At 43.5% G+C, this 144,179-nt stretch overlaps 4 protein-coding genes across 8 annotated transcripts in view; 1 reads left to right on the forward strand and 3 right to left on the reverse strand.

Moving 5' to 3' along the window:
- galr2b (galanin receptor 2b) overlaps positions 1 to 5,330 on the reverse strand; it is a 137,640-nt gene extending 132,310 nt beyond the window's left edge. Inside the window, exon 1 of the mRNA XM_086002242.1 lies at positions 5,070 to 5,330. Within this exon, the coding sequence (XP_085858368.1) occupies positions 5,070 to 5,330 (261 nt within the window). The remainder of the gene's footprint in view (positions 1 to 5,069) is intronic.
- A 1,638-nt stretch (positions 5,331 to 6,968) lies between these two features.
- On the reverse strand, positions 6,969 to 15,562 carry LOC147110572 (interferon-inducible GTPase 5-like). The gene is made up of 2 exons (XM_086002264.1): positions 15,443 to 15,562; positions 6,969 to 10,292 (listed from the first exon to the last, which is right to left on the reverse strand). The coding sequence occupies exon 2, from the start codon at positions 10,283 to 10,285 to the stop codon at positions 9,107 to 9,109; it is 1,179 nt and encodes a 392-aa protein (XP_085858390.1). The 5' UTR covers positions 10,286 to 10,292; positions 15,443 to 15,562; the 3' UTR covers positions 6,969 to 9,106.
- An 11,461-nt stretch (positions 15,563 to 27,023) lies between these two features.
- On the forward strand, positions 27,024 to 53,161 carry wdr24 (WD repeat domain 24). Of its 4 annotated transcripts, none has more exons than XM_086000669.1 (10): positions 27,168 to 27,430; positions 37,132 to 38,004; positions 39,222 to 39,399; positions 42,007 to 42,676; positions 43,591 to 43,703; positions 44,070 to 44,188; positions 45,297 to 45,401; positions 46,858 to 47,195; positions 49,411 to 49,595; positions 51,071 to 53,161. In XM_086000669.1, exons 2-10 carry the CDS (start codon positions 37,524 to 37,526, stop codon positions 51,237 to 51,239), a joined length of 2,358 nt encoding a protein of 785 aa, XP_085856795.1. In that variant the 5' UTR covers positions 27,168 to 27,430; positions 37,132 to 37,523; the 3' UTR covers positions 51,240 to 53,161. The 4 variants fall into 4 exon arrangements, with proteins under 4 accessions (XP_085856799.1, XP_085856795.1, XP_085856798.1 ...); XM_086000672.1 differs by having other exon boundaries at positions 27,169 to 27,430; positions 46,861 to 47,195; XM_086000670.1 differs by lacking the exon at positions 27,168 to 27,430 and adding an exon at positions 34,552 to 35,309.
- A 5,448-nt stretch (positions 53,162 to 58,609) lies between these two features.
- On the reverse strand, positions 58,610 to 116,123 carry cramp1 (cramped chromatin regulator 1). 2 transcript variants are annotated; one of them, XM_086000675.1, is made up of 20 exons: positions 115,985 to 116,123; positions 112,300 to 112,577; positions 102,039 to 102,238; positions 100,537 to 100,690; positions 98,767 to 98,850; positions 96,584 to 96,632; positions 94,691 to 94,776; positions 92,061 to 92,184; positions 91,018 to 91,099; positions 87,528 to 88,844; positions 85,672 to 85,837; positions 81,893 to 82,083; positions 79,273 to 79,347; positions 77,793 to 77,871; positions 73,334 to 73,435; positions 71,449 to 71,633; positions 69,761 to 69,974; positions 68,880 to 69,044; positions 66,536 to 66,681; positions 58,610 to 65,090 (listed from the first exon to the last, which is right to left on the reverse strand). In XM_086000675.1, the coding sequence occupies exons 1-20, from the start codon at positions 116,026 to 116,028 to the stop codon at positions 64,938 to 64,940; spliced, it is 3,894 nt and encodes a 1,297-aa protein (XP_085856801.1). In that variant the 5' UTR covers positions 116,029 to 116,123; the 3' UTR covers positions 58,610 to 64,937. The 2 variants fall into 2 exon arrangements, with proteins under 2 accessions (XP_085856801.1, XP_085856800.1); XM_086000674.1 differs by lacking the exon at positions 115,985 to 116,123 and adding an exon at positions 112,999 to 113,829.
- Positions 116,124 to 144,179: the final 28,056 nt, after the last annotated feature.

Consider the following 144,179-nt stretch of genomic DNA (forward strand, 5'->3'; position numbering starts at 1 on the left):
GAGGTGATCAGAGATTAGGGCTTGGGAGAGGTGATCAGAGACTAGGGCTTGGGAGAGATGATCAGAGATTAGGGCTTGGGAGAGGTTGTAAAGGTATAGCCAAATTTCAGAAAGATACACCATCCTATGAACAGAATTCTGACTTTATTAAAACATGAAAACTGGGTTTAAAAATCTAAAAGCCTCAAAAACACAGGCTGTAAACAGACTGCAGGCTTCTGAGATAAGATGAAGGGTTGTTTGACACAAAAGTTGTAAACACCATACAAGCTTTTGAAATGGGAATTGGTCGATTAATATTAAGACAATAGCCCTGTTGAAACAGCAGGTTGGAGGTTCCTCTATGTCTGAACATTGGAAGAAACACAATAGCAATGCCCAAGTTAAGTATTATAAACCAACACTTTGGACAGAAGCACAGAACATTAAAAAACCATGTGCCTTTGAAAACATGACATCAACTAAAAGAAATACCTGCCGTAAGATAGTTTTATGTTAAACTTAGAACAAGGAGACAGATGTCTGTAATACAACCAGTTGAAGTAAATAATAAATGCATAGAACACCCTAGTTGGTGTTTTTGATTTACATGTTGTAAAAGGTACAAACAGAAGGCTTTGTAAATATGATATCAATAGATGACACCAAGCAATCACATGGTTTTTGTATTGAAAATGGAACAGTTAGGTGACACAATGGGCTGGATTTTCATTGAGGAGTCGAGTAGGAGGCGGGACTACAACTTTCGGGGTTGTAGTCCCGCCTCCATCGAGTTCTAACCAACCCATGCGATTTTGACTTGATTGACCTTGTTGAGCCCACCCAGCGGGCTCAGCAGGCCAATTAAGGACCACCCGGCAACAGGTGATGTCACAGATTGATATTTCATCTGTCAAGACCTTTTGACAGATGAAATATTAGCGTTTCACAGCTGTTTGAAGCTGTCAAACACTGACAATCTGTACTCTAAGTTAATTCCTTCCTCTCATGATGATTTAGAGATCTCCCCGGAACAGAAAGCTGAATGCTGCAATTTTTGACAGCTCACAGCCATTCTGCTTTCTGTGCCGGTGAGATGAGGGACTCCCGAGACCTGAAGGAAGGAAGGCTGTAAAGGGAAGTAAAGGTATGTAAAACTTATTTAAACACTTTACACACATCAAACACACTTACCTTTGCACTCATGCACCCATCACTCACCTGAACACCAGACATCTCGACCCCTCCAAGTCCTTCATCCCGACGGTCCGCCTCCTCTAACTTGACGTGGTTTTGAGCCATCGGGAATCCTACACTTCAACATTAAAAATAGGGATTAGGCTAAAAACTGCCTGTTAACTACCTGTTAACAGGCAGTTAATTGGCACTAATCCCCTTCCCACCTCGGGGAGGTGGGTCCCAGTGCTGGTCGGGTACCCGCCTCCTTTGAAACTGGCATGGAGGCGGGATGGGATCGTGCCCCCCGATTTTGAGATTTTAACCCCCCACACGCCTCCAATCCTGCCTCCACAGCCCAATGAAAATCCTGCCCAATGTCTGCTCATAACCAGTTAAGGTGATATTAAGAATTGAATTGAAGACCTTTGTAAGAATGGCATCAAAGAGATAAATCTGTTATAACCATTTTTTATGATAAGTTTTTGAACACCTATGCAGCAGATAGGATTCTGAAAGTTAACAGCTGAACTGACAGTAAGATTAGAAAGAAATCAACAGAAAGAATGACTAGAGATAATTAGCTTACATCAGCAAGAAACTTCAAAGAATATACCACCGCAAAAAGGGTATAAAATATGAAACTTTCAGATAGGAAGTCAGAAGTCGCTGGAAGGGGCAAGCGATTCTTAACTTCAGAGGCAGACTTTGTAAGTCTTTAACTCTTTGAGTCTCAGGGATCAAAATTATTTGATTTTGGTGGATATCCTGGATTAAGAATAATAAGAAATGTAAAAATGTAATGAAGTTAAGATTTGAGAATAAGGATCTCTGAGAATAAGAAATGTAAGCTGTTTGTATTTTGAACTGTTAAAGTTGCGATTGACTCACCAGCTGTTAACTGCATGTCAGTTCTTTAATAAATCTATATATTTTTAGAATTGTCTCAAATAGTATTTCTGTATCAAACTCGCGAACTCAATCTCTGTACATTCTTTGGTGAGGAGTTACAGAGTTCTGGGGGAGTATTCCGGACCCTCATAATATCCGGAAGGTTACAGTCTAGTTAAACTTATTAAAAGTGCTATCTGGAAGACAGTAACATCTTCAAGTCATTCCTTTCCTTTAGAGAGAGATAGCCTGGACCTTTAGACCCAATTAAGCGTCTTATAGAATTTGGCTATCTCTAACTTTAGTTGAAGGTGAACCTCTGGGGAATATGTCTGATCTGGGGTAGCCCGAAAAGGGCTATGACTAGTAATTATCCCTTCAAGGTGATCAGAGACTAGGGCCTGGGAGAGGTGATGAGAGACTAGGGCCTGGGAGAGGTGATGAGAGACTAGGGCCTGGGAGAGGTGATCAGAGACTAGGGCCTGGGAGAGGTGATCAGAGACTAGGGCCTGGGAGAGGTGATCACAGACCGGGGCCTGGGAGAGGTGATGAGAGACTAGGGCCTGGGAGAGGTTATCACAGACCGGGGCCTGGGAGAGGTGATGAGAGACTAGGGCCTGGGAGAGGTGATCAGAGACTAGGGCCTGGGAGAGGTGATCAGAGACTAGGGCCTGGGAGAGGTGATCAGAGACTAGGGCCTGGGAGAGGTGATCAGAGACTAGGGCCTGGGAGAGGTGATCAGAGACTAGGGCCTGGGAGAGGTGATGAGAGACTAGGGCCTGGGAGAGGTGATCAGAGACTAGGGCCTGGGAGAGGTGATCAGAGACTAGGGCCTGGGAGAGGTGATGAGAGACTAGGGCCTGGGAGAGGTGATCAGAGACTAGGGCCTGTGAGAGGTGATCAGAGACTAGGGCCTGGGAGAGGTGATCAGAGACTAGGGCCTGGGAGAGGTGATGAGAGACTAGGGCCTGGGAGAGGTGATCAGAGACTAGGGCCTGGGAGAGGTGATCAGAGACTAGGGCCTGGGAGAGGTGATGAGAGACTAGGGCCTGGGAGAGATGATCAGAAACTAGGGCCTGGGAGAGGTGATGAGAGACTAGGGCCTGGGAGAGATGATCAGAAACTAGGGCCTGGGAGAGGTGATGAGAGACTAGGGCCTGGGAGAGATGATCAGAAACTAGGGCCTGGGAGAGGTGATCAGATGCAGAGGCCTAGGAGAGGTGATCAGAGGGTGAATAGTGGGAGAGGTGGTGAACAACTGAGGTGCAAAAAAAATTAAATCTTATCTTCTGATCAGGCAACTGACCCAGTCTTTACCTGCCTAAAACTTGTGTTTAAGCTGGCTTCGCAGAGGCATGAGAAAAGGGTAGAAAATAAGCCTCTGTGAAAGGCAGAAGATATTTACTGACAACGTACCATTTGCCTGTCGGTGCTAATGTCAACTGTAGATAAAATCCAGAATTAGGAACATAGGAACACGAGTAGGCCATTCAACCCCTCAAGCCATTCAATTAGATCATGTACATCAACTCCATTTATCCGCTATTGAATCATATCTCTAGATACCCTCACCCAACAAAAATCTATCGACCTCAGTCTTGAAAATTTCAATTGACTCAGTATCCATGGCTTTTTGTGGGAGTGAGTTCCAGATTTCCACTACTCTTTGTGTGAAAAAGTGTTTCTTACCTTCACTCCTGAGTGGCTTAGCTCCAATTTTAAGATTGTGTCCCCTTTTTCTGGATTCCTCCACCAGAACGAATAGTTTCCCTGCATCTACCCTATTGAATCCTCGGCATATACTTGTCAGGATACTGAAAACCAGCATTCCTCTTCTCCTTACACTGCCCTTCAAGCCGTCTCGGGGAAATGCCCTCTGTGCCCTTTCATTCTGCACAGAGGGGTTTCCTGTACAGGCTGCTCCTGCACACTCTCCACTTTGCCATCTTCATCTGCCATCCAGACACGCCTTGGCGCACCATCTTGCCGTCCGGCAGAGGCGGGGGTCCCCAATGGGGGGCTCTCTACACGGGAGTCCTCCCTTTATCTATTGGGGACTTGGCCTGGAGGGTGATGCACAGAGCAGTCCCGTGCAATAAAGTTTTAAACAGGTTCACAGACTCCCAGGCCGCCTGCCTTTAAGCGGCCTGGAGGAGTCTGTTTTCCATGTATACACAGAATGTGAGAGGTTGCAGCCCCTCTTTCATTATTTGAAGGGGCTGCTCCTCGATTTTTGGCTGCACTTCAGTCCCACACTCCTGATCTTTGGTCAACCGGTGCGGAGGGGAGCGGGTGGGTCAGGGGACCTCCTCGTAGGACTGCTCCTGGGCCTGGCCGAAGTGGCCATCAACTGGTCCAGGCAGCGGGCGGTCGAGGGGGGTCGTTTGGCCTGACTGCTTGCCTCTCTTCCGCGGCCATGTTCGCGCCCGGGTGGCCCTGGAGATGGAGCACACTCGAGGCCTTCCGCAACCAGTGGGCGCCGCGGTGACTGGAGTGCATCATCACCCCGGCTAATCAAATTTTAATTTAAGTTGTTAAGTTTTATTTAAAGTTTTATTAGTTACAGATTATTTGTTTAACCACCCAAAACCAGAAGAGTACACTGCCCTTCACAACTTGGACAGTTATTTTAAATTCCTGTGGAGGGTAAGAAGCACAAAAGGTACAGAGATGGAAAGGGGGCTGTAGAATCAGAGATAAGTAGATAAAAAACAAAGAGGAAGGGAATATTATTATGTGTTTACTGAGGCCCCAGCTCCAAGCATTCCTAGTTTTATAAACAGATGGTAAACTTAATATTCCAGGACCCTTTCTGCATTTTCAGGTATGTGCGGTGACTCGAGTAGCAAGTAAATAGCTCCCAAACTGAAAAAAGAAATCGATAGAGTTCAAAAACAATATAATTCCTATATCCATTGGCCTTCCTTTCCTTATCATTTTTTTCTTGTTAATGCAGAACCTAAACAAAGTTGCAGCAGCGTTGTGGCTTCACTTTCCCAGGCCTTCTGTCCAAGTTTCCTCACCCTTTGTTTATCCATTGACAAATCGCTCTGTGTTCCCTGCAACCTTTCACTGGTCTCCAAATGACGTAGGGTAATGTTGGTGACATCTTCCATAGGCATGGGGCCAGCTTCCATCTGTATGCTGAAGATACTCAGCTCTACCTCTCCACCACCATTCCTTGGCCCCTCAAACACCTCCGTGCTGCCAGGCTGCCTGTCTGACGCCAAGTCATGGCTAAGTTCAAATTCTATCCAACTGAACTCAGAGAAGGCTGAAGCCATTGATTTTGGCTGCCACCATAAAGTCCACTCCCTTGCCATTTGTTCATGCGTTCTGTGCAAAATCTTTTTAACCAGAGCTGAGCCTCAAACCCTGCATCCTATTCATTGCCATGACCATTTATTTCTACCTCTACATCATTGCTTCTTTGTCACCTCTACTCAATTTTTCCAGTGTCCTCCTTCCTGACCTCACATCCTTTCCCTCCAAAACTCTGGCACCCACATGCTGTCTTTCACTGAGTCCTTGTCACCCCTGTCTTTGCTGACCTACACTGGCCCCCTGTCACCCAATACATTCAATTTAAAATCTTCATTCTCATCTTCACATCCCTCCATGGCCTCGCCCCACCCTATTACTGTAACCTCCTCCATCCTTTGTTCCTCTGATTCTAGCCTTTTGTGCACCCCACCCTTCCTTTACCCCTCCATTGGTGGCATAGCCTTCATAGAATCATAGAATCATATAGCACAGGAGGCCATTCAGCCCATCATATCTGTACTAGCTCTTTGATAGAGCTATCCAATTAATTTCACTCAGCTGTTCTTTCCCCATAGTCCTGTAAATTCTTCCCCTTCAAGTATTTATCCAATTCTCTTTTGAAAGTTACTGTTGAATCTGCTTCCACCATTCTTTCATGCAGTGCATTCCAGATCACAACAACTCGCTGTGTAAAAAAATGTTTCCTCATGTCGCCTCTGGTTCTTTTGCCAATCACCTTAAATCTGTGTCCTCTGGTTATTGACCCTTCTGTCACTGGAAACAATTCCTCCTTATTTACTCTATCAAAACCCTTCATGATTTTGAACACCTCTATCAAATCTCCTCTTAACCTTCTCTGCTCTAAGGAGAACAATCCCAGCTTCTCCAGTCTCACCACATAACTGAAGTCCCTCATCCCTGGTACCATTCTAGTAAATCTCTTCTGCACCCTCTCCAAGGCCTTGACATCCTTCCTAAAGTGCAGTGCCCAGAACTGAACCTCTACCTGAGGCCTAACCAGTGTTTTATAAAGGTTTAGCATAACTTCCTTGCTTTTCTATTCCTCTATTAATAAAGGAAAGGATCCCATATGGTTTTTTAACAGCTTTCTCAACTTGTCCTGCCACCTTCATGGATTTGTGTACAAACATCCTCAGGTCTCTCTGTTCCTGCACCCCCTTTAAAATTGTACCAGGTAGTTCCGATTGCCTCTCCTCATTCTTCATCTCAAAATGTGGCCTTCAGCCACATGGACCCTATTCTCTAGAACTCCTTCCCTAGACCCTTCCACCTGCCCACTTCCCTCTGCACCATTACAAAACGTTCTTAAAACCCATGTTTTCAACCGAGCTTTCAGCCACTCTTCCTAATTTCTCCCCATGGATTGGTGTCCATTTCTTCCACCCTCTGTAAAGCACCGTAGGTCCTTTTCTACATTAAAGGTGCTATAATTTCTATGAGTACACCTGGATTTTGCCCTTACAATGGATAGTAGCGCTATCCTCAAATCAGCCCGGTTAAACATGCTGAAAATGTGCTCCAGGGATGGTGTTGGCATGTACAATCTTTCTGCTGAATCCAACATTTAAGAGCAGTACAGGTGTCAGTAGACAGATCAAGCTCATAACAATACATTTAGATGAAGTTACAAAGTTTATTGAAAATTCTGTTTATTTTACATTGATCTCTCTACTGCTATATAGTCACTAGTTGTCCAGTAAAGAAGGTGATTGATGGCTCCAAGCAGTGCAGCATCTGTATTGTCTCTGGTAGTTCAGTTATGGAGCTGGTAGATGACTCTGTGGTAGTGCAGCATCTGAATAATCCCTATTGTCTATTTGGCAGCTTGCTGGGTAACAGTATATCGATACAATCCCTGACAATAACAGTGAAGAAGAACACAAGAGCAGAAGAAAACAGGGAATAGAATGTACCAATGGAATAAATAAATTTATTTCAAAACATGCAACGTGTTTGACGGTACTGTAGCAGACTTCTAACAAAGTATAAGGTGAATTTTAAAAGGCAGATTTAGGACAGATATCAGTTTGTTCCTTTTCACACAAAGGGGCATATTTTGACTTCAATAGAAATAAAACTGGGGAGAGATGTAAAATGGGCTGTAGATTCACTATCACCTGTTTTACACTATCTCACAAAGTCAAAATCTACCCCATAGAGTGATCAATGGACTTTCAGACAGCGCTGTGCAAGTGAAAACCCTGGAATTATTTAAGAGACGAATGATGCAATGGAGCAGACTGTAAGTTCTTTCTGGCTGATGAGTTGACCAGGGTCGAATGGCCTTCATCTACTATCTTCTGATCTTGAGACTTCTTTCTCATGCACTGAATACAAATTTAAAATGTTGATTTGGGACATTCAAGACGCATTTGGATGAGCACTTGAAATGCCATAGCATACAAGGCTACGGACCAAATGCTGGAATATGGGATTAGATTAGACAGGGCGTGATGGCCGGCGTGGACACGATGGGCCGAAGGGCCTCTATCCGTGCTGTATAACTCTATGACTCTATGACATATTCATAAATACCAATATCTGGATCTTTGTAGCCACATTCAAACCCAAAGATAAAATTCACAACACTGCTGCCAATGGGTTTGAGAATGCTTATAATCGATCTTTCAGACAAATGCAAGCTATTTTCATGCAAATTAACAGCCCATTTTATACTGTCCTGATTGATCTATGGCAGCTTTCATAGAGAGAATTTGTATGCTATTATCTAGTTATTAAATAAATGTTAAGTTCCCACTCACACTTGATGTTATCTTCCTCCTCCAGATTTCCTTGCACTATGTAGTATCCCGTGACCAAAAAACAGCAGGTAACCTGTTGGCAAGTCTCCAACAATATTGCACAGCAACCAGCCACTGTGAAGCATGTGACAATTGTGGCTGAGTGCACTTTCCAATTTTCCCTCTCACTCTCGTCTCCTTATCTCAAACAACCCATGAGAGTAAGAAATTAATACACGAAGAACACTCAATTGCATTAGTACATCAATATACTTCAATCCATGTATTCAAATTGTTTTCTTTCAATTAACTTTAAATGCTTTTATATACCTATTTATCTAAACAATTTATATAGATGATGTAACATAGCACTGAAGTACTTTAATATACCTTTATACAAGAGAAAAAAGAAAGGCTTGCATTTATATTGTGAATTTCATGACCTCAGGACATCCCAAAGCACTTTACAGCCAATTGAGTACTTTGGGAGTGTAGTCACTGTTGTGATGTAGTAAATGCAACAGCCAATTGGCGCACAGCAAGGCCCCACAAACAGCAATGTGATAATCTGACCACATAATCTGTTTTTTTCAGTGCTGTTGGTTGAAACAAAGGGCAACTAAGCTTGTTAGCTTTATTTAAGCAAATTAATGGAAACCATTCTAACTGGTAGGCTGGAGGAGTGCCTGTATAAAAATGTCCTGTCAAGAAAGAGTCAACATGTGTTTAGGAGGGAAAGATCAGGGCTCATTTTCAGAAAGCACGCTCCTGGTGTGGAGCCTCACCTGCCAGGGACACATATCGGGAAACTACAGAAACACACCCCACAATCTTCCTTCTAAATACCTGACAAAGCGCCATGACTTCTCTGAGAACGTTACAGCTAAAGTAGCCAATAGAATTTGCCACAATATAGTTTACCAAAGCTTTCAGAAAGGTTTTGATAAGGTTCTGCATGAATAATTTTTAATTAAGCCAAAAGCTGAGGGAACCCAGGCTACAGTATAGGACTGGATACGAAGTGAACTAATAGGTTATCGATAAATTTCATCTGTCTCAAATGCAGTCTTCACCGCCCTTTCTGTGGTTTTCACACGTTCGTTTAGCGAATCCTTCAGTAGCATGGCGGTGAAACAAAAGGACGACACTGCTCCAAAGACAGAAACAATCAGCGGTGTGACGTTAAGCTTGACCTCAGCTATTGTGCAGGCAACAGCGGTGATGCCTAACAGTATTCTGATAAGTGCTCGGGATATTTTACCTGGCGACTGAATTTCAGTTTGCAGAACTGTCAAGGGTTTACCAGCTGTGGCAGCCAGCCTTTGCAAACACTTATCACGTAGATTTAGATGGTGCCAGAGGTACACCAGTCCTGCAACCAGCAACCCAATACCAGTGGCAAAGGACAAGCCTGGAACTGGCACTGCGCCCACCGCTCCAGCAAGTGTTGCAGTCATCCAAATTCTTTTCTCTAACATTTTCCTTTTCTGTTCTATAATTTTTGAAGTTATATTCGGGAGAGAGAGCAAGAAAGCAATCTTCTTAATATTTTGCAGATTGTTTGCAAGGGTGTCCTTTAGAGCAGATAAATCATATTTATTCTGGTGAAAACTTGAAATCAGAAAAACAGCTGGTGCTGTAATCCCCACGTCTTCTAAGTTGCTGACACAGTCCATCCTGATTTTTTGTAATTCTTTGTTAAAAGCTGCACCTTCCATTTCCAATGGAGGGAGGTCATTGTCAGTTTTAGACTGAACAAAATAGAACCGTTTGCCCTCCTGTTGAATCGCTTTGGCAAACTCCCCATCATTTCCTTTGAATCGACAGTCTGACACAATGATGAACAAGTCATATCGTTCAACATTTACCATTTTTAGGTAATCGCTCAGTTGTAGATTACAAGAATCTATTGCTGGAAGTTCCCAGAATTGAACATTAGGCAGAGTAGGATGGGGATATACGATTGGCTCCTTACTGGTTTCTTCATTACCAACTCTTACCTCGTCCCTTATCTCAAGACCTATCATAGCAGTGATAAAGGTGGATTTCCCTGAACCTATTTCACCTGTAACCGCAATATTAAGTTGTGCATTATCCAAGTCATCTAATTTATTCTTTATCTCTGGTATAACTGCTTCTAATCCACCAGTGTTGTAACTGGTTTTAAGTCGTTCAAGTTCTTCCATATTGAAGAATGTAAAAGACGGAATCATTGGATCTCTGAAAAGAAAATAAATATTCACATAATACACAATACATCCAGTTTTATAAACTATCTTTCTGACTCTTAAGATAGATCTTGACTATTGAGGATAGCATCAACATAAATGGATTACATCCTACCATGTAATGTGTAGGGAATTAACCCCCAGCAAGGGTCTATTCATGTGGTCAAGTCCGCACAGATGGATAAGCTCCCTGCCTTACCATTCAGCATTGTAGCACATGCTATATTTGAATATCTACTCAAATGAAGGAGACTAGTGTAATGAGCAGGTATCTAATAGATCAGAGGGGTGATCCAACATTCCTGTGTGCTGGGTGAAAAGGTGCCCAATTGGCACAGAAAGTGTGCTGAATTGAAAGGGCAGGTTACATGCAAATTTCTTTCTGGCCGGCAATTCATAAAATCATAGAATCTTACAGCACAGAAGGAGGCCATTCAGCCCATTACGCCTGACGTGTGAAGGAGCTATCCAGGTTAGTCCCACACCCCAGCTTTTTCCCCATAACCCTACAAATTAGTCCTCTTCAAGTAGAAGTGCCTTTTGAAAGTTCCTATGGAATCTGCTTCCACCACCCTTTCAAGCAGTACGCTCCAGATCATAACAACCCTCTGTGTGAAGAAATTTCTCCTCATTTCCCCTCTAGTGCTTTAGCCATTAAAAAAAAAATCTATGACCTCTAGTTGCCGACCCACTTGCCAGAGGAAGTAGTTTCTCCCTACTTGCTCTATCAAAACCCCAGATAATTTTGAATACCTCTATTAGGTCTCCCCTTAACCTTCTCTGCTCTAAGGATAACAATCCCAGCTTCTCCAAACTCTCCACATTACTGAAGTCCCTCATCCCTGGTAAACCTCCTCTATACCCTCTACAGGGCCTTGACATCCTTCCTAAAGTGTGGTGCCAAGAATTGTACACAGTACTCTAGGTTAGGCCTAATCAGAGATTTGTAAAAGTTTAGCACGACTTCCTTGTTTTTGTATTCAATGCCACTATTTACAAAGCCAAGTATCCCCTATGCTTTCTTAACCGCCTTCTCAACTTGACCTGCCACCTTCAAAGATTTGTGAATATGCACCCCCAGCTCCCTCTGTTCTTGCACCCCCTCAAGATGGAACTATTTACATTATACTGTCTCTCCATGCTGTTTCTCCCAAATTCAGTGCTCTTCTAACTTTACTGAGCTGAAAGGCTCGATTTTAATAGCCCTGAGGAGGCGGGTTTGGAGGCGGGTCAGCTGCGAAAATTGGAAAAAATGGCTTCAGACACCCAACTCGCCTCCATCCCGCCCCACGCAATTTTCCTGAGTGTCTGTTCAGCTGCTCCCAAACTGACCCGACTCCAACTGGTGGGACAGGTAGTTAAGAGCCTGTTAACTGCCTTGATCATCCTATTTTGATCGAGGTTTCCCATTTTCCTGCCTCTGGCTCCTGTTTCCCGTCTTGTCAGAAGCAGTCCAGCTGCAAGGAGACGAGTTGGTGGAGGACATGACCTGTAGTCATTATTGGTGCAGAGCTTTAAAAGCGCTCCTGTAACATGGCTGGTATTCAAATGCAACAACTTTGTTGTTGTAGGTTTGGGATAAGATTTTGAACATCTACTGACCTTGTGACTGGTCAAGCTGACACACATCTGCTGTTTGAACTGATTGGAATAATTTCAGGCCACTTTGTGTGTGCGCTTGCAAGCTTCTCGCCTCAACTGAAATCTATAACAACGGGATGGGAACCATTTACATCCTCTCATCCTGGTCATCAGATTCGGAGGAAGAGCAGCGCGGCTTAGTGCTGCCGGATGAACAAGTGGCTCAGCACACAGCCTCCTTGGAGGAAGATGAAGAGGTCAAGGAAGAGGACGAGGAAGAGGACGAGGAGGAGGACGGGGAGTGATGCCTTGCGGGGCTGGATGTGGCCAATCCAGCAGCAGGCGACCACATTGCTGGTCATCAGGCAAGGGATGCACTCATCCATGCCAGATTCGCATAAGCTTACGCTTCAACCACAGGTGGCTGGCACATGGAGATGAATATAAGTCCGATAGTCTCAAAACCCCAGGCATCATCTGTCCAATAAATGGTGGTTTGCGCTCAGTGTCACCACCAGCATTCTACATGGCATTCACCCTGAGCCCTCACTCTTGAACTTCTGTTTCCCAGGACACAGAGGCCACACTTTAGGTGATCTCAGCAGATCATTAAACCCTTTTCCACACTGAACCCATGTGCGTCTGCACACAGACCTCGAGCTCACCTCCTCAGCAATTTGCAGCCAAGCTGCCTTGGTTTGCTGAGAAGGCCTCCTCCTTCCGTTTCCAGGGAAGAGGAGCTCCTAACATTCCCTAACTCCCTCAACAAGAGCATGGAGAGAGCCCTCATTGAACCTGGGTGTAGCGTTAGTTATTGGGGCTGCCGTTCCTGCAGCAGCCAGCACCTTTAAGAGAAAAAAGCATTAATATTACTAAGCCAATGATTGGAACAAATCTGGCATCTTTTTCATTTCATAGTCAGATAATAAATTGATATATACAAAAAACCATAAAAATCTTTCTGGAATAATATGACCAGCAATTTCATTAATTAAATTTAGTTCAGAACAGACGCTGTCAACTCCCCTTTCTATATATTACAGCACCAAACCATCACATTGACATTTTTTCCAAAGGGGACATGGCCCCTTTAAATTTTCATTCAAACAACGTGTCATCAGACGCGAGAAACTGACAGCCTCCAAGCAATTGTCTGGAGGGACCCGCACGTCGGCAGCTCAAAAAATACAGAATGAGTTGGACAGGATGTGCAAGTATAAGAACATAAGAAATAGGAGCAGGAGTAGGCAATTTGGCCGTTCGAGCCTGCTCCGCCATTCAATAAGATCATGGCTGATCTTCTACCTCATCTCCCCTTTCCTGCACTATCTCCATATCCCTTGATTCCTTTAATATTCAAAAATCTATTGATCTCTGTCTTGAATATACTCAACGACTGAGCCTCCACAGCCCTCTGGGGTAGAGAATTCCAAAGATTCACCACCCTCTGAGTGAAGAAATTTCTCCTCATCTCAGCCCTAAATGGCCGACCCCTTATTCTGAGACTGTGACCCCTGGTTCTAGACTCTCCAGCCAGGGAAAACATCCTCCCTGCATCTACCCTGCCAAGACCTGTAAGAATTTTGTATGTTTCAATGAGATCACCACTCATTCTTCTAAACTCTAGAGAATATAGGCCTAGTCTACTCAACCTCTCCTCATAGGACAAGCCCCCCATCCCAGGAATCAGTCTGGTGAACCTTCGTTGCACTCCCTCTATGGCAAGTATATCCTTCTTTAGATAAGGAGACCAAAGCTGTACACAATACTCCAGGTGTGGTCTCACCAGGGCCCTATATAATTGCAGTAAGACGTCTGGGTAGAACAATGGCAGATGAAAGTTAACGTGCTTCTTCTGGTTTGACCTCAATAGATTCATTGGATGACAATTTCATCTTTTATTTTCAAATTGCATACTTATTTCCAATGGCCAAGAACTTAACTTAATTCACTACAGATTTACAAGTAGAAATATTTATTCTCTATTCAAGCAGGATTAATGAAAACGAGGTGCTTGCTATATTAGTATAGCAATACCTGCCTCGTTAATCCAGTTACTAATGTGTCACTCTATAGTTCACTGGAAGCACAGCGATGAGGGCCAGTGTTGCAGAGGTGAGTTTAGAACAGGAGTTTGCTGCAAACCTGCTGATGGGCATCAACACTTTATCTGAGATATCTTGGTTTCAAAAATATTACATTTGAGACACCGTGGTTGTATAAGAACATAAGACGTAGGAGCAGGAGTAGGTCATTTGGCCCCTTGAGCCTGCTCCGTCATTTAATAAGATCATGGCTGACCTGATCTTGGCCTCAACTCCACTTCCCATAACCCTTGACTCCCTTATCGTTCAAAAATCTGTCTCCACCTTAAATATATTCAATGACCCAGCCTCCTCAGCTCTCTGGGGAAGAGAATTCCAAAGATTCACCACCCTCTGAGAGAAGAAATTCCTCCTCATTTCTGTTTTAAAAGGGTGCCCCCTTATTCTGAAATTATACCCCCTAGTTCTAGATTCCCCATGAGGGGAAACATCCTCTCTGCATCTACCCTGTCAAGCCCCTTCAGAATCTTGTATGTTTTCAATCTTTTGTATTTCCAAAAGGTACCCGATTTGGTCCCTCTCCAAACTTCACAGCTTACATTATAAAGGGAAGACCCATGCCCAATCTCCATCCCCATGCCCAATCTCCATCCCCATGCCCAATCTCCATCCTCATGCCCATCCCCATGCCCAATCTCCATCCTCATGCCCATCCCCATACTCAATCTCCATCCCCATGCCCAATCTCCATCCTCATGCCCATCCCCATACTCAATCTCCATACCCATGCCCAATCTCCACCCCCATACTCAATCTCCACCCCAATGCCCAATCTCCATCCCCATGCCCAATCGCCACCCCATGCCCAATCTCCATCCCCATGCCCAATCTCCATCCCCATGCCCAATCTCCATCCCCATGCCCATCCCCATGCCCAATCTCCACCCCATGCCCAATCTCCACCCCATGCCCAATCTCCATGCCCATCCCCATGCCCAATCTCCATCCCCATACTCAATCTCCACCCCCATGCCCAATCTCCACCCCATGCCCAATCTCCACCCCATGCCCAATCTCCATCCCCATGCCCAATCTCCACCCCATGCCCAATCTCCACCATGCCCAAACTCCATCCCCATGCCCAATCTCCATCCCCATGCCCAATCTCCATGCCCAATCTCCATCCCCATGCCGATGACATTGCGGCTCTCTGCGACCCCCGCAGCTCGAGTCTCATCCCCAGTCTGCGGCTGGAACAAGGTCGTGTCTCCAAAATCAGTGTCAGAGTTAGTATGTCAAATATCGCCAATGAAAACCTTTTAGATGCTGATAATATTGAAATCTATACGTATTATTATACTAATTCTGTTCCAGGTACTTGAAGCAACCTGGGCAATTTCCTACCCCGCATTACCACGACAGGCAGCCCAGCCCGCGATAAAAACCGTAATATCATCCCACAAACATCCAAATGAAGCTGTAAGTACGATTTTTCAGGAGAGACACATATAATTACCCCGGTATCGTCCTCTGCACAATCCCTCTTTTCTGATTCTAAATCTTTTGATGCACAACTCTAAAGAGAAAGGTTTCCACCCACAGATATATAGAAAGTGGGGTCAGGATAAGTCAACTCTCAGAATAAGAAGCCAAATGAAATCTGCATTTAAAATGGAAAATCGACGACTGTACCATTCTTATAAATAGGGGTGGGGGCATGTTTAGCACAGTCTGAGGATGAAACATGTAGTTATTGCCATTAAAACATGTTCGCGTTGCGAAATTACTGTATGCATTGCAATCCCAGTAAATCAGACGCTATCTGTCTAATAACGACAGGAATGTTATATACTGGTGACACAGAATGTATTGTTCTGCTGCTATGAGCAGTGTTTAAAGTGACCTGTCCCTTTAAGGCCATAAAGTCTGCTACTGTAAATTCTGAGACTAATTGGAGTTAATTGCTGTTGGTGAAGGAGGTTTGCAGATTGACATGTTTCTGGCTCCGAATCAGAATAAACAAACTTTCTTTTTCTGTTGACACTTCAAAGTGATGCCTTAATTGTGATGACTGCATGTTAGATACAAGACATACAGGGGTAATTTTGACTTGTGCGATGGTGTAAAACGGGTGATAGCTATCGCCCATTTTACATTAACGCACAGTCAAAATTACCCCCATATATACCAGCCAGACGTCAGATGATATGCTTTCTATAAGGACAAGCATGCTATAACGCTATGTACTATTGCATGTACTTTGTATGTCCCTTTACAACAAATTGGTCTAACATTTATTATTTTCATTAATCATTTAGATGTAGGTGTTGGGGAAATGATCTGCAAGTTTGAGGATCATACCAAGATCTGTGCGCCTGTTAGGACTGTAGAGGATGCTATCTACTGCAAACAGATCTTGGTGCTTTGGAAGAACGGCCCCATGTTTGGCCAACGATGTTTAGCTTAGAAATATGTAGTCTTCTTCTTTTGTATGGGAGTAGCAAAAACAAATTAAATATCAACTTTTAAGTCAGATATCCAGGCCAAAGTTTCCGGTGTAACAGCGCGGATATCTTGTAGGCTGCCTGCAAACTTAAAGAGCTGGATCTGTGTACTTTAGAGAAGCGCAGATTCTGGGGTGATTTGATCAAGGTTTATAAAATTATGAAAGGACCAGATTCTGTTTATGTGGACCAATTATTTCAACCAAATTAATTACATCTGCGCATTTTAAAAAGAATCTAGGGGAGAGATAGCAGAGGCATTACTGCACATATTTAATAATTCATTAGAAAAAGGTGTAGTGCTGGAGGACTGGCGGATAGCTAATGTAATACCTATATTTAAGAAGTGAGATAGAACATGTCCATGTCCTCAACTCCAGGGAACTATAGACCAGTCAGCTTAACATCAGTGGTAGGAAAAATAATGGAATCCCTACTAAAGGAGAAAATAGAAGAACATATATAAGCCAAAAATATAATAATGAACAGTCAGCATGGATTTCAAAAGGGAAAGTCTTGCTTAACCAGCCTCATCGAATTTTTTGAAGAGGTAACAGAGAGAATAGACAAGGGTAATGTAGTAGATGTAATTTATCTAGATTTTCAAAAAGCCTTCGATAAGGTACCACATAATAGACTAATGAATAAGGTCAGAGAATGCGGAGTCAGGGGACATGTAGCGAATGGATAGCTAGCTGGCTTCAAGAGAAAAAGCATAGGGTAGGGGTAAAGGGTAGCTATTCAGAGTGGCAGAAGTTGGGAAGTGGTGTTCCACAAGGATCAGTGCTGGGACCACTGTTGTTCACAATTTATATTAATGATTTAGACTTTGGAATCAAAAACACCATATCTAAATTTGCGGATGAGACCAAATTGGGGGGGGGGGTAGTTAATACTGAGGAGGACTGCAAAAAATTACAGGAAGACATTAATAAACTTGCAGAATGCGCATATAATTGGCGAATGAAATTCAACACAGATAAATGTGAGGTATTACATTTAGTAAGAAGAATAATGAGGTCACTTATTACTTGGAGGGTGCAAGTCTGGATGGGGTAGAGGAGCAAAGGGATCTTGGAGTATAAATACACTAAAAGTAGCAACACAGGTTAACAAGGCCATAAAAAAGCAAACCAAGCACCAGGGTTTATTTCTAGAGGAATAGAATTGAAAAGTAGTGAACTTATACTAAACTTGTATTGAACCTTGGTTAGACCACACTTGGAGTACTGCGTACAATTCTGGTCGCCATATTATAAAAAGAATATAGAGGCACTGGAGCGGGTGCAGAGAAGATTTACAAGGATGATACCAGAAATGCGAGGGTGTACCTATCAGGAAAGGATGAACAGGCTGGGTCTCTTTTCGCTTGAAAAAAGAAGCCTGAGGGGTAACCTAATAGAGGTCTTTAAAATTATGAACGGTTTTGATAGAGTGGATACAGAGAGAGTGTTTCCACTTGTGGGGAAGAGCATAACTAGAGGCCATCAATATAAGAGAGTCACCAAGAAATCCAATAGGGAATTCAGAAAAACTTCTTTACCCAGAGAGTGGTGAGAATGTGGAACTTGCTACCACAGGGAGTAGTTGAGACAAAGAGTATAGATGCATTTAAGGGGAGGCTAGATAAGCATATGAGGGAGAAGAGAATAGAGGGTTATGCTGATAGATTTAGATGAGGAAAGGTGGGGGAAGGCTCGAGTGGAGCATAAAGGCTGGCATGGACTTGTTGGGCTGAATGGCCTGTTTCTGTGCTGTAGATCCTATGTAATCTTATGTAATCCTATGAATAGGAGCAGGGGTCACGCTTAGAAGTTATGTAAGGGCAGAACAAAGTTGGATGTTACATGGTGAACGCTGATTTGCTGCATTCCTTCAAGAGGGAGCTGGTCCTGTTTCTGGCTGGGGTGGAGATCAGCTCGTACCAGAGGTAGGTATCCTGTAACATAAATCAGGATCAATGTGATCTCCTGGACCAGTCTCAATTGACTAAAGGGGCCAGAGAGGAATTTTCCTGAATTTTTTCCCCTAATTGTACCAGGGTTTTTATCTGGTTATCACCTCTCCCAGGAGATTATATGGCTCTGGATGGGTGGGGAGTGCCTGTATTGTGGAACTATATGGAACAGGCTAGATGTACCATTGGCTATTTCCTGTCCATCAATTTCATATGTATGTAGATGCAGGCTCTTCAACCACCAAGGAACATTACACAAAATTCACCATCAACCCACCCTTTGGAACAGAGACCTGTAGGCAGCTGACAGCTCAGCAACCACGTCACACAGGATTTATTTAGAAATTCCCAATATATTAATTGCTATTTCCAATAAAAATTTCTATGGAGAGGTTATCAAGAATAGATGGAGTGAGATGACATAAAGTAGCAGAGAAAAATTAGTCTACATAAAATGCCATGCATTCCCATCCTCAATGATGGCGGATCCGAGCATGAGGGTGCAAAAGAAAGGCTGAAGTGTTTGCAGCCATCTTCAGCTAGAAGTGCCAAGTGGATGATCCATCTCAGCCTCCTCCTGAGGACCCACCATCACAGATGCCAGTTTAAAAGCTTCTTTGGTCTAGTACTGATAAAACAAACTCAGCCTTTTGTCATTGGATTACATCTCTTAAAACTTCAAAGGGTCTAGATTACTTTCTGTGAGGAAGTTGCTTAGATGTCAGTCACTTGCCAGGTAATCAATTGGCTGGTTACAGGCAGTCTTTAGCTACTATGAGGCAGCCTGTAGCCAGATTCAGTCAGTTCCAGTCTGGCAGCCAACAGCTAGAGAGCTGTGTGTTTTTTAAATCATTGCCAAACTACAACTTGCATTTATATAGCGTTTTTAACAGTAAAATTTCCCAAGGCACTTCACAGGGGCGTTATCAAACAAAATTTGACATGGAGCCACATAAGAAGATATTAGGGCAAGGGACCAAAAGCTTGGTCAAAGAGGTAGGTTTTCTGGAGTGCCTTAAAGGAGGAAAGAGAGGTAGGGACATGGAGAGGTTTAGGGAGGGAATTGCAGAGCTTAGGGCCTAGGCAGCTGAAGGCACGGCCGCCAATGGTGGAGCAATGAAAACCGAAGAAGCTCAAGAGTCCAGAATTGGAGGAGTGCAGATATCTTGGAGGGTTGCAGGGCTTGAGGTGGTTACAGAGATAGGGAGAAGTGAGGCCATGGAGGCATTTAAACATAAGGATGAGAATTTTTCAATTGAGGCGTTGCTGGACCGAGAGCCAATGTAGGCCAGAGAGCACAGGGGTGATGGGTGAACAGGTGTAAAGGAGCAATGGAATCTCAACTAAATTGAGGCTATGACAAGTAAACCTTTGTTTAAAGGGAGAGTGAGGTGACATTTTTTGTATTGAGGAGGGTAGTGAAATATATATTTAATTGTGCTTATATTGTTTACTGTTTTAAAAAAAAAATGTATTTTTTTTTAAATGGGCTGTGGGCATCGCTGACAAGGCCAGCATTTATTGCCCATCCCTAATTGCCCTTGAGAAGGTGGTGGTGAGCCACCTTCTTGAACCGCTGCAGTCCGTGTGGTGAAGGTTCTCCCACAGTGCTGTTAGGTAGGGAGTTCCAGGATTTTGACCCAGTGACGATGAAGGTCAGCGATATACTTCTAAGTCAGGATGGTGTATGACTTGGAGGGGAACTTGGAGGTGGTGTTGTTCCCATGCGCCTGCTGCCCTTGTCCTTCTAGGTGGAAGAGGTCGCGGGTTTGGGAGATGCAGCCGAAGAAGCCTTGGCGAGTTGCTGCAGTGCACCTTGTAGATGGTACACACTGCAGTCACGGTACGCTGGTGGTGGAGTGAGTGAATGTTTAAGGTGGTGCATGGGGTGCCAATCAAGTGGGCTGCTTTGTCCTGGATGGTGTTGAGCTTCTTAAGTGTTGTTGGAGATGCACTCATCCAGGCAAGTGGAGAGTATTCCATCACACTCCTTACTTGTGCCTTGTAGGTGGTGGAAAGGCTTTGGGGAGTCAGGAGGTGAGACACGCTCCACAGAATACCTAGACTCTGACCTGCTCTTGTAGCCACAGTATTTATGTGGCTGGTCCAGTTATGTTTCTGGTCAATGGTGACCCCCAGGATGTTGATGGTGGGGGATTCGGTGATGGTAATGCTGTTGAATATCAAGGGGAGGTGGTTAGACTCTCGCTTGTTGGAGATAGTCATTGCCTGGCACATCTGTGGCGCGAATGTTACCTGCAACTTATCAGCCCAAGCCTGAACGTTTATTCATGAGCCTTATGATTCTAAGCCATTTGTTCTTTCAAAAGCCTGAGTGTTTAGTTTGGTAGAGTGAATATCCAGTCTGACTTTCGAAGAGAGGAGAATCACTATTACGTCCGTGAATGATTGAGACACGGACCAGCAGGAGTTGAACAAAACACGTCTTTACTGATGGAAGTCAATAGTGAAACTAAAACAACAGAGGCTCACTAGCGCCTTTTATACAGGGGTGGTCACTGCCGGTACTGCAGTCTGAGACCAGTTATTCTCTTAAAGGTACATACACAACAATTCCTCCCCTTTTAGATAAACAGTACATAACATTCATTTAACAACTAAATGATAACTAATTACAATCACAATTACTGTTGCAAGATACATTGGTTAAGTTTAAGCAATTATAAGTTCAGTCTTTGAGGAGGCTTCCTGATTCTGTCTGGATAACGCCTCTTTGGGGTATCAGGTTCTTCTGGCAATGTTGAGTCGGGATCAATGTCGTTGTTTGGTTCATCTGCTTCCAATATTACCGGTTCTGCGGTAGCTGCAATTGGAACGTCGATTTCATTACCAGGTGTATCAGATCGTGGTGTGGAGTTGACGTTTTCCAGTGACTCTAGAATCCGGTCAGCATGGCATCTTACAATGCTCTCCCCAACATCCACGGTATACATGAGAGGTCCTTGTCGTGTACAAATCGTTCCTGGCTGCCATTTCTCAGTGCGGTAGTCCCGGGCCAAAACTGGTTGACCTATCTTAAAACTCCTGGTCGGCCTTTCATTCATATTCTGAAACTACCTGTTCTCCACATCTCTTCGGACGTTTGGCTTAACCAAATCCAAGCGGCATCGTAGTCTTCGATTGAAGAACATCATGGCTGGAGTTTGGTTGGTAACCGCATGTGTCGCATTCCGGTAGGCAAACAAGAAGTTGTCCACCTTGTGTTGTAGGGGTATATCTTCATTACACATTGCCTTGATAGCCTTCTTGAATGTTTGGACAAACCTCTCGGCCAATCCATTAGTGGCTGGATGATATGGGGCAGATGTGTAATGCTTAACACCATTGTTCTTTAAGAACCTCTGGAACTCTTCAGACACAAACTGTGGTCCATTGTCAGAGCAAATCTGTTCAGGCAGCCCATTCCTGGCGAATATGGTTTGTAAAACTGTGATAGTTTTTTCCGTGGTGGCTGAGGACATTTTTATTACCTCTGGCCACTTTGAATGTGCATCCACCGCAATTAAAAACATCGAGTCCATGAAGGGACCAGCAGAATCAATGTGCACCCTTTGCCATGGAGATAAGGGCCACTCCCATGGATGCAGAGGAGCTTGTGGTGGGGTGTTTTGGACCTTCTGGCATCCTGTACAGCTCTTGGTCATCTCTTCGATTTCTCTATCGATTCCCGGCCACCACACAAACGCTCTGGCTAAGTTCTTCATTTTTACCCCTCCCAGATGACCCTCATGAAGCTCATTGAGCACTCTATCCTTCAATTTGGGTGGAATTACTACTCTGGATCCACACATCAAGGTTCCTCTGCACACTGACAGCTGTTCTCTTCTCGGCGAGAATGCTGGCAGTAGTGGTTCGCCATGTGCTGGCCATCCCTTCACCGTTAAATCATAGACCCGTGATAGTGTCGGGTCATTCCGTGTTTCCTTTTCTATGTTTGCATTCGTCACAGGGAGACATTCGACTATGGTCGAGTGGAATAACTCCATTGGATCCACTGCAAGGTCTTCTTCTTCCACCGTCGGCAACGGTAGGCGTGACAATCCATCAGCATTTCCATGCTGTTTAGTTCCTTTGTACTCGATGTCATATTGGTGTGCCCCTAGGAAAAGGGACCATCTCTGCAGCCATTGTGCTGTCATTATCGGTACGCCCTTCTGAGGGTTGAAAATGGAGGCAAGAGGTTGATGATCGGTTAGTAGAGTAAATTTTTGACCGTGCAGGTAGTGATTGAACTTCTTCACCCCCCACACTAGGCTGAGGGCCTCTCTGTCAATCTGGGCGTAGTTACACTCAGCAGAAGTTAACGAGCGTGACGCAAAAGCTATCAGCCTCTCTAAACCATCAAGGAATATATGTGACAGTACCGCCCCAATGCCGTAGGGAGACGCATCACACGCCAGTCTGATCGGCAGTGCTGGGTTGTAGTGAGCCAATACTTCCCTTCAAGTGATTAAGTCCTTACTCTTCTGAAAAGCACGCCTACAATCATCGCTCCATTTCCATGCTACCCCCATTCGTAGCAGGGCGTTCAGTGGGTGCAGAATTGTCGACAAATTTGGCAAAAGCTTATGATAGTAATTCACCAATCTGAGGAATGACCTCAGTTGCGACACATTTTCAGGCGCTGGGGCCTTAACAACCGCTTCAATTTTGTCAGGGGACTTATGTAACCCCTCTTCATCAATCACGTGGCCACAATACGATATCTGTTTCTTAAAAAATTCACACTTGGGGCGGTTGGCTCGCAGCCCATTTTCCCGTAGTCTAGTGAGCACCTGTTCTAGGTTGTTAAGGTGTTCACTGTCATCTTCACCTGTCACAAGGATGTCGTCCAAGTAACACTGAGTCCCCGGAATCCCTTGCAGGACTTGTTCCATCGCTCTTTGCCATATCGCCGGAGCCGATGCTACTCCGAATACCAATCGATGATACTGGTAAAGACCTTTGTGAGTGCTTATCGTGAGATACTTCCTAGAGGACTCTTCAACCTCCATCTGCAAATATGCTTGTACTAGGTCAATTTTTGTAAAATGCTTCCCTCCAGACAGTGAGGCGAAGATGTCTTCTATCCTTGGAAGAGGATATTGTACTGTGTGAAGGACTGGGTTCACCGTCACCTTGAAATTCCCACAGATGCGAATCTTCCTTGGCTCCCCGGACTTATTGCTTAACGTTTTCTTCATGACAGGAACGATGGGTGTCGCCCACTCACTCCAGTCGACCTTAGACAACACGCCCGCCTTCTCCAGATTCTCCAGCTCTGCCTCAACGGCTGGGCGAAGTGCATATGGTACCGGTCTTGCTTTGAAAAACTTGGGAACTGCATTCTCTTCTATTTTTATCGAGGCGGTTATGCCTTTAAGCGTGCCCAGTTCTTATTGAAATACCTCTTTGGCGTTAGTTAAGATTGTTGACAATCGTCCAGGAGTGACGTCTTCATCTTTTTTACCGTCCACCGTCATTGCATGAATGGAGTGCCAATCTAAGTTTATCTTCCTGATCCATTCCCGTCCCAATAACGGTGGTCCACCATTTGGCAGTATGTAGAGATACAATTTCCGTATTTTCTTGCCGTTGTATTCGACAGGCACCCTTATTTTTCCTCTGGGGTATACTTTTTGCCCCGTATACGTCGTCAAAACGATGGATGTCTCTCTCAAGGGTATGTGTGAAAATAGCCGCTCGTAGTCTCGTCGATTCATGACGGTTAGCGCTGATCCTGTATCCAATTCCATTTTAACTTGGGACCCTGCTATCGTGAGGGTGACCCAAATGGTTCGGTGATCCTCTTTTGCGATTACATTGTGAAGTTTGAGACAGCTTAGTCTCCTGTTCCCGGATTCACTATCGCTCATCTGGTCTTCGGAACTACTGTCCGTCATCTTTTGTACTTTCTTGTACGGTTCCTTAGTAGCCTTTTTGTTGTCGCTGGTCTTCTTCCCAGACCTGCAAACTCGTGCAATGTGTCCCATCTTCCCGCATTGCCTGCATATTTTGTCTTTGGACCAGCAGTCCTTCTGGTCATGGTTAGTTCTGCCGCAGCGATAACATTTTGCAAATCCCCGTGTCATTTCGTGGGTGCCGTATTCCTGTGGTGGTTTTTGTTGAATTTCTGCAGCTCCCCTGGCTGCTGCTTCATACGATACTGCCACGCTGAAAGCCTTATCTAGCGTCAGCTCTTTCTCTGAGAGTAACTTCTTCTGTGTTCCTTCACTCCGGAGTCCACAGACAAATTTGTCCCGTAGGGTATCTGCCAGTCCTGCTCCGAACTGGCAGTGCTTTGATAGCTTGCGTAGTTCCGTAAGGTACTCAGCATTGCTCTCATCTTTATGCTGAGTTCTCCTGTGGAATTTAAATCTTTCTGCTATCAACAGCGGTGCAGGGTTTAGGTGTTCCTATAGGACAGCAACAATTTCGTTAAAACTCTTCGCCTTCGGTTTGGCTGGAGTAATCAGGTCCCACAATAGGCTGTACGTTCTAGCGCCCATTACGTTTAGCAATATCGATGCCTTTTTCTCCTCCGCTACTTCGTTTGCCTCAAAATATACCTCGACTCTTTCCACATACGTGGTCCAGTCCTCTATTGTATTATCAAAAGCAGTGATACAGCCAGTCTTCGGCATCTTGCAAATCTAAAATGGTGCCTCCCGCACTTTGCCTTCTTCCCCGATTTAACAAAATGGTGCCTCCCGCGCTTTGCCTTCGCCGCTGATTAAGATGGCGCCTCCCACGCTTTGCCTTCTTCCCCGCTGTTGTTAGCGCTGCTTTCTGCGGTTCCCGTTGCAACCTGCAGCTCCTCGCGGTTTCTTGCGCGTTTAATATTTCTTTTTTTAAAAATTATTTTCCCGTCGTGGAACAACCCTGTGGGACTCTTGCCTCCCTCTTCGCGGGTCTATACGCAGCCCGGCTTCGTAGCACCGGCCGCGCCCTGTGTGCTCCACCCTCTCTCTCTCTTCTTCCCGACAACGCTGCTCGGCCCCATTGCAAACCACCCGCTCGAGTTCGCAACCGCCGCAGCCCAGGAAAGATCAGTGCACTACCTGCCACCAGCCCGATTAGCTGAAGCACCGTCGACAGGAACCAGGCCCCGCTTCCGACAGCTTCTCCAGCAATCTTCAACTCTGCAAACAAAGGGCGGATGCCCACGGTCGACGCCCGTTTCTACTGCTTTCTGGCCTCGACCTCTGCTCACTTCGCTGTAGGAATGGATCCCAGGAGGTGGTGCAGACTGTAGGTAGGTTCGTATCTGCTCGTCGCCAGTATTACGTCCGTGAATGATTGAGACACGGACCAGCAGGAGTTGAACAAAACACGTCTTTACTGATGGAAGTCAATAATGAAACTAAAACAACAGAGGCTCACTAGCGCCTTTTATACAGGGGTGGTCACTGCCGGTACTGCAGTCTGAGACCAGTTATTCTCTTAAAGGTACATACACAACAATCACGAAATAGATTCCAACAGCTGGTGTATCACAGAAGGGTTCACTGTTACGATCCTTATATCTGCTATCATTCACCTAGATATTGAACTGAAAATTATGCACTCCAGATCATAGGGGATGCAAGATCCGCTTATGGGAAACCTGCAAAAATATCTAGTGAACAAACCCAAAAATGATGTTCTTGTGTTCTGAAGTATATTCATCTCCTAATGCAACAGTGGATGATTCCTCTCTCGAATATCTTGTTTTCTGTCCATTTTGTCTACTATACATTGAGTCTGTGCGTCCTTTGATCTAGTATTGATAAAACAAGTGCTGCATTTTGCAAATGGATTTCATCGCATAATACTTCAAAGGGTCTGGGTTATATTTTGTGAGGAATATGAATATGAAGAGAGACTGGACAGGCTGGGGTTGTTTTCCTTAGAGCAGAGAAGGCTGAGGGGGGACCTGATTGATGTGTACAAATTTATGAGGGCATAGATAGGGTAGATAGAAAAGAACTTTTCCCCTTAGTAGAGGGGTCAATAACCAGGGGGTATAGTTTCAAGGTAAGGGGCAGGAGGTTTAGAGGGGATTTGAGGAAAAACTTTTTCACCCAGAGGGTGGTTGGAATCTGGAACTCACTGCCTGAAAGGGTGGTAGAGGCAGGAACTCTCACAACATTCAAGAAGCATTTAGATGAGCACTTGAAACACCATAGCATACAAGGCTATGGACCAAGTGCTGGAAAATGGGATTAGAATAGATAGGGCTTGATGGCCGGCGCGGACACGATGGGCCGAAGGGCCTCTTTCTGTGCTGTACAACTCTATGAAGTTGCTTAGATGTGGGTCACTCGCCAGTTGATCAATTGGCTGCTTTACAGGCAGTCTTTAGTTGCTGTGAGGCGGCCTGTAGCCAGATTCAGTCAGTCCCTGTCTGGCAGCCAAGAGCTGCAGCAGTGTGTTTTTAAAGTCAGTGCAACGAGGGCTAATTGTAAGAATTTGCTCAGCTTCACAGCCCAGCAGCCCACAGCAAACGTGCCCTATGCTCTTTATTTTCAGTCTTTTTTATTTAATTTGGGAACTGATCCCCCTCCCCTCCTCGCAAGTGGGGTGAGGCATGGCTTGCTGGCGCTAGCCGGTGCCCAGCCTCTGAGGGCTCCTGTGGTCTCGACCCGGCCCGCCACCCATTGTCGACGTCACGGCCCCTGGAACCCTGCGGCGGACGCCGGCCCGACACACGCCGTTGCCATAGTTACAGAGCGGCGGGGGCGGGCCGCTCACGTGACGTGTGTTTGCATCCCGCGCTCCTCGCCGCGTGGGCTGTTGGGAGTTGTAGTTTGGACCAGAGCAAGTCGGGTTGGTTCTAACTGTTATTTTGAAAAGCGCAAGTCGCCCGCCGGCCGGCCGGGATTCCGTGGCTCGAGCGCCTGGCTCAGGGGGAAGAGAGGCCCAGCAGAGGGAAGGCTTGGCGGAGCGGGGCACCAGGACCGGAACGGCCGACGGGAGGGAAGAGGGAACGTTTGTGCGGACTGTTCGCGACGGACCGGAAGCGATACGGTGAGGGCTTCCGGCGTATGGCGGCGAGGAGAAGGTGAGAGTTGTGAGTTTGTGTTTGGGGCGAAAGGGGAAAGATTCTAGGATTGACAGCGAGGGGAGCAGTGAAGGGGGTTTAGAGGGGAAGGGTGGGCTGGCTATAGGTCGTGTCCTTGGAAACACCAAAACCGATTGTTAAAAAAGCTCAAATTTACAGCTGCGTGTTTCATTTTTTTTATTTCCAGAATTATTTTTTAGGCTGCAATCGGGGCTGGGAGAGAAGCTGCTGTAAGGTCTAGGGCACGTGATACGGTCACTTGCTGGAATGATCCATTGTTGCTGGAGTTCAAAAGGACACTCCTGTTTACTACCGATGCTGGCAATCTGAAATAACAACAGAAAATGCTGAAACACGCAGCAGGCCAGGCAGCATCGTGGAGAGAGAAACAGAGTTAACGTTTCAGGTCGATGACCCTTCGTCAGAACTGGAAAAAGTTAGAGATGTAATATGTTTTTAAGCAAGTGCAGGGAAAGGGAGGAGGGGAGGAAAGAACAGAAGGGAAGGTCTGATAGGATGGAAGGCAGGAGAGATTAAAAGGGAGGAGGGTGTAAGGCAAAAGGAGATGGTAATGGGACAAGTTAGGAAACAAAATAATAACAGAAAATGCTGGAAAAACTCAGCAGGTCAGGCAACATCCGTGGAGAGAAATTTGAGTTGACGTTTTGGGTCGAACCCTTCTTCAAAACTGGAAAGAAAAGAAGATAGATCAGAGGCAGGGCTGCAATCGGATAAAAGAAGTAAAAGAGACAATAAAAGGTATTAGAAGCTAGACGAGATGGTAATAGGCTGAGATTAGGTGTAAAGTGTACTGGCAGGGCAAGAGATAGCTGCCAGGTGTGAGAGAAACACAAAAGGAAAGGGGGGGGAGGGAAGGGAAAGGAGTGGAAAAATTACAAGAAAAAATGAAACAGGGGCCGAGATTATGATCTGAAATTGTTGAACTCGATATTGAGTCCGGAAGGCTGCAGAGTGCCTAATCGGAAGATGAGGTGCTGTTCCTCGAGTTTACGTTGAGCTTCCGTGGAACAATACAAGAGGCCAAGGACGGTGAGGTCCGAGTGGGAATGGAGCGGTGAATTAAAATGACAGGCGACCGGAAGCTTGGAGTCACCCTTACGGACTGAACGGAGGTGTTCCGCAAAGCGGTCACCCAATCTGCGTTTGGTCTCCCCAATGCAGAGGAGACCGCATCGTGAGCAGCGAATACGGTATACTAGATTGCGAGAAGTACAAGTAAATCGCTGTTTCACCTGGAAGGGGTGTTTGGGGCCCTGGACAGTGGGAAGGGGGGAGGTATAGGGGCAGGTGTTACATCTCCTCCGCTTGCACGGGAAGGTGCCAGGCGAAGGGGAAGGGCTGTTTGGGGTGATAGAGGAGTGGACTAGGGTGTCTCGGAGGGAGCGGTCCCTGCGGAATGCTGAAAGGGGAGGGGAGGGGAAGATGCGTTTGGTGGTGGGATCACCTTTGGAGGTAGCGGAAATGCCGGAAGATGATCCGTTGAATGTGGAGGCTGGTGGGGTGAAAGGTGAGGACAAGGGGAACCCTGTCGTGGTTCCGGGAGGGAGGGGCAGGGGTGAGGGCAGAAGTGCGGGAGATAGAACTGACACGGTCGAGGGCAGTGTCAACCACGGTAGAGGGGAATCCTCGGTTGCGGAAAAAGGAAGACATGTCTGAAGCACTGGTGTGGAAGGTGGCATCGTCGGAGCAGATACAGCGGAGACGGAGAAACTGGGAGAATGGAATAGCTTCCTTACAGGAAGCGGGGTGGGAGGAAGTGTAGTCAACAAAAGTTGACTCTAGATGAGGTGTAAATGGCGATGGCAGAATCATCAACAGCTGCCATGTGAGAAAAAAACCCATTATAGGATCTGAGGTTATAGTCTGAAATTGTTGAACTCTATGGGGCCCTGGACAATGGGAATTGCAGGAGATGCAACACCTGCCCTTTTACCTCCTCTCTTCCCACTGTCCAAGGCCCTGATAAGGTCTTGGTTGGTGAACAAAATTAGGGCAACATGGAATTGGGGGTAATTTACTAGCATGGATTGAGAATTGGTTAACAGACAGAAAACAAAGAGTAGGGATAAACGGGTCTTTTTCAAGATGGCAGGCTGTGACTAGTGGGGTAGCGCAAGGATCGGTGCTTGGGCCCCAGCTATTCACAATCTATATCAATGATTTGGATGAGGGGACTAAATGTAACATTTCCAAATTTGCTGATGACACAAAGCTAGGTGGCAGTGTCAGTTGTGAAGAGGATGCGAAGAGATTAGCGTGTAAAGTTAAAGCACATGGGATTGGGGGTAAGGTACTGACTTGGATAGAGAACTGTTTGGCAGACAGGAAGCAAAGAGTTGGAATAAACGGGTCTTTTTCCGAGTGGCAGGCAGTGACTAGTGGGGTACCGCAGGGATCGGTCCTAGGACCCCAGCTATTCACAATATATATTAGGGAACTAGATGTAATATCTCCAAGTTTGCAGATGACACAAAGCTGGGTGGGCGTGTGTGCTGTGAGGAGGATGCAGAGAAACTCCAGAATGATTTGGACAGGTTGGGTGATTGGACAGATGCATGGCAGATGCAGTACAATGTGGATAAATGCGAGGTTATCCACTTTGGTGGCAAAAACAGGAAGGCAGACTATTATCTGAACACCAATAGATTGGGAGAAGAGGAAGTGCAACGAGACCTGGGTGTCCTTGAACCAGGAGTCACAGTCTAAACATAGAAGAAGGAAGGATATACTTGCCATAGAGGGAGTGCAACGAAGGTTCACGAGATTGATTCCTGGGATGGCGGGACTGTCGTATGAGAAGAGATTGAGTAAACTAGGCCTGTATTCTCTTGAATTCAGAAGAATGAGAGGGAATCTCATTGAAGCATACAAAGTTATTACAGGGCTTGATAGGGTGGATGCTGGGAGAATGTTTCCCTTGGCTGGGGAGTCTAGAACCGGGGGCCACAGCCTCAGGATAAAGGGTAGGCTATTCAGGACTGAGATGGGAAGAAATTTCTTCACAGAGGATGGTGAATCTTTGGAATTCTCTACCCCAGAGGGCTGTGGAGGTTCAGTCATTAGGTATATTCAAAACAGAAGTCAATAGATTTCTGACTAGTAAAGGCATCACGGGATATGGCGATAGGGCCAGTGAATGGAGTTGAGGCAGAAGATCAGCCATGATCTCATTGAATGGCGGAGCAGGCTCGAAGGGCCGAATGGCCTACTCCTCCTATTTCTTATGTTCTTAAACACTCCTTCCAGGTGAAACAGCGATTTACTTGTACTTTCTTGCAATTTAGTATACTGTACTCACTGCTCACGATGTGGTCGTCTCTACATTAGGGCGACCAAACACAGATTGGGTGACCGTTTTGCGGAACACCTCCATTCCGTACGTAAGCGTGACCCCGAGCTTCCGATTGCCTGTCACTTTAATTCTCCACTCCACTCTCACTCTGACCCCACCGTTCTCGGCCTCTTACACTGTTACATAGAAACATAGAAGATAGGAGCAGGAGTAGGCCATTCGGCCCCTCGAGCCTGCTCCGCCATTCAATGCGATCATGGCTGATCATCCAAACTCGGTACCCTGTCCCTGCCTTCTCCCCATATCCCTTGATCCCTTTAGCCTTAAGAAATATATCCAACTCCTTCTTGAATATATTTAATGAACTGGCCTCCACCGCCCTCTGTGGCAGAGAATTCCACAGGTTCACCACTCTCTGGGTGAAGAAATTCCTCCTCATTTCAGTCCTAAATGGCTTACCCCTTATCCTGAGACTATGACCCCTGGTTCTGGACTCCCCGGCCATCAGAAACATCCTTCCTGCATCTAGTCTGTCCAGGCCTGACAGAATTTTATAGGTTTCGATGAGATCCCCTCTCAATCTTCTAAACTCCAGTGAGTATAAGCCCAATCGACACAATCTCTCCTCATACGTCATTCCTGCCATCCCAGGTATCAGCCTGGTGAATCTTCGCTGAACTCCTTCCATGGCAAGAACGTCCTTCCTCAGATAAGGCGACCAAAACTGCACACAATACTCAAGGTGCGGTCTCACCAAGGCCCTGTACAACAGCAAGACATCCATGTTCCTGTACTCGAACCCTCTTGCTTCGAAGGCCAACATACCATTTGCCTTCTTAACCGCCTGCTGCACCTGCATGCTTACCTTCAGTGACTGGTGCACAAGAACACCCAGGTCTCTTTGTACGTTCCCTTCTCCCAATCTATTGCCATTCAAAAAATAATCTGCCTTCCTGTTTTTGCCACCAAAGTGGATAACCTCACATTTATCCACATTGGGCAGAAACATGGCAATGCACTATCACCCAACCTGTCCAAATCGTACTGGAGTTTCACGACATCCTCCTCACAGCATACCCTCCCACCCAGCTTTGTGTCGTCTGCAAATTTGGAGATATTACATCCAATTTCCTCGTCCAGATCATTAATATATATTGTGAACAGCTGGGGTCCTAGGACCGATCCTTGCGGTACCCCACTAGTCACTGCCTGCCACTCGGAAAACAACCCGTTTATTCCAACTCTTTGCTTTCTGTCCGCCAACCAGTTCTCTGTCCAAGACAATACCTTGCCCCCAATCCCATGTGCCTTAATTTTGCACGCTAATCTCTTATGCGGGACCTTATCGAAAGCCTTCTGAAAGTCCAAATACACCACATCCACTGGTTCTCCCTTATCTATTTTACCAGTTACATCCTCAAAAAATTCCAGTAGATTAGTCAAGCATGATTTACCTTTTGTAAATCCATGTTGACTTTGTCCGATCCTGTCACTGCTTTCCAAGTGCTCTGCTATTACATCTTTTATAATGGACTCTAGCATTTTCCCCACTACCGATGTCAGGCTTACTGGTCTATAATTCCCCACTTTTTCTCTACCACCTTTTTTGAATAGTGGGGTAACATTAGCTACCCTCCAATCAATGGGTACTGTTCCAGAGTCTATCGCGTTCTGGAAGATGACCAGCAATGCATCTACTATTTCTAGGGCTACTTCCTTAAGTACCCTAGGATGTAGCTTATCAGGCCCTGGGGATTTATCGGCCTTCAGTCCCATCAATTTTCCTAACACCATTTCCCTACAAATACTGATTTCTTTCAGTTCCACCCTTTCATCAGACCCTATGTTCCCCGGCATCTCTGGGAGGTTATTTGTGTCCTCCTTTGTGAAGACAGAACCAAAATATGTATTTAGTTGGTCTGCCATTTCTTTGTTCCCCATTATAAATTCCCCTGATTCTGACTGCAAGGGACCTACGCTTGACTTCACCAGTCTTTTTCTCTTCACATATCTATAAAAGCTTTTACAGTCAGTTTTTATGTTCCCTGCAAGCTTACTCTCATAATCTATTTTCCCTTTCTTAATTAATCCCTTTGTCCTCCTTTGTTGAATCCTAAACTGCTCCCAATCCTCAGGATTATTGCTTTTTCTGGCCAATTTATATGTCCTCTCCTTGGATCTTATGCTATCCCTAATTTTCCTTGTTAGCCACGGTTGAGTCACCTTTTTTGTTTTATTTTTATGCCAAACTGGGATGAACAAATTCTGTAGTTCATCTATTCGGTCTTTGAATGTTTGCCATTGCCTATCCACCGTCAACCCTTTGAGTGACATTCCCCAATCAATCCTACCCAACTCGCTCCTCAGATCATCGTAGTTTCCTTTATTTAAATTCAGGACCCTAGTCTCTGAGTCAACTACTTCATTCTCCATCTTAATGAAGAATTCGATCATATTATGATTGCTCCGACCCAAGGGGCCTCGTACAACAAGATTGCTAATTAATCCTTTCTCCTTGCATAATACCCAGTCTAAGATGGCCTGATCTCTGGTTGGTTCCTCGACATAATTGGTCCAGGAAACCATCCCGTAAACACTCCAGGAATTCCTCCTTCACAGTATTGTTACTAATTTGGTTAGCCCAATCTATATGTAGATTAAAGTCACCCATAATGACTGCTGTGCCCTTATTGCATGCTTCTTTAGTTTCCCTTTTAATGCCATCCCCAACCTCCGCCTTACTGTTTGGAGGTCTATATACCACTCCCACTAACGTTTTCTTCCCCTTAGTATTTCTCAATTCTACCCATACAGATTCCACATCATCAGAGCTAATATCCTTCATTACAATTGTGTTAATCCCTTCTTTAACCAGTAATGCTATCCCACCTCCCTTTCCTTTTTGCCTATCTTTCCTGAATATCGAATACCCCTGGATGTTGAGTTCCCAGCCTTGGCCATCCTTGAGCCACGTTTCCGTAATCCCAACCAAATCATATTTGTTTACCTCTATTTACGCAGCCAATTCATCCACCTTATTACAAATGCTCCTCGCATTAAGACACAAAGCCTTCAGGCTGTTCCAACGAAGCTCAATGTAAGCTCGAGTAACAGCACATCATCTTTCGATTAGGCACTTTACAGCCTTCTGGCCTCAACCTCAAGTTCAACAATTTCAGACTATAACCATGGCCCCTATATTGGTTTTTTTCTCTCACGTGGCAGCTGTTGATGAATCTGCCATTGCCATTTATACGTCATCTAGAGTCATCTTTTGTTTCATAACTTGTCCCATTACCATCTCCTTTTGCCTTGAACCATCATCCCTTTTGTCTTTTAATCTCTCCTGCCTTCCACCATATCATGGACCTTCCCTTTTATTCTTTCCTCCCATTCCCCCCCTCCCCCCCCCCCCCCCCCCCCTTTTCTTGCCACTGCACTTGCTTAAAAATCTGTTACATCCCTAACTTTTTCCAGTTCTGACGAAGGGTCATCGACCTGAAACGTTAACTGTTTCTCTCTCTACAGATGCTGCCTGACCTGCGTATTTCCAGCAATTTTCTGTTTTCACTCCATCTGTTTGGCTGTTTTATGTAGCTGCCTGCAACGTGTTCTATGTTGGCCGTAGCTACTTTGCACAAAAGCTGACATACTGCACGAGTGCAGTAAACACTTTTCCTAAGCTCTGATTTTTAAAAAATTATCTCTCCGATTATATGCATGCAGGATAGCACCAAGTGAGACACAACTGCCGAAGAGAAGGTACTTGTTGGTAGAACTACAGAATTAAGGAACACTACTTTCAATTGTGTGGTATGCTTCAAAAACATAATTGATGGTTGTGTTATACCATTTCTCATGAAAGGATTTAAAAAAAATTCTAATAAAAATAATATTCAAGGTTGTGTACCCTCAATTTAACTAATCCATTGTTTTCGAGATGTAATGAAGTAAGGTTGAGTTTTGTTTTTCCAGTTGTCTGTTTTCAGTATATATCCTGATCAGAATTGTCTTCCCTTTCGCTTTGGGTACCACATGTTGCTTGTGATCAATAACTGACTTTGTTTGAAAATGGATTTTTTTGTTAAGTGGCAGTATTTACTTTTTAAATTGGATTTAGCATGAAGATTTCTTATCTTTAAAATTGTCTCAATTCTTATCATTAGATTCAGTGTACATTTCTCTACATCCATCTCTTTCTGCTTTTAAGTGGGAAACAAAAGTCTGAGTAGTTAGGAATGTGCAGTCATATTTCTTTCATCCGACTTACATTTTTTATATGAACAAAGGCCTTGTTTTGTCATGTGCTGAAGTTATTAGCACAGGATTTCCACAATTACTTGATCTCTGTGATATGACCCCAGTCCTGTGGGAGGAAGCATGAGCTGCACGTATACATTGTGTAACCAACCATTCAAGGTTTGTTTCTTCCCATACATGCTGTTTTCATGGATTGGAAAGGGGTTGCGCAATTGCCAATTGGCTGATTTTTGCTGGAGTGCCAATAGCACCAAATCTGACAAGAGCCTGCCAGCTGGAAGTTTGGTAATGTTGAAACTTATTGGGGTAAGTGCCATTTCCAGCAGTTGGAACTAGCAATTAGTAGCTGCTGTTCTAATACTGCTGTAGATACTAAAAGTCAAAAAGAGGGTAGGAAATTATTCTTGAAGTAAAATGGTATATTTAGATTTATATTGGGCAAATTAGCTCTTTGAAAATGAGTAATGTGCAGATTAGGGATCGAACAAATCTTTGAAAATGTTTTCTTTTTGATGAGAGGTTTTAGCCTGATTACTACTTCAGCCCAGACCCACTCTGCCTGATTCATTCAGGTTGGTGTTAATGCAGCAGAATCGCCACCCATTTTGTTAAAAGTAGTTGCATTTTAATCAGATGTCTGATCAGTGTATATAATTTGACTGAATCCATTTAGTTGTTCATGTAAAGTGGTTCCATAATAGTGATGGGCAGCGAGTCCACTCTGCTAAAGCCAGAATACTCTTGGTCTGCTCCCACTATTAATCCCCTCTTGTGTAGTAGCGGATAATGTATAATTGTATTTTCTCAGTGTGAACCTGGTTTTTAACCCTGTATGTACTGGGGCAAAGGGGGGGAAAAAGTCACTAAGTTGCTGCATCATAGGCAGAAATGCTTTTTGTCACCAGGTCAGTTTAATACCTTATTTGATGGACATCACCTCTGAGAGTGCAGCACACCTTCTGCACTTTACTAGAATGCCATCCTTGAGTATTGGTTCAAACACAACACCATCTGCCCTAAAGTGAAAACTGTACCAATTGAACCAAGATGGTGCATGAATTGTACATTTGGCAGCCAAACATGTACTAAAGTACATTCTAAGTCTGTCAGTTTGAGGTGTTAGTATGGGCACCTCAATCTCCATCATTATGTTGCTGGGGGAAGGTACTTGACAGAACCAGGTTTTTCCCCACAGGATAGGGAGGGTGGTGAACAATGTCCCCCTCATTTTTTTCCCTGCGTGGGCCCTTTAAATGGGCTGCTCATGTGCCGGATCTCTTCCAGCTGGTGAGCGGCCTGCACGGGACCTCGCGATTGGTGCACACCTTAGGGGGAGCATTGGTGGTAAACATTACAACGTTTGATAACTAGCTCAAGAGTGACGATCAGAGGCCTAGAAGTAAATAACCTGCCCTCCCTCCAGATTGCGATGTTGGTTGACAGAGAGAAGCTTGGTACCTCCAGGTGATGGCACAATAACATTGGGAGTGTTGTGTAAGAAATGTATGGTCTCAAATCAGTGTTCTGTATCTCTGCACAATAACTGAGAACATCGAACATATTACACTGCATCTTACAGGTTTTAATACACATCTGTCTAGTCTGGAGAAGAGGCACTGCACTTGCACCTTCATTACAGTATATAGTGTTAATATAATGCAATTAACTACACAAATGATGTGGTGAAATAATGTGCAGCAGGATTGCTGCCATTTTAAAAGGAAAATTATTTCAGTTATGAAAAGATGAATAGCATCGGAGCTGTAAACTTGTATAGATTTTCATATTTTCTGCATGGCTGCTCTTTGTCTAACTGTCAAGGGATACAGTAAAGATTTTGCACCAAATGGTGGAGAAAAACATTATAGCTTAAAGAATATCTTAAATTCTGCTTTAGTTTCTGTGCATTTTTCTAAGAACTAAAGAGGACAAATGATGGAGCCCTGTGATATTTATATATATATATCTCTACCTACCCACCCACCCACCCAAGAAAATGTGGAAGCTTGTGATATGGGCGAGTGATGTTATGTCTTGGGTGATATTGATGTGGCCAAATACATCATTTATTTGCTGACTGACTTTTTATCGATGATTAAATCTTAATTTATTTCCTCTTTGCTTTCAGGTTTTTAACAAAAATTATATGAATTTTGGGCTCTGCAGCCCTAGAGTCTATACTGGAACTGTCACTCTTTATATATTCCTTAAGTATACGATCCACTGTTGATGAGCAAAGACTGTATCTTCGAGTGAAATACCTTAAATTTAATGAGTATAATCCAATTTGACCATATAGCACTGAAATAATGCCGATTCACATTCTTCAAGATCCGTCAGTATCTGTACTGATGTGCAATAATATTACTGGATAAGCTGACTTGCCAATAAGGACCAATTGGAAACTGCTTAAAACGTGGAACTAGAGTATTCTTTTCAGATTGGGAAGACTGAAGTAATTGATAACGGCAACTCCCATTTCCTAACTGGCAGCATTGCCAGAAATTACTTGTGTTTTCAATGGAGAAGATGGCACGAGTGACCACAGCCCTGAGTGGCACAACCATCTCTGGGCGAACGATGTTCTGCCACCTTGATGCACCCGCCAACGCTATTAGCGTATGTAGGGATGCTGCCCAGGTGGTAGTGGCTGGTCGCAACATTTTCAAAATCTACTCCATAGACGAGGAACAATTTGTGGAAAAGGCAAATCTCCGGGTTGGGCGCAAGCTCTCGCTGAACTTCAGCTGCGCTGATGTGGTGTGGCATCAGATGGATGACAGCTTGCTGGCGACAGCAGCCACAAATGGAGCCGTGGTGACGTGGAATCTGGGCAAACAATCTCGCAACAAACAGGATCAGCTTTTCACTGAGCACAAGCGCACAGTCAATAAAGTGTGCTTCCATCCCACCGAGGTCCACATGCTGCTGAGTGGCTCGCAGGATGGCTACATGAAGTGCTTCGATCTCAGGAAGAGGGAATCTGTGAGCACCTTCTCTGGTAAAGGATATAGTTATCTATGTTCCTGTAAAGTCAGTGTGACCAGTTCTTTATAAAACAGTATTCCTTTATTAGCAATTCATATAAAAATTTTAGTTGCACAATGTTTTGGAAAACCTTCCACTAAAGTGAAAGTATTTTATAAGTTAATTTCCTGTCTGTTAATGAGCTGTAGAAATAAGAGCAGTGATGGCTAACAGGTAAAAGTTTCCCTAAAATAGCGTTTACTCCCTCTATGGGCTCTCTGAAATGACATAGCTGAAGATGTGCCTGAAGTTGTCCCATTTCTCTCATGGCAAATGGAATATAATGTGGAGAAGTGTGAAGTTATCCACTTTGGTAGGAAAAACAGAAAAGCAGAGTATTTTTAAATGGTAGACTGGGAAATGTTGGTATTCAGAGGGACCTGGGTATCCTTGTCCACAAATCACAAAGTTAATATGCAGGTATAGAAGCAATTAGGAAAACAAATGGTATGTTGGCCTCTATTACAAAGGGATTGGAGTATAAGAGTAAAGAAGTCTTACTACTATTATATAGGGCCTTGGTGAGACCACATCTGGAGTACTGTGTACAGTTTTGGTCTCCTTACCTAAGCAAGGACATACTTGCCTTGGAGGGAGTGCAACAAAGGTTCACTAGTCTGATTCCTGGGATGGGGGGATTGTCCTATGAGGAGGGATTGAGTGGACTAGGCTGATATTCCCTCGAGTTTAGAAGAATGAGAGGTGATCTCATTGAAACATACAACATTCTTAAAGGGCTTGACAGGGTAAATGCTCGGAGGATGTTTCACCTGGCTGGGGAGTCTAGAACACGGGGTCACAGTCTCAGAATAAGGGCTCGGCCATTTAGGACTGAGATGAGGAGAAATTTCTTCACTCAAAGGGTTGTGAATCTTTGGAATTCTCTACCCCAGAGGGCTGTGGATGCTCAGCCATTGATTATATTCAAGACAGAGATCGATAGATTTTTGGATATTAAGGGATATGGGGATCGTGCAGGAAGGTGGAGTTGAGGTAGAAGATCAGCCATGATCTTATTGAATGGTGAAGCAGGCTCGAATGGCATACTCCTCCTATTTCTTATGTTCTTATGAGTCACAGTCATTGACTGACTTAAGATTTATGTGTTCCGATAAGTCCTGCTAGATGTTAATTGCCATAACTATTGAGCCTATTTTGGTAATCTTGCGAGTGGAACTTTATCTTCTGTAGGTCAGTCAGAAAGTGTCCGGGATGTCCAGTTCAGTGTAAGAGACTATTTCACATTTGCTGCTTCATTTGAAAATGGTAATGTTCAGCTCTGGGACATAAGACGGCCAGATAGATATGAGCGCATGTTTACAGCACATAATGGACCTGTCTTCTGCTGTGATTGGCACCCAGATGATAGGTGAGTACAGCGAGGCTCTTGCAACCTTCAGTATTTACATTTAGAGTCCTGATAAGACTGACTTTTCTTTTGCCAAACTGGAGTTCGGTTAAGATCTTAAAGTGAGCTATGGTATAACTTGGCTCATGCAAAATGGTAGCCAGGCATCAGTGGGTATGTAGTTCATACATACCAGAGGGAGCATCATGCATAAAGGCCCAGTCACTAGTCTGAAAACTCAAATCTAGCACAGGGGCATAGAGCCACTCCTAGTGAAAGACTCGATGCCAAATTATTGCTGTGTCAAATTTAACCCATATCATTTTTGCATCAGACAAAAACTGGAATGTAGAAATTCATTCATTTTACAAAAATGTGCAATATTAAGCAATACATTTTGTTTTTGAAACTTAAGCCCTGTTAGTCTTAAATATCAGTCAAATTGCCAACAAATAAATGCCATAAAGCATCTCCAAATTCTGTTTGATGTAACTGACCTGAATACACCTATTAAATTATTTTTTTGCTATTTATCTTGCATTCTCCTGTCCTACGCACTGCTCCACTTTGGCTAAGGTGGTGGGCAGGCAGGCAGCCTGCACAAGTTTTTGGCATAGCTGCAATAAACATGGGTACAGCAGGCGCACTACAGTGTGTCCGGATGGTTCCTCTCCTTCACTCTTACTTGCTTTCTGTGGAAAGTTGCCCAACCTGTACTCAAACACCTGCTAATTATACAGCCGAGATTGGAAACTCGGCATATGGGGAATTACAGGCAGCAACCAGTGGGAAAGCTTCATACGCAGCTTCCGCCTGTGGTATTCTTTACCAGACCATATCGTCACTTGGGACCTAAAAAGGGGAAGTGCTAATGTTGGCAGAAGCTGCATCCCATAAACACAGTGGGGAAAATTGGCAGGCATGCCACCTCAGTGGATCTTGTAGCTATTCACAAAATGGGATGAGGAAAGGCTGAAGGAGATTGGGGTGCAGATGGAAAAAATAAATTGGGAAGAGGTGGAAAAATTGGGTTAATCGTTAGCTGAAACGTGGTGACAGCATATTGGAGCTTCAACACTCAGTGCCAGCTGCACACAGCTTCTATAAAGATGAACTAACAGACTGTAGAGGATCTACAGAAATCAAACTAATGTCCTTCAGGTGGACTGAATTAGATACTGCCAGAGAGTTTAATACGCATGAGCAGCACCGTTCAAATTCAGTAAAATATATTTATAACTAGAGCCTAGATAATGCTACAAGCTGTTTTGAATGAACACATACTGTTTTTGCAACTAATTTGACTACAGGCCACGATGCAGTTGTTTACCCAGCTTGTTAAACTTAGATTTTGTTGTTTAAATAAAAAAATCTCGTGCTCTTTCAAAAGAAAATTAGAAAACAACTTGTGCAGTTGCCCCTCTCCGCAATAATCTAATATGGAACACTTTTAAGAGTCTCTTGTTAATAGAATCATAGAAACGAGAGCATAAGAGGCCAGTCTGCTCATCACACTAGTGCTGGTGTTTGTTCTTCAGCTGGAACTATCTACTCTAAATCCTATTTCCCTGTCCTTTTTCCCCATGCACTTTTATATTTGTTTTCAAAAACTTATCCAATTCCTTTTTAAATTGTTCTAGTCTCTGCCTCAGTAGCCATTGTGGTAAAGCATTCCATGTTATAATCCCTGTGTGAAAACCTAATCATAAGCATAAACAGAATTTATGCCCCTTGCTCCTATCCTCTCAAAATCTTTCATGATTTTGAAATCCTCTTGGATCCAGGGGAATCATTTACCCTGTTCCAATTAAACCAGCATCAATCTTTCAAGTCTTTCCTTGTAATTATGGTCTCTAATTTATGGCAATTATAATGAATCATCACTGTACCCTTTATATAAAGGGGGGTGTCCAGAACTGCACACAATATTCCAAATTAGGCATAAGCAGTGCCTTTACAAATTCAACCTCAACTCAGTGGCCCTATATATAAAATTCAGGATCCCATTTAGCTTTTTTTCATGCCTTTTCCATCATAATCCCCCCCCTTTTATTATGTATCCACACCCTAAAGATCTTTGTTCTTCAACTCTATTAAGAATCTATTTAAGTTCACTGTTCCTTTTCCCAAAATATGCAATTTTACATCTGCCACCTATCTACCCAACTTGCTAACCTGTCCATATCCTCCACAAATTTCCTGCATTCTTCCTCACAATTGTCATGCCCTCCAAGTATAAGTGGTATAAGAAACTTCAGTATCATTCCTCTTGCGCCTATGTGCAAAACATTCATAAATTGAAAAAGAACTTCCAGCATTACTCGCATTGGACTAAACTGAAAAACATGCACTTAGCCGTACTCTGCTTTCTGTCCCTTAGCCATCTTTCTCCCTATACACCTACATTTCCTTTAACACCATGTCCCTTAATTAAAGGGATCATGTAACATACTGCTCACACATAACATACATCACTACAATGTTTCTGTTGACCTAATCTGATCTGTACATTTTATTCTGTTTTGGAAGAAATTTCTTTAGGGTTGGGCAAGTTGTATATAGGTCTTAATAGTCACCATGAGTAATAAATGCAATATAATGTGTGTTTTTTTTTTGTTCCCTTTTCAGAGGATGGTTAGCAACCGGAGGACGGGATAAAATGGTGAAAGTATGGGACATGACAACAACCAGGGCCAAGGAGATCTATTGTGTCCAGACTATTGCCTCGGTAGCGCGTGTGAAATGGCGGCCAGAAATGAAGTACCATCTGGCAACCTGCTCCATGATGGTAGATCACAACATTTATGTCTGGGACATTCGCCGCCCGTACATTCCATTTGCAATGTTTGAGGAGCACAAGGACGTTACCACAGGAATTGTGTGGCGTCATATTCACGATCCTTATTACCTCCTTTCCGGATCGAAAGACAGTACTCTGTACCAGCACATGTTCAAAGATGCTAGCCGGCCTGTCGATCGTGCTAATCCTGAAGGATTGTGCTATGGGCTGTTTGGAGACTTGGCTTTTGCAGGAAAAGACAGCATGTTTGCAAGTGACTCGAATCGAAAAACCTACGCCGGCGACAGACGTTACCCCATTTTTTTCTTCAAGAAGCCAGATATATCGGAACAATTTGCAAATGTATCCAGCGCTCTGAATGTATTTGAAACTGAACTGGGCAGCAACTCCATGGACTGGTTTGTCAGCATGGCACAACAGTACATTCTGACTGGCCGGTCACTGGCTGAGCTCTGTGATCACAATGCCAAAATTGCTAAAGAATTGTATCGTTATCAGGTACGGTGATTACTTGGATCAAAAATGGAAAATATATACATGTCTTTCCCCCCCGCCCCCCCAGCCAAAGTTTAAAGGGGTGGAATTTTTGCGGGCATTCACTGATCTCCCGCCATGACTTCAGCAGAAACCCAAGAGAAACGGTGTAAACAGCCGTTTAGTGGCACCTGCTGGAAAGTACATGTGTGCCAGTTGAGGCAAGAGCGGGGTCAGCTGTGGTTCCACCACGGTCAATTAGCCTTCATTCGTTACACTTGAAGAATAACCGCTTGGGCACCATATCAGGGGGAGCTGCTGGCACACGTGAAACTGCATCCCAAAATAAATTGTCATTTTTAGCAGAGATGGGGAGAATGTTTTGTTCATGTAATGTGCAATTTTAATGATGCATGAACTCTGCCATTTACTGAAAAGTAAGTGTGCCCTGATTCCAGTCGTGATTGAGGGATGCCAAGCTATGTGCCACTTGAGCAGTAAATATGACTTTGATCCCTCCCCCAAGTGATGCCTTGATAACTAATAAATGACAAAACTCATGAGTGAGTTGTGGTCAACCTCTAGGAATGGGATTTAAATGATTTTACAAAGGTTCCTCGTCATGTATGCTGTTTGTGCTATATGTTAATTTAGAATAGCAATCATCGGGTACAAATATTTAATTTGTGCTATATTGATATGCATAGTGAATAATGTGCTGCTGACGTTGCTGTGGAGTTCCCCCCCCCCCCCCCACTTAATAGTCTGTCCTTAATTGTATTTCATAGAGACTATTCTAACCAGTGTTTATAACAATGTAGCTGGGATTAGGAACTGGGGGGTTGGGGGACTATTCACTCTGCGGCACTGTCAGTATTCCCGATGCATTGCACCACTGGTATGAACGAGGTTTAACTTTGTTCCTGTTCTGCATCTAGGTGGCTCAGACATGGACGATGCTGAGGATTGTGTACTCCAGCCCAGGTGCTATTTCAGCTGTGAACTTGAATCAAAGTATAGGCAAGAGTGGAGGCTTGCCTCTTATGAACAGGTAAGAAAAGCAGTGGCAATTTAATTTTATAAAAAAAAAATTAAAAAAAAATTGTGCTCCAAATGTTGGGATACTTGGTACGATCACATTTATGGCCCATGAGCACTAAACCATTTGACCATGACTTTCTATCTTTTTTTATTTTGTACTCATTTGGCATAATTCAATTCATTTGCACACAGATTGAATGTATGTTAAGTTACTGCTATAGTTATGGCTTTTCTTATTTTAATATATTTGTTTCCACATTCAAAAGTCCCCTCCTTCAAAATTTCTCTGATCTGGTGATTTTTTGGAGCAGTGCAGTTTCTTTTCATTTAATATAGTAGGTAATCTAATAGATTCATGTTTTATGTTTCTTCCCAGTTATAAGGAGCTCTCTGCAGCACTAGGCAATGAGACTAGGTTGGAGAGGGGGAAGGCTGAAAATTGGCAAGAGATTAATCATTTAGATTCCTCAAACCCTTTGGTTACTGCAAATGAAGGTACAGTAATATTTGATTTGTGCCTTGTTACTGTGTCAGTATTTTTGTACATGTGCAATGGAATTCCAGTTAAACAGCTCATTAAAGTTTATCCAATTAAACTTATTAATGAGACACTGGTACTACAGTGTCAATTCTGGTGCTACTTGGCCTATAAGATTTATCCGAGTGCTAAAGGTTCTGACTGTTATGACATTGTTTATAAAAAATTATGTAAATGGATTTTACAGTATCCAAGAGTCTATCCATCAATACACTGACCGTTTTTCAGCAATATCTCGCGTGGTAGATTGAGAAATAATTCTAGTAAAGAACTTGGTCCTCGCCAACAATCTTCACTGTTACAAAAATGTTATTTTTCACTTGAAGTAGTTTTCTTTTTCCTTTCTCTCTCCGCTTAGTTATTCATACACTGACAGGACAGAGGCACAATCTGGTCGCAGGTCTCTTTTTTTCTTGTAACTGGCCACTAAGGTTGAGGGCAGCTCAGCTTGACTTACTTGAAGTCTTAACTTTACTCCTTTCTGGCCTGGGACGTGCCCTACATCCTTCTTCTGTTGTATCCTGCTACTACCTAACCTTAAATCTTGGGTACTAAAAATTGAATGTCTCGTTTCTTGTAGCTTTGTGACCTCAATAGAAATACTGAAAGATAATGACGCAAATGCAGCGCATCACACTAGTTAGGATTTCTTCATCCCAGAGCGGTTTGGTTTAGTAATACCAATAGAATTGTGTTATCTGATTTGGTTTTCATCACTTTGGGGGGAAAAAAAGAATGTTCGGGGCATGAAATCACTATACCGTTTGGCAGGTAAACAACACTAGTGTAAAACTTTAGCTATCTACTTTCCCACTCCTATCCCAATGAAAATGAGGTTGGAACTCAATTGAGCAGGGGAGTGCCAGGTGGAAGCTGTGCCCCACATTTTTACTGTGTGTTAGTGCTACAATAATCTGCCGCCATGCCATCTTGGTTTAGTATTCCTCTTGCTAGTTGTGATTTCTTGTAAGTGATGGGTTAAATATTTTCAATGTGAGCAAAGTTCTCACTTTTTTAGTATCTAATCTAACCTGACTTTGATATTTTCCTGCTGCCATTCTACAGAGAATGAGGAGACAGAAGGTAGTGACGTGCCTGCTGATTACCTGTTTGGGGACGTGGAAGGAGATGAAGATGACCTTTACATGGTGGACCATGAAAATGCTCCTGGTGAGCATTTATTCACATACCTGTTAGGAGAAATGGCCACTGTTAACACAGTCAGTCTTCACTATGCAAGTGATAAGTCTCCTACCCATAAGAGTATTCTTCTGCAGTTGTATATGGAGATCTGTCATTAAGCAACTAGTATGTGCAAACAATGGTTAGGTCTATTTCTGGTGCCGGATGCTCTAAGGCGATTAAATAAAATTAATAGTAGTTAAGACTAGATAGTGATGAGGGACTTGGTTGGTACTAAACTGTTTAGCCATCTTGGAGTCTTACAAGAGATGTCCAGCATCAAGTAAAGCACAATTTCCTGCTGTCACAATGAGCGCTGCCTACTGGTTGTGTCGAGGGCTGTTCTCCACCAAGGAGACCCAACATGTCTAATCTTCAGCAGGCTGATGGCCAATGCTAAACCTAGTGGTTTCTCAATGACGTAGGATTTTTTTTTAAGCTGAGTGTGAAATGTATTGTCCCCTGGAAGTGCTCCCTCAGCCCCCCTGTTAATTTCTGATAACTTAAAAGTACTGATGGTTGCAGTGACCCTTGGGATTTGCATATTCCAATGCTTTTGCATAGTCTTCAGCATTAATAATCTGCATGCAAAACTAGCTAGCATACACATTTCTTGGAGTTTGTGTGTCTGACTTGCATACAAACAATAATGCTGGGTGTGTAAATTCATGCATTAAACTTCAGGCTCATATTGTATGCTGGTCAGAACAACAGCAGACCATACTCCTGTTCCAGTTGTAGTTGAAAAGCCTCCTGTAGGTCACACTGAGCCTGGGTAAGCAGGGCCATCATTTGACCAGTACGTACAAGTCTGCATGCAGCCAACATTTGCAACCCAGTTTGTAAACGTTTTCCTTCTTGACAAATTACTGCTACATGTTTTGTGACCTTTTTACTTACCAATTTTCACCCCTGACATCCTTTCCTGAAGGCATTGACGCCTTATTGAAGTATGGTTCCACTGACACTCTCTTGTGCCTCACTCTCTAGTGATTATTATTCATATGTGAACTTTGGTGTGAGTGTTTGGAGGCTATTAAATCATGAAGATCCTGTCTTCATTATGTGTGTGTTTTGTAGTGATTGGAAATGGGAACCTCAGACACGTTCCCCTCCCTAACCCAAGGCCCTGAGGCCAATTGTGCTACCTCTATCGCCAGGCCATCCCCACTGCAATGAGCTGGTGGTTCCCTTGCCCATCAGCAGGGAACATCAGAATTTTGGGTGGAATTTTTAGACTATTAAAATGAATGGTCGTAAAATCGCAACCCGTGCGCACCCAAGTTTCTGATTTGCGCTGCTAGTGAGGCAGTGCGGACTCGCAAAATTACCCCTTGTATATGTAAAGGTGCTGTTCTAGAATAGGATCCCTGTTCAATTTTCTTGTTTCTTTTAAACGGCAATGACACAATTTCCTTGCATAACTGCCTTTCCTGTTTGTTAGCAGAGGAACATGAATACATTTTACCTCAGGAAGCGTTTCAACTGCGTCACGAAATTATAGATCACCCTTCGGCTCCAGACCATCTTCAGGATAAAGTGGAATCTCCGCATGTCAGTGGAAACGAAGCGGAGACTGTGTGCTTAACCCCAATAGAATCCTTTTCCCTCATGTCAATCTCTCAGCCTCTCTATGATGCCTATCTGCCAGCTGATTACTTTAATTCCCTTGTTAAGGACATGCTGCATTACTATGCGGAGCAGGGAGATGTCCAGATGGCTGTATCCGTTCTCATTGTACTCGGGGACCGTATTCGGCGAGAAATTGATGAACAGACACAGGTAAGCATATGTTGGAATAAACTGCATTTTCTGCCAATTTCAGTGTTAAGCAACCAGGGAAGATGAGGGGAAAACTCGTCTCAGATCATTGGGGTGGCAGCCATTTTTTTAAATACGCAAGATTTGGGAATAGACATCACAATGGTCACTTCATTTCTGATGGGTCTGTGACAGCCATCAGGGAGCAGATTTCTGTCCCATTTCATAGAAATAGCATTGAAACTAAGATTTATGTTGTCCCCCACTAAATAAAAAATTGGAATTGCTTTAATGAAGCAATCTCCATTGTGTATAAAGCTTTCCTCGTCATCTTAACACGTCATATAAATATCATGACATTTGATTGCAATTGTTCTGTTCTGTGATGTGAAATTTGTGCGGATTCCTAAAGAATATCAAAATTCCTGAAAGTACAATTACTACAGTATCTTTTTATTTCATTAGATGACAGTTCAAACCTCTTCTTTCTTTGACTAACACTACCTAAATAATAAGAATTAGATGCTGCTTCAAAGTCCAGAAGATGCAGTAATAAAATTAGTTTCCATTGTTTGAATATTGGGTATTTTTGTCTGAAAGGGGTGCAAACGCTGATGGTTAATTTTATTACATCGGATTAATGATGATCTTTACCATTTAAACTTTATTTGGGGACAGTATGGTTACTTAACATGAAGTTGTAATCGAAAAATATTCAGCATCTTGGAATTGCACTACATTATGTGCCATCTCTCTGCCATTAATCATACAAGAAGGATTCATGCATGGAATTTCCCCACCCTGTGCATGGACTTCACAGTGTAAACTTCAGTGCTGGAGGAGTTACTGAGTTACAAATAATTCAGCTGCCTTGCACTGTTGAGTTCAAAAACTCCTCCATCCAGATCCCCTGTAATTATGATTTAATGAGCACGCAACATTTAAATAAATTTTAGTTGAATGTAAAAAAATAATTTTGTGTGTCCTCCAACTCCATTCCTATCGCATCCAGTCTCTGCAGCTCACACTTTCACCCCAACCCATTTTTGTTTTTTTGCAAAATGCCACACTTGATTCACCACCCCATTCGACGCTATACCCGTATCGACCTCTCTTCCTGCCGTTCTTTGATTCCCTCCTGGACATACCCACAGCCTTCCCTTTGCTCCACTAGATATCCACCACCACAGCACGCAGCAACTGCTGCATGCTAATGTGTTGTCTACCACCCTTCTATGTCCCATGATTTATCTGCTGAGATCTCCCTTAGCCTTTGCACCAAGTCACTTCTCATCTGTAGCAATTTCAGCCACCTCAAATTCCTAGTTTTTCTTCCTGTTTCCTTAGTCTCTACTTAACCTTGTCCTACACATTGGGCCATCTGTTGCCATCATATGTGGACTTTGAAACTTCTGAAGTTTCAATCAGTGGCAAGGCCATTTCTGATTTATCACTGTGTCACACCTGCCTGCCACCCTCTAATCCACTACAGTCTCTGCTTTGTCAGACTTGTCTATCTGACATCAAGTTATGGGCAAGCTCAAACATTTTTTTAGCTGAACATTGGGATAACAATACATCTGTTTGACTGCTGCCAAAACTCTGTAGCTTTGGCCTTGACTGCATCCCTCTCCCCAGCTACCTAATCAGGCTTAACCAGATGGTGTGGAACCTCCCAGTTGAGCTGAGTATCAGTCCCCAAATCATATCCATCAAGTACCAGCTCTTTCCCTACCTCATACCCATAGCTATGCCTTAGCTACCTCAAGACTCAGCTCCACCCTACACAAACTCCATTCATCCCAAAATCTGCTTACCCATCACTTGTCCTCACTGACCTCCACTGGCTCCCTACTCTACAGTGCACTAAATTCACAATCTTTACTTTGGCTTTCACAACTCTTGTGGCCTTGTCCCACCCTACTTCTTACCTCCTCCAGCCCTGTGTCTTAGCAATGCTCTTTAATCCTCCATTGGTCACAGCCTTTAGCCATATTTGTCCTACTCTTTGAAACTCCTTCCCAAAGCTACTTTCCCAATTTTTAAAAATACTCTCAACCTATGTTTTTGGTTCTCTCTCCTAACCGTCATTGCTCACTGTCTGCTCTGTTCCGTTCCATGTGTAGCACTTTGGGATGTTTTATTTAAAAATGGATGTCATTGACCAAACCTCTCTGGGAAATATTGATCATCGCACTGAATATTTAGAACTTTGCCTTTTATTCTTTGTTGCCAGGAACACTGGTACACGTCTTATATCGATCTGCTACAGCGTTTCAAACTGTGGAATGTCTCAAATGAGGTGATCAAGTTGAGCACTTGCAGCTCCATCAATTGTTTTAACCAGGCGTCCACCACCCTTCACATCAACTGCAGCAACTGTAAACGACCGATGAGCAGCAAGGGCTGGATCTGTGATAGGTGGGCTACATCTGTGATAACTGCTATTGGAGGGAAAGCTAGAAGAGTTCAGTGTCTCTGCTAATAGTACAAACAATTCTATTGGGGGCAAGCTGGAAATGTTTGAAATTACTCATACAAAATTCCTTTTTGACTGAAACCGACAAACCCATTTCTAATACTGAGAGAAAAAGTTCGTACTCTGCATACAGTGTTAGGATTTTTCATCCTTCAGCTTCACCATTCTCTTCTGTCCTGTTACAGCATCTTAAAACCTACTCCTTTGTTGAATTTTCTGCAGTTCTTTCTGCCACATACAAGTCACTGATGCAGTACAGGCAGCTTTAGGTTTTAGAGAAACCTAGGTTCAAAATGTTGAACACCAGTAACCTTGGGGGAAAAAAATTGGAGAGAAAATGTGATAAGTCAAGTAATATAACCTTGGGCAGTGGTGAAAACAGTATTTGAATTCTCTTCTGAGAGCTCATAAGGGCAGATTCTATGATTGGTTGCTCCAGGCAATCACTGCTCTGTAGCAAGTGATTTTCCATCTGATATAGCGAAAAGCACTTGCTTAAGGCCCGCACTCAGTGAATGCCATCTTGCAGGGAGGACCTGATTACAGAATTAGCCCGATTGCGTCATCCATCTCTTCCTTCCTCCACTTTGGGCAACGAGCAGAAGTTTCCTGTACAGTGAACCAGATCCCAGTCCATCATTGATGGGGTAGCAGCAGAAAGACAATCATGGAAAAACACAACTCATTCACTTTTAGCCTTCAAGCAAGGGACCCGCTATCCCGACCCGGTCTGGTCTTCATGTGACTCCAGTCCCACACTCTGTGGTTGACTCCATTTCCTCAAGTGGCCTAGCAAGCTGTCCAATGTAAACGATTGTTGCAAAGTTCAGTGACTAGGTCCACCTCCTCCACCTTGGGGTAACTAGCGATGGGCCATAAATGTCACCCACATCCCGAGAACCAATCCAAAAAAAAGTCCATAAAGGTGAATTATTCCACACTGTCACTGTTCTCATTCCTTGACCCTAAACTATACGAACTAGGTATTTACTAGTTGAAATTACAATACGATCATGAGCTGAATCTACACTTTCTAAATGATCCATATCTAAAATGCGGCTCTGCAGGTCTTGTGGATATATTTAAGATGGCATTGTTTTTGCTTGAATGAACAAAGTGCATTGGATTTTACTTTTTCTGGCTGCATAGCGACCTTTTGTTATATGAAGTTACATATATTCCATTTAGTAAGTGATAGAAATACATTTAGAAGTAATTACTGTTTAATGGTCACTAAAATCCAGAAATATAGCTGTTGAAATTCTTTAGGTCATTTATACCATTTCTCAGAGTTCCACCGGTTTCTTGCCAAAGCCACTACGTACAACCAGTGTTGGAAGAGTAATGTATTTTAATGTAACCGCCAGTATTATCTGCTCTCTAACCTGCTGTTGCATGTTTTTCTTTTGTGTTTTAGATGCCGACAGTGTGCTAGCATGTGTGCGGTTTGCCATCAAGTTGTTAAAGGGCTGTTTGTTTGGTGCCAGGGATGTAGCCATGGTGGACACTTGCAGCACATCATGAACTGGTTAAGGACTAGTTCACATTGCCCAGCTGGATGTGGCCACCTCTGTGAATATACCTGAGAAAGCAGTGCTGAAAAACGCAACATGGCATCCAACGAGCAGCGGCTGACTTTCTAATAACTGTAATCCAACAGATGTGGGCACCACTGTAACTGTTCCCGAGATCGTTTTAAAAATGTATGCTGCAGATACCAAAAAATAGGCTAAAATTGGGTTCAGTCAAAGTTGACTCAATCACCATGAAAATCTATAGTTCTATTCAAACATAAAATATGTTGACTGACAATTGACTGAACAGTGTTTAGGTTTGAAGTTTTTTTCTCAATTGTTTTCTTTCCCCACAGCCACCTCTGTTGAGGTGACGTTGTCAAGAACCAATTACCAAAAGGGACTTGCTGTGAATCCATCTTATTGCAAAAAGCAATATAGTGACTTGGTTGTGAAAACTGATCATTACTGATAGTAAAATACTGTTGGCTTGCTTTTCAGTTGTTGACAGGTACTGAAATGTGTCTCCCATAAGGTTCAGAGCACAAACTAATGTATAAAGATGCTAATTAAAGCAACTGGCACAGATCCCATGTTGGTATCAGTGAGTGGGTGCGATGCCAATTTATCGTGGGACAACGGAAAGCATTTCGCTATTCCAGGACTAACCACATGGTCAAGCAGCTGGATGGTTGTGGGCTTTTGGGATTTATTTGCACGCACACACAGATCGTTAACAGAACAGAGGTGAAGCAGTTCCAATCTTACAGCAAAGCTTAAGCAAAATGCTAACTTTTTGCTAAGCTTATTTGGATGGTCAGCATCATTCACAGCCTTCTGTATAATATGTATCTTGTGCACAAATCTGTTCTATCAAGTCTAAGTAAAATGTCAGCGTGTTAATGTTTGGACCTTTTTTTGTTGTTAAAGGGGGCCAGCGCGGGTAGGAAATTTATTTAGGTATCCTTTCTAATTCAGTATCTGGAGATGTTTGGGACCCACAGAGTGGATCATGTGGCAATGTAGAGTTTAAAAATAAAGCATAGAATGCTGATTATTTTATTTAGCAATGTTTGTGTGTGAAATGTGTGTGTGTGTGAATTTAAAAATGCTCTGATTTAAGTATGTTTTGATCTTCAGTCAATATGCTCATGTAGCATTGTAAAGATCAGGTAGACAACACATTAAGGTTGTGGTTATAAAGCACCTACATGCAGTTAGTAATTTTTTGGAAGGTACAGTGGCAAGAACCTCAGCAGCATTCCAGCAACCTGCTTCAACAAAAGCAGTATCCTAGACCTAAAGTGGGGCAGAATATGCATTGTGAATTCAGCCATATTATACCCACCACCAAATGAGAGTTGTAATATATCTTCCAAACTTACTGCCTCATTTAGAAGATGCAATAAAAATGTTATAAAATAACCAAGTTGAATTTACAGAGTAGGCAAAGCATATGAGATTATTTTTGTTCATCGTCTGCTATTAGTGGGATGAATTGGAACTTCTTCCAAAAGGAAACCCATTTCTGGAACATAATCAAGAATGACATTTAGCAAAAAGTACTCTAACCTCAATTGCATAGGCATCTTGATAGTTTTCCACTACCTTTTGTTAGAACCTTTGTTGCAACTACTTAGAATATTGCTGTGTCCATGGGTTACATTCCACATACAAGGAAGACCTCATAACCCATAAATTGTAATGAAATAAAAGACTTTTTAACTTGCTTTCCTTTTATGTTCAGTTTTACAATGCAGCTCTCCTGTTATCTGGTTGAGGTTGTGGCAGAGACTGAAGGTAGATGAAAATATAGTCTTCCTTACACTTGTATTATAATCATTTATATTGTTTGTTATATTTCTTAAGACTAGAGTATTTTTAAAACTATTTATATAGAGTTTATTTTACATTGTGAATTCTGAATCCTTCCAGAAGCAACTATTAGTACACTGCTGTAAACATGCTTTAAATAAATATATTGGCTGCTGTAATTTTTCTCATTGCATTTCATTCATTCTCCGGTACACCACACAAAGTTCTCTGGACAGTTGTTTCACATTAAAATCTTTGACTGAGCTTTTGATCACCTGTCCTTTAGCTCATGCCAATTTTTTTTGTTTGATTGTACTCATGTCAAGCACTTTGGGATGTTTTACTATGCTCAATGTGTGTTATCCTCAAGTAGAGGGGCTAAACTGATGTGATTTGTTCATTAGGTGGGAGAGATTAATAAATTTAGAGAATCTGATCTGGAATTCCTGTGCAGGAGGGTTGAGTACCAATTGGTGGTGGTAGGGTTTTGGTGTAGGATCACATGGTGGGGGCACAAAGTGGTGTCAAGATCTCAGTTGCCCCAAATAATCAGCACATGAAGTATTTGCAGCCACTCTTGTGCACCCATCGGAGAGCTTCTGCCAGGGTTAGCCATTCAGCCCCTCGAGCTTGTTCCGCCAGTCAGTGAGTTCATGGCTGATCTGTATCTTAACTCCATCTACTTACCTTGGTTCCATATCCCTTAATACCCTTGCCTAACAAACATCTGTCATTCAGTTTTGAAATTTTTAATTGACTTAGCCTCAACAGCTTTTTTTGGGGGGGGGGGGGGGGTGCAGGGGAGTTCCAGATTTCAACTAATCTGAAGAAGTGCTTTCTGACATCACCCCTGAACAGCCTAGTTCTAATTTTAAGGTGATACTCACCCACCAGAGGAAATAGTTTCTCTCTAATAGGCAAACTGATTATACAGATTATGGAAAAGCAAAATACTGCAGATGCTGGAAATCCTGAAACAAAAAACGATTAAAGAATTTTACAGCACGGAGGAGGCCATTCAGCCCATCATACCAGTGCCAATTATCAAAGTGAGCTGTTGTCCCATTTAATAATTTTTCATTTAAAAGCTATTATGCATTCTGTTCCTGGTATCACATTCCATGTCCTAACAACCATCTCTTTAATAGTTTGGTGGTTCCCTTAAATTTATGGCCTCTAGTTACCACACACCAATACTTTATCCTGATTAATCTCATCAAATTTTGAATTTTTTATGTACTAAAAGAGCCCCACTTTCCCCGGTCTGTCCTCCTAACTAAAGTATCGTATCCATGGCACTATCGTAAATCTTCTCTGCACCCTCTCCATGGCCTTGACATCCTGCCTAAAGTAGCTGCTCCCAAAATAGACTATTATAACTCATCTACCCAATGATTTGTACAAGTTTAGCACTCTGTGCCCCTTTTTTAAAAAAAAACAGCTAAGTACCTTGTCCTTTCTCCTTTGAAGATTTGTGTATCCTGTGGCACAACTTCCATAATCCAAGGAATTTTTAAGGATTGTGGTCAAAGTCTTTGCTATTTCTTTTCTGACTTCCATCAGCGTTCTAGGATGCATGCCATTTGTGCCCAGTGTCTTTTCCACCATTTCCCCCCCCCCCCCCAGTTTTATTTCCTTATCTATATTTATCCTAATTGGTCCATGACAAAACCAAGGCAAAACATCCATTGGTATCGACTATTCCTTCATTACATTTTCCATTTCTAATCTGCTCCAGCCTTTAACTTTGTTTATAAATAACTTTACTCTTGCTATCTATCTGTATTCATACCCCCAGCCATTCCAATCATTTTTTGCTTCCCTTCTAGTTTCTATATTCGGCTTGATTTCGGCAGGAATGACGTATGAGGAGAGATTGTGTCGATTGGGCTTATATTCGCTGGAGTTTAGAAGATTGAGAGGGGATCTCATCGAAACCTATAAAATTCTGTCAGGCCTGGACAGACTAGATGCAGGAAGGATGTTTCTGATGGCCGGGGAGTCCAGAACCAGGAGTCATAGTCTAAGGATAAGGGGTAAGCCATTTAGGACTGAAATGAGGAGGAATTTCTTCACCCAGAGAGTGGTGAACCTGTGGAATTCTCTGCCACAAAGGGCAGTGGAGGCCAGTTCATTAAATATATTCAAGAAAGAGTTGGATATATTTCTTAAGGCTAAAGGGATCAAGGGATACGGGGAGAAGGCAGGGACAGGGTACTGAATTTGGATGATCAGCCATGATCTCATTGAATGGCGGAGCAGGCTCGAAGGGCCGAATGGCCTACTCCTGCTCCTATCTTCCATGTACTATTATCACTAGACTTGCCGCTTGCATTTTTTTACACTAATTTTAATCTTTTTTTCTCATTTGAGGAACTCCAGCTTTTGGTGCAACTTCTTTTCTTGAGGGCGTATGTATTGTCTGTTCCCTAATCATTTCCAATTTGAAGGTTTTCCCATTTTATGCACTTTTTCTGCCAGTTTTTCTTTCCAATTTATCAGAGCTGGTGCTTTTTTTTAAATCCACTTTAAAATTGGCTTATTTGTAGTCAAGTACCTTCATCTTTGTCGCCCTTCCTGTTTCATTTTTTTTATAGAGCCTAATTATGTTAAGTTTGTTGTTTCCTAGATATTGCCCTGCCTTTACATTACCTACTCACCCCACTTCATTTCCTGAACTAGATCCAGCACTGCCTCTTGGACTAAAAACAATCTGATCTAGAAAACAATCCTGGACAAATAGTAACGCATCTTTGCTACTTGCATTATTTTTACCCCAGTCTATCTTTAGATAATTAAATCCAGTAGTATCTCCCCATGTAAAGTCCACTTTTCCGCTGTTCGGCAGCCTACACTATTATTCCCAATAAAGTATCAATTCCTTTCTTAGTCTTTAACTTTAACCAAACGGAATAAACTCTGCTATCGTTCCCATGTTCTAGTGCTACAATGAAATCTTCGATTTGCCAGTTTGCCACCCTTCCTCCCCTTTTCCTGTCTTCAGAATATTTTGTAATCAGAAATGTTCAGTTTCCAGTCCTGCCTTGGCCAATGCCACATTCTGGTTAATGCTTTACATCATACCCCATAGCAATTTGTGCCTCCAGCTAACCAACTTTTGAAATATTTTGTACATTTACATACGTAATCTCACATTTGTCTCGTTCATTTTAATTCTTCCTTCTAATCTATTTTTTGAAATCTTACCTATATCCCTTGTCCCTTTCTGCTTTCTCATCTTGTTTTTTTTCTCCCTTCCTCTCGCTATATTAGTTTAAATTCTCACTCTCGGCTTGTTCAGGTAAAACCTGTCCATCCTGTAAAGGCCATTCTTGCCCTTGCACCGTTCCCAGTGAATCTGAACACTTACTTCCTACGTAAGCTATTCAGTCATGCACCTAACTCAGTTATTGTACTAGTCCCATACTGACTAGAGCAAGGTGCCAGGAGTAATCCTGAGATTATTACCCTCGAGGTCTTGCTCTTTAATCTATATTCTAATTGCTGAAACTTCCTATGCAGTCCTCAATTCTGGTTCTTCCTAGGTCATTGGATCAATTTGAACCATGACTTTTGTTATTCCCTTCCCTGTCCAAAATCTTTTACACCTGTTCCATATCATCACTTACTCTGGCATTGGGGAGGTCGCACATCATTCAGGACTTTCAGCTGCAACCATATCTATTCCCGACTATGGAACCCCCTATTATTACTATGTTTCTGCATTTCACTTCCCTCTCTTTAGCAACCACTTGCTCCAGTGTTGTGGTTTTGCTCGTGGTTCATCTTCTCAGAGTTGTTACTGTCAGCAATACCCGTTTGTCAATTCAACACTTGGGAGATCTCTGCACGCCGTGATATTAACATTCTCATCCGTGTTTTCAAATTCCTCCATGGCCTCGCCCCACCCCATCTCTGTAATCACCTCCAACCTTAAAGGTTATCTGCTCTCCTCCAACTCTGGCCTCTTAAGCATCCCCAATTTTAATCGCTCCACCATTGGCGGCCGTGCCTTCAGCTGCCAAGGCCCTGAGCTCTGGAATTCCCTCCCTAAACCTCTTTGCCTCTCTTTCCTCCTTTAAGATGCTCCTTAAAACCTACCTCTCATCTGCCCTAATATCTCCTTATGTGGTTCGGTGTCAAATTTTGTTTGATAACGCTCCTGTGACGCGCCTTGGAACATTTTACTACATTAAAGGCACTATATAAATGCAAGTGGTTGTTGCTGTTGCCTTCTGTCTTCTCTTCCTACCCCGATATATGGCCACCACCCGCTTTCCATTCTCACTAATATGTTCTGGCTGAGGGGGTAACCATCAGCTTCCCAGATGTGATGAAGTGTCGGCAACTGCTCTTCAAGCTCAAAAACCTTGAGCTGAATTGCAAGCAGTTGGAGACACTTCCTACATGTGGTCATCCTGGACACATAAGATCCAAAACCAATCACATCATGTAGATACTGCGCAAATGGCTTCAATTGTCTCTCACCCCATATTAAACTAAACTGTTTTAAGTTTGAATTTTCTGAAAGGACTCAAACTAACAAAACTTTAATACTAATGTTCAACATTAGACCAGAACCAGCCGAAAAGATCTGAAGTAGTGGGTTTTCATCTCCATACAGCTGACCAAATTACCAACAGAAGTGTGAAGATTTTAGTTTTAAACTCATTATGCAGCAGCGTCTACTCAGTTGGTTGGATCAGATAGGATATGTTGTGATCTTGATTCAGAGAATAAAGATTAGTCCATCATAGTTACATGATCTACCTTTCTCCTTCATTTTCAAGTTTTCTCCACATGTATTAGCCCAACCTTACAAGTGGCAAACCGCTCTGACCAACTGCAGTCCACCAATGACCCATCCATGATGACAGCAGCACAGGAACTGTTGCACTGCTCAATTATAACATTATCTTTCTCTACCCACTACTGCTCTGTACTTCAGTCACTTCAAAAGGAATGAGTACATCTCTACTTGGTCCCAAAATTGGTCCAACTTAGATAACTTTTATGAACACTGGGGATCAAATTGGGCCGTGTAGAGCCTGGTTTTCAGGCATTTCGCAGCCTTCCAAGACTCTAAAGGGCGGGTAGGAAGCACATGCGCACTTCCAACTGGAAGTGTGTCGCCTGCCATAGTGGGAAAGGACAAATAAAAGGTATCCTTTACCCACACCAACCCAAAAATCGCCTAAAGAAATAAAAAGGAAAGTTACTTGCCATAATCACCATGCTGATCATCGCCGCTCCCGGTCCAGAGATCCCCGACCTCCAGGTCCAGCCCTGACCTCACCGACCCCGATTGCAATCCCCCACCATCCCCTGATTATTGCCGCTCCAAAACAACCAATCCTTCCACCCGACACAACCACTTACCTGTGGGCCGTTGCTTCGAACTTGAACACTTACTAGTGTGGCCTCCTGCCGCTGCACCATCTTTAATGTAATCAGGTCCAAGGCCAAAAATGCAGAGCTCCTCGGACTTCACCATTTATGTGTGTGTGGTGGTGGTGGTGGTGGTGGTTGGGGGGGGGGGGAAGGAATCAGTCAAAATATGGATGCTCTTGAACTTAGTCCTCATTGTACCTACTTCCCAAATGGAAAAACAGAAGGAACAATATCACTTTTGCTGTATTTAAAATGTGTTTATCAGCAAGAATAAAAAACAGCTCTACAGGTTAAACAAAGAACCCAACATGGAAGTTTAACAGCTTCTTTGCTTATTAAATAACCACAAAAAACTCTTAAAATCATACAGAATAAATAGTCAAAAATAATTTACACATTTGGTACAAAGATCAGGGAAGGGCAGTTTATGAATTGTTTTGTTTAAAAGTTTTCACATCTCAAAAGGGGACGAAAACCTTTACAGCTGATATGGCTTTTTATCGAAACAATGCTATGAACAATTTTTTTCTGCTTCTGTACAACATTTACATCATAAAAGCCATTCAGAACCTGCTCCAAAGCCAAAGAAAAACCTTCTATTGTAGTGCATCAATCAGAACTTCAGAGAGTCTCCCCATCAGCACCTTTTCTAAAACCATTACACAGAATTAGGATCAATGTGTTTTATGTACTTCTACTGATTTTATTGTTTAAACAATGGATGCTAATGACATAATCTAATCATCCATAAGTGCAGAGGGATTGCACTGGGTTGGGTTGGAGTTACTGAGCCCAATAATGCAAGGACGGTGAATATACATGACACAATTGTGGTTACACACAAGGTTATTGTCCGCTGATGTTAATTCAGTTCTGTCAAGCTGCCATGTTCAGTAATTCCTTCTGATCAGTTCCTCAAATCAGGTCTCAGAACCCAATGTTTAAAAAAAAAAATCTCCCACCAAGGATGTTAAGGATTAATGATAATTCTTTGATTCATCCATTCTTTTTTTTTTTTAAAAAAAGCTCTGATGGGGAAGTCTCTCTCTAACACATAACACTCATCCAACACTTTCAAAATGAGCTGAAACAAAAAAGATGTCAAGATTCAAAGCTTCAGTCACAAATGATTGGAAATGGACACAACATTCTCCAGAGCGCAGGTTGAGGCCTGGTCAATTATACTGGGACAGCAGGATCACAGCTGCTCCTAGCTGTAAAAGTGCAACAATTGAATGGCCTACTCCTGTTCCTATGAATACAAAGTAATACTGCTAGATGTACACTGGAAAGAATTCAACTACAATTAGTTGCATTTTTGAACTGTTGAGTGACAGTAAATTTTCAGTTAGTGGTTACACAGCCCAGAACTACATTCAAACTTAATGGTACTTTCAGAACAGAAAGAATGCCACCATATTGTGATGAGTTACCAACCAATGTGCTTTCAGTTGTGAGAAACACTTTTGTAGTTCATTACAGGTCTGTCACACTCAAAAGAACACTAGTAACAAACCACTTATCGTGAGATAATCAAACTTCACGTCTCACTGGTGGTGTTAGTAAGTTAAGGGACTATGTAATCATTGGAGGAAGAGTCAGAACAATTACTAATCGGTTATATTTGCACGAAGAATGCACCAGTTTAAGTTCATATTTGAAATATTCAGCATATTTACCTTTCAGTGCAAGTTTTTAAAAAACAGGTATTAAAAAGCAGTTAATAAATTAGCACTACTGCATGTAAAATGAAAACATTGCCTTGCGCAAAAAATAAAAATGTTTTGTTGCAAATTAAGTTAATTTCAATAGAAACGTACTATCAATAACACACAATTGCACAAATACAAATTGCTAGAAGAGATTGAAGGAGCTGTAAACCAAAACCATTGGCTGAATGAACTGGCTCAGAAAAGGCCATCTGGCATAGTGGGGTCTTCAGTCTCAGCGGAAAAAAACCCAGCACAGCTCTTAACAAGTCTATTAGAAATTAGGAAGCTTTCTCAGTGATGGCTGTCAATCTGCCCACTTCACTATGGTGATATACGTTTAGCACAACGTACTGCAAGGGTTACTTCAAGTTTGGTTTGTGGGTATTTAGTTATGTACACCCTTCATCAATTGCAGTATGAACACAGCTGTCCATACATATGAGCACCGTTATTAAACCAACTTTGTGACCAAGTCACTTTATTTTCCAGAGTGTCAGGATTATGTCATGCTATGGAATCAATGCCACAATAATTATGGCACACTATATACTTCCTTCTTTGGACAACTAATAAATTGATGTTCTTTAAAGATACTAACCACACTGATAGGATTATAGTTATAGTTCACTCACTACCAGATTAAAGCTGGTCTGATCTATGTTGGGCCACTGCATGGCCAAACTGAATGCTAATCCCATTGGTCTTCTGAGAGCTGAACTCAGTCTTGGTCTGGTCAAGTTTTACATGCATGATTTGGGTTTTCATTTGGATCAACCCCTTTGAATCTGAAAGGTGCGGCCATTTGCAAGTCAGCTGATGAGGATTGCGTAAAGGTACTACGTAGTTGTGCGACACTAAATTCTAACAGCAATAAAGATCTCTTCACACTTGGCCCAACTGGGCTATATGATGATGGTAGGAGGCAGGTTAAAATGGAGATTGAATCCCACTTACTCTACTCTTAGCATTTGGCATTTACAATAAGCCACACTCCCACAGATGGCTTCTCAAATGTGAGGACATCAAATTAAACACCTTTCAGGGGACTCCTATTATGAACTCTATAGAAATTATTCAATTAGAACAATGACTTTATTGGGGAAATGGAAGAGATTTCTTCTCTGCAGCCACTAACTGTTGAATGCACTCCCTTATACCTGCAACACTTAACAGCCATCAGTGAAGAAAGACATCTTTAATTTTATATTCTTGGACAAGAACCAAAATTCAGTCATCAGAATGAATTAGTGAGAAAGGGAAAGATGAAAACTGTAGCTGTACACACAGCAGCAGGAAGAGAATGAAAGGTTATACTTGAATCAAACTCTGAAATAGCAATGCATTTAAAACCAGAAAATCTGGAGATTTCTCTGGGGCTGGTCAACAAACCGTACTGAAGCTTTGAATGCTGACAAACATTTCACTCTGCAATCAGAACTTTCCTGATGTGAGGCTCGAGTCTGGAGGAAGAAGTGTAGTCTCAGTTTAGACTCGCTTGGAAAATGAATCTACATTTGTTTTATAAAAAGAAATTCTCAGTAAATTCTTCCTATTTAATTGATGCAGAGAATAGATTTAGGAATTGTACAAACCAAGTAGACATTATAACACACCCATTGAACAGTCTCTATTCCCTACCAGTGGGCACTGTTTGGGGACAGCCAACACAAAAACGGCCACAATCATCCACCACACTAATTGAATCAAACACAAATAGAAAAGTTAAAGAAAGATTGAATATGTTGTTAAGATGAACCAATAAGGGCAGAGCTCCCAACTTCTGATCTTTTATGAAACTGTTCCTGCAATGATGTTGGAACATGTGGGAAAGAAAAACAGGAGAAAACTACCCAAAAGGGCACTATTCCCCCCCCCCCCCCCCCCAAAAAAACCTACCGTGTGCACAATTACTGTCTTCTCCACCGCAGCACATGCCAGGTGCACCAAACTAAAAATACAAGATTAGATTCTTACTTCATTACTCAACAAATGTAAAAATTATAACTTCTCCAACTGTAAATGTTGTTCTAATTCAACATTACAGGAATCTTTAAAATCATGCTTAAAATGTTAAAGCAGTGAAAATTTGCTGAAACTTGATGAGGGAAACTTAATTGATGGGATAAAATGCTGCAAGATGCCAACATTTTGTTTGTGTGTGTACAGGAAACTTTTGTTTAACTGGAGGTTAAATGTCCGGAAAGCTCTACCAGCAAAATTCAGGAGCCGTTTCCTATAAGTTTTTTTACTTCTCGTTGCTTTTTTTTTTCCAGTCAGGCTCTGCAAGGTCTAGCTGAAGCTGTTGCTTAGCTAGAGACGCTTTTAAGCTGCGGCCGACTGTTTTGAAGCTGTTGGGTTTGTTGATTCACACGGAGCTCAAAAGCTCCGTATGTTTTAACATTAGCGCTGGTTTCTACGGCAGTTTTGATGGTACGGCTCCGTCAGTGCCGGATACCAGAAAGTTTCCTGTACTTCTTTTGGTCTGATTCAAAGTAGAAAATGCAAAAAACTGCGGATGCAAAATGCAGATTAGCAGCAGATTCTTAGAAGAGTTTTACGGTTTAAATTTAGATTGTGGACTACCTGTGTCGCAAGCAGTTTATTTTTTCCATAATCCTCAAATCCATCTGCATATCTGGTTTATACCTTAGTCATCATTTCTGACACGTAGTTCATTTTGAATAAACTTGCGGCCTGAGTACTGCACTGTAACATGCACTGGCGGTCCCAGTACAATGGCCCATTGTTATGTAGTTCAGCTTTGTAATCGCTTGCCCCGTTCCCAGGAAGCCTAAGGATGCAATCATTTGGCCCACAGCCAATGAGTAACAATTTGGACGCTGTTGGACAGTACAGTGTTGGGAGATAATCCTTCAGTCCACTCCGGGGCAGTGCTGTACACCAATCTAATTGTTTGACAGTAGTTTGGATTAAGAAATAAAGCACAGGTCTCCTACAATCCTTCTGTGGTACATAAAATTAACAATGCTAACACCTAGGCTACAGATACACAAGAGACTACAGGTAGTACACAATCTGTAGCACTCCAGTTATATATTTTTTAAAACCGCAGAGAATCTTACCTGTACATTGTGATGCGCAGCCAGCAGACCAGTTACACTGCCGACTGCTCCTTGCACTAGAGTGCAGCAGCAAATCTGCACACATGTGCTTGGACACGGAGCTCCACTCAGGTTTAATGTTCTGAGAGAGCAGACAGGAGCTTCTCCAATAGCATTAAAAAAAGGTCAAAAGTAAGTTTGTAAAGCTCGACGGTAGCTCAGTGGATCCCGCGGGCACGGAAAGCCCTAGCAGCGCGAGATCACCTCTTAAAAGTAAACCACGCAACTGTTGCTTTAGTTCGCTTGGGAGTCAGCACCTGAAATTGGTTCACATGAACAGAAAAGTGGTACCATAACTCAAACATAAAGCACAGCAGGACACATCTAAAAGACAACTAAAAAAGGGAGAGTATATATTCAGGATGGAAAATCTTTCTACCTTATATGTAATTAGAGTGCTATACGTTTAAAAAGGAAATGGTGAGTGGTGCACTAAAAACAAACTGACAATTTAAAATCAACAGCACAGAAACAAATTGAGAAGGTGCATCTAGACCTTGATGTTGGGTGAAGCAATTATAAAATACTGTACTCAGCATCAAGCTTCAAGTTTGTTTCTGACAGACACTAAGGAAAGAGGACAAGAGGCAGAGACCCATTAAAGCTGATTCAGCAGCTCAGGATAAAGATTACAGAAGATGGAGTGTGGGGGCGGGGAAGAGAACCACTAATGTGATAGCGGGATTATAGAACCATAAATTAGAAAGATAAAAGTACCAGACATAGCGAATAGGAAAGCTAGTATGGTGTGTGAACAAAGGAGGCATAGCAATATCAGTTGGAGGTTCTCGCCAAGACGATGAAAATCCTGATGAACAAATAGCCCATTACAAATAACTACCACTTACCAAACCACATGTGCAGCATAAAGAAATGGATTTCATTTTTAGACTGACCATCAGAGACTTGTTTGTTACTGCCTAGTTCCTCAGTTCACACGTACACAAACCTATGCACTTTTTGAACACACTTTGCATCAACACCATGCACCTCAATAGGAATTCTCAGAAAAATTCACCTGTACATCAGACAGACATTTAAGGGCATATTGCTGCAATGGGGGCCAAAATTCAGTGAGCCTAAGCTACTATTATTAGTTTAATGATCTCCTTGTACCATAATCAATCCCACATGGACAGAATAATCACTATAATCATGTGAGCCATGGATTTGAACATATTCTTTCAGGTAGAATACAGTCACTAATGTTTTACGTTCCCTCTAGGATTAGTACTGTTTTGCTTTTAATGGAAAGCACAAATGGGTGTGTTATATATCACAAAAGGTTTGTATAACTCTCTCCAGAACATTCTTTCATCAATCAAGGAATAACTTGGTACAAACCATAAGAACATCACCAGATCTGCATCAAGACTCTTAAGTTCTTACAACAGTTTTGTTTCCATGCCCAATCTAAGCACGTGCTCGAACTGCATTTCAGTTTCTGACGTTGGGAGAGATTTTCGCCCTAGTGTTCGGTCCCATCGCAGGATCCTTTTGGCCTCTTCTGTTTTGTAGCTTCACGCAGTGTCACTGACTGCCAGCATAATGTTATCATAAATCTAATACTGATTCACGGGAAGTACTGTCAAGCATATTGCACATTTTTCAAACCTCTGTGTCATTTACAAATGGTTTCTCCAGTAGTCAGTGCCCGTTATGGGCAGCTTAATTGGCAAGGTGCTGAGAAATGGGGGACTCTAAATGCGTCCCTTGTTCGGTTCATGACCTTACTGCGAAAGATCTCCAATTGGAGGGACACTGTCAAAAAGCATCTCCTTCCTTGAAGTCTCAGCCCCCGAGAGCTCTTGGGCGAGGTCGTTAAAGCGGGCAATGTAATCCACACTGCTTTCATTCATCATACACACCAGCTGAGAGTCGACCTATATAACAAAGACAGCCAGCCTGAAAATGAGTACATGGAGTACAAATGCTTAAAATAAAAATTTAGATTTCCCCTCTCTGCCTACCCCTTAAGAATTTGACCAAGTTGTTCTCTGCTAATGCCTGCCTTTTACTGGCTACCAGGAACTACTTGATACACTGGCACAGATGAACTTGTCCCATGAGCAGGTTTTTCTACCTCCTTTGTTTTTTGGTACTGGTAGGGATGGGAGGGGGAGGGAGGAGGGAAAGAAGTGCTTCCCTCAGATGAACACTGTGGTGCCAATAGGCCAGCTATGAAATAAAAATGCTTTAAAATGTTTGCATGGTTCAGATGATCAGTAACACAGGTGCACTTCCATAGTCGTTTTCCAAAAGGATCCAAAACATTTCAAACCTTCCTTTGAATTAGCTTTGGACAGAAAATATAGTTCTATATCTGAAATGCTGTATCGCGTGGCAATTCAGAATTAAAGCCATATTATACTACAGTATTACACATCTGTGAAGAATACATTTTTGCAAAGATAAAAGTACTGCTGAAGAAAGAATGGGAACACCAATCCATCCCTTGCTGGATAATAGGAACACTGTTAGAACAATTATTCTTACTAGTGCTCAGAAGGTTAAAAATATATCAGGTTGTTGAACTGTTTTTTGTACAAGAACAATATTGCTGTTTTCCTGCTGGACCTTCACTCCCCTTTAATATAAATGGCAATCAAAGCTGCCGCTCCGTGTCACTCGATTATGGGTGAATTCTACTGACTGCTCCATGGAATGCAGCAGCCAGGAAAATATCAGTGCTCACTCTAAAACAACTTGCAACAACGATTCCAGATTAATATTAATCAGGCACTTGTCCACTAAAAGATAGACAATAGCAAAATACTGCGGATGCTGGAAATCTGAAACAACAGAAAATGCTGGAAACACTCAGCAGGTCAGGCAGCATCCGTGGAGAGAAACTGAGTTAACTCTGTTTCTCTCTTCACTAAAAGATATAATCAGCCAAAATATGTTCGTAAAGCATATTTTTCTCCCTGCACAGCACCAACATTCGAACTGAAAGTTACTGAAATAGGATCAGATGGCTGTTAACCAAGTTTCATTGCACAAATGGATTCTGCCAACTGAAATATCAAGAGTTGCAATGTTCACTCAATATGTTCCCATAGCAACAAACCAGTTTTACAAGGACCTCAATATCTGTGGCTAAATCGACATTTCAATCTTCAGTTAATTTGCCAAGAATATTTAACTTGGAAAGCCTTATTAGCCAGTAGTGCAACTCAATAGTCATAAACTAGAAAACCCTTTGGTAGCTTAGGCTTGAACCTTAAATGTTCATAATCACATATTTGATTTTTTAACGATACTGTTGAATTTTCTTCTTTCTAAAGCATTGCTTAGGTCACTTTTCAAATAGAGCCCACCTTCTTACCTCAGAGACATCTACTAGTGAGCGGGACACAAAAGAATCTCTGGAGTTTCCATCCAATAGGCTCGTTCCAAGCAGAGAGTTGCTATTGCTATTGCTGTTGCCAGTTGTTAGCATTTTCCGCCCCTTTTCAGGTGATATTAGGCTTGCTGCAACCAATCCAGAACATATCAATTGAATACACTGCATTTCTCTTACGAGTACAGCATACCCTAAAGCAGAAAATAGTAATACAGATCCTTGAAAGGTCAAGTTCCAACCTCATTGTCTTTTTAGTGTCAGCTTGACTCAGTTGGTAGCACTCCTTTCTCTGAGTCAGAAGGTTGTGGGTTAAAAGCCAACTCCAGGACTGGAGCACACAAGCTAGGTCAACACTTCTGTGCAGTACTGAAAGAGTACTGCATTGTGGAGGTTTCATCCTTTGGATGAGATGGTGACAAAACAGAAGCATTTTTGTCAAAGATCTAGCTTGGCGTTGGCTTCTTTAATTCTATCACAGTACATAAGGGGTTAAAAACCAGCTTCACTCTCAGAAATCACATCACAACTTTAGTTGGTAAATTGTTGCAATGACTGAAGGAGCCAAGTTATCCAATTCAAATACAAACATGCTGTGTGATCTGTTTATACGTGTCCGATTGGCAGACGTTTAAATTTAATGAGCAATTCATTAAATTCACAAAGCACCCCCCGCCAGTTTTGAGCTTTTTAGCAGCCCACACTTTGACGAGTTTCATTTGGAGCTTTCAAACAGAGGCTGTCTAGCTAGAACCGATGATGAGAATTAGATAAGCCAGGTAACTTCTGTAGTTAGTGAAGGAAAGAGTAAAAGGACCACTACATAATTATAACTTAGTTTTACCAAAAGAGATGCAAACTATTTATTATTTTCTACTATATGAGAAGCTAACAAAGTTTAACTACTGTAAAAATACTTATTATTACTGAGTTTATTTATTTGTTCTATTACTATTCAATAAAATTTTGCCACTTAACACGTTAAACAAAGTCTAGTGCAGTGTTAGTCTACTGCTTTCCAAAGACAGGAGAATCCTGTGGAGGCATCGGATAGAATAATTAGCTGAGGAGTTCAGTATGCTGAACACGCTGGAACATTTTAACTAGCTATCAGGACAAGTAAAAATGCGACTGAGGATGTAGGGAGCTGCAACTCACCTACAACAGTAATTTGAAACACAGAAGCCAAAAATATCTAGAGTAAAAAGGGTACAAGAATTCAAAAACAAGAGAGACATTAAATTGAGGTCCCGTGTGCTTGTTCAGATGGGCATTAAACATCCCATTACACTAGGTGAAGGAAAGTAGGGAGTTCTTCCAGAATCCTCGTCAACATTTCACTTAACTAACATCAAAAACAGATTACCTGGTTTCATCTCAATGTTGTTTTTGGAATTTTGCCTTGCACAAAATGAGTGCCAGGTTTTCCTACATAATAGCCGCGGCACTTCAAAGTAATTCATTGTGTGAATTGCTCTGGGACATTTTTGTGATACACAAGATAAATACAAGTTTTTCTTTCTTAAAATTCTACATGTAATATAAAAATCTTGAGGATTATTTTTTACCTAGAAGTAATGCTTATGGTGTCACATAACTTTGGCTCATGTCCATCCTCAATATTATTAATCAACAAACTAAGTTTATTACTGGATGAAGAATGTGGTATATATATCTGATTTCGGAATAGTGAGATATGGCAAACAAAATCTAGATTATACCAAGATTCCCAGCACTCCCTGTGGGATTAATTTACAATATCTCCCCCTTTCTCCAATTACATGTTAGTTTAGTCACATTTCATGTTTCTTTTTTCTTCTCTCTGGTTACTTGTACCATGCATCAGTTGCCAACTCAGAGCTCATGAAGGAGTGCTGCCCTGAGGCCTTTAACAATGCCACTTTGTGACCAGCCAGTGGTGGGATTATTATTACTGTACTCCACACTGATGAACAACAGCACAACATTAAAAAAAAATAACTTCACTCATGCAATAAAGGCTGAAATGACAAACAGAAGAGGCCGGCTGGCAAGACCTGTTGCGTATTTATGTAATACAAAAGCGTCATACGAGAAAAGGAAAAAACAAGTTATCATCAAGGACATTGCGATATTAAACAGAGTTCAGTATAGATGCTAAAATACCGAATCTACACAATGGGTTTGCTTATGGAGAGTTAGTCACTTTGAATCTTTCACTGCCTGCAGGAGTTGGGAGAAATTGAATGGGAACTGAGACCTTGCAGGATATGTTTGTATGCTTAGGGAGTGCAAATCATAATGGGGTGAAATGCAGCTTTTGGAAGACAATAAACTATAAGACACTTACACAACAGACTACCCAACGAGGAGTCACCAGAATCATTTGGATACCACTGTGGATCGTGGGTAGGAGAGGGAATCCAGTTGCGTTGAGGACTGGATGAGGGAGATGGGAGACTCTTAGAGCTGTCACTACCATTCAACTTTGTCGGAGAGAGAGAAGCACCGTCACCTATTTAAAACAAAAAAAGTGGTTTACGTCAGAAGCTGTTGCAGTGAGTAAGTTATATTACAACAGTGACTACACTTCGTTAGCTGTAAAATGCTTTGGGACATCCTGAGGTCATAAAAGTTGCTATATAAATGCCAGCTCTTTCTTTTAAGAATAGGTTACACACTTAATTGATTGTTCCTAATAAAAGCTATTTGGCGTTGTGGCTATCAAATGAGGAACTGCATTACAACAAGTGTTCCCTCTAAGCTTCGCGGCCGCAGTAATGGGAAAGGTCCGTGCAGGCCGCTTACCGACCATTGTAAATACCGCGCATGCGCGGAAATTTAGAGGGACCACGCACTAAAAGAAACAGGCTGCGCGGAACAAAGGGCAGCTACAGGGAACATTGGTTACAACAGTACAAATTAATATTCACTTTGAAAATAAAATATACATGTGCAAAAATAACTCCCTCCCAGCCATATAGTCCTGTAAACTGCAACTAACTCTCCATTAGTTATGGCAAATGTTAACTTTGAAGCCATGTTTCAACACAACATAGTTACAAGTTTAAACTATCAGTTTTCTCAACAGTTGAGTTTCCTATTTCTATTCTACCTGTGACATTCCTACAATGGTGCTTTATCAGAAGCCTTAAATGTTTCCCATTTTTCAAATTAACCTGTACTTCATGCTGTAATACGCCACACAACAGTCAGTCTTCGTCTACTTACCACCAACATACTGAGTGGAGTTGATAGCAAGCTCAATGATGGAGTCACTGATTTGGCTGTGGGGTCCACCCTGGGACAACGTGTCATCCGGAGGTCCTGGCAATGATATATCCAGGAGTGCCGAGACATTTGGAGGAGAAGTGAACAATGTGTTAGGGGCTTCACTTGAAGGAGAGGACAGACCATTCTGAAGCGTATGCTTTTCAAGATCCCTCTGTGCAGAAATAAAGACACATTAAAGATTAAAGTTGAGTGATTTAACCCAGAGGACATAGTTAAAAGATGCAGGAAGCATTCCCTCAGTCAAGACAATTGAATTCATTCTCCAGGGAAAGCAAGTGGATAAAAACAGGGTGTAAAAAGAGCAACATATTCTCATAAAACGAAATACTTTCAAGAAAAATTCTGCCGGATATCACAGCTGCTTGTGACAGTTTAAATGCCATTTGTATTTTGTTCAAATACTTTTTTAATATACATGAAACTGGTTAATTTAGTTGAATTTATACATGTATAAACTGGATATATGCTAGTCGAATACTAAGTGCCTTCCACTTATACAGCAAACTCAACTTCCTGGTGACTATCAACTTGCAATAGTGAGGGCATCTTTCACAATCACCAAATAAACTTGGACTCAATTGTCCTTTATGACATGACTTCTATCAAGACAAATGCAGTTTCCGATAGCTCTGCTAAAGAAGTTGAGCTGTACAAATTATTACAGCCTCAACTCAGGCCTCCAACTAATGTTGCAGTCGGGTCCCGATGACATCACTGGGACCCGATCAGCATATTTAACGAAGGAGGCCGCTTCCTTCCTGCAGTTGAACCGCTCACCTGCTCAAAAGAGCAGGTTAGGATCAGGACACGGCGGGAAGGCAGCAGGATCAGAGGGGGTAAATGACTGCCCTCATTTTAACAGTCAAGATTTTTTTTTACGGTCACAATAAAGAGCTACGGCAACTGGCTTGCTGAGTTCTTTTTAGGAGTGTGAGGTTTTTTTTACACGAATTCTCAGATAACTACACTACTCCACCAATCAGGTGACTTGGTCACCAACCCCAGATCTCGACTGGATGACGACAGTGAGCGCATTTAAATTTTGCATTCTTTCAGCCTCTTAAAGGGCATTTCTATTTTCTTTATAAAGTAAGTATATGAAATAAAGAATACTCCTACAAATTGACATGATGCTTTTCAGGCCCTTTGGATCTTGGCAATGATACACACAGGACTGCAAACTGACACTGCTGGGCACTGCAGGCTCGACATAAGCTAGTGACTCCCACTTACCAGTTGTGATTCTCAAGTGCAAGAAAGTTTGATACGATGAAAGTGCTACCATTTCTGAGCATTTTCACAATATAGGAAAACAGAGGTTACTCACTTGGGACTGTGTGCTGAAAAGTTCCCACCCCCCACAATCAGTAACTCGATAGAATAACACAGGTACAATACCATGATTGTGTTTCAGCTGCTTGGATCAACAATGGAGAAACACAGATCAATCACATACTAGTCCCAAACAATTAGCGAGTAAACTTACTCTGGGTAACTGCATTAATTAGAGGTATGCTGTAGATGTAGAATTTGGCTCAGATATACAGCAAAGCTTGGAGTGCCACATTCAGAAGGAGTGGCACGAAGACTCAGCTTACAGAACACTAAGTTCCAATCACACTCACCCCTGTCGCGGTTGCTGCTGTACTGCTTCCATTCTGATGAACTGAGGATAAATCCTGGCCTGATGTCACTATGGAAACTCCTTCTGTTGACAAAGAGGTCAAATCTTGTGATCCGTCTGCATCAAGGGCCTGGACTGGGCTGCCTGGAATTATGCCTGCTGATTTAGCTGCCATGTCGATTGCACCTGGTACAGAAGACACTCTGTTTGACCATTTTCCTCTACTTACATCACATTTGTTTCAAGTACATATATAAACAGCCTCAGTTCCAATTCAGAAATATACAAGTACATCGTCGTACTGTATGATAGACATCACAGTAGTGAAATGAGCAGAACTTTCCTGAAACCAGATCTGCTTAGGTAATGCTTCAGATTATGGGAGAAAGCTTTGAGAAAATACTATTAACAGGTAACAATGCCCATATACCATTAGAAAATAATAATTCAAATAAACAACAGAATTATTTAGCAACAATGAATCAGCTACATGAAAAGAAGTCTGATTGGCACACCACAAAGTATGCTCCAACACAACACAAGATGAGATGTGAAACTCAGAAGCAATTGCCCAGTGGAGTTATAACAAGAACAGGGTTTTCACAATAACAGTGAGGTGTATGACCAAGATAGTGTTACAACTGATAACTGGGCATATAACAGAGCCGCAAGAGTGTAATGGCTAGCAACGCAAAAACAGAATTGCTGTTTGCTATCACAAAACCCAGAGAGATAATATTAAATCTTTCAGCACTAAAGATTTTTTAATTTTTACCATAAAGCATCTACACGTTATGTTCTGTAAATTACTGAACCGATAACATGTAAAGGTGCATGATACTTCTTAAATTATAGCCCTGGCATAACTTTTAAAATTTAGCAGCAACAGGTGATCATGGACCTAGATGCGTTTTCTTGGCTATTCACTTAGTCTTCTCAATAAAGAAAGATTGTCTCCAGCTCGTCTCAGTCTACAAATAATGGCCCAGAAATTCGGGTCGGGGGCTTCCCGCGGGTGCAAGCCCCCGACCTACACTTACCTTGCGCGCTGGCAGTTGAGCTCTGGGCTCCTGTGGAATTCTGATCCGGGGCCTGGCCCAGCTGCCGGCGCGCTGTGCTTGCGTATCCCAGGGGCGCAGTTAATGCGATGCGTCCCCTGGGATCACGTGGGCCATGGGCAGCCAATCAGAAGAGGGAAAAGCCCATTCATAAGATTGACAGGAAGACCTGTCAAAACTTATAAATACTGCAGCCCCAAAATAGCAGTAAACCTTCAAATAATTTTTTTTTTTTTTTTTTTTTAAATCACACTTTTTAAATAAACTATAAATTACATTAAATAACTATTTTAAACAATAATTTAAATTTTTGAAAAAAATAATTTTATATTCTAACAGGGCTAAAAATAAACTTACCTTGCTTTAAAGTATTTAAAAATAATAAACCTGTGGAAAAAATGTTTTAATTTTAATTAATTGACCACTTACCTTGTAAAAAGCAGGCCTTACTCTTGCTTTTTACATTTCTAAATCCTGCAGGCTTACGATCCCGGGAAAACCTGCAAAAAAAAACTAAGTTTGATGCGCACGCGCAGCCTCTCCTGCGCACGCGTTCGACCTCTGAACCCCTTCGTTCAGAGGATCGGAAGTGCCGGTCTCCCGCGCATGCGCAGTGCATGCAGAAAACCGACACTTCCATTTGGCCTACGGGTGAGTACCCAGCGCGTACTCACCCGTGGAGACCCGAATTTCTGGGCCAATGTGTTATACAACAGAACCAAAAAGAAAGAAAAATGGAAAACCAAAAAATGTGAAAAAAACATGAAATTTAATATAATGCATTAGGAGTTCTTTAAAAAGTTGATTTTTTAAACCTTTGCAACTTACTGGAGAGCTGGCTGGTAGATGCTGGAATGGCTTTTGGAACAATTGGACGAGCTAAAGATGCTTTGGAAAGAGAAGACTGAAGAGGACGGAACGAACCTGTGCCTAAAACACACAAAAGCACACAGTTCATAACCGAGAGTCATAGAGGGAGGTCAGTACTTTTACTTTTAATGGACAGTAACTATAGCATTACTACATGGAAGAGCAACACTGATTAAAACAGTGCATCACATTGAAGTTTAGTTGGCATTCAACACAATTAGCTCCTTTCCATACTGCCACAAAAACTGTCCTGGTAAAATAGCGCAAACACGTTTGCGTAATGGAGGACTAAGTGAAATGGTAGGTTCATACACTACCCTCTAACCTCTTGGACTGAGGCATAAATCTAGCTTAGACCCCCAGCTCAGACCAATAGCTACTCTTAATAAAAAGGAGTTTGAGCCTTCAGTGATATGGACAAGGCCATACCATAAAAGTGGAGCTCTTGAACCATCTTCCTCTTTGTAATTCATCACTGAGCATTGCTATATTTTGGTAAATATTTGAAGACAATTAAAAAGATAAGGGCCATTCCCACCGACAGGTGCAGATGATTCCAGGTAGTCTCTTCCAAGGGCATCTGTAACTTTTTTATGTTCGTTCCTGGAATGTGGGCATCACTGGCAAGGTCAGCATTTATTGCCCATCCCTAATTGCCTTCGAGAAGGTGGTGGTGAGCCACCTTCTTGAACTGCTGCAGTCCGTGTGGTGAAGGTACTCCCAACAGTGCTGTTAGGTGGGGAGTTCCAGGATTTTGACCCAGTGACGATGAAGGGTCAGCGATATACTTCTAAGTCAGGATGGTGTGTGACTTGGAGGGGAACTTGGAGGTGGTGGTGTTCCCATGCGCCTGCTGCCCTTGTCCTTCTAGGAGGAAGAGGTCGCGGGTTTGGGAGGTGCAGCCGAAGAAGCCTTGGCAAGAGAAGCAGTGCATCTTGTAGAGTGTGCGTGAGGGGGAGGGGGTAGCGCGGGTGAGGGGAAGGGGGAGGGAGGGCGAGGGCGGGGGAGGGAAGGTGGGCGGGCAGGCAGGCGAGGGGGAGAGAGAGAGAGAGAGAGAGAGAGAAAAAGAGAGGGAGAGAAAGTGTGGGAGGGAGAAAGAGGGAGAGGGGGAGAGAGAGAGAGAGAGAGAGAGAGAGAGAGGGGGAGAGAGAGTGTGGGAGGGAGTCGGGAGAGAGAGAGAGAGAGAGAGAGAAAGAAAGAAAAAGAAAGAAAGAAAGATAGATATAGTTTGGGGGGGAAACATTCATGCTACGTTCACATTATCAGATGACTAGCAATGCGTGAATGTGTTATATATATGGGAAGCTGCTGTATCCGGTTCCTGGTCAATACAGACTACACTAACATTTAATGCTGTATAATTTAGCTGAGACAAAAGATTGCTAAATCTTTGACATGGCACATCTAAAACTCATTAATTGTGCACAGTAGCTGGATGCCTAGTCACACTGCCAAATATCATCATCAGTGGAGGAATTTGCACTTATCAACAGCTACAACTTGCATTTATATAATGCTTTTAATGTAGGAAAAGTGTCTCAAGGAGCTTCATAGAGACAGAGGAAAGAAAATTGATGCTAAACCGAAGGAGATTAGGAGCGGGTGACCAAAAGCTTTAATCGAAGAGATGGATTTTAAGCAGGTTCTTAAAAGGAAAGAGGGTAGGAGAGGTTTAGGGAGGGAATTCCAGAGTTTTTGGCCTACGCACACCACCAATAGTAGAGCGAAGGGAGAGATGGATGCACAAGGCTAGAGTCGGAGGAATGGAGAGTTCTGGGGTTGGGGGTATTGTAGGGGCTGGAATAGGTTACAGCGATAGGAAGGGGTGAGGCAATGAAGGGATTTAAACATGAGGATGAGAATTTAAAATTTGAGGCATTGGGGACTGGGAACTGTTGGAAAAGATAGGGTGATGGGCAAGCGTGATTTGGTGTGCAATGAGATACAGAAGATTTTGGATGAGCTGAAGTTTATGGAGGGTGAAGGAGGAGGTGCCGGGCAGGGTAGCAATGGAATAGTTGAGGCTGGAGGTGACAAAGGCATGGATGAGGGTTTCAGCAGCAGATAGGCTGAAGCAGGGGCAGGGGCAGACAATGTTACATTGCCAGCATAGACTCGATGGGTCGAATGGCCTCCTTCTGTGCTGTACTATTGTATGATTCTAGTTGGAAGGAGGCAGTCTTAGACACTCAACTCAGGGTCGAGTCGGACACCAAGTTTGCAAACAGGCCGATTCAGCCTGAGACAGTGGCCGGGGAGGATGATGGAATTGATGGCAAAAGTACAGATTTGTGGCGGAGGCCCAAAACAATGGGGTTGCCCCTCCCAAAGTTTAACTGGAGAAAAGTGCGGCTTATCCAACAGAGACAGTGGCGGGGTCGAGACATGTTGTAGAGAGGTATAGCTAGTTTTACCGGTGTCAATAGAGCACTGTATTTGTCCTCAGTGCCCCTAGATTGGAAGGGAACAAAAGTTGGTCAGAGCTCACACTACTAACCATTATCCAGCAATCATTGATGGAAGTGCACATTTGGGGGCTTCAGGGTAGGACATCATCAGATTTGGTTGGGGTGACTGCCATGGCCAGATAATAGATCAACTAGTAACTAGTGGTGTTCCGCAGGGGTCAGTGTTGGGTCCCCAACTCTTTACAATCTATATTAACGATTTGGAGGAGGGGACCGAGTGTAACATATCAAAGTTTGCAGATGATACTAAGATGGGAGGGAAAGTAGTGAGTGAGGAGGACATAAAAAACCTGCAAGGGGACATAGACAGGCTAAGTAAGTGGGCAGAGATTTGGCAGATGGAATACAATACTGGAAAGTGTGAGGTTATGCACTTTGGCAGGAAACATCGTAGAGCAAGTTATTATCTTAATGGCAAGAAACTGGAAAGTACTGAAGTACAAAGGGATCTGGGGGTCCTGGTGCACGAAACTCAAAAGGTTAGTATGCAGGTGCAGCAAGTGATTAAGAAGGCCAATGGAATGTTGGCTTTCATTGCTAGGGGGATAGAATATAAAAATAGGGAGGTATTGCTTCAGTTGTACAAGGTATTGGTGAGACCGCACCTGGAATACTGCGTACAGTTTTGGTGTCCATACTTACGAAAGGACATACTTGCTCTCGAGTCAGTACAAGTCGGTTAATCCCGGGGATGAGGGGATGGACATATGAGGAGAGGTTGAGTAGATTGGGACTCTACTCATTGGAATTCAGAAGAATGAGAGGCGATCTTATTGAAACATATAAGATTGTGAAGGGGTTGGATCGGGTGGATGCGGGGAGGATGTTCCCGATGATGGGTGAAACTAGAACTAGGGGGCATAGTCTTAGAATAAGGGGCTGCTCTTTCAAAACTGAGATGAGGAGGAACTACTTCACTCAGAGGGTGGTAGGTCCATGGAATATGCTGCCCCAAAAAGCTGTAGAAGCTACATCGTTACATAAATTTAAAACAGAAATAGACAGTTTCCTAGAAGTAAAGGGAATTAAGGGTTACGGGGAGCGGGCAGGAATTTGGACATGAGTCTAGGTTCGGATCGGTCATGGCCCTGTGGGTAGCGGAGCGGGCCCAGGGGCCGTGTAGCCTGATCCTGCTCCTATTTCGTGTGTCTAATTCTGTTAGATTCAGGAGATGGTTCTGTGATAGTGGATTGGCGGTTAGGATCAGATCAGCCATGATCTTATTGAATGGCGGAGCAGGCTCGAGGGGCCGATTGGCCTACTCCTGCTCCTATTTCTTATGTTCTTTCCAGGCTCACTCATATCGAATGGGCACTTGGGCTGTGAACAGAGGGCTGTTGGCATCCATGGAATCATACCCCAAAATAAACTAGCAGGAAAAGATCCTTTGATACAGCTGCTTGCAAACTATTTCATGACTATCCATGCAGTGCTGCTATCAATCACAATCTTCAGTTTTAAATTTAATATGCAAGGAAAGCCCAAAAATGGCATATTATTCTGCTTATTTCTGTATTAGTGTTTAATTCACTGCCATTTCTCTTGCAGGAATGCCCACCTTGAAGGAGTTTTGCTCTTCTCTCCAACGGGATTTCAATTTGTCTCTTTTACCTTGTTCACCTTCATTGCTTTCGGTTTCCCTTCTCCTGTTTGATCAGTTTCTTTACTTGTCCCACTATCTTGCTCCTTCATCCCTTTTGTCATTTAATCTCTCCTGCCTTCCACCTGATCACAGACCGTCCCTTTTGATCTTTCCTCCCCTCCCCCCTTTCCCTGCCTCTGTACCTGCTTTAAAACCGGTTACAACTCTAACTTTTTCCAGTTCTGATGAAAGGTCATCGACCGGAAACATTAACGGTTTCTCTCCACAGATGCCGCCTGATCTGTTGAGTATTTCCAGCATTTCTGTTTATATTAGTCTGCTGAGCTGTGTGAGTGATTGTAGATACCTGTGGCAGAATTGGACAAGATGGAGAAGGAACAAACATGCTGAGAGGAATTTCCAGTTGGTCGTGGCAACAGCGTTCTCTGTAAAAAGATTAGAAAAACAAGAATGTTTTAATCAGCAAGAAGCAAAACAGAAATTTCAGTTTAAACAGAATGTGATTCATTAACCAAATTTATATTTTGCTCTTTATTAAGAGAAGAAATTATACATAGAACAACAAAAAAGTTAAAGTAATCTCATCCAGTTTAGAAATGTTAGTTAATAAACTCATAACTATTTGGCAACACTCAACATAAATTTTAAACTTGCCCATTCTTTGGGATGGGTGTTAATATTCTTACTTGCCTGAATGTTTCCAAGGTAAAACATATCAAAATGTGATGGAAATAAAAATGTAAATCAAACTAATGCAATTCTTTGCATGGCATTTACCCCTCTAATTCTTCCCTCCTTTCCTTTCCTTTCAACCCATTCCCCATTTTCTCTCAACTTGTCTCCCTGGCCCACAGACCTACTGTAGCCAAAGGCCAGGCAAACTGCTCGCAAGTCTCCACCTAGGTGATCAAGCCAGCCAGCGGCAGAAAGAGGTTCCGTGATTCTTCCTCTCTGTGAAGAAGCACATGACTTCTGCTTTTCAGCTCCTCACTAACATGTTGAGAACAGGAACTCACTGGAATGAGCATTGAACCAACATCCCATTACTTCGTAGTGCCCATCTAAAACAATTCTGCTGCATAGTCCAAAGCAGTAAACTAGGAAGAGAGAAAATGGCCTTTTTTTCATCTTCCACCTCAGCCCCATTAATTCAAAAAGAGTACTTGCATTTATATAGCACACATCATACCGAAACATCCCAAAGCACTTCCTACAATGAAGTAATTTTCATGTGCAAATACTGTTGCCATGTAAGTTAATGCAGCAGCCATTCCACAGATAGCAATGAGATAAATGACCAGATAATCTGGTAATTTGGTAGCACTGGCTGAGGGCAAAAAATTGGCCAGGACACTAGTGGAGCTCAATGCTCTTTCATGAATAGTGCTATGGGTTCTTTTACCATTGAACAGTTACACCTCTCATCTGATGGTCAGTACATACAACGATGCAGCACTCCCTCAGTGCTGCACTGCAAGGTTAAACACACAACTTTTTTGACCTAGAAGCAAGAGTGCTACCAGCTGAGTCAAGGTGACACAAATCATTTGATGTGATTCAAGTACAGACTTGTTGGCCAAGCCTATTTATATTACAGCTGGAAATACAAATATGCACCTGTATTTACTGCTGCAATATATAAATGGGACAGAACTAATACACATTTAGACTCAGTGTGTAAATCAATTTGGACAAAACTGAGCAAAATCTCCAGTGTAATACCCATCTAAAATTCAAATGATCACATTCATCGTACAAATTTTGTGGTGGAAAGAACATTAAGGGTTCAAAACTTTAATTCTCAAACACATTTAAACAATTTTTACCTGAACCACCAGTGGCTTGCGTGGACGATTATTTCGTAACTTCCTTTGCTTGGGTAAGTAAATGTCTGGCTGCCTCTGAAATAACAACATACATGTTGATCAACAAAGAGCATAGATTCCTAGGTATACCCGGTGAACATCATAATCACTAATTAGCCATCTCCTATTAAGTTTTCTAAAAAGCCTTTAGCTGGTTCTCGATGCAAAGTGAGCCATTGTTAGAGCTAGGATTGTGAAAACGTAATCCCATTCAGACTCTTAAATCAGTTTTACAGTTAGTCTAAGGGGCAGAAGTTGACACAGGAATGATTTCCTGCTTCTAGTGTATTAGCAGTCTTGTGAGATTGACATTATGATACAGAAAATAACTTGCATTTATCTAGTTCTTTTCATGTCCTCAGGAATGTCAAAACACTTTATAGTCAATTAATTACTTTGGAAATGTAGTCACTGTAGTTATGTAGGTAAGCATAGTAGCAGCCAATTTGTACAGAAAAAGGTACGACAAACAGAAATGAGATAAATGGCCAGTTAATCTGTTTGGTGATAATGTTTGAGTGGTGCGTACAGACTTCACTGGCATATATGTCGCTTGTTTCTAATCGTAGCCTGCCACCAACAGGAAGATTAATATAAATAAGTTATAAAACATGATTTATTTACAACACTGTACTCACTGTTAAGCAATGCATGAAGAACTAATACATACCAATGCAAAACTCTTGCAATCCATAATGCCTATGCAAATATATAGTGAAATGCATTCACTAGAACAGAATTTAGAGGGAGGGGAATCTAATAGAAATGTCCAGTTTTTGACATGAGTTTGAGAAGGGTAACTAATGAAATATCCAATGAATTACTGTGAATGCTTCTTGAATCAGAGCCAAACATGCCCTTTAAGAAATTAAATAAACACAAAGAGGAAAAATATTAAAGGTTACAGAGAAAGAGCAGGAAAATGCGATATGTAGGTCAATGGGCCAAATGGCCTCCCTATGGGCTGAAATTACAATGATTCGAAGTCAGACACCAAAAAAATAAATCGTACCCCCCCTAATCTCATATCATACTATTCAGAATAATGGATGCATTAGATCGACTTCAAGCCATACAGAAATGAAACTTCAGCAGTTTGTAACTGTCACCTGAACACTGAGTTAAGATTGTTGTTGTGTAATTTCTCCGTGGTATCCATTATGAATTCTCTTTTACACAGAGTAAAGTTGAGCTCAAAGTGATGCCGGTCAGTGCTAGGGAATGGAACAATTTAAAACTTTTGGCACCAAATCAGCAAACATGCCTCGGTGAGATATAAACATGGACAAATGGAGAGTAAAGCTCCCTTACTTAACTCCAACAACAGGGAGGATACTTATCATACCTGATATGTGATCAAGTTAGTAGTGGTTAATAAAGTAATTATTCAAACACCATGGCCTAGAAATTCGGTGGGGTTAGCGCCCAATTAGAGGCGTTAGAGGGTCTTGCGCCGGAATTATAGCTGGTAACGAAATTGCGTTGGGCCCTACCATCGGCATTAGCCGGTAGCGCTGCGCCGGCACCGATGACGTCATCGGTGTGCGCAGCGTCCCGGTTGCCGTGGTAACCCGGCCCCAAGCCCAAATTCAGTTGCGGCCGCCTCGCCCGTGGCAGCCGCAACCAACGATTGTTGAAAGGGATGTTACACACCTTTGCGCCGGCGCATAAAGGTGGAGTGGCGGCCGGCCGCTTTCCCGGCGGCCGCCTGCCCGCACCTCCCTCCCCGGACTCCTCCACCACCCCCCCGCGGCACTGATGTGTGTGGCCCGCGAGCCCGGCTCTTCCCCAAGGTGCCGGGCTCATTTGTCGGGCGAATCGACCGGCCAGCGGTCGGCTGCAGGCAGCTCCTCCTTAACAGAAGGAGGAGGCCTGCAGTACCCCAGCCTGCCGCACCGCCTCGGGTGCCGCAGCGGGGGATTAGCGCCTGAAAACTGCACTGAACGCCCATAGTGAGGTGCAAAAACCCTCCATTAGCGCCCGCCGCCGTCTGGGCCCGGGGCAACCGAATTTTCGTCGGGCGCAGCGGCATTAACGCCGGCGCAAAATTTCGGGCGCTAAAGCCCTGGCGGACCCACAACCGAATTTCTAGGCCCATAAGTTTAACACGATAATCAGCAGTTTGTTGCACATAAATGGTACCATCAGTAAATCATAATAAACTATTGGGGGGCGCCCAAAAAACAAAACTACTCAAGTATTTGTCTTGCTATCATTGTACTGCCACTAGACATCTGCACTGCAGGAGCTAACAAAGTTGAACTACTGACTAACTACATAGCAACACAATTAAATCAGATCTGTTGATTATAACAGTACAGAATAAAATAATCAGCACAGTCCAACTTAACTCGTCAACAAAAGCAATTCTTAGGATTCCAGAAGAGTCAGAACTAGCCAAGAATGTTGCTATTATTCTTTGTACAGTAGTCTCAAATTTAGCAATCTGTAGAATAATGTGTATGACTGGTGAACTATTGCAGTCCCACCCTTCAACAGTCTCTTTGCCATTATTACCAATCATAGTAAAAGACACACTAGTCTCTTCCTCAGTGTCATTCACAGAAAAAGTTCAACTCACACTGAAAGAATCCAGTTGCTGTCTGAACGTCAGCTCAGTTTCTTTGCTGGGTGAATACATCTTGTTATGCCTACTGTTGGGCGGCAGAATTGTAGGAACTGCAAACACCCCACTGTCTGCATCACTGCTTGAATTTCCTGAGCTACCAGATGAACATGGCACCACCAACGTCTTCTGCACATTACGCATTCCTGAAAATAAAATAATTAATTAAGCATTCGATACAGAAAGAACTTTTATTCTCATTTGTGACATCCAAACATATATTTTGCAATTGGGCATTTGTCAAGCGGTGTATTTTTAGCCAGTTAGCCATTAGCCAATTAGTGTGCTGGCCTCACTTGATTTTGTGAAGGTAGCGTTATTTATCTAATGTACATGAGCTCCCGGTCCACACTGGGCCTGCCTCACATTGGGAGCTCTTGGTGGCCCAAGGGAAGACAGGGTCACCAATCATATCAAGGAATGGGCAAAATTACAACTATGCAGGTATTCAACAGTAAGTGCCTGCATCTTGGGACAATAGCTCACCCATTACCCAGTGTCCTCGATGAACCTGAAACCTATATGCAAGTATGGCTCAGTTACATACTGGATAAAATCACTGCGACATCAAGGCATCCTTTGCAATAGTTTTAATGACTTTCTAGCCAGGTCTGTCAAATGATAGTTACATTTTGGCAGAATTATTAGAAATTACTCTGCTTGAAACAGAGGGTGCTTCTTCTGAAAGACCTTGGCATAGATGCCATATTGGTTGTAACCTTACAGAGCTGTTGAGGATCTCCTTTAAGAAGTTTGAGTGCTATCTATCTACAAAATGCCAAATTATTCTCAGAAGATGTGACTTGCAATTGCAAGATGATCAGAAGTTCTGGACATGTGTGCCATGGGCTCTGGTGATTCAAATCATTGTTTCATTCTGCACGCATCTTTTGTTTTTCACAGGCAACAATTTTCAAAATTTAAACAGTGCTGACTGTCAAATGCAATAACCAGGTTCCCCAATAAGTAAGCTAACTCATTATAAACAAGCTTTAAAAAAAATTAATTCTCAGGATTTGATGGCAAGGCCGGCATTTATTGCCTATCCTTATTTGCTCGAGAAGGTAGCGATGGTGGGCCTTCTTGAGCCGCTGCTACATGTGATCAAGGTGCTCCCACAATGCTGCTAGATAGGGAATTCCAGCATTTTGACTCAGCGACAACATTTCCCCCCGACCCCCCACTGACCTCATTTACTAGGGCTCCTTGGTGCCACATGCAGTCAAATGCTGCCTTGATGTCAAGAGCAGTCACTCTCACTTCCCCTCTGGAATTCAGCTCACGTCCATGTTTGAACCAAAGCTGTAATGAGGTCTAGAGCCGAGTGGTTCTGGCAGAACCCAAACTGAGCATCAGTGAACAGGTTATTGGGGAGTAAGTGCCACCCGATAGCACTGCTGATTATTCCTTTGATCACTTTGCTGATGATTGGGAGTAGGCTGATAGGGCGGTGATTGGCCAGGTTGGATTTGTCCTGCTTTTTGTGGAAAGGACATACCTGAGCCATTTGCCAATATGGGGCAAATGCCGCTAATCATTGTCGGGCAGATGCCAGTATTGTAACTGTACTGGAACAGCTTAGCTAAGGGCGCGGCTAGTTCTGGAGCAATGGCCTTTAGCATTACAGCCGGGATATTGTCAAGGCCTGTAGCCTTTGCTGTGTCCAGTGAACTCAGCTGTTTCTTGGTGTCAAGTCGAGTGAATTGAATTAGCTGAAGATTGGCATATTTTGTGCCTGGCACTGCAAATTTCTGGACAGTTTTAGATCTCCCTGATTTCCATTGGCAAGTCAAGAAGTATGCCAATGGTGCACAGCACATCATCTTATTCTTAAAGAAACAGTAACTTTTACCAGGTTTGCAAAAAGAGGAAATCGGACATTGGCCAATATAATCACCATTATATATGCAGTTTGCAAATTTATGGATTGTTCTGCTTTTAACTTTTTTTTTTAGGGTGATGGAGTGAAAATTCCTATTGTTGCTATGACTTTTCAATATTTAATCCCCAGACCGTTTATACCACCACGCTCATCACAGGCAGCTGCCTATATCGGGCAAATGGCGCTAACCATTTGCCAGTACCATTGAGTTCAATTACAAAGGCGGCGCTTATAACACATCACTGTTGTAATATTAGAGCACTTGGCCAGAGACTAGATATGGCAGGTGGGAGCTTGGTCACAAAATATTAATAATCTGCCCTTTATCACATTCTTTTTTACACTGTATGCTTCACAAGGTCGGAAATCTTACAGCTCTGGAAAATATTATAAATATCTGTCATTTACTGCTACAGTGTGGCCATTTACAAGTGAGGTTACAATTGGATTCAAACAGTGAGGAAAGGCTGACAAGTTCTCTTATATTCTGGAAAGAAAACAAAGAAGCATTTTTAATTAAAAGGAATTTGCAATATTTAAAATTTCACCAATTGTTGCATTGCTGAGCGACTCTGCTGATACAGTTTTTATATTGAATTTATTAGCTCAAGTATTATAACAAAGACACGCAATACTATATTGGCCCAGAAATTCGGGTCTCCACGGGTGAGTACGCACGGGGTACTCACCCGTAAGCCCAATGGAAGTGCCGGTTTCGTGCATGCGCGGGAAACCGGCACTTCCGTTCCTCTGATCAAAGGGGTTCAGAGTTCGAACGCGTGCGCGGGGGAGGCTGCGCGTGCGCTTTGAAATTACGTTTTTTTTTTTTTTTTTAAAAACAGGTTTTTCCGTGAGGGTAAGTTTGCAGGATTTAGAAATTTAAAAAGCAGGCGTAAGGCCTGCTTTTTACAAGGTAAGTGGTCAATTAATTAAAATTAAAACATTTTTTCCACAGGTTTATTATTTTTAAATACTTTAAAGCAAGGCAAGTTTATTTTTAGCCCCGTTAGGAAATTAAAAAAAAAATTTTCAAAAATTTAAATTATTGTTTAAAATAGTTATTTAATGTAATTTATAGCTTATTTAAAAAATGTGATGTTTTAAAAAAAATTATTTGAAGGTTTACTGCTATTTTGGGGCTGCCGTAGTATTTATAAGTCTTGACAGCTCTTCCCGTCAAGACTTATGAATGGGCTTTTCCCTCCTCCGATTGGCTGCCCATGGCCCACGTGATCCCAGGGGACGCATCGAACTAACTGCGCCCCTGGGACACGCAAGCACTGCGTGCCGGCAGTTGGGCCAGGCCCCGGAGCGGAATTCCACGGGGCCCTACAGCTCAACTGCCAGCGCGCAAGGTAAGTGCAGGTCGGGGGCTTACACCCGCGGGAAGCCCCCGACCCGAATTTCTGGGCCGATATCTCACAATTTACCGTCACTTCTTATGGCAGACAAATCGCGCCAACACCAAAGCTCCTGCTATAACCAGTGGGGACTGTACCTCAGAATTCTGCAAATTGCAGGTATGCAATTATAAAACTTAATATTCCCCCTAGAATTACTGGCCGGAAAGGAGAGAATAACTTTTCTATATTGTTCAGTACTGTTCAAAAAGTACCAGGCATACTGAAAAGAGTTGGGACCAATAAAAATCACTATCTTTGAACTCTGCTGGTCCTGATCTTCAAATCACTGCTTCACACATCAGAGTTTGACTATATTGCAGAAGCAATAAAACCTATGTTGAGTGGAACAGATAATATTGAAGAAGATTCTACATAGCAGCACAACACAGTATACCTTTAGTTTTTCAGATAAATCACCATTCCTTGGACTCACTGGACAGTGCACTAACCTGAAGCAGCGGTAGGAGTAACTGTTTTGTTAGTTCGAATTGCTGCAGTATTTCGGACACAGCCAGGACTACGTGCAAGAGTGATCACTTTCCCTGATGGAGTGTGCATCTGATCTTCATGGTTTGACTTCATTGGAGATGTCGCCACAGAGCTAGATTCTGGACTCTATACATTACAAAAGAGCTGCATGAGAGAGTAGCACTAAAGTCTTCTATGCATTCCTCAGGTCTCCAAATCGCTACTGGTCCACTGATCCACATTTAACAAGAAGTCAGTGGTAGTGTGATTGGTCCAATGCCATTTTAATGCTTTCACTGAACAACTTTTGTTCCCTACTCAGTGTTCTAACACGCTGGGAGTTTCACACACAGGCTTTTACAAACTGCCGTTAACATACATTTGTGCAGAAGATTTAATTTCTAATATGATTTTAGCTATTGGTATAGTAGCGAACAATTTCTATTAATTGTAAGCCCTAGTGCCTAATGCCTTATTGATTTTATTAAGGGAATAACATGAATCAAAGTATGCTAACATTTTGGAATCTCTTCCATACACACAAAAATGTAGCTATCTCAGGGCTTCCCATTTTAAAGTGAATGTTGACCATGGCAGATCCCAACAAGTGGTAGGGTTCTTTTCAGAAGTGAACGAACCAGAGTAAAGTGTAAGTTTAAAACCTGCAAAATCCACAAATTTTGAAATAATGCACATACAAAGTGCTACTTTCTTCACTGTCGTGGCCCAAAATAAAAGATCCTGTATTTATTTCTATGTGCAATTTAATGTTAATTTTCTAGGCTCTGCTGAACATGAACTTTGCCTGTAGTCTGAACTCTACGATAATGGCATTTGTATTCCCAGCTGGCAGCTTGGTGCACAAGGAAGAACCACATTCATACATACCAAGAGTAAAGCTTCCAAAACTCAAAATATCAGGATTTACATTTTATGCACCAACTTTTGCACAAGATGTCATCCATTTGGACCATTTATTGAGACTCTGTACTAGCAGAGGTGCCTCACAATTTCTGCTCTGATAAATCAAGCAGTGACCCAGGGACATGAAGAATGGATAAGATTTCTTACAAATCGACCCTTTTAACTGCTGGGAGACTTGGAGAAATTCTACTGAAACACCACTTAGTGATCATAGATTTCCCCCTGTACAGTTTGTAAATATTTGCCTTTATTTCCAAAGTGCTGGAAATAACCAGGGAAAATATTTTCACAGGAATAAAGTAATCAGCTGCAGAGTTTCTTCAATGAGGTCATTAGTATTGCCATTTAAGAATGAAGGAAGCCCGAGTATAATACTAAAATGTGTACATAGCTATAAATCACTTCAGTTGGTTTACATCTACTTTAAAAAAAATAAGTTTTGATCTTAAAAGGACTTCAAGGAAAATGACATGGGATCTTAGGCTCCTGAAGTGTTGACTTGCAATTGGTCTCTAAAAATGCTGAATGCATGGATGTAAGTGATCATGAACAGAAGCATTGTAATGGGAGCTGCCCAGTTTAAGCCCCTCCAGAACTTTGCTCTAGTATGTACGACCTGCAATGGAGTGACAGCAGGCTTCTCCGTGGTGCACGGTAAATGCTAATATTTTAAACTTTTCTCCCTTTAAAGTAAACCCAAAGTAAAACTAGTCTATAGATAGGTACTTACCACAGTTACCTTCTAACATCCTTTAGCTTCTGGGACTTTTTTTTTATAAAGTAAAAACCAAAGTAATGTAAAATGGTTTTAAATATTCCTTCTTTCACTATGCCTTTAAAATACCATCTGAATTCAAACCATTTTAACAGAAACCATGCCTTTCAATCCCACCCACCTGCCCAGTATACTTACAGGTTTAGGATTCACTTCAGTGGTGATAATTTGCAGCAAGCACTTCAATAACCTCGGACTTGCACCCCTTGTCCTCTCAGTTTCCTCTGCGTTATTCCGCTGGGTCTGTACCCAGTCATACTCAAGCTGCAGTTTGTTGGGTTTCCCCAACATGAGGTACAATTCAGCCAATGTCAAATTCTCAGAGGTACTCGGGCTCCAGCCATCCTCCTGCATCTGCTGGGTCAAGTGGGTAGCATCCTCTTTTGGTGGCTTTGGAACAATGCTGGCACTACTAGGTTGTCCCTGAGAGGGCGAAGCAATTATCAAGGTCTGCTTCATAAGACAGTCAGTATCAGGCACCTCCTGGGTGCATGCCACTGGCTGTTCATGAGTGCAAATGGCAGGTAGGGTCCTATTATCACTATCATCTAGTGTAGTTGAACTGGACGATTTTGAAGTGGTATTGTTGGGTAACTGTGGCCCTGAAGTTGCAAACTGTTCAGTGTTGAGTTCCATCACTTCTATAGTTCCCGAATGCACAGCACTGGGATCACCAGAAAATCCATTTATGCCTGAGGCAGTAACATCCTTTTCAGAGGATTTATCCTTACACACACACCTCTCTGGAACTACTAAATTTTGACAAGACTTCATGTAACGAGGAACTGGGTCCAAGAGGGATGCCTCATCAGTGTTCACAATCCCCCCACACACAGAGAGCTCAGCAGTGGTAGCTGCTTCTGGGGACTCCATTAGAGGTGCTTCATTACCATTGCATTCTTCAGTGGAAACATCGGAATTAGCTTTGGGTGAATTAAATATATTTTCTCCATTTTCTCCTAATTCTTGTCCCACGTCAAAAAACTCCTCTGCTTTTGGACTTTCCTGGTTGGAAGCTGCCTCTTCAACAGAGATACCTTCCAAAGAAGGCGATTCCTCTTCAGTGCTTTGTGCTCCTTCTCCAGTCAACAACCCAGTCGTTTTGCTACCAGTTCGCCCATCTGTTGTGGCCCGTATTTGTTTAACATGTCCCTTCATTGTGCCCTGTGCTCCCTGGCTGAGAGGAACAGTCAGATCCTTTGTGACAGAGGCTCTAGCTAGGATCTGTGCTTGTGGGAGCAAATGAGTGTCCTTTATGTTCTGTCTGCACCTTCCCGTTTCCTGCCAGTGCACTGTACAGCAGGCTTTCGAGTGAACCACCTTTGCCACTCCAGGCAGTGCAGTTAAGGTACAGTTCTCTGCAGGATAGAGATGGAGTTCGGCCTTTTCCTCAAGCCCCACAATCCTCGATTCACCATCTCCAGAGTCTTGCTGGCGTTCTTCTAATGATTTACGCTGAAGAACATAAAGTTAAGGAGAAACTAGAGACAAGACATTTGGAGAATCCTACTTGGATGAATTACAATTGATTTACCTAATTTTTGAGTCATGTCAGCTTAGTTTAATTGGTGGCACTCTAACCACAGTCAGACAGTACTGGACTTATTGTTACTAGGGAAAGAGGGAAGGAAAGAACAAAAGAAGTTACATTCATAGTGCACCTTGCAGGATGTTGCAAGGTTTTTCACAGCCAATGAACTACTTTTGAAGTGTAGTCACTGTTGTAATGTAGGGAAGCACAGCAGCCAATTTTGCACACAAGGTCCCTATTACCAAATAATCTGTTTTAGTGATGTTGGTTGAATGATAAATGTTGGCTAGGACACAAGGAGAAGCTCCCTGCTCTTCTTCCAATAGCACCACAGGATCTTTTACATTCACCCGAGAGGGCAGACTGGGCCTGCAGCAATGTTCCCCCTAATTTTTTTTTCGGCCGCGCGGCCCCATTAACAGGCTGTGCGGCCCATTCAAACTTCCACGCATGTGCGTTTTTTTGCATTGTGAAGCCGGCTCACCGGCTGCCCGGGACCTCGAGACAGCTGCGCAGCTTAAAGGGAACGTTGGCCCGCAGTTTAACGTCTCCCTAAACCTCGCCGACGGAATTCCCTCCCTAAAACACTCCGCCTCGCTACCTCTTTCCTCCTTTAACACGTTCCTTAAAACCTACCTCTTTGACCAAGCTTTTGGTATCTGCCCTAATTTCTCCTTATGTGGCTCGGTGTCAAATTTTGTTTTATAATACTCCTGTGAAGCGCCTTGGGACGTTTTACTACGTTAAAGACACTATGTAAATACAAGTTGTTGTTGTCTCATCTAAAAGACGGCACTTCCGACAGTGCAGCACTTCTTTAGTACTGCACTGTAATGTCAGCCTAGATTATGTGCTCAAGTTTCTACAATGGGGCTTGAGCCTTCTGTCTCAGGCGAGAGTGGTAGAGCCACGGTTGACACTTACCACAATAAACCTAGCTACAGCACAATGGTTTAATATCTCCCGAGTGTAGTTTGTTCAAACCTACATAAGTTAGTGTTGATGAAACATTAGCAGGTACTTGATGATTAGACACGGTAAAGACTGGATATGTAGCTATTACAACGGAGGCAGGAGGCACCGAACGGACATAGGTATGGGATATACATTTTTATTTACTTAAGATACGATTAAGACATGTACAAAATAAATTTATTTACATTAAGTCGCTGCAACTATTCTACCCGGACAATTTTTTAAATAGCAGCCAAAGACAAAGTGGTACCTTTTAAAAAAAATTGTGTACCTCATAGAAACATGCATTAAGATATATTCTGTGTCTTTGGCAAAGGCTGGGGTGAAGGGCTCCACCTTCCCTCAGCAGGGGAACAGCGCAGGTCATGCACAAGGGGGTGTTTAAAAGGAGAAAACACATTTAAAAAAGGTAGAGGAACAAAAGGGGAAACATCATGGTTTTGCTCCCAGGTATATCCGTGTATCACACACGAGCGCCGATTTTCACTGCCTCCACCCTGCGGGAACGAGGCGGCAGTGCTCTGAAAATTATGGCGGAAGTTCCTGCCCTGTTCCCACTCCCAATCCAGCCAATCATGGAAATGGGTGGGCGCCTCATTAAGGCAAGCAAATCATGTCCAACGACGTACTTAAGGCTCCAATGCAATTTTTTCAGGTACCAATAGGCAGAGTATGTGCCATACATGGTCCGCCCATTGGTACTAGGCGTAGAGCGGCCTAACCAGCGGTCCTTAAAGGGACTACTACAGGCCACTCACAAAAACAGCAATGGTAAGGCTGGAACAGGAGGAATGTGGAGGTTCCTTCTAGCCCCAGAAAAATCTTCCCACCCACTGCCAGCCCCTCCGTGCTCCCTGCCACCTCTCCACTTTAAGCTTGGCTCCACAGAGGCGTCACCAGATTTCCCCCACCCCGGATCTGCGAGCTGCCTGTGAGCGCTGCTTCAGCGCTTCCAGTTCGCCAATCACAAGCAAATGAGGCCCGACCATTAAAATGGCTAGGGTCTCTCACTGAGGGCATCAGGCAGGCAGGCAGTGAGATTGCTTCGCCAACTGTCCACCTGGTGTTCGCTGATAAATTGGTCCCAGGGTTTCTTTGTTTGCCGTTAGTTGAAAAGGATACAATTCTGAATTCTTGTAAAGCCCATTTATGTTTAAGGAATTCAATGAGACTGGAAACTTTCCGGTGCAGCTCCACCATCATCCTGCAAGGCAATAAAACCTGGTTCATCAAAGAGTGTATTGCTAATAACAATATCACATTGCATATTGTAACTCAGTCATTAGTGATGCTGTTTAAAGCGAAGGACTAAAAATATAATATGCTGTCATTCGGCTTACAAATGCAATTGATAGCTCCCAGCAGAGAAACTCCAGAATCAACTTTAACTCCTTAGTTGTGAAGTGACAAAGCATACAAAAGCAGCAACATATTGCTTCATAAAGTGGATGGATGGGGATTTACAGCCATCATTCTGCACATGGAGAGTTCTTGATCTGTCATACCAATACAGGGAGTTATGGAATTGCAGGGAGGAGATTTCCAAAGCAGATCAACTGGCAGACAATTGGAGGCCTGCCCACTTTATTCATCTATGGATGTAGGGAGGGATAGATGAGAGGAATACAAGAAAAATCAAGTTTACCACTGGTCACTGATGAAGGAATACTCTAGGGTGACTGATGCAATTCAACAAATTGAACGTTCAATAATGTTAACAAGGCTGGGAAATGCCCTGTAGGTTTAGTTTCCTCTGACATTAAATTAATAATTTCTACAGTACATCATATGTAAACTGTTTACAGTATGTACAACCATTAAGTATACTTTGTCTCAAATAACCCATTCAAAATGGCTGTTAAGCAATACCTACTGACGTGAAAATCAGTTCCCCTCCAGCTGACACATTTGTTAATATGGCTCTCAAGTCCTGTTCTGCTAAATGTCAATAAAAAGCCTGGAGTATTTAACTTATGCAGGACTTTTGTTCACTTATATAAAAGTTTCACACTGAGATACTGGAGACTCTCAAGTTGTGCTATATAAAAGGAAAAGCTACAAAAAGGCAACACAAGTGCACAATAGGGTAGGCTCTCTATTTGGTCATTGGCCAAACAAAGGAATGAATCAATCATAAATAAACAGATTAGAAATTCAGCCTCTACCTTAGTCGAGGATTCTGTGCCAAACTCTGAACTCTTGCCCAGGTATAGTTACTGCGTGGCAGGAGCTCAAGGAGCACTTTCAGAGGAAGTCGGACGGGTTTCTGATCCTCTTCATCACTAATTCCTAAGAACAATTAAAAAAAGACAGTTAAAAGACAGTTTGGGGGGGGGGGGGGGGGGGAAAAGGGAAAGACAGGAGGGAACAGAGGGCCTCCAGCCTCTTGCCGTTCACCCACAGGAAGAAAGAGTCAATGGCCAGGGGGTTGAAGGGGAAGAGGTAAGGGTACTGATGGGAGTGAGGGGTAGTGGGAAATAGAAGAGATAATGGCAAAATAAAGGTATAGGGGTTGTAAATGGAGGAAGGGGGCGAGAGGAAGTACAAGTGATTCGGGTAGGGATGGGAACGGAGTTTTTGAGGGCCATATTTTCCTCAAAACGTCACCCCAAATTCAGACTGCAGCCTTGGTGGTCTTTTTTGTCGCCACACTATCCACCACCTATTACCCAAAAGGAAAGAAGAAAAGACAGAGAAGTAAAAGAGGAATGAGAGAAGCTTTAAACTTGTCATGCTGTAATTATACCCTCCTGGCAATGGTGGGGGTACAGTGCCTCCACTGGCAGAAGAGCGGACACGTGGCAGATGAAATTTAACGCAGAAAAGTGCAAAGTGATACATTTTGGTAGGAAGAACAAGGAGAGGCAATATAATCTTAAGGGTACAATTCTAAAGGGGATGCATGAAGAGAGACACCTGGGGGTATATGTGCGCAAATCATTGAAGGTGGCAGGACAGGTTGAGAAAAAAAAGCATACAGGATCCTGGGCTTTATAAATAGAGGCATAGAGTACAAAAGCAAGGAAGTTATGATGAACCTTTATAAAACACTGGCTCGGCCACAACTGGAGTATTGTGTCCAATTCTGGACACCGTACTTTAAGAAAGATGTGAAGGCCTTAGAGAGGGTGCAGAAAAGATTTACAAGAATGGTTCCAGGGACTTCAGTTATGTGGATAGACTAGAGAAGCTGGGGTTGTTCTCTTTAGAGCAGAGACGGTTGCGAGGAGATCAAAATCATGAGGGGTCTAGACAGAGTAGATAGAGAGAAACTGTTCCCATTGGCAGAAGGGTCAAGAACCAAAGGACACAGATTTAAGGTGATTGGCAGAAGAACCAAACGCAACACGAGGAAAAACTTTTTTTACGCAGCGAGTGGTTATGATCTGGAAGGCACTGCCTGAAATGGTGCTGGAGGCAGATTCAATCGTGGTTTTCAAAAGGGAAATGGCTAAGTACCTGAAAAAAAAATTGCAGGGCTACAGGGAAAGGGCGGGGGAGTGGGACTAGCTGAAGTGCTCCTGCAGAGAGCTGGCACAGGCTCGACAGGCTGAATGGCCTCCTTCTGTGCTGTAACCATTCTATGATTCTACAGAATGACCAGTTTTCATTATAAATGTGGTCACAGGAATTTATAATGCAAGAAGTTGACAGAAGTGCCGAGCAAACATGAGATATGGAAATGAAAAATGTGTATACAATTCTAAGTTAAATCTTGACTTCTGGACTTTCAGGTAATGGATCAAGCTTTTTGTGGTCTGCCAAGTTTCTGGCATGTACAAAAATCCATCACCATCCTCAATAGTCTGTAACCAAATCAGTGAAAAATCTATATAGTGTTTTTATTGCAATATGAAGCACAAACATTGTCCCAATTGGGGCACATCCCATTTAGCTAAGCCCAGAAAACAGAGAGGCAGGCCTATGCCAAGGCTTAGGAATCCCCAAGTGTACTCAGGAGTACTGCTGAAGTTTAACCAGCTAAAACCAAGCAGCTTACCAATACAGAGCACTGGCAAGCTTCCTGCTGCTTGTTCAGTTGTGGCCACCCTACTTATTAGGGCGTTGGCTTGCAGGGTTGCTTCTGGCAGACAGGAAAGAATCCCTGCCCCACTGAGGACTTCTTTAGAGCCCATCAATGAACCAGGCAGACTGTCCTGGTCAGTCGAAATCTTGAATTACACCCTTGCAACTTACTAACTGGTATCCACTATCTCATTTAATGTATAGAGGAAGTGTAACGAAGGAGTATGAAATATTACTATCAAGGCATAACTTCCAATGCAAAGGAATAAAAGGATTTTTTAAAAATCTACTACATAGCAAAGCTCCAAATAGGCATTATGACGGAGAAAAAAAAGAGCTTGCGCTCTTTCATACTTGCAAAGGGGGGCAGTATTAATTTAATAGATTTTTGAATTGTTACCCGACAGACCTGATCTCAGGATATCAATACAGATTGAGATGAGAAAGCAATAGGAGGAAGTTGTTATTCTGTATTCACTATCTTCATAATCAGTTGGAAATCCCCTTCAGATAAAAGCTGAAAATCTTGTCAGTAAATCTAAATAATTACCAGTTTCACATTCACTCACTGCCCGTTTCTGGATCTTACCAGCTCTTCGTCAGATTTGATAACTTATTTGCTCCAACAGTATGCCACCAGATGCAAAGACTCACACCTTCCCTCTATATGTCCTTCCTCTTGCCCCTTGGCTGCTGCTAATACCTTCTTAAAACAGTTCCTCAGGAATTTAATTTTACTTGGTTACAAACATCACTTTCTAGAACTTACCATCAGGATCGCAGAGTTTTTTCAAAGCTCGGCACATTGGCGCCTTTATACGCAAATTGCGGCCTTTGTATCGCACCGTGGTGGCCCTGAATCAGTTAGAAAGAGAATCACAATTACTTTGATCAAGGAGAAAGACAAGACCATCTTATAACTTCAACATTCACTTGACAAATTATAAAGCAACTGCTTTCTACATGTTGTTCCAATAAAGATCTGGCTACCCATCTGAAGTCACTATGGCAAAGAGCCTTCTGAATCAGCACAGGAGTCTCCATCATGGGATCCTACTGTTCCAATTAGCAAGTCTTCCAAGCAGTCCGATTGGCCAGCTCACAAAACCTTAGCATGAAGGACCACAACACAGACCACCATTACAAAGAGAGGAAGACCATCCGCACCCATCTAATTAATACAAACTTACGATCCCTCAATAAATGCATCCAAATGCCTTTTGAATGAAGCAAGGATTTGTTTCCTTCCCATAAGACCACTCCAGATATTAGTCATTTTGTGCGAAGATGTGTTTGCTGCTATCAGGCCTGAACTTGCCTTTTGCAAGTTGGTATTACGATTCCTTGTGGTTGTATCTGAAATTGTATTTAGGATTAACCTTTTCAATTCCACCTAGTATCTTGTATACTTCTATAAAGTCCTTTTAAATTCCCCTGCTTTCAAAGCTGAAGCGTCCACATTTTTATAACCCTTCCTCATAACTCTGTCCTCGGATTCGAGCAATCAGTCTTGTGGCCATTCTTTGCACCACTTCCAAGGCTTGAAACGTTCCTTGTGCCTTGGTGACCAGAAGTGAAACAGTATCCAAGGTGTGCTTAACCAGAGCAATGATGGCCTCAGACTTGTACTCTATTGATCTGGGAATATTGTTTTGCTAGGATAATTGATGCTCTGAAATCACTGTACATGGTCAGTAAAATAAAAAGGAAAAACTGGAAATCTGAAATAAAAACAGAAAATGTTGGAAATAAGTAAACTGTTTAGTCTACTATCACTTCAGATCTTTCAGTCTCTACCCTCGTTAGTTTAACATCATTAATTACCTGTCCCAGTTTTCTTCCAACGCGTATATTCTTGCACTTAACTGTATTGAATCTCATTGGCAATAGTTCTGTCCACTTACAAATATTGTCTAGGTCCTTCTTTAATTCTTCAATTGCTTCATCAGGCTCTACTGCCCCCCCCCCCCAACCCCCCACCAGTTTAGTAACTCTGCAAATTTGACCAACTTACTTTGCGTTTCTGAAGCCAAATTGCTTAGTTAGATCAGAAGAAAGAAGCTTCTGCATCAATCCCTAGAGCAATCCATTCAGTACATCTATCCAGCACAACATCACTCCCCTACTGTATCCTCTCTTTCAGTGAATTATTTATCCACCTCCAAGTTTTACCAATGATATCCAATGACATAAGCTTGTGTAGCAGCCTTTAATGTAGAACTTTATCAAAGACTTTTTGGAAGTCTTGGTGCATTATATCATAGGGCTTTCCAACATCCTGAAAAAGTCACTTCTTCAACAAAGTCAAGGCGGTTAGTTAGGCAGGAAAATCACTGACTCAGGAGGAAAGTACAGTGAGCACACTTAATAGGATTTGGCATTCTTCTGATATATTTTGGTGGTGTTGGTGGATCTTCCTCCGTTGTCATTAGAGACCGCCACATGCCATCACAACCATAATAATCCAGCAGACAGATACAAAATAAGGCTATAAATTCTAGTAATCAATTTATATCAAATTATCATATATTTACTTTTTTAAACTTCGAAAAGAATGTTAAGTTTCAGTTTGAGGACACTATGGATGATGGTCATGTTCAGTTACACTAAATCATTGTCTGATGGTACTAGGTTTCCTCTTAAAACTACAAAAGTCACTTACCCAGCTTGAATTAATTCATTGAGTTTAGCTGCATTTTTGTCATCCATGCCTATGAAGTAAATGCATTATCACAGCATTAAATTAGTATGCAATCTATAATTTTAGATTGAGTTAATTGCTTGCTTGAGGCCACAGTCCTTCTTCAGAATGTGCTTTACTGTAAAACTCACCTGTACACAGTCACTAAACATTTATCAGAACAGAGATATCATATGAGTTGGTGTGTAATAACACCAGGACAATTTTTTTTGAATACTTAAAGCAGAACATCCATATGTAGATCTTGCATCAGTTCATCTAACCCAAATACATCCTGCTCTGACCGAGTGCTCCAAATTCATGGAATGAAATATAATTGAAGACAGAACTTTTCACGGTCCTGTGCCACTTGCAGAGCCTCACATACAGCACGCAACTTACATAGAAACATAGAAGATAGGAGCAGGAGTAGGCCAATCGGCCCCTTGAGCCTGCTCCGCCATTTAATGAGATCATGGCTGATCATCCAAATTCAGTACCCTGTCCCTGCTTTCTCCCCATATCCCTTGATCCCTTTAGCCTCAAGAAATATATCCAACTCCTTCTTGAATATATTTAATGAATTGGCCTCAACTGCCTTGTGTGGTAGAGAATTCCACAGGTTCACCACTCTCTGGGTGAAGAAATTCCTCCTCATCTCTGTCCTAAATGGCTTAACCCTTATCCTTAGACTGTGACCCCTGGTTCTGGACTCCCCCCGCCATCGGGAACATTCTTCCTGCATCTAGTCTGTCTAGTCCTGTTAGAATTTTATAAGTTTCAATTAGATCCCCTCTCATTCTTCTAAACTCTAGCAAATATAAGCCCAATCGACCCAATCTCTCCTCATACGTCATTCCTGCCATCCCAGGTATCAGTCTGGCGAATCTTCGCTGCACTCCCTCCATGGCAAGAACATCCTTCCTCAGATAAGGTGACCAAAACTGCACACAATACTCAAGGTGTGGTCTCACCAAGGCCCTGTACAACTGCAGGAAGACATCCTTGCTCCTGTACTCGAATCCTCTCGCTATGAAGGCCAACATACCATTTGCCTTCTTAACTGCCTGCTGCACCTGCATGCTTACCTTCAGCGACTGGTGCACAAGGACACCCAGGTCTTGTTGCACTTCCCCTTCTCCTAATCTATTGCCGTTCAGATAATAACCTGCCTTCCTTTTTGCCAGAAAATCATGGGCATTTTGCTTGCAATACTCCACCCATCCACATTAATGGGAGGAATATCATGAGCAATGTACTCACGATTTTCCATTACGCCACCAGATTCCAAGTGGCTTCAAAATTCTCCATAGAATGTTGCAACACAGAAAAGAGCCACTTGGGCCAGTAAGTCTGCATCGGTGTTTCTCTCTTTGTGAGCCACCTAATCTAGAAAGAAAAAAGTTGCACTTATATAAAACTTTATTTTGTCCCAAGGATTTCCCTTAGTGCTTCACATCCACTGTTTACTTTTGAAAAGGAATCACAGTCCTTATGTAGGTGAACTTGATGACTAATTAACACATAGCAATATCCCACAAACAGTAAATGAGATGCATGACTAGTTAGTCTGCTTTTGGTGGTGCTGATACGAGGAGGACATGAGGCAAATTCCCTATCCTTTTTCAAATAGTCTCATAGGATCTTTTACATCCAAACGTCTCAATAAAACAATTACACCTCTGATAATGGAAGCCTTGAACAAATCAAATATTTTTCAAGTATCCACACTATGAAGCAACACATGGAATAAACATTATCAACTGATAGCCCAATGAACACAATGCATTTATTCATGGTGAAGGTAGCTATTTAGAACATGCACCAGGAAGTGTTAAACCCTTCACAAAGCTGAATTGACATAATATATGGGGTATTTAGATTTCAGGTAGATTGGAATTCAGAAACTATCCCAATAAAAACACGACAATTTGCAGGGGGCAAAGCAGGGGTTTTAGATGAGGACTAGTTCCATCTAGCAAGTAATGGGATTCATAGAAGCTAATATAATGGCAATTACTAATTATTGAGAAACGAGATATTTTAAGGCTATAAATAGTTACCATCAATGTCTATGAAGTAGTAACAGGAATCCAAAAGACTAGTTCCAATTACAGCAACCACACAAAGCTTCCTTCTCTACTAAATCTCATTAAAATACTCACATCCACCAATTTTTTTGCGTAGTTCTCCATAACATATTAGCCCATAGAGCTCCTGAGAGGATTTCTTCAGTCCTCGAGAGAACACTGCAAAGAAAATACAATTCAGAATTCTTTTAGGATTAGGTCACCGTTCAACCAACTTGCCAGTTTACTAGCAAGAGCTTGTTCTAGGAAGAAGAAAATCAACTAGGATTACCATGGTCGGTCACTATCCACTGATCTCTGCTAGAAGTTACATTGACATAACTACAGGTGAGGAGAGGAATGAGATCAGATTTGATGGATTCCCAAGTTGTAGCCTATTACTACTCACTGTCTAGGCTCGCACAAAGGCTACTCGGGCAGGGTACCTCAGAACAACCAACACCCATAGAGTCTTACCCTAACACTTCCAAGAGGAGGAGGGAGGAAACAGACAATAACTAAAAGAATGAAGACACGCTGATGAAGTCAGCAAGTCCCTCTTACTTTACCCACCCATAGCTTAAAAGAAATCAGTTTCAGCATTTGTTGTATCCTAGTTCACTTAGAAGGACGAGAACAAAGGGCACAATGTGCAAGGCCATTTAATTAAATTAGACCAAATTTATTTCCCTGAGGTTTTGTTTTAAATGCACCAGTTTTCCCAATGTTTGCCAAGTTATAAGCCTGACTGTTCTGTTATTTTGCTTCCTCCCCAGTAAAGATGAAAGCCACATCCAACAGTGCTGATGAGCTACTTGTAGGAACCCTGGAGGCGAAATTAGTCTTCTGTGATAGCGCAAGATGGGCGATAGTGAATTGGCAGCTCGTTTTACACCCCACCCAATTTTCTTTTCCATTGAAAATGTAAAGTAAAATAGTAGTTCTTCATAAATGTCTCCCAACTACTGAAGGGAGAATATGTGGGTTGACTAGACTGCTGGAGAAACAAGTCATTGAAAACTATGAATATTTAACAACTATCCCAAATCATCATTTACAGAATGAACATGTTTTCCCAGGATTCTCCAAGACAGAGTTTCAGTAACTTGCAGCACTGTCAGAAATGCTTGTGCATTGCATCACTCGGCCCTGTGCCTTCACTGGAGCAAGGATGAATTCATTTCTGCACTCCGCCACCTTGGAGTTTAATTGGATTGTTCAGGTCCATCACAGCAAAATTAAGTTGTACTCCTGCTACAGATGATGATTACAGGTTTATTTTGTCAGTCAGGTTTGCCCATGTTGAACAGGATGAACAGATCTCTGCAACTTGGCTTATTTGAGTAAAAAATCAATTTAGCCAAAGAAAAACTACTTTCTTGCATGTAATTACAATTCACGTGCTTATTCCTATACTACCGTTTCTCTTCACTAAATTTTAGTGAATGCACATAATTTATACATGTAAATCGGATTAATTGGAAAATCAACTCAGTTCAAATGCCAGATTAGGGAAATTTAGTAGTTTTTTTAATACAAAAAGTAGGTTGAGAGAGTGCCACTAGGGCAATGTCTGATGACCAACTCTCTACTGACAAGAATCTAGGACGTCAACATGGAGAAAAATGTATAACCACAAATGCAGCAATAGCAGGCTATTTTAAATGGGAAATTAAGGAATTTACCATTCTCGGTAAATGTAGTTGGATAACCACTATGGTATTCCATAGTAAATGATGACATTTTGAGCTACACATACAGCAAACCATGCTGAAACAGGACAAATGTCCAATGACCATCATGAGGTAAAAAAACACTAAGTAGCAGAGCAAGGATGCAGTAATTCCCCATGGATTCTGTATTCACCATTATTGAAGTCGATGTATTTGGAGATCTTGTGCCAAGTACGGTAGTAGAAGTGCCGAACCTGCTCCTTATTTTTCACCATACTTGCTGGCTTCCCTTTCTTCTTGTACTTCAGAGCTATGTTATTCTGTATTGCCTCAAAATCCTTCCCATGCTACAAAATAAATGAAAAATATATTAATACTGCTGTTCAGATAAATGGAAATATGAGTAAAATCAAACCAGTTTTTTAGGACTCAGTCTGAGCAAGCAGCCAGGGAGAGATAGTCGAGAGAATCGGATGGCTTCCATCTTGTCAATGCTGAGCTGGCTCATCCAAGATGTGGTATCAGACGGCATGATCAGTCATGTAATATAGGGGGCTGGCGGCGATCAGTCATGTAATATAGGGGGCTGGCGGCGATATGTGTCGTCAGCATGCGTACAAACGCTTCCCCCATTCTTGTGAATGATGCTGCTGAGGGTAGAATATAAATATGGAATAGGAGAGGCCAAGGGGGATAGCTTGAGGGATGTCAAAGCTAACTGCGCAGGGACAGAAGGAAAAGCATTAGAGGAAAGCCACTTTACTTGAGTGGTGCCACTGAAGTGGACCACAAAAGGAAAGCAGTGGAATAAGATGGATCAACAAAAGTCAGGATGGAAAATATTAATGTAAAATTGTACCCTCTCAGCAAACACATTTTAATGGTTAAATGGAAATGTATAAACTTGAAAGACTCTGACACGTGCTCCACTTTATTATTAATTACCAATACATAAAGCTGCACTATTTACCGTTAGCTCTGGTTGGGAGACATTAGGGAAGGAAAGAGTAGAGAGACATGAAAGTTAGGGAATTATAAAGTATTTATTGTTTGATTATTTTTTCATTAGTGTAATGCACCTGTTGCATACTTACCCATTCTTCATGCAGTTTAAAACCGATTATAAAGAACAATTTAGCTCCTTTACTTATAATCACACAATATTCTACATGGACAATTAATGTGATCACTAGCTTGTATTACCACATCAAAAGCCACCAGATTTATCCAGGGCAAATCCAAAATAAAGGTCAGATCTTTATAAAGCATTTCAACAACCAGGTAAAGGATGTTCTATAGCAATTGGCCCCAATACATATAATATGGGATCAGCATTATTGTAAAACTAGTTTGTAATGCAAGACTCACAACTTAATGACATCTAGAACCCATGGGTTACAGTACTATTTGTGTGTCAGTCTGTTTTTTTTTGCAATAGTTGTTATGGGGTACCTCTATTGGTAGGGGTTGTTGATGGGGGCGGGGGTGAGGTAAAGCAATGATCCTACGGGAAACCATTGAAATGTAAGCATTTATCCCATGACAACACCTTGTAACTCAAAGTAATAGATAAGTTTAACTGTTAATCAGATTTTAAGTCACATGTATTAGAGAATCATACTCTTTCCCCTTAGCACTAATATTGCAGACATCAAATTAACATATTACACTTTTAACTCTGGAAACCACTCAGACCTCATACAGCCCTTCAAAGAATGAGTTTTTATCCTCTGCACTCCAGGACTCCCACTGTCTACGAACTTTCTTCTTGTTCCCTTCCTCCTTTTCTCCAGAGATGGAAGATAAACTCTTTGCTGTGGTTTTGCTGCTTCCACCAGCGCTGCCAGCAGCAATGCCAGATGCATAACCAGAAGCAGCAGCTCCCCCCTCAGGACCTGCAAAAAGAACACTTTTTTTTAAATAAGTCAAATGTATTCAGAAATAAAAGTGCAATCTGGGCCATCTAGACAAATAGTTTTTTTCCCCTGCTGCACTGATTGCAAACAAGGGTCGTACAGTACAACTTTAAAAATACTTGCATCTTTGCAACCAAACAAACATCTCCATTTTTCAGCCAACTGAAAAATACAGGCATTTTAGCAATTCGGTGTGTGCCCACACAGTTAGCAACTCCAGCCCACTGTGAAGCAAATTTGATATAGGCAGATGGGCTGTCTAATGTAATACTGAGCCGTAAAGACTAGGAAGGTACCAGGTTTGATTCCTGGTCTATGCAGTTAGTTGATCTCAGCCGGGTCAGTACTGCAAATGGGCTACAGTACTTCCCCACAGTTAATGCACAGAGATCAATGTAGTGCACCGCTTACACAACTCAATTCTTATTTTGACGACCAAGTTTGAAATTCCTTTACATTGCATGGCCCAATACTGGAAAATAACTGAGGGCAGGGGAGGTAAAAAGATTTTTTTTAAATCAATACTCAAGTCAAAATACAGTTCTTCAGGATATTCCTTAGTTCCGATGAATATACACTAAGCCTTACAGAGCAAATTCACCAACACCAGTGATCGCAGTCAAGAACTTCCATAATTAGGGCATGAAAGAAGACAGAAAGAATGAAAAAGCAGCTGAGGATAAGGAAAGAAGACATTACCTGTAAAATTCAGCTCAGAGAATAACATACTAATATTTCCCCTTTGGCCCTGATGTGGCCATTTTAAAACAAGCTGAACTTTTAAACTAAAACCAACCATTTTCCACTTCATCAGCACAATGCAGAAAAATTGGGTGCTAAACAAACTTTTCCTTAGCAACCACAATGCCCTCCATATAACACAAAGACAGAAGACCCAAATTTACCAATAAAAATGGGTCTCCGCAACAAAATCTAAACAAACAATAAAAATGGTGAAAATCAAGATTGCTCAAATAATCTCTTGGGTACATTCCAATAAAGTCACATTGTCACAACACACTGCATCAGAAAGAATATTCTAAAGCTAACTGACTTTATCACTTCCATTTTTACTTGCAGTATAAAACAGAAAACGTACAAGGAATTTGTGGGATGCAGTATTTATCTAGTCATTAGACTCCACATCATATTACACTTCTGAGCACAGTGTTAATGCACTGTCAGTCCACACATTGGATACCATCATACCTAATGGCTCATCATTGTGTACTCCCTACATAAAATTAAGTAAATAAAAGTCTCACTTTTTAAAAATTCAAACAGTATAGCATTTAAAAACTGCATGTTTTGAAAAACAGTAGTTGCGTGTAAAAGTGCTACTGATGCACTGGCGTGAACAAAAACTAGCAATCTTTTGCCCTAGACCTCCATCTGGTCTGATTTTATCCCAACGGTTTTTACCAATGGAGGGTATTTTGATCCTGGACAAATCTCTAGCAAGCTCTTCTAGATACATTAACAAAGTAAGACCTACCACCTTACGGAACAAGAGAACAGGAACTGGGGAACATCACTGCCAGCATAACCTGTGGAAAATACAGTGCAATGTTGCCACTCCAGCAGTGCAGAATGGGAATTTTCTAAGTTGGACATAGTCAAGAGAGAACATGCCGAGTCACTTTCCAAAAATAAAAAAAGCAACTGGTTTCTTAGTCATTAAAAGGCTATGTTCTAGCACATATTTTAGATTCTAACAACATTTGGTGCCATGTGTCAGGAAAAGAATGAATGAATTGTGGTTGGGCAGCTTAGAGCAGAGGTTTCCGAATTACGGCCCATGGACCATGTGTAGTTTGGAAGCCCTGGCAATCCTGGCCACAAAGCCCAGGTAACTTGGTTCCATTTGTGCTCATATTTCTTATTTGTCCTGTTTGAATTTTGCAGCCCCAGAAGTTTGGAAAGGGCTGGTCTTGAGTTTTGCCACACTGAAGCAGATGCCAAGGTCTCTTGCTATCTGCAGCTTGAGATACACATGTGGAAATTATAGGGTCATTTAAACTTTATATGTGTCTCAAGAAACACTATAATGTGCACCTAAGTGGCCAAAGGGATAAACACTCATGCTTTACAGCATCTGTAAGACATTCTGGGTATCCAATGAAGCCCACACAAAATTGTACAATGTATCTCAGGCACGCTCTTCACCAGCCGGACTAAATAGGTTACTTAGTGGATTATTGAAGTAAAGGCAGATCAAAGTCTCAGAATGAAGGTCTCAAACTGCCATATCGAGACAGTTAAATGAACCAACAGAACCACTGACAGCAGGAGCAGCAGCTGACAAAATCACTAACAAAATTATGATAAAAAAATAAAGAGAATTCTGGAAACACACAGCAAATCAGGCAACATCTGTGGAGAGAGAGTTATGTTTCAAGTCGATGACCTTTCATCAGAAGCGTACGAGAGCATGGGCCTTACACTAAACATCCAGAAGACAAAGGTCCTCTGCCAACCTGCCCCCGCCACACAGTACTGCCCCCCGATTATCAAAATCCACGACAAGGCCTTGGACAATGTGGACCACTTTCCATACCTCGGGAGCCTACTGTCAACAAGGGCAGACGTCGATGATGAAGTCCAACACCGCCTTCAGTGTGCCAGTGCAGCCTTCGGTCACCTGAGGAAGAGTGTTTGAAGACCAGGACCTCAAACCAAGCACTAAGCTCATGGTCTACAGAGCAGCAGTGATACCCGCCCTGCTGTATGCCTCGGAGACATGGACCATGTACAGCAGGCACCTCAAAGCACTGGAGAGGTACCACCAACGCTGCCTCCGCAAGATCCTGTAAATCCATTGGCAGGATAGATGCACCAACGTTGGTGTTCTTGATCAGGCCAACATCCCCAGCATCGAAGCTTTGACCACGCTCGATCAGCTCTGATGGACGGGTCACATCGTCCATGTGCCCGATACGAGACTCCCAAAACAAGCGCTCTACTCGGAGCTCCGACACTTCAAGAGAGCCCCAGGTGGGCAGAGGGAACGCTTCAAGGACACCCTCAAAGCCTCCTTGAAAAAGTGCAACATCCCCACTGACACCTGGGAATCCCTGGCCCAAGACCGCACAAAGCGGAGGAGAAGCATCCGGAAAGGCGCCGAACAGCTCGAGTCTCTTCACCGGGAGCAAGCGCAAACAATGGAAGGAGCGCACGTCAACCCAAACACCCCACCCACCCGCCCCTTCAACCACCGTCTGCCCCACCTGTGACAGAGACTGTAGGTCCCGCATTGGACTCATCAGTCATCTGAGAACTCATTTTTAATGTGGAAGCAAGTCATCCTCGGTTCAGAGGGACTGCCTAAGAAGAAGAAGAAACACTCATGCTTTACAGCATCTGTAAGACATTCTGGGTATCCAATGAAGCCCACACAAAATTGTACGATGTATCTCAGGCACGCTCTTCACCAGCTGTTTCAGCTTGCCGGACTAAATAGGTTACTTAGTGGATTATGGAAGTAAAGGCAGATCAAAGTCTCAGAATGAAGGTCTCAAACTGCCATATCGAGATAGTTAAATGAACCAACAGAACCACTGACAGCAGGAGCAGTAGCTGACAAAATCACTAACAAAATTATGATAAAAAAGAAATAAAAACAGAGAATTCTGGAAACACACAGCAAATCAGGCAACATCTGCAGTGAGAGAAAGAGTTATGTTTCAGCTCAATGCCCTTTCATCAGGTGGTCATGGACCTGAAACGTTAATTCATTTCTGTTTTTATTTCAGATTTCCAGCATCCGCAGTATTTTGCATTTGTTATAATAAAAAAAGGACCTACTGTAACTCAGAGGGGTTAATCAAAGTCAGTTTGCAAAATGTCTGACAAAAGCTTCCCAAGACCATAAAGACAATGCAAGCGAGTCTGTGTTGGCATGTTTGCACCTGTCCTGTTCAGATCACACCAGTCACACAACATACTGGTCTCAAGCAGACTAGTACTGATTTTAAATCCTGATCATCGGTATTGTTTTCAGTGCTGCTGATTAATATAAAAGGCATACGTGAGCAACAAAATAAGACACCACAGATGTCTGAAACGATCAGAAGATTATTCCTACTATATTTCAAATCTTTAATGATTGGGGCAAATATCTTGACTTTAATATCAGACAGGATAAGTTTTACAGCTCTAAATCACACACAGACAACGCATTATCACTTTGAAAACCACAGCAGACTTTGTATACGTTTTGACACTGAATGTTAATGGCGATACAGTAAAAATATCACAGCAGCAACAATTACAAGTCCTTTAGCCTCATAATAGAAACCCAGTAGCCAACTACAATACTGCAAGAAACATCAGATATTGAACATATCCTATTTGTTTTTCCCAAAAGTATGCATCTGGGATTGAATGCATTGATGTCATGGTTTATAACCCATACATCGGACATATTTAAAATGCAGGTACTATTTTGCAATAAGCAGTATTTTGAGATTTCACACCCAAAGCTTAATCTGCTTAATCATAGAAGGCACCAACAAAAAGGCAATTGCAATAGCAGCAGGAAAACAGAGCTTACATCAAGAACATTTTGTAAAGCAGGCCTTTTTGCCAAGTCCAAGTAACAACAAAAAAGTGCAATAATGTGCGACGGTGGAGTGACATTTTAGAATAGGTTGCATTTTTGAATTGAAACCCAGAACAATTACTGTGGCTAATAGTGGAGTAACATTTAATGCACAATGAAGAAATATATTTCTAGATTCGCTCATGTGGTACAGTGATTAGCACATTGTCCTTTCATCTATGGGACATGGGTTTGAATTCAGGATTAGGTGAATATGCAGAAGACTCCCTTCTCTCATAGCTGCTAGGACCCCAAGTGAAATGACTTTGGGTAGTCTCAACCCAGTTCCTGGGAGCATGAGTCCATGGTACAAAAGTGCCCACAAACAGACATTAAATTGTGAATCTCACTAAGAGGAACCATAAGAATGGCTAGTGGGAAGAAGTGGAAAAATTCACATTGGTACAGTACAAAGTACTCTTTTGAGATTAAAGTAGATTATTGTAGCAGATTAGAAAAGGCTTATTCTGTTTCAACCTTTGCTACACTTTAGCCAAGGGTGTTTGATGCTAATATGGTTACAAAAAGCAAATGTTATCCAGTACTATCATCACTCACTTTAATAAGCAAAAAAAGTTCGGACTCAAGTCAACTACAATAAAAGTACAAGCCAGTATTAGGACTGCACATGTGCCCTCCCTTCAGAGTGGGCACTGCTGGTGGACCCCTATTCAAGGCTGAGACTTTCTGAACTCTCGAAAGCCTCTAAGATTAAGGATTGCATGCAATATACAAAAAACTGAAAAAGCAGTAGCGTAATCTAGAAAGTAAAACATAAAATTGAGAGAGATTAGTAAAAAAGAGTAAAGAGAAAAAGTCCATTCCAAATGAGAATGTGCAGCTAACCTGCATCAGCCTTTACATTCCAAGGTGTAATTTCCTGCAACATGCTAAGTAACACTCTGATTTGGATACACAGCGAACACTGATTTACACCCATGCATTTGTGCCCACATACAATTTACAGACTTGTGCATTTCTGCCAAGTTCATCCAGCAGAAATCATCTGATACAAATTACACATTAGTGCGTCACTGAATGTATTTTGTCAGCAGGGAGAAATAAAATCAGTTAAAATGAACACTGGCTTTTAAATCCGAATGCTCAAAATAGGCAGTTTCTTGTCAATTAATATGTAGGTAGGAGCTAACGAAATCTAGCTGTCTGTAAAACTAAAAATAAACCCTAGCACTACAGTCAACTGATGATTTTCTTTAAGCACAGAAAATTATTTTGAATGATCAAATAATTTGAATTGAGTAAATAATACAGCATTGTGAATTTAATGATTATGAAATTTAATTATCAGATAATTTTAGTTAAGGGATTTTGAATTAAAAAGAGTAGACTGTATTAATCATGGAGATCTCCCAAAGAGAGACCACGTTCAGGACCACCAAGGTTCATGGATGCAATCTAGCCACCAGTGGCTTTCCCCTCAAGTTTAATTTAGCTCAAAGGGTTACAGGAGTCAAAGAATGAAGAACAGCCGGTAGCAACGGAAGCACATAAACCAGGACATTTTTCAAGTTAATCTTCACCTGAAAATTTGAGCAGCTTCACAATAAATGCCACACACACACAATTCTTCAGGTCCTGTCAACTTATCAGACCAAATGTCACAATTGAAGGATGTTACAGCTTTTAATACCCTGAACTGTGATTTTATAGTTGGAGCATCTTTTGTTCCCATTGCTTCACTGATAACCATATTAATTACTCAATATTACAGGTATATATAATTTTAAATGACTGTTTACATTCATTTTTGAAACAATTGCTGTCTGGTTCTAGTGGGATGTCTGTATTACAAGTGGTTATAGTAAATGTTTTAGCATTTCTTATGCTGGAAGAAGAGATGGAGCAGATTAAATTATGAACACATTTGAGTCAACGCATACTGAAATGTTTAACAGGACAAGCAAATACATTCATTTAAACTTTAAACTGTTGAGCTGCAGCAGTAGTCTTTTCAAGAATTCATGTGTTTACATGTATTAATGTTGGCTTATTTGGTCAATTAAATGAGGATAATCTACTGTACTAATAAAATCAAGACTCCAGGGATGAGAAGAGTTGCCAAAAAACTGAATGTGTCACAATGTCTTAGAATATATCCTACACAGGGGATCTGATGCACTTTTACTGAAACTAGATGACTACTTATACATTGTAAATAAATGTAAAGCGACATTTGTATCTGTGGTCCCAACCTGCACTAAATTACACCCCCACCCCGGTAAAATTAACTTAATCAGTTTCTAAATGGGGGGCGGGGTGGGGGGGGGGGGGGGGGGGGAAAGAAAGAGCCGAAAAACACACATGGAAACACAAATTCAGAAACAGAATTAGAATTAAGAAACTAAATGGGCTAGAAGAGCAGAGAGATCTGGGAATACAAGTGCATAATCACTAAAAGTAGCAACACAGGTTGTTCAGGCCATATAGAGAACTGGTGTTCATTTCTAGAGGAATAGAGTACAAAAGCAGGGAGGTAATGTTAAATTTATATAGAACTCTGGTTAGACCAACAGAGTAGTGTGTGTAGTTCTGATCTCCATAATACAAAAAAGGATATTGAAATGCTGAAGTAAAGTGTAGAAATGATTTACATGGATGCTACCAGAATTGGGAGGATGCAAATATCAGGAAAGATTGAGCAGGCTGGGGCTCGTTCTGCTGGAAAAGAGAAGACGTGATAGAGGTCTTTAGCATTACGAAGGGGTTTGACAGGATGGATGTGGAGAAAATGTTTCCACTGGCTAGTGGGTCCAGAACAAGTCATTGTCCTTTAAGGGCCAGAACAAAGGAGCATAAATAAGATAGCCACTAGATCAAATAAAGAATTTAGGAATGTCTTTACACAGAGAGTGGCTAGGATGTGGGCCTCGCTGTCGCATGCAGTGGTTGAAACAGATAGCATTGATGCATACATGAGGGAGAAGGGAATAGAGGGATGCAGGGACAAGGTGGGAAGCGGTAATTAGAATAGAAGGATCGTGTGGAGTATAAACAATGGCATAGACCAGGTGGGCCGAATGGTCCATTTCTGTGCTGTAGATTCCTGTGCTGTAGATTCTATGTAATTTCCACTAATAACTGATAGTGGTGAACTACAATTGCTCACAGCTAGTGACCTAACTACACGGCACATAAGTAATGGCTGTAATGGCCACAGCACCACCACCAATCACAAAGGCTGGCATTTCTCAGAGGATGAATGATTGACTTCCCAGGAGAGCAAGTTTGATTTATTTTGCTATAAGCCACAAGTTGTTTTTTTCCCCTAATTTATGTTACACATTAGAATGACAAAGCAACAAATGCACAAAAACACATCAACGTCAAAAGTGCATGACCTCCGAGTCATGTGGCACTGAATTTAGTCCCCAGAAAACTGTAATTAAATCACAGGCCTTCTAGATCATAGAACAGAATAACTAATTTCTGAATACTAGAATATGTAAAAATAATGGCCATCGAGTTAATTTTCCCTATTTCCAACTACTCACAAGTTAGTTACTTTTAAGCTCTAATATCAAATTCATATTTCCCTCAAGTGACGTGCTTTAGAACTGCAATTATATCATGATGTGAATGACGTAAAATGAATGGATACAAGTAAATGATTGCAAGGCAGTAACTTATTCATGTTACATAATCATTATGAATTTGAGTAAGATAATCTAGATGATCAGCTGGAAAGAATAGGCAGTATATATTTGAATACCAAACAAGAGTGTGGAATTTAACACTAACTTCACTGAGGAGTTCCTATTATTATAAATGCTTCAAGAGAGGTTTTTATCATAGGAATAAAAATCACATCACTGGAGATGTTTGCTTGCAGAGTACAAGTCCTTCCTGTCTTCAGCATTTACTAACCCACCATATTCACTACTTTGCATTCTCATTAGGCGTATTAACATTCAATGCAGTTGATGAGGAGCCAATACAGTATCTGAAACACCCTGAAGAAAGTAAACTTCAACAACAATTAAATTACAAACAAACAAATCATGTTGGGATGCTTCAGATGTTGAAACTCCAACGACTGAGGATAATGCAACATTTGGAGTACTACAACTAAATGACAAACATAGCCCATCACTCAAAAGACTGCTGCATGGTTCATAAATACACTACACTCACCTATTCTTCAGTTAAACATCTAAATATTGTTCTAACTGAAATGACAGGCTGCTACACTCGAATTATATTGCAATTCATTTGAGAACCAGAAACAAATGTTCTCAAATTAAATAACCCCAAGTTAGAAGTGATATTCTACTAGAATACACCTTCGCACAGTAGCCCCTGCAGTTGCAAATGAAACAGTATGGAGATCAGCTTAATGAACTATATCTGAATAATGTAATTGTGTGTTTGACGAAAGACCATTACAGACAGTTTAACAGATGGCCGGCAGTGAGTTAGAAAGTAAATTAAATGCAAATTACTTCATGGATCTGGAAAAAAAGCTCGAGTTGTGTACAAAAGAAATCCTTAAGGTTTACTCACAGTCATTTGTTTTTTGTACACGTTAATAAAAAAAAATTGTTTATACTAAGTTAAATGACTATCAACATGCCATGTGTGGTAAAAATGCCTGGTGTAGGTGAAGAGCATAGCGATGAAGGAACTATAAGTAATAGTGTTACAACGAACAACAGTTATAACAAAATACAGGAAAATGTACTATACACTATTGAAGTGTAATACCCATTGACTCATTAGCTAAGGCTATGATACAGTATGCACCTCAAGTTTGCACTCGTGAATGGCATTCAGATTTGTGACACCGCACTGAGTGGAGTTAGTGTATGAAAGCTGAATCACTGTGGAACAGTAGGTCAAATGAAAATTAGAGTGAGTGACAGGTACATAGTTTTGTCTTTATATAGACAATGTTATATAGAAAATGTTTTAAAACCATTTAAATATATTGCTTAAAAAACTGTACACTGGTGTCTACTGTCTGTAGATCAGCCTCTTGTTCACATTGCACATTAGGCTTGGTCTGCTGTTCCACTGAAAAAACAAGTTATGTGCTGTGATACACTACTACTGTGTATACTTCATACGTACAGGACGTAGGTAGGTTATATTCTTGGGAATTAAAGTATACACGTAAACAAAATAAAATGTAGCTGTTCCAGTGAAGAGGATTAAATGTTATTCCTTAAGTGGCTTCCATTGCAAGGCCGTGAGCTAAGGGAAGGTTACAATAACTGCTGCTCGCATATCCACACATAATGTATGTATATATTAATATATACTTAATACTACTTTCAATCTTTAAAAAAAATCTTTGGAATAACCACTTTCCCCCAAGGGAAGGGGGTTCCTTGAAAAAGCCAGGCACATACCTATTTCATCCACACAGGAGTGTAATGTGTTTGATGCAACCAAGCCTTAATAGCAAGAGCCATCATTTTACCTTTTCCTTTATTGTTCTGAAAGCCACTTGACCCATTCGAAGCACATGAATCTTTCCTTAACCTCTTGCTGGGAGGCCTGACACTGGATCTTAAGAAATGATGTTGATCTGGGCTTGTGGCAGTTGCTGATGGATCTTCTCTCTTTGTGTTGTGTTGAGAGCTGCTGCCTCCTTCTTCACTCTCCCCATCTCCTTCAGCACCCTCCTCTTCTCCAGACCTTTTACACAATCTCCTCAGCCCTTCATCGCTGCTCACATCCACACATTTCGCCGTCATTCTGGGGAACACAAAACCAAACAAAAATCAGTCAAATACATCTCTAAAAGCATATTTATTTCCACATTTCTGAACCCTCACAACTTGCAGCTGTAAACATTTTTTTTCAACATGGCCGCCGTTGTTTTTCTCCTGATCCCCCGATCGCTGTCCCGCAACCACCCGCTGAAAATTTGCTTCTTCTCGGCCAGGTTGGGGTCCTGAAGCTGGATCCCTGGACTCGCCGGAGGGTGAAAGAGTTTTTGTCGACTCCTGGGGTTATTCGGGTTGAGAGAGCCGGAGTTTCTCGCAGTGTTAATGTCTTCCTCCTTCCCCTTGAGCTTCACTCCAAACCCGCGACATGTCGGCCGGGAGCAGCTGAAACCTCCCCACACTCCGCCAAGCTAAACCCCCAGAAAGGCGGCTTTCCCTCCTTCTCCTACCCATTCTGGCGGTCCTCGGCAGCCGAGACTGTCTTCTTCCTCCTCACCATGGGCACGGCCTGTTCGTGCGGGGTCTCAACGGCCAAAGGTTCATACTTCCAGCTTCAGAAAGTGGCTGGCTTTTTCCCCCCCGACTCTCGCTCCCCTCTTTTTCTCTCGGGCTTCAACTCCTTTCGCCACAAGGAAATCAACACAGATAAATATACACCAGCAACCCCAGAGTTCTCAATCACATGGCATCTTTCGCCCCTAGAACCGGCCAAAGACACGCTGCTTCCCTCCAGCCAGCACCTCGGCAGCTTTTAATCCAAACACAAATGTCACCAACTCCACTCTCACTCCTCTCCCTCACTGAACTTTGCTCGCTACGTCACCACAGCTGTTCCCCAAACTTCAGCCCAAACTGCCTTGGATGGAAACACATCATCATCATCAACAGCAGCCCAAAATATATATTTTTTAATCTAAGAAGGCATCTTCCGTGAAAGTTTATTAAAACATACATTCACTTAAAATAAAATCCTACTCATCAGAACAGACAGAAACTTCCTCTCAATGTTACTCAAGTCGATTGATCTCAAACATGAAAACATCTCTCGTGCAGGTTGTAATTTGATAATTCCTAACAATATTTTATAGTCTATACAGAAGTTTTTTTGTAAAATGTTTTTGCTAACAATTGTTTACCCTTTTTTTATTTGGAACAAGCAAACGTTGAGGTGTACTTGTATGATATTCTGGACTGTTTCTGCTGTTCACTTTCAACGTCAACATTTTTGGTATGCAAGATGAAAAGGATAACTCCAGTAAACAAACAGAAAGCGCAATTATAAAAAAACGCAGACTGCCAGTGTAAAAACATACACCCACCCTTGTAGTTTAATGTGCTCACAACAGCTATATTTCATGCAATATTCAAACAGAACAAAAGTGGAAACATATTCTATTCAGCTATGATAAAGTAAGCAGCATTCTACAGGAGAAAACACAGTCCATCAAGAAATGTTTTGTCCAGCAAAAGTAGCTATTCAAATTGTATATCATTTTATTGTTGCTACAGATATACTTTGGATTGGACAAAATATTTATCTTATTAAATTAAACTTATTGTAAAGTAGGTTACCGACTGGTGCATTTAACTGTGAGCATTGCTGGTTTAAACAATAAATGAACACAATATTTCCCTTGCATAAAAACTTACTATTGCTGCTGTAAGTGACTGAACTATAAAAGTTCATAAATTCCACTTAGATTATATAACTCAAAATCCATGATCCATTCATACAGTATGTAATGCACTGTAAATATCAGCATTATCTTACCGCAATGTTTGCAATCCTGTCAAATAGTTGTGTGCACGTTAGGGTATCATGACAGAATTGGCTAGACTATTAGTGATGAGAAATCATTATTTTAAATAATAGTTTGTGCCATTTTATATGATTTTCACTCCAAAGCACCACACTACGAAATGGTCACAAAAAAGATCTACTAATAAATCACTCTTGGTGTGACACAATTTGCTCTGAAAGTTTGTTCAGCGAATGAAAGTTTGTTCAGGGAATAAAGGGAGACTATCAAAATATGCTGTCAGAGTAGCTCTAATTCTATCCTATAAAAAGCCAGGTTTGGGAAATCGCTACAATGAAATAGCTAAAAACTCACAAGCTACTATATTCTGGTGCACAGGCAAGTTTTCTTCTGACAAACATTCCATGGCATTCGTTGGCATCCCAATCAATGTCTCTTTCCATATTCTGGCTGACACCACTTCCTTTTCCTAGTTGACATATGGTCATTCCAGCTCGATCTCATGCTGCCAAGCCAGTTCAGGCTACCAAATGTTCCTGAGCCCAGTTGATTCTTTGCCACTGACCCAGATCACACTTATTCTCATATAAGGAGCTCACACCTCATTTACAATAGCACATCCATGCCAACCAATCTCAAACTGCTGTGTTATCCCAGAGCCATCTCAGCTAATTCTCATAGCTAATAAGATACAAGATAAATGGCACTACATGATTCAACGTGGGACATGGAATACCTTGAAGAATTAATAATACTCAGTATTCATTCCAGTTACAGTATCATGAACAGAAGGTATGTGATGTTCATGTTATCCATAAATAAAATAAAGCCCAAACCTCAATTGCATTGAAGATAGAAAACCTCAAATCATAACAAAAATTTATATGTTTTAATAATGTCATGTAGATGCACACAGGGATTGTGGTCTCTTACAATCTCATCATTATAACATACAATCAGTTCACAACACTTGGTCTTGTAGTTTACAGAACACAGGTCTTTGTGCTGTAATTCACCAGGTGAAGGACAAAGATACATATGTGTCATCATTCTTAAGCATTGCTTCAGCTTCTCATTGCTCTGATTATATGTACATTATATACATACATCTCCTCATTACCGGAGTCTCCGAATTGGGTCTTTGCTCGGACTATACACGCACAGACACGCGAGTTGTCATTCCTCTATTCAATTAAATCGATCTGAATATTACTGCTAACAACCAAACACGGTATCACAGATGACATTCCATCACAAAAAAGCCTGCGATCTCTCACTGTCTGAAACCTCACAGCCAAAACCCATCAGAAAACGGCAAGACATCCCAAGGCGTGTTCGTACACACAACAAATCGGGGAGCGAGATCCAGGACAGCAACAACACGTCTTAACGTTAAGATAAGGCATTATTCCAACCAGTGGATGCGTTATTCCTTGCAGGTACTCCTCGTTACCTTCCGGCCAACGAGCTGGGACCATTTCTACCGCTGCCCCGCTCACTGCATCGGCAGAGAGGGGAAGGGGAGACCGACGCCGTTTCCAGGGAAGTTTCCGGGACCGAGTCGGCCTTGCTGCTCTGTTACAGCGGCCCACCTTCCACCCTCTCTCTGTCTGTCTCCCAGGTATACGGGCCACGTTGGGCTGCTGCTGCTGCCGCCGGCCCCTCAGGTCCTTACCCTGCTGCCACAAAGGCTGCTCTCCCCTCACATTCTCCACACATCCATTCGCGACCACATCACTTGGCGCCCGACGCGCGCCAGGCTGCGCCCGCTCGCCATTGGCGTGCCCTGCGCACGTGATGTCAACAACGTCGTGGCAACGGGTGACGGGCAGCGGCTCCGGCCAATCAAAAGCCGACTGCCGCACAGATTTCCGCTCGTCTGAGGGTGGGCTGCTTCTCCTTGCGTCATTTCCAGGTGAGGAGGGCATGATCGCTGATGGACAGGAGCAGCAACCAATCAAACATCCAGAATCCGCCCACAATGGGTTGAAGAACAAGCAAAGTTCAGTGACCCAGGGTGGGAGGTGCAGGGAAGTGGCGGAGCTGCTCCAGCTGATCAGTGAAGGTAGTTTTGTCCTGCACATCTGCCTCAGAAACATTGTATTCGTTGATTTTTATGGAAGGTATCCACTTGTATTAAGCAATTTTTTTTTATTTTTACATATTCATTTACATAATTTTGACGATGGTACACTTAATGGAATATTAAAGTTCAAAATTCCTCCCCATAAAAACAAATGAAACTGCTGAAATTCCCCCATAGCTAACTTTTCCTGTTGAGCCCCGCCCCTTTTGGATGTTTATGCCCCTTGCCCATTCCCCTCTTTCTAAGTAACAGTGTGGGCAATTTTAACCGAACCCGCCGGGCAGAAAAGGGGCGGGTTTTGGCCGGGACCACCACCCATTTTACACTCCGCCCGATTTTACGCTCCTTTAAAGTCAAGGGGCTTGATTTTCATAGCCCTGAGGAGGCAGGTTTGGAGGCGGGTCGGCAACGAAAATCGGAAAAAATGGCGTCGGGCTGCGAACCCGCTTCCATCCAGCCCCCACGCGACTTTCGTGAGTGTCGGGTCAGCTGTTCCCGAACTGACCCGGTGGGACAGGTAGTTAACTGCCTTGCTATTCCTATTTTTATACCCATTTCTGATTTTCGTGCTTCTGGCTCCTGTTTCCCGTCTTGCCAGAAACACGCCAGCTGTAAGGAGACGAGTTTCTTGGGGACATGATTTGTTGTCACTGGTGCAGCACTTTAAAAGCTCCTGCAACAAGACTGACATTCAAATACCTCAACTTTGTTGTTGGAGGTTTGAGCTAAGATTTGGCAAATCTACTGACCTTGTGATTGTTAGAACATAAGAAATAGGAGCAGGAGTAGGCCAATCGGCCCCTCGAGCCTGCTCCGCCATTCAATAAGATCATGGCTGATCTGATCCAACCGCCAATCTACTATCACAGAACCATCTCCTGAATCTAACAGAATTAGACACATGAAATAGGAGCAGGATCAGGCTACACGGCCCCTGGGCCCGCTCCACTACCCACAGGGCCATGACCGATCCAAACCCAGACTCATGTCCAAATTCCTGCCCGCTTCCCGTAACCCTTAATTCCCTTTACTTCTAGGAAACTGTCTATTTCTGTTTTAAATTTATGTAATGATGTAGCTTCTACAGCTTTTTGGGGCAGCATATTCCATGGACCTACCACCCTCTGAGTGAAGTAGTTCCTCCTCCTCTCAGTTTTGAAAGAGCAGCCCCTTATTCTAAGACTATGCCCCCTAGTTCTAGTTTCACCCATCATCGGGAACATTCTCCCCGCATCCACCCGATCCAACTCCTTCACAATCTTATATGTTTCAATAAGACCGCCTCTCATGCTTCTGAACTCCAATGAGTAGAGTCCCAAAGTTCAAGCTGACAGCCGTCTGCAGTGTTACCTGATTGGAATAACCTCAGGCCACTTTGACTGTGTGCTTGCAAGCTTCTTGCCTCAACTGAAATCTATAGCAATGGGATGGGAACCATTTATATCCTCTCATCCTGGTCATCAGATTCAGAGGAAGAGCAGCCACAGCAGCACCAGCACCAGGAGCGACAACCTCCTCCTCACCCACCTGATGCTGCAGAGGGTGTCAGCGCAGGGCTGCACCTCGCCGCAGGAGCCCAACACAGGGTTCACAGGATCAGCTTCCTCGGCATAACTGAGCAGCAGTGCCAAAGGAGGCTGAGACTTTCGAGAGACGTAGGACTTGATTTTTGCTATTGGGGCAGGCTGGGGGCATGTCAGCCGCTTTTCGTGTTAGCCACCCGACTCCAATTTGATGTGGGAAAAATATGCAATTTTCCCCTAATTGGGCAATTGATTTCCAGCGTGTGGGAACCCCTGGCCCACTTAATCTTTCCATTCTGAAAATCGCCTCCGATGATGTCATCAGTGCTGCTGGATGTAAGGCCTGCAAGCAGCCTTGCTTCTTCTGCAGACTGCAAACCTTATGCCCTTTGCTGTGATAGATTTCTCCAGCCAATATGTCTAGCAGTAGGCCAAAGTCTGCACCAAGGTTCGATGACACCGCCCTGCAAGCTCTGGTGGAGGGAGCAAGAGGAAATAAGGAGGTGCTCTTCCCTTCCTCAGGGAGGAAGAAGCCTCCCCAGCAGACGAAAGCTGTGTGGATGCCAGTGTCCCAGGAGGTCAACTCTTTGTCTATGTGCCACAGAACCTGGCTGCAGTGCAGGAAGAGGTTTCATGACCTGCGCACTGGAAAAGTGAGTATGACTTTCCCATCATCCGCAATCTGATCCCCATTGCCTCTCCTCACTAGCACTCAGCTTTGACAACCTCTTCCTCCACATCCCACTTGCCACTGACATCCCTGCACCCTTACCCATTCCCTCTCTATGGTCACATTCACCTAACTATTCAACTATGCAGCCCTCACACTCCCTATCGCTATGATGCTATGAAAACAACTTACAACACACAGGGAGGGCCCTTGGTCTTGCCACCTCACTCCATCTTTGTCTCCTTCTAACCATCAATGATATGGATTCTCTACACTCACTCCTTCATTCTCACTCAAACTCCACTTGTCTCCCTCATTGCAGGAAAAGAGAGCTCACAATAAGAGGGAAAGAGCGATGACATGAGGAGGGCCACCCTCAGTAGCCCAGCTCACCCCCTGGGAGGCGGCAGCCCTGGAGATCGTGGGAGTGGAGGAGGATGCACAAGTGAGGGACGGACAGACGGGCGCATCACAGCAAGCTGGTGACAGAGTAGTTTATCATCTCTCTCATTGACATTGCATGAGTCACTGATAATGATTCTGATGCTCTAACAGATTGACTTTTGATCATCTGCAATATTCAATGTGCATGTAACCTTGGCCTCACATCTCTTACTCTTTCCTTTACTACCCCACAGGACCATCGAAAGCCCCCATCCCCACTATCCAGGAGGAAGAGCCTGAGCCTCCAGACTCCCCAGAGGAAGCTGCAACCTCTGAGGGCGCAGCGTCAGCAGAATTCAGCGCACCCAACACCAGCGCAGACACACCTCGGTGGTACCTGTAGTGTTCGTGTGTAGATAAAGACACTGAAGACAGGAGTTGGTTCATAGGTATTTACAAAGCAAGTCTGGGGGGGGGTTTCTAAAGGATATACACAATACACAGGCTTATATAGCCCAAGTGGCAATTACCGGCATTACGCACACCTGGGGCTCTTAAAGGCACATACACCATAATTGCTCTTAAAGGCACATACACCACAATTCCTCCCCTTCTAGCTAACTAGTACATCATATTTTAAGTAATTATTAATTACATGTTATATGCAAAATAATATACATTGCTGTATTAATTAATTATAAGTTAGTCTCTCAGGAGGCTTCCTGACTCGGTCCGGATAACGCCTCGGGGGTGTAGTAGTTTCTGGTGGTGTAGTAGGTTCTTCTGGCAAGGCTGATTCGGCTTGAAGGCCAGTGTCGGGTTATTCGGGCTCCAGTATCACCGGATTGGAGGTAGATATGGGTATCTCTACTTCATCGTTAGATGTATAGAGTGGTGGTGTAGGTTGTCCCTTTTCGGATGACTTGATGATTTGGTCAGCATGGCGCCTTATTATGCTGTCTCCGATGTCCACGGTATACATCAGTGGTCCTAATCGTGTGCAGATAGTTCCAGGCTGCCATTTATCGGTACGGTAGTCCCGGGCCAAAACCTGTTGGCCTATCTGGAAGGCCCTAGTTGGCCTTTCATTCATGCCCTGAAACTGCCGATTCCCCACGTCCCTTCGGATGTTGGGCTTGACCAAATCCAGCCGGCATCTTAGGTTTCTATTGTAGAACATCATGGCGGGAGTTTGGTTAGTAACCATATGCGTTGCATTCCTATATGCAAATAAGAAGTTATCCACCTTGTGCTGAAGTTTTATGTCTTCATTACCCATGGCCTTGATGGCCTTCTTGAAGGTCTGGACAAACCTTTCAGCCAATCCATTGGTGGCGGGATGGTATGGGGCGGACGTGTAGTGCTTTACCCCATTGTTCTTTAAGAACTTTCTGAATTCTTCGGACACAAATTGCGGTCCATTATCAGAACATATCTGCTCCGGCAGCCCATTCCTGGCAAATATGGTCCTTAATACTGTGATGGTTTTTTCCGTGGTGGTGGAGGACATCTTTATTACCTCCGGCCACTTGGAGTGTGCATCAACTGCGATTAAGAACATTGAGTCCATAAATGGACCAGCAAAGTCGATGTGCACCCTTTGCCAGGGAGATGAGGGCCACTCCCATGGATGTAGAGGGGCCTGTGGCGGAGCATTTTGGACCTTCTGGCATCCTAGGCAGCTCTTGGTCATGTCTTCGATGTCTCCATCGATACCTGGCCACCATACAAACGCCCTAGCTAGGTTCTTCATTTTCACTCCACCCAGATGCCCCTCGTGAAGCTCCTTTAGCACTTTATCCTGGAGTTTGGGTGGAATCACCACTCTGGATCGACACATCAAGGTTCCTCGGCACACTGACAGCTGTTCTCTTCTTTGCGAGAATGCTGGCAACAGTGGTTCGCCATGTGCTGGCCATCCCTTCACTGTTAAATCGTAGACCCGTGAGAGAGTAGGGTCATTTCTTGTCTCCCTTTCAATGGCAGAATTTGTCACCGGTAGACATTCCACTATGGTAGAGTGGAATATCTCTACTGGGTCTACTATAGGTGCCTCTTCTATCGTTGGCAACGGTAGGCGTGATAAACCGTCAGCATTCCCATGCTGTTTTGACCCTTTGTATTCAATGTTGTATTGGTGTGCCCCTAGAAAAAGGGACCACCTCTGTAGTCTTTGTGCCGTCATAATGGGGACACCTTTTTTAGGGTTGAATATGGAGATGAGGGGTTGATGGTCAGTCAGCAAGGTAAATTTTTGTCCGTGTAGGTAATGGTTGAATTTCTTCACTCCCCATACCAGGCTGAGTGCTTCCCTGTCTATCTGGGCATAGTTACGCTCAGCTGAGTTCAATGAGCGTGACGCAAAAGCTATCGGCCGTTCCGAGCCATCAGGGAATCTATGGGACAATACCGCTCCTATGCCGTAAGGGGATGCATCGCACGCCAGTCTGATTGGTAGTGATGGGTTGTAATGAGCCAAAATTTTCTCGGATGTGATTAAGTCTTTACATTTATGGAAGGCACGTTTACAGTCTTCGTTCCATTTCCAAATCACTCCTGTCTGTAGAAGATCATTAAGAGGGTGTAGAATAGTTGATAAGTTTGGTAAAAATTTATGATAGTCATTTATTAATCCCAGGAATGACCTTAATTGTGAAACATTTTCAGGTGCTGGGGCTTTTATAACTGCTTCAATTTTTTCAGGTGACTTATGCAACCCTTCCTTATTAATTATGTGGCCACAATATGATATCTGATTTTGGAAAAATTCGCACTTGGGGCGATTTGCTCGTAGGCCCCGTTCTTTTAGCCTAGTGAGCACCTGCTCCAAATTGGCAAGGTGCTCATTGTCGTTTTCTCCTGTTATAAGGATGTCGTCTAGGTAGCATTGAGTCCCCGGAATCCCTTGCAGGACTTGCTCCATAGCTCTTTGCCAGATAGCTGGAGCTGATGCTATTCCAAAAACCAGTCGATTGTACTGGTACAGGCCTTTGTGTGTGTTTATTGTGAGATACTTTTTAGAGGTCTCCTCAATCTCCATCTGTAGATATGCCTGTGCCAAGTCAATTTTTGTGAAACGTTTCCCTCCGGATAGTGAGGCAAAAATATCTTCTATCCTCGGAAGAGGATACTGTACCGTGTGAAGGACCGGGTTTACAGTCACCTTAAAGTCCCCACAGATGCGAATTTTTTTCTGTTCCTCAGAGTTATTTTTCAATGTTTTTTTCATGACTGGAACGATGGGTGTTGCCCATTCGCTCCAATCTATTTTGGATAATACGCCTGCCTTTTCCAAATTCTTCAGCTCTGCCTCGACTGCCGGACGTATTGCGTATGGCACCGGTCTTGCCTTAAAAAATTTTGGAATTGCTGTATCTTCCACTTTTATTGAGGCGGTGATGCCTTTCAAGGTTCCTAGTTTCTCTTGAAACACTTCTTTGGCGTTGGCCAAGATGTCTTTTAATCGTTCAGGTATGATGTCATCATTGTTTTTTTCCTTACTGGTCACCGTCAGTGCCTGAATGGAGTGCCAGTCTAAACGTATCTTCCTTATCCATTCACGTCCCAACAACGGTGGACCACCATCTTGTAGAATGTATAAATACAACTTTTGTATTTCTTTGCCGTTGTATACCACAGGCACCCTTATTTTTCCTTTGGGGTAGACTTTCTGCCCCGTATATGTTTTTAAGATAATGGATGTGTCTTTTAGAGGTATATGCGAAAATAGCCTCTCGTAATCTCGTCGATTTATTACGGTTAGAGCTGATCCTGTATCTAGCTCCATTTTAACTGGGGACCCTGCTATTGTGAGGGTAACCCAAATGGTTTGGTAATCTTCTTTGGCAAGTACATTATGTAATTTGAGACAGCTTAGTCTCTTGTTTCCGGAGTCGCTATCGCTATTCTGGTCTTCGGAGCTACTGTCCGCCATCATTTGTACCTTCCTGTACTTTTCTTTATTGATTTTTTGTTTTCTGTCAGTGGATTTATTTTGTCCAGATTGGCATACCCGTGCAATGTGTCCAATCTTACCACATTGCCTGCATGCTTTGCCCTTGAACCAGCAGTCCCTCTGGTTATGGGTGGATCTGCCGCAGCGATAACATCTTCCGAACTCCTGTGTCATTTTATGGGTGCCGAAGTCCTGTGCCTCTTGTTGTATCTCTGCAGCTCCTTTTGCTGCTGCTTCGTATGATACAGCCATACTGAAAGCTTTGTCCAATGTTAAATCTTTTTCAGAAAGCAGTCTTTTTTGTGTTCCTTCACTTAAGAGACCGCAAACAAATTTGTCTCGAAGATAATCCTATAGTCCTGCTCCGAATTGGCAGTACTTTGATAGCTTCCTTAATTCGGTTAGGTAATCAGCGTTACTTTCATTCTTGAGTTGATTTCTCTTGAAGAACTTGAATCATTCCGCTATCTGCAGCGGTGTTGGGTTTAAATGCTCCTGCAGGGTATCAACAATTTCTTTAAAAGTCTTGTCCTTTGGTTTGGCTGGAGTGATTAAATTTCGTAACAGCCCGTATGTGTTCGCGCCCATTAAGTTCAGAAGTACTGAAGCTTTTTTTTCATCTGTTATTCCATTTGCAGTGCAATAAACTTCTACTCTTTCCACGTATGTGGTCCAATCTTCTATTTTGGCATCAAAAACCTCAATATTACCAGATTTAGGCATTTCAGAAAAGATATGGCGCTTCCCGCACTTTTTTTTTTCTCTCTCTGTAGCAACGATATGGCGCTTCCCGCGCTTTCCCGCCGCTGCTACCGATAACAACGCTGTTTTACTGTGGTTTCCGTTTATTCACTGTTGGAGACTCGTTCCCGACGGAGGTCTAAACGCTGACCTGCTTGCCGCGCCGGCTGTCTCTCGAGTGCACCCTCCCAGTCCGTTATTGCTTGCCTCTGATTTCGCTGCCTGTCTCAGCTGTAGAGCCCGCCGCTGGAGCTCCAGCCTGACGCCCAGGAAGGATTAGCGCAGTACCTGTCACCAGCTTGGCCAGCTGGTGAAACTACAGTTTCTCTTACTTCCTTGGGTCTTCTGGACGCTGGAGGAATCGATGTCCTTGAGGTGCTGCCGAATTGCAGGTAAGTCCGTTTCCACTTCGTCGCCACTGTAGTGTCCGTGTGTAGATAAAGACACTGAAGACAGGAGTTGGTTCATAGGTATTTACAAAGCAAGTCTGGTGGGGGAGTTTCTAAAGGATATACACAATACACAGGCTTATATAGCCCAAGTGGCAATTACCGGCATTACGCACACCTGGGGCTCTTAAAGGCACATACACCATAATTGCTCTTAAAGGCACATACACCACAGTACCTTCACGAGATAGTGCAGTGTTGTCACCTGGTGTATCACAGCTCACAAGTGAGCATCAGCAGATGGTGGAGACGGGGACAGCAGTGGAGAGTCCTAGTCGGAGGGCGCAGGACTCTCCCAGCTCGGCTCCGCTGCATGTCGACCCTCTGCCTCCGGGTCCATCCAGAAGAAGAGCGGTGCTGGAACTCCAGGAAGAGGTGCAGGAGTCTCTGGCAGGTTTTGTCTCCAGGGTCGCTGCGAGTGTGGAGCGAATGGAGGAGTCCATCGCTAACATGAGCAGAGCCTTTGTGGAGGCGATGGCGCATGAACGCATCACCACGGAAAGGATGGCAACCTCCGTGGAAAGGATGGCTACCGTAGAGGAGAGGATGACTATGGTCATGGAGGAGCTTAGTCGCCAGGGTCGTGAAAACATGGTCATTATTCACAATAGACTGACATCTCTTGAGGAGCGATGGTCAGCTATTGAGCAAACAAACCAGACCTTCAGGCAAGTCCTCGGGAGTAGGACCTCCAGTGCAGAAACGGGTCCTCATGGCTCCCTTGCAGTGCAGGAAGGTGCTGTCAAGCCACTTGCTAGCTCTGAAGTGGGGCTGACCCATGAGAGGGATGTTGGTGGCATACAACAAGGAAGTGGGGGCTCCTCTCCAAGTGCTCACATGACCATGCCACTGCAGAGCCCTCGGTCAGAGCCCCACCAGAGTCCCCACCCAACTGAGATCGGCGTCTCAACCCCTGCACAGCCGCAGGAGCAGCAGACTGTTGCCGAGCCCTCACAGGTTCACAACCCCAGAGGACGCCCGCCAAAGGTGTCGAGACAGGAGCAGCAAGAAAGTGAGCAAGGGGCCTCCACATCTGCTGAAGCCACAGGGGAAGCACCACGTAGGAGCACGCGTAAGAGGAAGATAATGCACAAGTAGTCACAAGGGTAGTCACTTGGGTGTAATGTGTTTATTTTTAAAATGCCATCAGTTGCTTATTGTCATAAAAAGTTCTGATGGCAAACTGTTGCAGTTGTGGCGTGTGTCATTTCGCAAATGGGACTTCCACATTGAGGGCTTAGGGCAACTTGCAATTGTCAGTATGGTGGTCAGAGTGATAAGAATCCGCAGGTTCTTGGCCATTGTCGATGGTCTGATAAGAAGGTTCGAGGCAAAAGTGTTTGATTGTGCAGGCTAAGCAAATCTGGCCAAGATGAGTGCGTCCCTTGCACCCCGGGCAGCAATGTGGTCGCGCGCCTTCTGGCCTGTGCAGCTTCAGGCGGGTGAGCAGCAGCTTGGAGCTCCTGCTGTTGCTCCTGCAGTTGGTGCTGCTGTTGTTCATGGTTCTGCTGCTGCCACGGCTGGTCTTCGTCCGAATCTGATGTCCAGGAGGAAAGGAAATAAATGGTTCCCATGCTTCTGGTATATACCTAAGTTGAGGAAGTGCTCATTCAAGATGGGGAGAGGGGTTTCCCAGGAGGTCACACTGGAGATGGGTGTCAGGCTCCAAACTTCCACAACAATGAGTAGGCCTGTTAAAAGTTCCCCCAGACCTGAGACAACAAAGTTCTGCCACCTGCAAATGAAGATTGCTGAAAACTCCTTTTTAATGGTGGAGCTGCAGCTGTTAGTAAGCAATCCACTTGTGCTGCCGCCAGGTTTCACTGGCGTGTTTCAGAGGAGGCGTGCAGCACGTAGGAAAACTGTTAAAATCAGAAAGGCCTCTCAAAATGGGATTATAGAGGCACTTAACTGGTTGTTAAGGGCCTTAAGGGCCTATCCCGCCTCTTGGAGGTGGGGTCAGAAAACTCGCATGTGGGAAAATTGCTCAGAGGCGGGGTCGGGCCCGCCTGCCAGTTTTTGCGATTTTAACACCTCACACGCCTCCAATCCCGCCTCCTCGGGCCTGGCAAAATCGAGCCTGTAGTCGCTGACATCTGCGCAATGCTGCATCAACACCTGGAGCCCAGAGGAGCGTGTGGACACTCCTTACCAGTGGCTGTCAAAGTCACCACCGCACTCAACTTCTTTGCTTTGGGCTCCTTCCAGGGATCAGCTGTAGACATCAGTGGCATCTTCCAGTCGGCTGCACACACCTGCATCATGCAGGTCACCAATGCCCTCTTTGTAAAGGCCCACAATTACATTCACTTCTCCACATATGGCCCAAGTATGACCGTGTGTATGGCAGACTTGCCAATGGTGCAGGGTGTCATAGACTGCACACATGTAGCCATTAGGACCCCCTATCACAACCCAGCTGTATTTGTCAACCGCAAGGGATTCCACTCCTTTAACGTCCAGCTGTTGTGTAACCACAGGAAGATCATCCTGCATGTTTGCGCTAAGTACCCTGGCAGTTGCCATGACTCCTTCATCCTGTGGCAGTCTACTGTGCCTCAGCTCTTCAATCCGCCAACCCAACTTTCCGGATAGCTACTTGGCGACAAGGGCTACCCCCTGAAAAAGTGGCTCATGACACCGACGAGGAGGCCATCAAACAAGGCTGAGGAGCGGTACAATGTGAGCCACATATCCACCAGAAGCATCATAGAGTAAACTATCGGTTTGCTCAAAATGCAATTCCGATGCCTCGACAGATCTGGTGGCGCCCTGCAGTATGCATCAGCCAGGGTGTCCAGAATCATCGAGGTCTGCTGTGCCCTGCACAACATCGCACAGCAGCGCGACTTAGTGCTGTCGGACAAACAAGTGGCTCAACACACACACTCCTCGGAAGAAGAGGAAGAGGATGAGGAGAAGGATGAGGACAGGGAGCCACGCGTTGTGGAGCCGGCTGTGGCCAATGCAGCTGCACGCGACCACATTGCTGGCCGTCTGGAAAAGGAAGCACTCATCCATGCCAGATTCGCATAAGCTTACGTTTCAAACACAGGTGGCTGGCAGATGGAGATGAATATAAGGCCGACATTCTCAAAACGTCATGCATCATCTGTCCAATAAACGGTGGTTTCCGCTCACTCTTACCACCATCATTATAAATGGAATTAGCCCTGAGCCCTCACTCTTGAACTTCCATTTCCCAGAACACATAGGCCACAACCTCAAATCTTTGCCATCACTTCTGTTTAATTACATCACAAAAGGATGACTCTCGATATTTAATAGCAATATAAAACACCCAAGTGACTATTGGTGCTTTACCTTCCTCTTACGCGTGCTCCTACGTGGTGCTTCCCCTGTGGCTTCAGCAGATGTAAAGGCACCTTGCTCACTTTGGTGCTGTGCCTGCTTAGATGCCTTTGGCAGGCATCCTCTGGGTTTGGGAGCCTGTGAGGGCTCCTCCACAGTCTGCTCTTCCTGCGGCTGTGCAGGGGCTGAGACGGCCATCTCAGTTGGGTGAGGAACCTGGGGCTCTGACCGAGGGCTCCGCAGTGGCATGATCGTGTGGGTGCTTGGAGAGGAGCCCACACTTCCTTGTTGTCGGCCACCAACATCCCTCTCATGGGTCGCACGCACTTCACTGCTAGCAAGTAGCTGGAGAGCATCTTGCTGCACCTCAGTGGGGCCATGAGGGCCCGTCTCTGTACTGACAGTCCTCATAATGGGGACATCCATGTACCTCTGGTGTCTCTCCTCAATATATGCCCATCTATCCTCCATAGCAGACCATCTATTTAGAAGAGTCATCATGCTCTGTTGAGTCTGGCGACTTATGTCCTCCAAGGAGGTTGCCACCCTCTCCATGGCAGCACGTTCATGTGCCATTGCCTCCACCATAGCAGTGCTCATGTTTGAGATGGAGTCCTCCCTTCTCTGCACACTTGCAGTTACCGTGGATGCAAAACCTGCCAGAGACTCCTGCACTTGTTCCTGGAGTTCCAGCACCGCTCTCTTTCTGGATGGCCCCAGAGGCACAGCATCTGCATGCAGCTGAGCAGAGCTAAGAGAGTCCTGCGACCTCTAACAAGGACTCTCCACTGCTGTCACTGTCTCCACCATCTGCTGATGCTCACTTGTGAGCTGTGATACACCAGGTGACAACACTACTCTATGTGGCAATGGACCCACGGAGGTGTGCGTCTCTGCGCTTGTGCCGGGTGCGCTGAGTTCTGGTGACGCTGCTCCCTCAGAGGCTTCAGGTTCCTCTGAGGATTCATCCGGCTCTTCCCCCTGGACAGTGGGGAGGGGCGCTCTCGATGGTCCTGTGGGAGAATAAAGGCATGAGTTAGACATCAGATTTCGAGGTAGCAGACACATCCTATTGTGTAGATGATCAGAAGCCAATCTCTATGAGCAACATATGCCATTGCAGTCAATCAGGAATTGTAAAAGCAAGGGCTGAAAATGCATTCTGTCACCAGCTTCCTCTAGTGTGCCCGTCTCTCCGTCCCCCACTTCCAGCTCCTCACCACCTCCCATGGTGTCACGAGCAGCCTCCTCAGCGTCAGTTAATGCGGCGCGGGATGGTTTGCCTCCTCCTGTCTTGGCTCTCTCCCTCTTATTGTGGGCTGTCTTTTCCTGCAAGGAGGGACACAAGTGGAATTTCAGCGAGAGTGATGGGGAACGATTTTGTGACTGGGGGCGTGTTGGAGGCGGGACTGCTGCTTGTCGGGTCGATGTCCTGCCTCCATCGATTTGTGGCCAACCCACGCTATTTTCCCCTGATTGACCTTGTTAAGCCTGCCCAGCGGGCTTAGCAGGCCAATCAAGGGAAAGCCAGTTGCAGAGCACATCAACGTATGACATTTTTGACAGATGAATTGTCATCGTTTGACAGCTCTGTAAAGCTGTCAAACAGTGACATTCTCTGCAGTTTGACGAGGTCTTGCATACAAGACCACATCAACCTTCTTTCTTTTACAGAAATTAGATGGTTGTTGCATATGAGAATGCAACGGCCATCTCTCATCTGCAACACGGTGGTCCGAGAGTCTCCACATACAAACCAACTGAAGCCTGCAGGAAGAAACAAAGGTAAGTACACTTTTAAAAACACTTTGCACTTACCTCAGATACTCACCTCTACACTCTTGCACCCATCACTTACCTTCACACCACACTTTTGCACCGACCCCCGCAGACCCAGTACTCATCTCGCTGACCTGGCCTGTTTTGGAGCCTTCGGGAAGCCCGCACTTGTGAGGGCAAAAAGGAAATAATCCTATTTTCTGCCTGTTAACTACCTGTTAACAGGCAGTTAATAGGCTTTAATCCCTTCCCGCCTCCAAGGAGACGGGACCCGACGCGGGACGGCTACCCGCCTCCTGGGAAGATGGCATGGAGGTGGGTTGGGCACCCACCCCCAAATTCTGCCATTTTCCCAGCAGATCCGCCTCCATACCCGCCTCCCCAGGGCTGGCAAAATCGCTCCCATGGAGTGAGTGTGAAGAATCCATAAGGTAGAATCTTAGAGGGAGGCCAGGATGGAGTGAGGTGGCAAGAGGAAGGAGCCTCCCTGTGTGTTGTTAGTTGTTGTCATTGCATAACAGTGAGAGCAAGTGTGAGGGGTGCATAGCAGGATGGTGAAATGATTCAGTACAGAGAGAGATAGAAAGGTAAGGGTGCAAGAGAAGTAAGGGTAAGGTGGGATGTGGAGGAGGAGGCTGACAATGCAGAGTGCTGGTGATGAGAAAAGGGAAGCAGAGTGAAGGTCAGTGTGATGTGATACTCACATTTGATGTTCGGACAAGATCATTGAAGTGTTTGCGGCACTGGAGCCAGGTGCGTCCACACAGCAACCTTGCGCTGACCTCAACTATCTCCAGCCAGGCTGCCTTTGTCTGTTGAGGAGGCTTCCTGTGGCCACCGGCAGGGAACAGAATGTCCCTGCGCCCTCTTCCTCCCTCTACAAGAGCTTGCAGGGAATCCTCATTGAATCTCGGAGCAGCCTCCTTGCCTGTGGCAGCACTCATGGTGATCCTGGCCCTTTCCAGCAGCAGCAACGAGAACTGAGATGCTGAGGCTACATGGAGCCCTTAAAAACAAGTACAGCAAAGACCTCATCAGTGCAGACCAACAGACCCTCTCCAACTCATTGCAGCAGGCAACGCGCACGACGGGACTAACTGGAGCAATTAACTCAAAATGGGAAATCGGGAGCGGCTGAAACAGACAGCGTGACAGAAACCCGCACACCAGGCAACCCGACTCCAACCTGCCTCCTCCATTAAAATTGAGCCCAACTTGTAAAACAGGTGGCCAACAGGTGTCGGGCACGTTAGGTTAAAATTACCCTTAATATTTTTGCATGGAACAAGAGGATTTTATTTTCTTGCTATAACATGACATAACATATTGGCCCAGAATTTGCGGTCAGCAGTGAAGTAAAGGTGTTCGCTGCTGGCCCCGAAGAAAGCTGCCTGCCCCGATCTCTGGCAAGAAGTTTACCTTTTTTGACACATAAGCGATTTCAGTGCAATATAGTTGGAAACCTGGGGGGTGGTTTTGCCAGCCCTGGGGAGGCGGGTATGGAGGCGGGACTGCCGGGAAAATGGCAGAATTCAACCTGCCTCCGTGCCATCTTCCTAGGAGGTGGGTAGCTGTCCTGCACCGGGTCCCGTCTCCTTAGAGTCATCGAGTTTTACAGCACAGAAAGAGGCCCTTCGGCCCATCGTGTCCACGCCGGCCATCAAGCCCTGTCTAATCTCATTTTCCAGCACTTGGTCCATAGCCTTGTATGCTATCTCACTTCAAGTGCTCATCTAAATGCTTCTTGTGAGGGTTCCTGCCTCTACCACCCTTTCAGGCAGTGAGTTACAGATTCCAACCACCCTGTGGGTGAAAAAGTTTTTCCTCAAATCCCCTCTAAACCCCCTGCCCCTTACCTTGAAACTATGACCCCTGGTTATTGACCCCTCTACTAAGGGGAAAAGTTCCTTTCTATCTACCCTTTCTGTGCCCCTCATAATTTTGTACACCTCAATCAGGTCCCCCCTCAGCCTTCTCTGCTCAAAGGAAAACAACCCCAGCCTGTCCAGTCACTCTTCATAGCTGAAACGCTCCAGCCCAGGTAACATCCTGGTGAATCTCCTCTGCACCCTCTCCAATGCAATCACATCCTTCCTATAGTGTGGCGATCAGAACTGCACACAGTATTCCAGCTGTGGCCTAACTAGCGTTTTGTACAGCTCCATCATAACCTCCCTGCTCTTATATTCTATGCCTCGGCTAATGAAGGCAGGTATCCCATATGCCTTCTTAACCACCTTATCTACCTGTCCTGCTGCCTTCAGGGATCTATGTACATGCACACCAAGGTCCCTCTGATCCTTTGTCCTTCCTAGGGTCCTACCATTCATTGTGTATTCCCTTGCCTTGTTAGTCCTCCCAAAATGCATCACCTCACACTTTTCAGGGTTAGATTCCATTTGCCACTGTTCTGCCCATCTGACCAACCCGTCTATATCGTACTGTAGCCTAAGGCTTCCCTCCTCGCTATTTACCACTCCACCAATTTTTGTGTCATCTGCGAACTTACTGATCATACCTCCTACATTCATATCTAATGTAGGAGGACACAAGACTGGACACAGGCTTCCAGTCACAAAAACAACCTTCGACCATCACCCTCTGCCTCCTGCCACTAAGCCAATTTTGGATCCAATGTGCCAAATTGCCCTGGATCCCATGGGCTCTTACTTTCTTGACCAGTCTCCCATGTGGAACTTTGTCTCTACACACAGATTGCCACTTTGGTCCCTAATGGGCCCTACTCTTTCCCTGGTTATCCTCTTGCCCTTAATATACTTATAAAACACCTTGGGATTTATTTTGCCTGCCAGTGTTTTTTCATGCCCCCTCTTCGCTCTCCTAATTTCTTTTTTAAGTACCCCCCTGCACTTTCTATACTCCTCTAGGGCTTCCACTGTTTTTAGTCCTTTGTATCTGCCAAAAGCCTTCCTTTTTTTCCTAATCCATTCTTGTATATCCCTTGACATCCAGGGTTCCGTGGACTTGTTGGTCCCACCCTTGACCTTTACGGGAACATGTTGGCGCTGTACTCTCTCTATTTCCTTTCTAAATGACACCTACTGCTCTGATGTGGATTTTCCTACAAGTAGCTGATCCCAGTCCACTTTGGCCAGATCCTGCCTTATCATATTAAAATCGGCCTTCCCCCAATTTAGAACCTTTACTTCCGGTCCACCTTTGTCCTTTTCCATGACTACCTTAAATCTCACCGAATTATGGCCACTGTCACCAAAATGCTCTCCTACTGACACTTCTACCACTTGCCTGGCTACATTCCCTAGAATTAGGTCCAGTACCACCCCCGCTCTTGTAGGATTTTCTACATGCTGGCTCAAAAAGCTCTCCTGGATGCACTTTAAGAATTCCACACCCTCTAAGTCTTTCACACTCTGACTATCCCAGTTAATATTGGGGAAGTTGAAATCCCCTACTATTATTACCCTATTATTTCTACACTTCTCTGAGATTTGCCTACATATCTGTTCCTCTATCTCCCTCTGACTGTTTGGGGGCCTATAGTACACTCTCAGCAAAGTGCTAGCCCCCTTTTTGTTTTTACGTTCTACCCATATGGCCTCATTAGAGGAACCTGCTAAGATATCATCCCTCCTTATAGCAGTAATTGTCTCCTTGATTAATATTGTGACACCCCCTCCTCTTTTATACCCCCCTCTGTCTCGCCTGAAGATTCTATACCCCAGAATATTGAGCTGCCAGTCCTGCCCCTCCCTCAGCCATGTCTCTGTGACAGCAACAATATCATACTCCCACGTGTTCATCAACACCTTCAATTCATCTGCCTTACTCGCAAGACTACTTGCGTTAAAATAAATGCCATCCAGCCTTGCGATATTCCCTTGTGCCGTTACATATTTGCTCTGCCTTCCAGACTGACTTGTTTTTTCCTCTATATTTGGCTGTACATCACCCCCTACTATAGCTCCACTCCGTATCCCATCCCCCTGCCAAGTTAGTTTAAACCCCCCTCCCCCCCACCCCCAACAGCACTAGCAAACCTCCCCACGAGGATTTTGGTCCCGTTCCAGTTCAGGTGCAACCTGTCCGACTTGTACAGGTCCCACCTTCCCTAGAAACAGACCCAGTGATCCAGGAAACTAAAGCCTTCCCTCCTGCACCAACTCTTTAGCCACGCATTCATCTGCACTATCATCCTATTTCTATACTCACTAGCACGTGGCATCGGGAGTAATCCAGAGATTACAACCTTTGAGGTCCTGCTTTTTAATCTGCTACCTAGCTCCCTAAATTCTTGTTGCAGGACCTCATCCCTCTTTCTGCTTATGTCGTTGGTACCAATGTGAACCATGACCTCTGACTGTTCGCCCTCCCCCTTCAGAATGCCCTGCAGCCGCTCAGTGACATCCTTGACCCTGGCACCAGGGAGGCAACATACCATCCTGGAGTCACGTCTGCGGCCGCAGAAACGCCTGTCTGCACCCCTCATTATTGAGTCTCCTACCAGTATTGCCCTTCCACTCCCCCCCTGTGCAGCTGAGCCATCCACAGTGCCTTGAACTTGGCTCTGGCTGCACTCCCCAGAGGAACCGTCACTTTCACCATTTTCCAACACAGAAAAACGGTTGTTGAGTGTGATGCACTCTGGGGCTTTCCTGACTACCTGCCTGCCCCCCTCCTGACTGGTGGTCTCCCATTCCCCCTCTGACTGCACTTTCTTAAGCTGCGGGGTGATTACGTCTAAAAACGTGCAATCCACGTAACTCTCAGCCTCGCGGATACACCGCAGTACATCCAGCTGACGCTCGAGCTCCGAAAACTGGATCTCAAGTTGGCCAAACCGTTGGCACTTACTGCACATGTGGTCATCCTGACTGCAAGAAGCGTCTAAGAATTCCCACATGCTGCAGGCCGTGCAATGCACAGGACTGAGGTCCCCTGCCATACTTATAATTTAAAAACTCTTACCTCAAATTTCAACTCTTGGATTCTCGATCTCCTGAACTACCTTAACTATGAACTACCTTAAAAGAAATAAACTTAAAATTGAAGAAAAAAGAAGCACTCACCCACTACTCACCAATCAGCTTCTGCCCCATGCGTGACGTCACTCTCGAATTTTGCTGCCGCTCCCGCTGCTGCCGCTGCTCGACTGGGCCTGAAAATCACCGACCTTTATTTTCTCCCACAGCCGCTGCTCCCTCGCAGGTCCGCCGCTCCTGCTGCTGCTGCCGCTCTGTTTACTCTCAGAATCTCCCACCCTGTTTACTCACAGAATCTCCCGCTCTGTTTACTCTCAGAATCTCCCGCCCTGTTTACTCACAGAATCTCCCACCCTGTTTACTCACAGAATCTCCCACCCTGTGTACTCTCAGAATCTCCCACCCTGTTTACTCACAGAATATCCCGACCTGTTTACTCACAGAATCTTCCACCCTGTGTACTCACAGAATCTCCCACCCTGTGTACTCACAGAATCTCCCACCCTGTGTACTCTCAGAATCTCCCACCCTGTTTACTCACAGAATTTCCCGCCCTGTTTACTCACAGAATCTCCCGCCCTGTTCACTCACAGAATCTCCCACCCTGTTTACTCACAAAATCTCCCGCTCTGTTTACTCTCAGAATCTCCCACCCTGTTTACTCACAGAATCTCCCACCCTGTTTACTCACAGAATCTCCCGCTCTGTTTACTCACAGAATCTCCTGCCCTGTTTACTTACAGAATCTCCCACCCTGTTTACTCTCAGAATCTCCCGCCCTGTTTACTCTCAGAATCTCCCACCCTGTTTACTCTCAGAATCTCCGGCTCTGTTTACTCTCAGAATCTCCCACCCTGTTTACTCACAGAATCTCCCGCTCTGTTTACTCACAGAATCTCCCGCTCTGTTTACTCACAGAATCTCCCACCCTGTTTACTCACAGAATCTCCTGCCCTGTTTACTCACAGAATCTCCCACCCTGTTTACTCACAGAATTTCCCGCCCTGTTTACTCACAGAATTTCCCGCCCTGTTTACCCTCAGAATCTCCCGCCCTGTTTACTCTCAGAATCTCCCGCCCTGTTTACTCTCAGAATCTCCCGCTCTGTTTACTCACAGAATTTCCCGCCCTGTTTACTCACAGAATCTCCTGCCCTGTTTACTCACAGAATCTCCCACCTTGTTTACTCACAGAATCTCCCGCCCTGTTTACTCACAGAATCTCCCGCTCTGTTTACTCTCAGAATCTCCCGCCCTGTTTACTCTCAGAATCTCCCGCACTGTTTACTCTCAGAATCTCCCACCCTGTTTACTCACAGAATCTCCCGCTCTGTTTACTCTCAGAATCTCCTGCCCTGTTTACTCACAGAATCTCCCACCCTGTTTACTCACAGAATTTCCCGCCCTGTTTACTCACAGAACCTCCCGCTCTGTTTACTCTCAGAATCTCCCGCCCTGTTTACTCTCAGACACTCCCGCCCTGTTTACTCACAGAATTTCCCGCCCTGTTTACTCACAGAATCTCCCGCCCTGTTTACTCTCAGAATCTCCCGCCCTGTTTACTCTCAGAATCTCCCACCCTGTTTACTCTCAGAATCTCCCACCCTGTTTACTCTCAGAATCTCCCACCCTGTTTACTCTCAGAATCTCCCGCTCTGTTTACTCTCAGAATCTCCCGCTCTGTTTACTCTCAGAATCTCCTGCCCTGTTTACTCTCAGAATCTCCCACCCTGTTTACTCACAGAATCTCCCGCTCTGTTTACTCACAGAATCTCCTGCTCTTTATACTCACAGAATAGCCTGCTCTGTTTACTCACAGAATTGCCCTTGAAGGTGGGAAGGGATTAAAGCCTATTAACTGCTTGTTAACAGGTAGATAACAGGCAGAAAATAGGATTATCCCCTTTTTGCCCTCACAACTGTGGGCTTCCCAAAGGCTCCAAAACCCGCCAGGCCAGCGAGGCGAGCAGTGGGTCTGCAGGGTGCAAAAGTGTGATGTGAAGGTAAGTGATGGGTGCCAGAGTGTAGAGGTGAGTATCTGAGGTAAGTGCAAAGTGTTATTAAAAGTGTACTTACCTTTGTTTTTTCCTGCAGGCTTCAGTCGATTTGTATGCGAAGAGTCTCGGACCTCCGTGTTGCAGATGAGAGATGGCCATTGCATTCTCAGATGCAACAACCATCTCATTTCTGTAAAAGAAAAGTTTGATGAGGTCTTGAATTCAGGAGCTGTCAAACAATGACAATTCATTTGTCAAAAACTTTTGACAGATGAAACTTCATATGTTGAAATTCTCTGCAACCGACTTTCCCTTAATTGGCCTGCTAAGCCCACTCAAGGTCAATCAAGGGAAAATAGCGCGGGTTGACCACAAATCGATGGAGGCGGGACATCGACCCGCCAAGCACAGTCCCGCCTCCAACACGCCCCCATTAACAAAATCGTCCCCCATGTTTCCTGTAATATTTTTGGGGCCACATGGCCCATTCAAAAGTGTTTTTTTTTCAATCTAAAAACCGTCTCACCGGCTGCATGGGACCTCTAGAGCGCTGGAACATTAAAGGGAACATTGGTGGGAATCCCTAGTGCGATCTGCTGTGACAGCAACAAGCTGTCTAAGCAGCCAACCACATTGCAGAATTCTCACAGACAGGGAAGCAGGAAATGAGAACCTGCTTTTATCCCGACTTTTTAAAAATGTTACAGAGAGCAAAACAAAGATTGGGGCTCTCACATGGGGATAGGGTAGAACCTAAAATAATCATGAACAAACTTTTAAAAAATATATTTTTTTAAGTATCTTAAAAATTGTAATTTTTATAATAGAGAAATTTGACACTCCACAAAATTAAAATTAGTTTTTCAGGGCCCTAACGTTTGTTTACCAGTCAATACACTGTTAAACCCACAGTTACACCTAATCCAACAAGGCCTAACATTTAATGGGGTACTTAACAGCGATATTACCACGGAAAAGCCCAAGGGGGAAAAATTCAGTTGGTAGCGCCACCCGTTAGTGCCTTAAGAGGGCGCTAAGTGGGGCGCAAACCAACTAGCGCCCGGGCGCGGCGATGTTTGCGCCGCTCGCGAAATTAACTGGATATTTTGCGGCGGCGCTAAACACTACCGCCACGATCTCCTGCGCCGGCAGATCGTGACGTCAGTCAAGTGCGCAACGCACCGGTAGCACCCCGGACTGGATATTGAGTGGCGGCCCCTGCCTTACCGCCTGCCACTAGCAACGACAGGTTGAGGGGAGCATTTTGCAGTCAGGAAGGGACTGGGGGAGCACTATTTAAAGGCGACTGCTTCCTGCCTTTTTTTGTTGGTGACATTTTTGCACCACGCATTCTGAGAGAGAGAGAGAGAGAAACTTCTGGAGAGATTCTACACTGTGTGAAGGAGTTTTGCATACTGAGTGACGTAATAAAACTCACTACGCACTTGGTTTGAGCATAAAGCAAGGCTTTAATCAACTTGTTTCAGAACATGGAGATCTAGTTGTACTTCACTAGTTCCTTATCTTACAAAATGTCCCTGGCAAGCTGGGGCCACCGCCCGAGTATTTATACTCCTTGGACGGCGCCACCAGCTGGCCGTCCAGTATTATTTCACGAGTAGTTTCTTGATGAATGATGAGATTTATAACACTGAGCAGCACTTTGCAGGTTCATTTTGATTTGCCCTTCCTTGTATTTATTTAGAAGAGACTGTGGGGGCTGCACTCTGAGCTCTTTCCCTGGGACTCTCCATTGTTCTTTCCAGCAGATTTGATGTACAGGTCTCTCCAGGCTGAGATTCAAGGCTGCAATGAACAGGATGTGGATTGAGACCAAGATCAACCCTCCCCTTTAAGATAAAAACAGAAAATGCTGGAGAAACTCAGCAGGTCAAGCAGCATCTGTGAAGAGAGAAACAGATTTAACGTTTCAGGTCGATGACCATTCATCAGAACTCCCCTTTAAGAATTGGCCGGTGCCAGTGTGTCTGTGTTCCATTGCTGACTGACATCACTGTGAGTTAGCGCCTCGCTCCTTGGCCTTTGCGCCTTAAGACAGATGTGAAGCGCCTGATTTAGCGCTCCAATCACCTCCAGGGGCGATAAAAGCCAAGTTTGCTGTCGGAGGCGATAATTAGCACCAGACGCTAAACTTTGTGCCCAGCCGATATTAGCACCCCAAAATGGGCGATACCCAATTTTTCCCCCAAGTTTTCATCAGTTTCCCTGATTACACTGATTGCCGGCTGTGGGGAGGAGGGGAGGGGCGGTTGGAGAAGTGGGGGCACAGTGCAGCCAGTGTCAGAGCAGTGAATGACTGACCGCAACATCAGGATTTCCGCATTTAGATGCGCATGCGCTACTTCCTGAAGTTGCGGTCAGTTTCAAAGGGGTAATAATGGGGAACGCTGTTAAATTCCGGCCCATAGCTTAAGACGGAAAACAGCGTAAATAGCATAGACAAGCACTATACTACTGAATAAACCTGAACATAAAAGAACATTTGATGATCACCCTTATCCCAGTGAGCAGAATGAGCTTGTTTGCTAGAGCACAATTAGTGGAATCTTAAATAACAACAGAAAATGCTGGAAACACTCAGCAGGTCAGGCAGCATCGAGGAGAGAGAAACAGAGTCAACGCTTCGGGCTCCAGGATTGATTTCGGAGAGTTTCAACCGCAAATCAGTCTCTACATTCAAAATATACTTGATTTTAATGAAAACAAGTGAAGAAAACCCCACTTCACGCAGATACGTTGAGGCAAAGTGGACAAATATTTGAATGGCTCTTTGGTACAACACAGGGAATTCTTCTTGGATTGAAAATCAAATTTTGAACAACTCCTCATCTCACCAGTGGATCTCATTGGGGCAGAACACAAAAGCTGATTGGTTGGCACATTCAGTGACTCATGCATGTCATCTAGGCATCCTGTGGAATCCAGCTATCCTAGAGAAGTCCCTGGCTCTATCCCTCTGCTACCTGGGAGTGACGCCTAAGTGGAGTTATTAGGCTGCTGTATGAAAGAGGGTGTTCGTCCCCCGCACGATACAAACCCTGGCTGCTCGCTACAGTAAAGAAAGAAAAGAAAGCCTTGCATTTATATAGCACCCTTTCCCGACCACCACAAGTCCCAAAGCGCTTTACAGCCAATGAAGTACTTTTGGAGTGTAGTCACTGTTGTAATGTGGGAACGGAAATGAAGTCCAAGTGTCAGTGAATAAAAATGTGAAGAAACGGGTTAAAAGAAATAGCTTGGAAGCCTGCACTCAGCAAGTGTAGTGCCCTCTTCAGCTCCCAACTCCTCACTTACACTGTTATGAAATGATAGGGGGGAGCAGTTTGATCATTTATTTTCGGGTGTAACTTACACCAAGTGCAGGAACGGCATAAGCCCAGGAAACTGGCATGGACTTGAACGGTGCATCTTTGACGGGCGACAAGGTTCGCACTGTTAAAATGATTGAGGAAACATGTTTAACGCAATAAAGGTGTAAATGTACCGAAATCCACTAAAATGCAAATTACCCTGATCATTTTAGTGCAATAATGGTGTAATAACGGCATAAGTGCTGAAGATAGTGAGAAAATTGTCCCATGTTTTTCCTCATTGTTACTTCCCCTTTATGTTGAAATGAAGACTCATCATAGTCTCCTCCTGTAGCTCATTCTTTCCCAGGACCTCAAAACTGTGGAACCCTATCTCTCCCAAATTTTTTTCTTCCTCATTCCACAGGTTTTAAAATCTATAAACTTAATCCTTCACGTATGCTTCTCCAAAAATAAATGTCTTTTTATGTTTTGGCTAGAAATGGTATATGAATCATTTTTCTCCAATTTGTTTACTAATTGTGTAAAGGTATATAGTCATAAATAAAATTTAAGTTCAACAAAGGGTACTACAACTCATCCAGTGTGCACTTTGATTGATTAACAAATGTTAAAATGCAGGATAACACATCAGCTCAGGTGGAATATTTTGCAATCACACCCACACTGTTTTCAATAGGAAAGTACTGGCACCAGCTGCCTCCGTGACTGAGTCATGCAGTGAATTGCCAAACTAAATCTGCAAAACCAAAATGCTCAATAAAATAATTGAATGTGTTAGAATAAAACAAAAAAAAGTGGAATTTCACTCTGCTATTCTCTCTCTCTCTCTCTTTGTTCCTCTCCCACACACTTTCTTTGTATCTCTGGGGGCGATTTTCCCAGTCCCGAGGAGGCGGGTTTGGAGACGGGACAGTTGGCAAAATGGCAAAAACTGAGGGCGGGTTGGGAACCTGCCTCCATCCCACCTCTGCGCAATTTTGCCAGAGGCGGGTTTGATGGGTGCCATTCGGTCCCATCTCCATCAGTCGGGAGAGGTAGTTAAGACCCTTAAATAGTAGTTAAGGGCCTCTATAATCCTATTTTGACAGGCCTTCGTTATTTTACCACATTTTCAGCGTGTTGCACGACCCTCCTAAACAACGCCAGCTAATCCTGGCGGGTTGACAAGTGGGTGGCCTCCTCACAGCTGCAGCTGCACCATTAAAACGGAGCTTTCATCAGGGAGCAGTTGCAGGTGGCAGAACTTTTGTTCCAAAGGTCTTTCAGCACTTTTAACAGGCCTACCGAAGTCGGAGGTGCTGCAGCTTCTATCTCTCAACTTTGGGACCTCCTTGGAAGACCCTCTCCCCACTTGGACTGAGCACTCCCCCAACAGAGGTATCTGCCAGCAACATGGGAACCATTTATTTCCTTTCACCATGGACCTCAGATTTGGATGAGGAGCAGCCACGGCAGCAGCAGAACCAGGCAGTTCAGCAGCAACAGCAGCAGGAGCCCCAACCTCCTGCTCACCCACCTGATGCTGCACAGGGCAGCAGGCACCAACGCATGGAAGCACGTCGTGCAAGGAATGCACTCATCCTGGCCAGATTTGCATAGGTTGCCCATTGTGGCACATGTGCTTGGCTCTTTCTTAACACATGATAGACAATGGACATGACTCTCTGGCCTCCTTTCACTCTGACCACCAACCTGACCATGCAAGTGTCGCGGAGCCCGCAATGTGTAGCTGCCTAAGCTGAAATAACAGATACCATCATGCCAACAGTTTGCCATCACCTAATTTTAATACATTCCCACAGGGATGGCATTTCATCAATAAACAGAAACAATCACCCAATCTGCACATAGATCTGGAGGTTATATCCCTTGCCAGCTGGACCCACACAGCCTTGGTTTCTTTGGGAGGCCTCTTCCTCCCAGATGAGGGGAAGAGCACCTCCCTGCTAGCTCTCGCCCCCTTAACCAGCATACCCAGCTCCTCATCCGAGAACCTCAGGGAGGCCCTTGCCTTGGAGCTGGCCATTCTTCAAGGAGATAACAGCGTGAAAGTGGTGTGTAGGAATCAACGGATTCCTAACTGAATCACTGAGGTCGAGTCAGTTCAGTAAATCAACTGAATTTAATTAAACAAGTGAACAAAACCAAAACATGCAGGAACAACAGCAAACAGGTCTATACAGCAGCTTGTTCCACGAGGTCTGAACTCAGGACCTCCCACTCTCTGACGTCATGACGTCATCACACTTCCTGCCATTCGGGGCATCACGTGATGACATCATCGTGTTGTTTCAGGGCTTTTACAGAAAGCCTGTTTACACTCAGCAAACGAACATAGATGCTGTAACATTGGTTTAAAGACAGTTATGCGTTTGTACAGGAGTTCATTGGTGGTTTTGCCACATGCGCCCCCCCAGAAGTGTCTTTAGTCGTCAAAGTCAATCGCAGAGGAGGTCGGAAAATCCTGTCGGAGCGACTCCGATATTCCCGGAATCACCAACTGTCAGCGTGGACGCGAAACCAACCTCAGGGTCTCCCCTCCGGTCGCGCAATTGGTTTTGCTGCTTTCTCGGTGCCGGCGGCACGAATTTACACGGGGGTCGGCAGCATCTGGCTTTCTGACCGAAACGGGCGTGGTAGTAGCAAAGGCCGGACTGTGGAGGCGCCAAGGCGGGGTTCTTGGAGGCGGGACACGTCGAGGTGGCACAGTACTACTGCATCACCGTGTAAATGGTGTCGGCTTCGGCCGCGAGCGCCACACCGTCCGTAGCCGTCGACCTGGCCAGGGCTGCTTGCACCTGCTCAGGGAGCTGGCTCAGAAACAGTTCCCGAAATATAAAACACTGCGGCTCAGACCCGAGGAGGGTGAGCATGTGGCTCATCAACTCGGAAGGCTTAGCATCGCCTAACCCGGGGAGTGCGAGCAAGCGTCGTGCGCGCTCCACCTTCGTGAGACCGAATACTTGCATGAGGCGCGCCTTGAGCGTTTCGTAATTGTTCTCCACGGGCGGGGTCTCCAGCAGGCTGATAATTCGGGAAGCCGTCGAGCTGTCCAGTGCGGAGACCACATAAAGGTAACGGGTCTGATCCAGCACTATGTTTCGCAGTTGGAACTGAGCCTCCGCTTGCACGAACCAGGAGGCTGCCTGCTGTTCCCAAAATTGAGGGAGCTTCAAACCCGCTGCATTCACATCCATCTTGTTCTCGAGCTTGCCTCCGCGAAAATTGTCCGCGAAGCTTCGGGGTCACCAATGTAGGAATCAACGGATTCCTAACTGAATCACTGAGGTCAAGTCAGTTCAGTAAATCAACCGAATTTAATTAAACAAGTGAACAAAACAAAAACATGCAGGAGCAACAGCAAACAGGTCTATACAGCAGCTTGTTCCATGAGGTCTGAACTCAGGACCTCCCACTCTCTGACGTCATGATGTTTCCCGCCGTTCGGGGCATCACGTGACCAACGTGATGACGTTATCGCGTTGTTTCAGGGCTTTTACAGAAAGCCTGTTTACACTCAGCAAACGAACATAGATGCTGTAACATTGGTTTAAAGACAGCTATGCGTTTGTACAGGAGTTCATTGGTGGTTTTGCCACAGGTGCACCATCGACCAAAAACCAATGGAATGAGCCAAGGCAGCAAGCAGCCCTTAAATGAAGCTGGATAAGTGACGTCAGCAGAGGCGAGTTTCAGTCCCAAAACACTAATTGGCCCAGGGGAACCCACACTGCTGAAATCGACTGGCCAATTAGGGGGAAATCGCAAATTTTTCCCACCTCTCAGTGGAGGTGGGTTTGGAACCCACCCAAACTGAAACCCGCCTCCATTGGGAAAATCGCACCCTCTCTTTCTGTATCTCTGGTTTCTTTTTCTCGTCCCTCTCACTGTTTCTCGCTCTCTCAAATCTCCATCAGGAGGCAATTCGCTGAAGAACATTTGTTGTCCTCAATTCTTAAAGTTAGTACCTGTCTTCAGTTGCAAAACTATGCATCAGTCAATCTGTTATTAATAACACTAATAGCTTATTATGGTTGCATATTTTAATGCTGTGAAAAAGGCAAGAATGTAATTAATTTAAAAATCTTTTTGTTGAGAAATGAGAAACCAAAGTGAAGAATGCTGCAATACATTAACAAGGTTGAGAACAGTAAAGGACAAGATGAGGTGAATCAAGAAGTAGTGAGCAGCCAAGCTTAGGTTTTATAAGTCGAATGATTGTCGGAGGCAGAAAAGATTAAAGGGGTAAGGAGTGCATTGGTAGTGAGGTTCTGGGAAAGAATGAGTAAGAATAAGAATCTTGCAATGAGACTTGAATTCACCACAGTGTGGATTGGATGGAGGGAGGGATGAAGGGCATATAGATGGCATATTTGCAGTTTAGGAGGAATAAGAGAGCAAAGTACATTAGAGTGCTGACTATGTAGCATCAAAAAATGGACAGACAAGAAAAGTTGTGAAGGAGGGAAGATGGAGGCTAGAGGTGGAGCAGTGAGTGACAATCAGATAATAAGCCTTTTCTTATATACTATTCAAGACTGTGAGCAGTTGTTGCTGTTGTTGTCAGAAGAGACTCCCCAGATGTGGGAGCGATATTCAAGTCTTGGACAGCCATCATTTTATATAGCGTTAAAAGAAAGAAACTGAGCGTTTTAGAGGCAATGTAACAATGGAGGAGA

This window comes from Somniosus microcephalus, chromosome 11, assembly GCF_052327205.1.
Source record: "Somniosus microcephalus isolate GS21.2 chromosome 11, FLI_Smic_1.0, whole genome shotgun sequence".
Lineage (NCBI taxonomy): Eukaryota > Metazoa > Chordata > Chondrichthyes > Squaliformes > Somniosidae > Somniosus > Somniosus microcephalus.

Excerpts from the sequence above, each read along its gene's own strand:
- cramp1 (XM_086000674.1), bottom strand. The coding sequence starts at position 113,048 with ATGGTGAGGAGGAAGAAGACAGTCTCGGCTGCCGAGGACCGCCAGAAT. Across the intron at positions 98,851-100,536 it reads ATACATCGACTTCAATAATG|TGTTCTCTCGAGGACTGAAG; the intron begins GTGAATACAGAA and ends TTTTCTTTGCAG. Across the intron at positions 85,838-87,527 it reads CTGAAGTGAATCCTAAACCT|AGTCCAGAATCTAGCTCTGT; the intron begins GTAAGTATACTG and ends TGTAATGTATAG.
- wdr24 (XM_086000669.1), top strand. The coding sequence starts at position 37,524 with ATGGAGAAGATGGCACGAGTGACCACAGCCCTGAGTGGCACAACCATC. Across the intron at positions 43,704-44,069 it reads GGCTTGCCTCTTATGAACAG|TTATAAGGAGCTCTCTGCAG; the intron begins GTAAGAAAAGCA and ends GTTTCTTCCCAG. Across the intron at positions 47,196-49,410 it reads AAATTGATGAACAGACACAG|GAACACTGGTACACGTCTTA; the intron begins GTAAGCATATGT and ends CTTTGTTGCCAG.
- LOC147110572 (XM_086002264.1), bottom strand. The coding sequence starts at position 10,285 with ATGATTCCGTCTTTTACATTCTTCAATATGGAAGAACTTGAACGACTT.